The 129,782-nt window shown below is 47.0% G+C and overlaps 7 protein-coding genes and 1 long non-coding RNA gene across 11 annotated transcripts; 2 read left to right on the forward strand and 6 right to left on the reverse strand.

The window, feature by feature from the left end:
* Window positions 1–577: 577 nt before the first annotated feature.
* On the reverse strand, window positions 578–10,191 carry LOC140117297 (uncharacterized). The gene is made up of 10 exons (XM_072133850.1): window positions 10,163–10,191; window positions 7,500–7,638; window positions 7,245–7,418; window positions 7,032–7,158; window positions 4,926–5,018; window positions 4,527–4,603; window positions 4,219–4,288; window positions 2,274–2,359; window positions 2,078–2,147; window positions 578–1,889 (listed from the first exon to the last, which is right to left on the reverse strand). Exons 2-10 carry the CDS (start codon window positions 7,632–7,634, stop codon window positions 1,201–1,203), a joined length of 1,521 nt encoding a protein of 506 aa, XP_071989951.1. The 5' UTR covers window positions 7,635–7,638; window positions 10,163–10,191; the 3' UTR covers window positions 578–1,200.
* Window positions 10,192–22,655: 12,464 nt separating this feature from the next.
* Window positions 22,656–25,275, reverse strand: COA6 (cytochrome c oxidase assembly factor 6). 2 transcript variants are annotated; one of them, XM_072132960.1, is made up of 3 exons: window positions 25,117–25,275; window positions 23,123–23,273; window positions 22,656–22,947 (listed from the first exon to the last, which is right to left on the reverse strand). In XM_072132960.1, exons 2-3 carry the CDS (start codon window positions 23,264–23,266, stop codon window positions 22,852–22,854), a joined length of 240 nt encoding a protein of 79 aa, XP_071989061.1. In that variant the 5' UTR covers window positions 23,267–23,273; window positions 25,117–25,275; the 3' UTR covers window positions 22,656–22,851. The 2 variants fall into 2 exon arrangements, with proteins under 2 accessions (XP_071989061.1, XP_071989060.1); XM_072132959.1 differs by lacking the exon at window positions 25,117–25,275 and adding an exon at window positions 24,811–25,019.
* Window positions 25,276–25,888: 613 nt separating this feature from the next.
* PAAF1 (proteasomal ATPase associated factor 1) lies at window positions 25,889–34,262 on the reverse strand. The gene is made up of 12 exons (XM_072133854.1): window positions 34,115–34,262; window positions 33,414–33,454; window positions 32,111–32,214; window positions 31,941–32,030; window positions 31,584–31,682; window positions 31,330–31,480; window positions 31,054–31,248; window positions 30,178–30,269; window positions 28,513–28,628; window positions 28,358–28,440; window positions 28,199–28,281; window positions 25,889–27,093 (listed from the first exon to the last, which is right to left on the reverse strand). Exons 1-12 carry the CDS (start codon window positions 34,159–34,161, stop codon window positions 27,016–27,018), a joined length of 1,179 nt encoding a protein of 392 aa, XP_071989955.1. The 5' UTR covers window positions 34,162–34,262; the 3' UTR covers window positions 25,889–27,015.
* COA4 (cytochrome c oxidase assembly factor 4 homolog) lies at window positions 34,100–35,474 on the forward strand. Of its 2 annotated transcripts, none has more exons than XM_072133856.1 (2): window positions 34,100–34,444; window positions 35,076–35,474. In XM_072133856.1, exon 2 carries the CDS (start codon window positions 35,081–35,083, stop codon window positions 35,327–35,329), a length of 249 nt encoding a protein of 82 aa, XP_071989957.1. In that variant the 5' UTR covers window positions 34,100–34,444; window positions 35,076–35,080; the 3' UTR covers window positions 35,330–35,474. The 2 variants fall into 2 exon arrangements, with proteins under 2 accessions (XP_071989957.1, XP_071989956.1); XM_072133855.1 differs by having other exon boundaries at window positions 34,106–34,451.
* A 1,218-nt stretch (window positions 35,475–36,692) lies between these two features.
* MRPL48 (mitochondrial ribosomal protein L48) lies at window positions 36,693–41,154 on the reverse strand. The gene is made up of 8 exons (XM_072132961.1): window positions 41,019–41,154; window positions 40,866–40,918; window positions 39,881–39,921; window positions 39,602–39,687; window positions 38,981–39,150; window positions 37,396–37,498; window positions 37,115–37,204; window positions 36,693–36,913 (listed from the first exon to the last, which is right to left on the reverse strand). The coding sequence occupies exons 2-8, from the start codon at window positions 40,916–40,918 to the stop codon at window positions 36,839–36,841; spliced, it is 618 nt and encodes a 205-aa protein (XP_071989062.1). The 5' UTR covers window positions 41,019–41,154; the 3' UTR covers window positions 36,693–36,838.
* Window positions 41,155–46,517: 5,363 nt separating this feature from the next.
* LOC140116431 (uncharacterized) lies at window positions 46,518–47,594 on the reverse strand. The gene is made up of 2 exons (XR_011852747.1): window positions 47,388–47,594; window positions 46,518–46,700 (listed from the first exon to the last, which is right to left on the reverse strand). It is a non-coding gene; the product is annotated as an uncharacterized lncRNA (long non-coding RNA).
* A 2,191-nt stretch (window positions 47,595–49,785) lies between these two features.
* On the forward strand, window positions 49,786–71,254 carry RAB6A (RAB6A, member RAS oncogene family). 2 transcript variants are annotated; one of them, XM_072133858.1, is made up of 8 exons: window positions 49,786–50,035; window positions 63,435–63,493; window positions 63,752–63,805; window positions 65,153–65,258; window positions 67,655–67,766; window positions 67,857–67,950; window positions 68,040–68,106; window positions 70,952–71,254. In XM_072133858.1, exons 1-8 carry the CDS (start codon window positions 49,966–49,968, stop codon window positions 71,014–71,016), a joined length of 627 nt encoding a protein of 208 aa, XP_071989959.1. In that variant the 5' UTR covers window positions 49,786–49,965; the 3' UTR covers window positions 71,017–71,254. The 2 variants fall into 2 exon arrangements, with proteins under 2 accessions (XP_071989959.1, XP_071989958.1); XM_072133857.1 differs by lacking the exon at window positions 65,153–65,258 and adding an exon at window positions 64,950–65,055 and having other exon boundaries at window positions 49,789–50,035.
* A 14,503-nt stretch (window positions 71,255–85,757) lies between these two features.
* PLEKHB1 (pleckstrin homology domain containing B1) lies at window positions 85,758–127,637 on the reverse strand. The gene is made up of 7 exons (XM_072133860.1): window positions 127,494–127,637; window positions 120,681–120,735; window positions 120,443–120,595; window positions 114,242–114,347; window positions 93,300–93,336; window positions 93,085–93,184; window positions 85,758–87,215 (listed from the first exon to the last, which is right to left on the reverse strand). Exons 2-7 carry the CDS (start codon window positions 120,715–120,717, stop codon window positions 87,082–87,084), a joined length of 567 nt encoding a protein of 188 aa, XP_071989961.1. The 5' UTR covers window positions 120,718–120,735; window positions 127,494–127,637; the 3' UTR covers window positions 85,758–87,081.
* Window positions 127,638–129,782: the final 2,145 nt, after the last annotated feature.

Raw genomic sequence — 129,782 nt, forward strand, 5'->3', positions numbered from 1 at the left:
AGTCCCCCCCCCCCCCCCCCTAGTAGGTCATTACATCTAGGACCAATTCAGTAGCGATAGGTCACGGCTGGGAGAGGTCGTCATGTGGATCTGTATCGGTCCTGTAGTCACTGACTAACTCTGTGTGTAGTGTCATCTAAGGGTCTCGGGGGTCGGTTCTGCCCTTCATCATGACATGACATCTGGAGGGGGCCCATATTGAGGCAATAGAGTTGTGGTGGTATAATAAGGTAAGGTAATTAGGGTATAACATGATAAGCTTTGGGGGCTATAGTAAGAGGGCATTTATATGTAGGGGTACTGAGATAGGGACCCCATAAAAGAAGCCTCTATGCCATTGTATCAGGTAGGAAGCAGAGAGAGGGGGACATGCTACAGTGTGGGGGTCTCTAATCCTCTCTGGGTGTTACTTCAGGGTTTCGGCCTGTGAGTGGCAACTGCTGATCCATCTCTTAAAGGGGATTCTTTACCACCAGGAGAGGAAAAGGAAGGTGTGAGGCAGTAAGTAATAATGGTGGAGGCCGGACCCTGCCTCTAGTACTGCAGCAGGAGGACACGATCACAGACAGTGCAAAGGTCACGGGGCAACTTTTATTATCAGAAATTTGAGAAATTTACAATATGTATTATATTTAGTTCAGTCACCGTCCTCTGCCTCCATCGCCCCCCTGAAGAAAAGCTTCGGTTTTTTTATTACTTTTTTCCTTTCAATGTTGTACCACCGACTACAGGGGGTGTAGGGGGCGGCCCGTACCACCGACTACAGGGGGTGTAGGGGGCGGCCCGTACCACCGACTACAGGGGGTGTAGGGGGCGGCCCGTACCACCGACTACAGGGGGTGTAGGGGGCGGCCCGTACCACCGACTACAGGGGGTGTAGGGGGCGGCCCGTACCACCGACTACAGGGGGTGTAGGGGGCGGCCCGTACCACCGACTACAGGGGGTGTAGGGATCTACAATGTAGAGAGTGTCCTGTACCACCGACTACAGGAGGTGTAGGGGTGGCCCGTACCACCAATTACAGGGGGTGTATGGGCAGCCCGTACCACCGACTACAGAGGGGATAAAGAGTCTACAATGTAGAGAGGCCTGTACCACTGACTACAGGGGGTGTAGGGGGTCTACAATGTAGAGAGCGGCCTGTACCACTGACTACAGGGGGTATAACGATTGTACAGTATCAGCCTTTTGGGTAATTTCTACCCTTCTGTGGCTTCTGTACTTGAAGTGTTTGGGTCCATGAGTCTGTGAAATGCCTGATGAGCTTCTAGAAAGGTTTCTGATGAAAAGCAGTGTCCGCAGTAGGCGCAGGCGTACGTGTTCTTGCTCTGGTGGATCCTCCGGTGGCTGTTGAGGTTTAACCTGTGTGAGAAGCGTCTCCCGCAGTCGGGACAGACATAGGACTTTGCTGCTTGGTGACTCTTCAGGTGACTGGTGAGATATCTCTGGCATGAGAAATGATTCCCGCACTCGGGACAGGTGAAGGTGCCCATGTGGACCCTCCGATGCCTGAGCATGTTCGATTTGTAGGTGAACGGCTTCCCACATTCAGTACACGGGAAGGAGCGGGACGCGTCTTGAGATTGGAGAGCGTTTGGGTTGTGGATGTGATAGGTCCACTCGTGGATCACCATGGCGGATTTATCTGGAAAGCTCAGTTTACACATTGGGCAATGCAACAATTTTTGGTGAGCGATAAGGTCCGCCTCATCTGCAAAGCTCCGCCCACACTGCAGGCAATGATGCACTACCGGGGGTAGTAACGTTACCTCCCCTCCTCCATTATCCATTGGGCCTCCTGGGTTACTTGGGTCCACTCCAATTTCATGGGGGTCTGGAGGTATTATGGGGGAAGTGTTACGTTGTTCTTCCCAGCTGGTTGGTAAACCTGTAATAGTCATCAAGTTAGAGGTGATCTCCCTGATCTCCCAAAACAGGAAGTGTAGGACTAGATTCAGCTGCAAACCATCCACATTGAGCTGCTCAACGTTGAAGGACTCAAACAATGGACAATCCATCATAATAACCCTTTAAGCACTATGGGGGTACAGAGAGAACAGGGGGTTTTCTGCTCACCTGTGCTGATTTCAGGAGGATCTGGTTCCTTCCTTCCCCACTTGGGCACCATGACGTCACCAGTGTCATCCTGTGATACAGGTAGAATAGTATCAGTAAGAACGGGATAAATCCCCCTCCCCCCCTCGAGGGCCCAATGGAATGAATCAAGGCCCCTTAGTGCAGCTTTGATTCACCACTTTAGGGGTCCTAGTACCTTATCTTCCTGTAGAATCATCCAGTTACCTTCTTCTACACAGTCCTGGTAACAAACAGGGAGCCCACTTTTATCCTGAAGGTTTCCTGCACAAAATAGTTAGGGAGAGGCTGCATTATTCACATCTGTCTCCGGCCACAGGTAAACACAGGACCCCAGACCTAAGGAGCTTACAGAAAAATGATCAATGAAAATCACAATGAATATCCCCTTGAGGTCTGGATGTGGAAGGATACTCAAAAGCAAAGTAAAAAAAAATTCACAATGAGCCAACTTCAGTGGAAATGCCTCAAAAGTGAGGCTCCGTGTGCCTGTATGACCTCCCTACAGCGGTCAGATTAATAGATCATATCATAGTGCCGATCCACAAGCATAAGGCAACGCTGCACTTTCTGTAAGTATAGTTATCTGAGCATTATACTTTTCATACATGTTAAACACTATATTCTTCACAGGATAATCGGTTGATCATATGAAGTTACAACGTTTACCGTAATGCAATGTGTTCCTCAATAAGGGCTCGCTAAGGCCGTGTTTGCTTCTAGACAATATAACCTCGTCATATGGTCACATGATCAACAAGCCAGGAGAAGCGATATACGCGTGAAACCACGTCACTTGTTCTCAGTGCACCGTAGCATCACTCCCGCACCCAGGTTTTTATTCTTACCGCACTGGAATAAAGTGAAATATGTGAAGCTGCCCTAATGGCGAGTGCCATTCTATCATCTTTTCATAAACAATTTATGTACATGACCTCCCTACAACACCTGGGCATGCTCCTGATGAGGCTCAGTATTGTGAGTAACCTCCACGTGCCTGTATGACCTCCCTACAATGCCTGGGCATGCTCCTGATGAGGCTCAGTATTGTGAGTAACCTCCACGTGCCTGTATGACCTCCCTACAATGCCTGGGCATGCTCCTGATGAGGCTCAGTATTGTGAGTAACCTCCACGTGCCTGTATGACCTCCCTACAATGCCTGGGCATGCTCCTGATGAGGCTCAGTATTGTGAGTAACCTCCACGTGCCTGTATGACCTCCCTACAATGCCTAGGCATTCTCCTGATGAGGCTGACTATTGTGTGTGGCCTCCACGTGCCTGTATGACCTCCCTACAATGCCTGGGCATTCTCCTGATGAGGCTCAGTATTGTCTGTGGCCTCCACGTGCCTGTATGACCTCCCTACAATGCCTGAGCATGCTCCCGCATCAATGCCTCCATCTTGTAGAAACGGCTGACACACTAAACCCACCTGAGGCCTAGCACTATCATGCATCAGAAGTAATCAAGGGTCCACTGCACCTGCGTATGGTCTCACAATGGGTCCAAAGATCTCACCATGTTGCCTAATGGCCATCAGAAAACATATGACGAGCACATGGAGGGCTGTACAGCCCTCCAAAGAAATGCCAGACCGGTCATCCTGCAGAGCTGCAGACTCCATCACGTCCGTCACATGTGCTCAGTGTGAACCTGCTCTCATCTGTGAAGGGCACAGGACACCAATGTCCAATCTTTGTGTTCTCTGATAAAGGCCAATCATCCTGCATAGTATTGGGCTATAAGCACAACATGACTTGAGGTCTGCTCGTCATACCACCCTCATGGAGTCTGACACGTTGAGGAGACACAGGGATACTAGTGGCTGCTGGAGGTCATATAGCAGGGTCAGGCACTGCTCCTCCGGCTGCTGGATTTTTGGCTTCCTTGTCTACTATTCGGTGGGTTTTAGACACCGCCTCCCATTACATCTTGGGGAGAGCAGTGACAAAATGCAAAAGTGACCAAAACAAATGCCAAAAAGAAGAAGAGAAGAATGGTCTGTGGTCACCACCTATAATGGTTGCCGTGTTATTTCTTGCCTTTAGACTGCATAGGGTCCTTTATACATGGTGGTTACAGACAGCCATAATATTTACTCATAACTCTGTTCATCTCACCTGTTCCAATGTCTACTGGGATCTCTTCCTCTTTACACTGGGGTATGGAAATCTGTTCTCCCATATGAACCTGTCATACAAGAACTTGATTATTACATGGAGGGGTACAGAGGCCACAGCAGTACATCCATATTGTGGCCAATAAGGCTGACATGTGAGTACAGCCCCCGCCTCCTAGACTCTACTGGCTTCAAAGGAGTCTGGGGGGGGGGGGGGGGCAGAGAAATTATACACCCTTCATGGCCACTAATGGATATCACAAGGCCCAGCTTCCACTATATGCACAAGGGAGGAGCAGATCCTTATACCTGGGATTCCTGTGTTGTCATCACCCCATAATCTTCCTCCAGAGGAATGAGGGGTCTCTTGCCACTTTCAGGGGGATCTGTAGGAATATAAGGAAGAGATGACATATTTATAGAGAGATCTTTAAGATAGGACATTAGGTAGCACAGGCTGCTCCTACAGGAGATACAGCCTCACAAGGGATAATACAGGAGCCCCTCTACCAAAACAGTTGTAGGGACGGCAGGATCTGGTTTATAGAACTTCAGAAATATTGCAATTCTCATCATGGCCACTAAAGGACATCTCATGTATTGCACATCTCTGTGCAGACTGAATGCTGCATTGTGTCACCAGGATCTTTTACACCCTGCAGCAGCCGCACAAAAGGCAAATTTAAAACTATTTTATGTGTCACTGACATGTGAGGGAGGAGTCCACGATCGCTACAGACAGTTCCATCTTGGTGTTTTGCAGCTCTTCACCATCATCTGGAACACTGACCTGGTCACAACCTGAGAGGAGGGACAAAGATGTAGATTTTAGTTGACTCTGCCAGCAGTGACTGCACCAGCAGGATAGTGAGTGCAGCTCTGGAGTATAGTACAGGATGTAACTTGGGATCAGTACAGGATAAGTAATGTCATGTATGTACACAGTGACTGCACCAGCAGCAGAATAGTGAGTGCAGCGCTGGAGTATAATATAGGATGTAACTCAGGATCAGTACAGGATAAGTAATGTCATGTATGTACACAGTGACTGCACCAGCAGCAGAATAGTGGCTGCAGCTCTGGAGTATAATACAGGATGTAACTCAGGATCAGTACAGGATAAGTAATGTCATGTATGTACACAGTGACTGCACCAGCAGCAGAATAGTGAGTGCAGCTCTGGGGTATAATACAGGATGTAACTCAGGATCAGTACAGGATAAGTAATGTCATGTATGTACACAGTGACTGCACCAGCAGCAGAATAGTGAGTGCAGCTCTGGAGTATAATACAGAATGTAACTCAGGATCAATACAGGATAAGTAATGTCATGTATGTACACAGTGACTGCACCAGCAGCAGAATAGTGAGTGCAGCTCTGGGGTATAATACAGGATGTAACTCGGGATCAGTACAGGATAAGTAATGTCATGTATGTACACAGTGACTGCACCAGCAGCAGAATAGTGAGTGCAGCTCTGGGGTATAATACAGGATGTAACTCAGGATCAGTACAGGATAAGTAATGTCATGTATGTACACAGCAGCAGAATAGTGGCTGCAGCTCTGGAGTATAATACAGGAGGTAACTCAGGATCAGTACAGGATAAGTAATGTCATGTATGTACACAGTGACTGCACCAGCAGCAGAATAGTGAGTGCAGCTCTGGGGTATAATACAGGATGTAACTCGGGATCAGTACAGGATAAGTAATGTCATGTATGTACACAGTGACTGCACCAGCAGCAGAATAGTGAGTGCAGCTCTGGGGTATAATACAGGATGTAACTCGGGATCAGTACAGGATAAGTAATGTCATGTATGTACACAGTGACTGCACCAGCAGCAGAATAGTGGCTGCAGCTCTGGAGTATAATACAGAATGTAACTCAGGATCAGTACAGGATAAGTAATGTCATGTATGTACACAGTGACTGCACCAGCAGCAGAATAGTGAGTGCAGCTCTGGAGTATAATACAGGATGTAACTCGGGATCAGTACAGGATAAGTAATGTCATGTATGTACACAGTGACTGCACCAGCAGCAGAATAGTGAGTGCAGCTCTGGGGTATAATACAGGATGTAACTCGGGATCAGTACAGGATAAGTAATGTCATGTATGTACACAGTGACTGCACCAGCAGCAGAATAGTGGCTGCAGCTCTGGAGTATAATACAGAATGTAACTCAGGATCAGTACAGGATAAGTAATGTCATGTATGTACACAGTGACTGCACCAGCAGCAGAATAGTGAGTGCAGCTCTGGAGTATAATACAGGATGTAACTCAGGATCAGTACGGGATAAGTAATGTCATGTATGTACACAGTGACTGCACCAGCAGCAGAATAGTGAGTGCAGCTCTGGAGTATAATACAGGATGTAACTCAGGATCAGTACAGGATAAGTAATGTCATGTATGTACACAGTGACTGCACCAGCAGCAGAATAGTGAGTGCAGCTCTGGGGTATAATACAGGATGTAACTCAGGATCAGTACGGGATAAGTAATGTCATGTATGTACACAGTGACTGCACCAGCAGCAGAATAGTGAGTGCAGCTCTGGAGTATAATACAGGATGTAACTCAGGATCAGTACAGGATAAGTAATGTCATGTATGTACACAGTGACTGCACCAGCAGCAGAATAGTGAGTGCAGCTCTGGGGTATAATACAGGATGTAACTCAGGATCAGTACAGGATAAGTAATGACATGTATGTACACAGTGACTGCACCAGCAGCAGAATAGTGAGTGCAGCTCTGGAGTATAATACGGTATAATATTAGGGACAGTAATTATTTCATACCAGGAGGTGCAGGAGATGTGTTATTCTCTTGTGATACCACGTCCTGGTACTGCTCCTTATGCTCTTCCAGGTATTCCCACTCCTCCATGGAGAAGAAGACAGCGACGTCCTCACATCGCACGGGAACCTGCGACAATCAGAAGACACGGATCCAGTCCCTGTAATTATCACTGTACAATCACATTGGTGGGTGCAGGGCAGACAATGTGGCACCTCCTGAGCTGCGCTGTGGGTGGTCTCTGGAGGTTCTGGGGTCTCTTCCTCTTTGGGCTCCTCAGGTTCTGGATGATCCTCCCTTGCAGTCTGATCCATGGTGGGTCCCTCTGATAAACATTCCTGGCAGACGTCTGCGGATCCCTCCTCCTGCTTCTTGCTGATGACAAGATCCTGAATGGAGACAGAAATCTGTGAGATCTCCATGACTGTCTGATGTGCTGAGGTCATGTGACCCGCAGACTTCTCCCTCACCTCTCCTGTCAGCAGGAAGATGATCTCCAGGGTGAGGTTCAGGATCTTCTCTGTCACCTCCATCTTGTCCTTGTGCATCATCAGCGACCGATGTAAGAAGTCTGATATCCGGGAGTGATCCGTACAGACGGGCATGATCCTGGGGGGAGGGAAAGGGAAAAGTAAATGCTCAGTACAACTTGCACATGTGTGAGGGAACAGAATCTATTTTGTTCTGTGTTCTCCATCTTCTCTTTGGCTATGCCATATATTGTTAGACATGTGAGCATTGTACCATCCCCCGCTCACAGATCATCTTACATCCTGTCCAAGGGGAAGGAATGTGGCGCATGCCCAGAGAAGCCCAAAAACCTAGAAGAACTCTCTGCTACCTAAATAAAATTGGAATCGTACCAGCACAATTATCATGCGCACAGTACAACTTACACGGGCGCCGCATAACACCTGCGCACAGTACAACTACCACGGGCGCCGCATAACACCTGCGCACAGTACAACTACCACGGGCGCCGTATAACACCTGCGCACAGTACAACTACCACGGGCGCCGTATAACACCTGCCCACAGTACAACTACCACGGGCAGCGTACGACACCTGCGCACAGTACAACTACCACGGGCAGCGTACGACACCTGCGCACAGTACAACTACCACGGGCAGCGTACGACACCTGCGCACAGTACAACTACCACGGGCAGCGTACGACACCTGCGCACAGTACAACTACCACGGGCAGCGTACGACACCTGCGCACAGTACAACTACCACGGGCAGCGTACGACACCTGCGCACAGTACAACTACCACGGGCAGCGTACGACACCTGCGCACAGTACAACTACCACGGGCAGCGTACGACACCTGCGCACAGTACAACTACCACGGGCAGCGTACGACACCTGCGCACAGTACAACTACCACGGGCAGCGTACGACACCTGCGCACAGTACAACTACCACGGGCAGCGTACGACACCTGCGCACAGTACAACTACCACGGGCAGCGTACGACACCTGCGCACAGTACAACTACCACGGGCAGCGTACGACACCTGCGCACAGTACAACTACCACGGGCAGCGTACGACACCTGCGCACAGTACAACTACCACGGGCGCCGTACAACACCTGCGCACAGTACAACTACCACGGGCGCCGTACAACACCTGCGCACAGTACAACTACCACGGGCGCCGTATAACACCTGCGCACAGTACAACTACCACGGGCGCCGTATAACACCTGCGCACAGTACAACTACCACGGGCGCCGTATAACACCTGCGCACAGTACAACTACCACGGGCGCCGTATAACACCTGCGCACAGTACAACTACCACGGGCGCCGTATAACACCTGCGCACAGTACAACTACCACGGGCGCCGTATAACACCTGCGCACAGTACAACTACCACGGGCAGCGTACGACACCTGCGCACAGTACAACTACCACGGGCAGCGTACGACACCTGCGCACAGTACAACTACCATGGGCAGCGTATAACACCTGCGCACAGTACAACTACCACGGGCGCCGTAAAACACCTGCCCACAGTACAACTACCATGGGCAGCGTATAACACCTGCGCACAGTACAACTACCACGGGCGCCGTATAACACCTGCGCACAGTACAACTACCACGGGCAGCGTATAACACCTGCGCACAGTACAACTACCACGGGCGCCGTATAACACCTGCGCACAGTACAACTACCACGGGCGCCGTATAACACCTGCGCACAGTACAACTACCACGGGCGCCGTATAACACCTGCGCACAGTACAACTACCACGGGCGCCGTATAACACCTGCGCACAGTACAACTACCACGGGCGCCGTATAACACCTGCGCACAGTACAACTACCACGGGCGCCGTATAACACCTGCGCACAGTACAACTACCACGGGCGCCGTATAACACCTGCGCACAGTACAACTACCACGGGCGCCGTATAACACCTGCGCACAGTACAACTACCACGGGCAGCGTACGACACCTGCGCACAGTACAACTACCACGGGCAGCGTACGACACCTGCGCACAGTACAACTACCATGGGCAGCGTATAACACCTGCGCACAGTACAACTACCACGGGCGCCGTATAACACCTGCCCACAGTACAACTACCATGGGCAGCGTATAACACCTGCGCACAGTACAACTACCACGGGCGCCGTATAACACCTGCGCACAGTACAACTACCATGGGCAGCGTATAACACCTGCGCACAGTACAACTACCACGGGCGCCGTATAACACCTGCGCACAGTACAACTACCATGGGCAGCGTATAACACCTGCGCACAGTACAACTACCACGGGCGCCGTATAACACCTGCGCACAGTACAACTACCACGGGCAGCGTATAACACCTGCGCACAGTACAACTACCACGGGCGCCGTATAACACCTGCGCACAGTACAACTACCATGGGCAGCGTATGACACCTGCGCACAGTACAACTACCACGGGCAGCGTACGACACCTGCGCACAGTACAACTTCTACATCCCTGTGTGCACTGTGTTGCCTCCACATGCCAGGTACATACATAAAGACACGGGTGACAGGACATTGGGGGTCTCTGAGCTGTGTGGGAACAGATGGAACCGGACTTTATACATGCACATCAAACAACAACAACATAACCAACCAACAAGATGGCGTTAGCGCTTCCAATGGCGACACTTACCGGTGCAGAGACAGTTGGAGCAGCGCGGCGACTACTAGATTCGGTAGCGGCTAAATCCTGTAACTCCGAGGGACCCAGTGACGTAACCGAGCCACGTGACGTGCTGCAGTCACGTGACCACATGGTGGCGCTAAATTCTCCTGAGGAGCTCTCTCTCTCTCAGACTCTTTTTTTTTTTTTCTCGTTTGCTGATGAATGGCTGATCCGAGTCCGAGTCTGAGGCTTACAGCAGGTATTTATCCTGAACGCTGTGCTGGGGTGATGCTGGCTGCACATACAATGGTTGGGACGGGTCAGTTATCTCTGGTGTGAGGATCGTGGTTACAGGTGGATGATGAGAAGAGTGAAGATGGCTGCAGAAACAGCATCATAGAGAGGGGATGCCGGCACTATGGACCATGCAGTTCCAGGGAGCGCAGGTAGGTGAGTATTATTTTATATTTTTTTTGCAGAGGTTGCACGATGCTAGGGATGGGGGGGCGGCACAACGCCTATATGCTAGGGATGGGGGGGCGGCACAACGCCTATATGCTAGGGATGGGGGGGCGGCACAACGCCTATATGCTAGGGATGGGGGGGCGGCACAACGCCTATATGCTAGGGATAGGGGGGCGGCACAACGCCTATATGCTAGGGATAGGGGGGCGGCACAACGCCTATATGCTAGGGATAGGGGGGCGGCACAACGCCTATATGCTAGGGATAGGGGGGGGGCACAACGCCTATATGCTAGGGATAGGGGGGCGGCACAACGCCTATATGCTAGGGATAGGGGGGGCGGCACAACGCCTATATGCTAGGGATAGGGGGGGCGGCACAACGCCTATATGCTAGGGATAGGGGGGCGGCACAACGCCTATATGCTAGGGATAGGGGGGCGGCACAACGCCTATATGCTAGGGATAGGGGGGGCGGCACAACGCCTATATGCTAGGGATAGGGGGGCGGCACAACGCCTATATGCTAGGGATAGGGGGGCGGCACAACGCCTATATGCTAGGGATAGGGGGGCGGCACAACGCCTATATGCTAGGGATAGGGGGGCGGCACAACGCCTATATGCTAGGGATAGGGGGGGCGGCACAACGCCTATATGCTAGGGATAGGGGGGGCGGCACAACGCCTATATGCTAGGGATAGGGGGGGCGGCACAACGCCTATATGCTAGGGATAGGGGGGCGGCACAACGCCTATATGCTAGGGATAGGGGGGGCGGCACAACGCCTATATGCTAGGGATAGGGGGGGCGGCACAACGCCTATATGCTAGGGATAGGGGGGGCGGCACAACGCCTATATGCTAGGGATAGGGGGGGCGGCACAACGCCTATATGCTAGGGATAGGGGGGGCGGCACAACGCCTATATGCTAGGGATAGGGGGGGCGGCACAACGCCTATATGCTAGGGATAGGGGGGGCGGCACAACGCCTATATGCTAGGGATAGGGGGGGCGGCACAACGCCTATATGCTAGGGATAGGGGGGGCGGCACAACGCCTATATGCTAGGGATAGGGGGGGCGGCACAACGCCTATATGCTAGGGATAGGGGGGGCGGCACAACGCCTATATGCTAGGGATAGGGGGGGCGGCACAACGCCTATATGCTAGGGATAGGGGGGGCGGCACAACGCCTATATGCTAGGGATAGGGGGGCGGCACAACGCCTATATGCTAGGGGGGCGGGCGGCACAACGCCTATATGCTAGGGATAGGGGGGCGGCACAACGCCTATATGCTAGGGGGGGGGCGGCACAACGCCTATATGCTAGGGATAGGGGGGCGGCACAACGCCTATATGCTCGGGGGGCGGGCGGCACAACGCCTATATGCTAGGGATAGGGGGGGGCGGCACAACGCCTATATGCTAGGGATAGGGGGGGGCGGCACAACGCCTATATGCTAGGGATAGGGGGGCGGCACAACGCCTATATGCTCGGGATGGGGGGGGGGCTAGGGATAGGGGGGGCGGCACAACACCTATATGCTAGGGATAGGGGGGGCGGCACAACGCCTATATGCTAGGGATAAGGGGGCGGCACAACGCCTATATGCTAGGGATAAGGGGGCGGCACAACGCCTATATGCTAGGGATAGGGGGGGCGACACAACGCCTATATGCTAGGGATAGGGGGGGCGGCACAACGCCTATATGCTAGGGATAGGGGGGGCGGCACAACGCCTATATGCTAGAGGGGGGGGCGGCACAACGCCTATATGCTAGGGATTAGGGGGGCGGCACAACGCCTATATGCTAGGGATTAGGGGGGCGGCACAACGCCTATATGCTAGGGGAGGTGGGCGGCACAACGCCTATATGCTAGGGGGGGGGGGGGTGGCACAACGCCTATATGCTAGGGATTAGGGGGGCGGCACAACGCCTATATGCTAGGGGAGGTGGGCGGCACAACGCCTATATGCTAGGGATAGGGGGGCGGCACAACGCCTATATGCTAGGGATAGGGGGGGCGGCACAACGCCTATATGCTAGGGATAGGGGGGGCGGCACAACGCCTATATGCTAGGGATAGGGGGGGCGGCACAACGCCTATATGCTAGGGATAGGGGGGGCGGCACAACGCCTATATGCTAGGGATAGGGGGGCGGCACAACGCCTATATGCTAGGGATAGGGGGGGCGGCACAACGCCTATATGCTAGGGATAGGGGGGGCGGCACAACGCCTATATGCTAGGGATAGGGGGGGCGGCACAACGCCTATATGCTAGGGATAGGGGGGCGGCACAACGCCTATATGCTAGGGATAGGGGGGGCGGCACAACGCCTATATGCTAGGGATAGGGGGGGCGGCACAACGCCTATATGCTAGGGATAGGGGGGGCGGCACAACGCCTATATGCTAGGGATAGGGGGGGCGGCACAACGCCTATATGCTAGGGATAGGGGGGCGGCACAACGCCTATATGCTAGGGATAGGGGGGGGCGGCACAACGCCTATATGCTAGGGATAGGGGGGCGGCACAACGCCTATATGCTAGGGATAGGGGGGGCGGCACAACGCCTATATGCTAGGGATAGGGGGGGGCGGCACAACGCCTATATGCTAGGGATAAGGGGGCGGCACAACGCCTATATGCTAGGGATAAGGGGGCGGCACAACGCCTATATGCTAGGGATAGGGGGGGCGGCACAACGCCTATATGCTAGGGATAGGGGGGGCGGCACAACGCCTATATGCTAGGGATAGGGGGGGCGGCACAACGCCTATATGCTAGGGATAAGGGGGCGGCACAACGCCTATATGCTAGGGATAGGGGGGCGGCACAACGCCTATATGCTAGGGATAAGGGGGCGGCACAACGCCTATATGCTAGGGATAGGGGGGGCGGCACAACGCCTATATGCTAGGGATAGGGGGGCGGCACAACGCCTATATGCTCGGGATGGGGGGGGGGCTAGGGATAGGGGGGGCGGCACAACGCCTATATGCTAGGGATAGGGGGGCGGCACAACGCCTATATGCTAGGGATAGGGGGGCGGCACAACGCCTATATGCTAGGGATAAGGGGGCGGCACAACGCCTATATGCTAGGGATAAGGGGGCGGCACAACGCCTATATGCTAGGGATAGGGGGGGCGGCACAACTCCTATATGCTAGGGATAGGGGGGGCGGCACAACTCCTATATGCTAGGGATAGGGGGGGCGGCACAACGCCTATATGCTAGGGATAGGGGGGCGGCACAACGCCTATATGCTAGGGGGGGGGGCGGCACAACGCCTATATGCTAGGGATAGGGGGGGCGGCACAACGCCTATATGCTAGGGATAGGGGGGCGGCACAACGCCTATATGCTAGGGATGGGGGGGGGGGGGGCGGCACAACGCCTATATGCTAGGGATAGGGGGGCGGCACAATGCCTATATGCTAGGGATAGGGGGGCGGCACAATGCCTATATGCTAGGGATAGGGGGGGGCGGCACAACGCCTATATGCTAGGGATAGGGGGGGGCGGCACAACGCCTATATGCTAGGGATAGGGGGGCGGCACAACGCCTATATGCTAGGGATAGGGGGGGGCGGCACAACGCCTATATGCTAGGGATAGGGGGGGGCGGCACAACGCCTATATGCTAGGGATGGGGGGGGGGGGGCGGCACAACGCCTATATGCTAGGGATAGGGGGGCGGCACAACGCCTATATGCTAGGGATAGGGGGGGCGGCACAACGCCTATATGCTAGGGATAGGGGGGGGCGGCACAACGCCTATATGCTAGGGATAGGGGGGCGGCACAACGCCTATATGCTAGGGATAGGGGGGCGGCACAACGCCTATATGCTAGGGATAGGGGGGGGCGGCACAACGCCTATATGCTAGGGATAGGGGGGGGCGGCACAACGCCTATATGCTAGGGATAGGGGGGGGGCGGCACAACGCCTATATGCTAGGGATAGGGGGGGGGCGGCACAACGCCTATATGCTAGGGATAGGGGGGCGGCACAACGCCTATATGCTAGGGATAGGGGGGCGGCACAACGCCTATATGCTCGGGATGGGGGGGCGGCACAACGCCTATATGCTAGGGATAGGGGGGGGGGGCGGCACAACGCCTATATGCTAGGGATAGGGGGGGGCGGCACAACGCCTATATGCTAGGGATAGGGGGGGCGGCACAACGCCTATATGCTAGGGATAGGGGGGGGGCGGCACAACGCCTATATGCTAGGGATAGGGGGGGGCGGCACAACGCCTATATGCTAGGGATAGGGGGGGGCGGCACAACGCCTATATGCTAGGGATAGGGGGGGGGCGGCACAACGCCTATATGCTAGGGATAGGGGGGGGGCGGCACAACGCCTATATGCTAGGGATAGGGGGGGGGCGGCACAACGCCTATAATTGTTGGGGGGGTGGCACAATGCCTATATGCTAGGGATAGGGGGGCGGCACAACGCCTATAATTGTTGGGGGTGGGGGGGCGGCACAATGCCTATATGCTAGGGATAGGGGGGCGGCACAATGCCTATATGCTAGGGGGGGGTGGCACAACGCCTATATGCTAGGGGGGGGCGGCACAATGCCTATATGCTAGGGGGGGGCGGCACAATGCCTATATGCTAGGGGGGGGGGGGCGGCACAATGCCTATATGCTAGGGGGGGGTGGCACAACGCCTATATGCTAGGGGGGGGGGCGGCACAATGCCTATATGCTAGGGGGGGGCGGCACAATGCCTATATGCTAGGGGGGGGCGGCACAATGCCTATATGCTAGGGGGGGGCGGCACAATGCCTATATGCTAGGGGGGGGGGGGCGGCACAATGCCTATATGCTAGGGGGGGGGCGGCACAATGCCTATATGCTAGGGGGGGGTGGCACAACGCCTATATGCTAGGGGGGGGTGGCACAACGCCTATATGCTAGGGGGGGGTGGCACAACGCCTATATACTACAGGGGGGTGCATGATGCCTATAAACTACAGGGTGTCGGGGGGGGGGGTGAAGATGGCGGCTGGGGGCATGTGTGTGTGAAGATGGCTGTACAACATTTTGATCACTTTTTATAGAATTAATTTTTTATATTTTTTTTAAATGGCAAAAAAGTGCTATTTTCAACTTTGGGCGCGATTTTCCGTTACGGGGGTTAAATGCAGTGAAAAACCGTTAACATATTTTTATTGATCGGGCATTTTCGGACGTGTCGATACCTAATGTGTTTATGATTTTTACTGTTTATTTATATTTATATCAGTTCTAGGGAAAGCGGGGTGATTTGAGTGTTTAGGTTTTTTTATTTACATTTTTTTTTTTTTAATTTTTACTATTTTTCAGACTCCCTAGATTGTCTGTACGATCCTATCATATACTGCCACACTACTGTATGGCAGTATATAGGGAATTTTACTCCTCATACATTTCAATGTGCTGATAGCACATTGAAATAAATAGGGGAGTGACGATCCTGGGCGCCGCCATCTTTTTGAAGCCGGCGACGATCGACAGGGGAACACCTGTGATCGGTGCAGGAAATATGCAGCAAAGACTTACCGGCTATGGAGAGGGCTCAGCCCGTTAGCCCTCTCCATGCACCAGCACCCGGCATGTGACGTAGTATTACATCACATGTCGGTAAGGGGTTAATGGGGAGATCCATAGTGGTAGGTTTCCTTGAAAAGGGCTTTGTTATACTCTTGGCCTCTGAGGCCAGTAGTAGACTGCAGCAGGCCTGGAGCTTGTCCTGCTATTTAAGGAATGTTCTATTGTGCCACATTAAAAAAAAAGTTTAATAAATGTATATTAAAAATAAAAGATGTCCTTTTATTTTTTTTTCTCACTTCAGTTTTTGAACATTCTATCCCTAGAATAGTATCAGCTCCGCTCTATCCGTCTCTGTACAGCCTAGAATAGTGACAGCTCTGCACTATCCGTCTCTGTACAGCCTAGAATAGTGACAGCTCCGCTCTATCCCTCTCTGTGCAGCCTAGAATAGTGACAGCTCCGCTCTATCCCTCTCTGTACAGCCTAGAATAGTGACAGCTCCGCTCTATCCCTCTCTGTACAGCCTAGAATAGTGACAGCTCCGCTCTATCCCTCTCTGTACAGCCTAGAATAGTGACAGCTCCGCTCTATCCCTCTCTGTACAGCCTAGAATAGTGACAGCTCCGCTCTATCCCTCTCTGTACAGCCTAGAATAGTGACAGCTCCGCTCTATCCATCTCTGTACAGACTAGAATAGTGACAGCTCCGCTCTATCCATCTCTGTACAGCCTAGAATAGTATCAGCTCCGCTCTATCCCTCTCTGTACAGACTAGAATAGTGACAGCTCTGCACTATCCCTCTCTGTACAGCCTAGAATAGTAACAACTCTGCACTATCCGTCTCTGTACAGCCTAGAATAGTATCAGCTCCGCTCTATCCCTCTCTGTACAGACTAGAATAGTGACAGCTCTGCACTATCCGTCTCTGTACAGCCTAGAATAGTAACAGCTCTGCACTATCCGTCTCTGTACAGCCTAGAATAGTATCAGCTCCGCTCTATCCCTCTCTGTACAGCCTAGAATAGTGACAGCTCCGCTCTATCCCTCTCTGTACAGCCTAGAATAGTGACAGCTCTGCACTATCCGTCTCTGTACAGCCTAGAATAGTGACAGCTCCGCTCTATCCATCTCTGTACAGACTAGAATAGTGACAGCTCTGCTCTATCCGTCTCTGTACAGCCTAGAATAGTGACAGCTCTGCACTATCCGTCTCTGTACAGCCTAGAATAGTGACAGCTCTGCACTATCCGTCTCTGTACAGCCTAGAATAGTGACAGCTCCGCTCTATCCATCTCTGTACAGCCTAGAATAGTGACAGCTCCGCTCTATCCCTCTCTGTACAGCCTAGAATAGTGACGGCTCCGCTCTATCCCTCTCTGTACAGACTAGAATAGTGACGGCTCCGCTCTATCCATCTCTGTACAGCCTAGAATAGTATCAGCTCCGCTCTATCCCTCTCTGTACAGACTAGAATAGTGACAGCTCTGCACTATCCCTCTCTGTACAGCCTAGAATAGTAACAACTCTGCACTATCCGTCTCTGTACAGCCTAGAATAGTATCAGCTCCGCTCTATCCGTCTCTGTACAGACTAGAATAGTGACAGCTCTGCACTATCCGTCTCTGTACAGCCTAGAATAGTCACAGCTCTGCACTATCCGTCTCTGTACAGCCTAGAATAGTATCAGCTCCGCTCTATCCCTCTCTGTACAGCCTAGAATAGTGACAGCTCCGCTCTATCCCTCTCTGTACAGCCTAGAATAGTGACAGCTCTGCACTATCCGTCTCTGTACAGCCTAGAATAGTGACAGCTCCGCTCTATCCGTCTCTGTACAGCCTAGAATAGTATCAGCTCCGCTCTATCCCTCTCTGTACAGCCTAGAATAGTGACAGCTCTGCTCTATCCGTCTCTGTACAGCCTAGAATAGTGACAGCTCTGCACTATCCGTCTCTGTACAGCCTAGAATAGTGACAGCTCCGCTCTATCCCTCTCTGTACAGCCTAGAATAGTGACAGCTCCGCTCTATCCCTCTCTGTACAGCCTAGAATAGTGACAGCTCCGCTCTATCCCTCTCTGTACAGCCTAGAATAGTGACAGCTCCGCTCTATCCCTCTCTGTACAGCCTAGAATAGTGACAGCTCTGCTCTATCCGTCTCTGTACAGCCTAGAATAGTGACAGCTCTGCACTATCCGTCTCTGTACAGCCTAGAATAGTGACAGCTCCGCTCTATCCCTCTCTGTACAGCCTAGAATAGTGACAGCTCCGCTCTATCCCTCTCTGTACAGCCTAGAATAGTGACAGCTCCGCTCTATCCCTCTCTGTACAGCCTAGAATAGTGACAGCTCCGCTCTATCCCTCTCTGTACAGCCTAGAATAGTGACAGCTCCGCTCTATCCCTCTCTGTACAGACTAGAATAGTGACAGCTCCGCTCTATCCCTCTCTGTACAGACTAGAATAGTGACAGCTCCGCTCTATCCGTCACTGTACAGACTAGAATAGTGACAGCTCCGCTCTATCCCTCTCTGTACAGACTAGAATAGTGACAGCTCTGCACTATCCCTCTCTGTACAGCCTAGAATAGTGACTGCTCTGCTCTATCCCTCTCTGTACAGACTAGAATAGTGACAGCTCTGCTCTATCCGTCACTGTAAAGTCTAGAACAGTGACGGCTCCGCTCTGTACAGCCTGGAACAGTGACGGCTCCGCTCTGTACAGCCTGGAACAGTGACGGCTCCGCTCTGTACAGCCTGGAACAGTGACGGCTCCGCTCTGTACAGCCTGGAACAGTGACGGCTCCGCTCTGTACAGCCTGGAACAGTGACGGCTCCGCTCTGTACAGCCTGGAACAGTGACGGCTCCGCTCTGTACAGCCTGGAACAGTGACGGCTCCGCTCTGTACAGCCTGGAACAGTGACGGCTCCGCTCTGTACAGCCTGGAACAGTGACGGCTCCGCTCTGTACAGCCTGGAACAGTGACGGCTCCGCTCTGTACAGCCTGGAACAGTGACGGCTCCGCTCTGTACAGCCTGGAACAGTGACGGCTCCGCTCTGTACAGCCTAGAACAGTGACGGCTCCGCTCTGTACAGCCTAGAACAGTGACGGCTCCGCTCTGTACAGCCTAGAACAGTGACGGCTCCGCTCTGTACAGCCTAGAACAGTGACGGCTCCGCTCTGTACAGCCTAGAACAGTGACGGCTCCGCTCTGTACAGCCTAGAACAGCGACGGCTCTGCACTATCCGTCTCTGTACAGCCTAGAACAGCGACGGCTCTGCTCTATCCGTCTCTGTACAGCCTAGAATAGCGACGGCTCTGCTCTATCCGTCTCTGTACAGCCTAGAATAATGACAGTTTTGCTCTATTCGTCTCTGTACAGACTAGAATAGTGACAGCTCCGCTCTATCCCTCTCTGTACAGACTAGAATAGTGACAGCTCCGCTCTATCCCTCTCTGTACAGACTAGAATAGTGACAGCTCCGCTCTATCCCTCTCTGTACAGACTAGAATAGTGACAGCTCTGGTCTAGTCTTTTCTATAGGGAACAGAGGGCAATACTGACTTATTTCCCTTCATATACATCAGACTATAATAGTGAGTTCAGGGAGCTCTCTTCCTGTTCCTATTGTAGCCGGCTCTGTACTGAACAGATTTGGGTATGGATCTTCTTCTCATAACTCCATTTTAGATTTCAACTAACAAAAGCAGAGTAAGTCCTCAAGCAGATGAATATATGCTCTCCGGGCGGTCATACAGCCGCGCACAGCAGAGAGGAAGAGTGAGCGCTGCTCTCTGGGCCCTCATACAGCCGCGCACAGCAGAGAGGAGTGGCTGGTGCTGTACCAGAGCAAAATACAGGACATTTCCTTTGTTTTTCAGCCCACTGTGCGGTGAGACAATGTATGCTCACTGAAATCGTAACCGGGCGCCATTCGTGTGCATGCGGCCAAAGGCCTCATGTACAGAAATGTGTGCGGGCTGGGGCGTGAGGTCCATCCATTCAGTATTGGGAGTGGGGCACAGGAGTCCCATAGTCTCGGGAGCATAGTGCATGACATCTAATCCAAAAATAGGAAATAGTCTTTTCTATAACTCAGAAGGACCTCTCCTACATGGGACCTTCTGCCTGTATAATACATAGAAAAGGTAATTCTGGATCATGGGAAATAGTACTTTTTATATGCAGCGGCTAAACCCCATTACTCAGAAGGACCTTCTCCTACATAACCCAATCTTCTCCTATAGTAGGTAGAAAAGGTCCTTCTGGATAAGGGGAAATGCTACAGTTTTGTACTTTAGTCAAATAGACAGCTCATACAGAGCCAGCTTAATCCCATAACTGGGGAGGACGGGTACCTCGTGACCAAATCCCATGACTCAAACTCTACTAAATCTAACGCAGTGTTGTGTCACGTGATCCCAGTGCAACCATCTATTTCCGTACGATAAAGCGGGCGCTCTGATAGGACAGTGGCCACCGCTGCTGAGGCACGTGGTCCGCGCGTCATCACGCAGAGACTACGCAGATTTCCGTACGGCACTGTACGCGAAGGTTGATAAAAGCGAAGTACAACTCCCGCTCAGTCATCTCTGTGTGTATCCTTATGAGATCGCAGCGCAGGAAGCTACCTTTAATGTGAATAGTAATAAATGCACAACTTCTTCCACCAGTCAGTGTGTCACTAGTGTGAACACCGCACATAGCAGAGATCTCCTGCAGCATGCGTCTTATTGAAGGAAACCTGCTCATTTTAGAATGCAGCTCTGGATGTGATTGGAGTACAAGATCATTGGAGATGGGATCCAGGAACAGAAATAACACCCCATAGACGGGAGGAAGGGACAGAGAAGTGTCTGAGCTCTGGGCCTATGATGAAGCAGGGGCCCACAAGACCCCCATTACTGCTGTGAATGCCCTGCTTAGTGTAATGTGGCTTCCAGAAGAGAATAGAGCAATGTCTGACTATGTGCTCCAGACCCCCATTCACATGGGGTTCTGTTCTCATGATCAGCACCTGAAGGGGATCCATCCTTTTCTATGGCAGAGGTAGGTATCTTACAGGAGCCGCATGGTAAAGAATGTTTGTGTGTCCCTGGATATGACGTCTGTATGACCAGGATGCTGCTACATCCACAGCTTCCTTCTACAGTCCATGGCGCTTCTCTGATCTGTACTTATAGACAGGGAGACTTAAAAGTGAAGGATTCCCCCCTTTTCTCCCAGCCGCTTCTGTCCTCTCTCCACACTTCTCACCAGATGGACAGTGTAATGTGACTTCTGGATTGTCTACCACCCCCTAGAGGAGAATAGAGCAATGGCTGACTATATGCAGTGTTCCATCTCCTGCACCCTAGTAATCAGCACTCCGCTACCGATAGGAAGGAAATGTTATAAGTGAAGACCCCAGCTCTGTAACTATGCAACACACACACGGTCCTCCATGGGATTCTATATGACTGGCCTCACTTTCCACCATGGTTGTCTAAGATAAGATACATCCTCTTCTATGGCAGGGGTACGTGTCATGCTTTCTTTGGTAAAGTAGCGTAGTCCTGGATAAGATCTCTGTATGACCAGGGAGCTGCTGCATCCACAGCTGCCTTCCTAGTACAATTTATTCTACAGTCCATGGCTTTCTCTGTTCTGTACTTATAGACAGGGAGACTAAAAAGTGAAGGAATTCTCCCCAGCAACTTCTTTCCTCTCTCCACACTTCTCCTACAGACTGCAAGTGGCGCTCTCCTCCCTCCGTACACCTGTACAGGCAGTCCCCGGGTTACGTACAAGATAGGGACTGTAGGTTTGTTCTTAAGTTGAATTTAAGTCGGAACCGTATACTTTATCATTGAAACCCCAGACAAATTTTTTTGGTCTCTGTGACAATTGGATTTTAAAAATGTTGGGTTGCTATAAGAATTTACACCGCTTTAATACAGACACCTTTAATAACTGTTACAGCTGTTTATTGTAGTCTATGGCCAAAGTACAGAAAATTACCAACATCCAGAGGTCCGTTTGTAACTAGGGGTCGTCTGTAAGTCGGGTGTTCTTAAGTAGGGGACCACCTGTATACAGCCTGTGCAATCTCTCCAACTCCACCTGTAGACTCCTCCTCACCCTCCTCCTGCTTCTGACCTCTGAGCAGATAGAGATAATGGACAGAGCCAGGGACAGTCAGTCAGATTTGGTAATGAGAAGACGCTGTGGCAGAGATCTTGTGCCAAAAACTAGATCATAATACGAACTCCTCCAGATGACAACCGCTAAACCCTATGGACCTTGGGAACAGTCTCCCCCCAGTTATTAGGCAAGTCATCAATTTTCTTACCAAATTACATAGTTTAGAATGCAAAACAAATTGTATGTTTAGCAAAATGTTACACCTAGTCTGGCAGAGACACAACCTTAATATTAGGAATGTCTCTCTGGATATCATCAAAGGTACAAAGAACTCAACATCAGCCCGTCATATTTATTCATGACCGAGTATATACAAAACCAGCAGGAACCCGGAATATTCACTGAAGAACATTGTCTCTTAATTCAAATTATACTGTAAAATGTTTGATCCATGACCACGGCGAGATGCGATCCACTGTTTTAAGGTTCCTATGGAACAATTAAAATCCCCCTATCCTCCATGTGGGGGCGATGCTACGTCTTCTCCGAGGGTTTCGCTGGTTCAAATCCTTTGTTTTCCATTTCTTCTTTGAACTTGAGATAATCTCTCCTCTTATCAAAGTATTTAGTCTGTTTGGAGAAAGCAATGAGAAAGTCAGTGAGATTCTTATACTGTAGACAGCACATTGTCCTCCAATCACATCCAAAGCTGCACATGTATGTAACACAAGACATTGAAACACAAAGATTCAGCCTACGGATCAGAGCAAAAAAGCTCAGTGTGAATGTCGCTCAGTTTTCGTACCCATTGCCGTGGACAGAGGCTTTCAAAGCTTTGTCGTAACTGCTGACACTTGGCCACGTCCTCCTTATTGTCCTCTAGGCACTGCCAGTACTTGTCCCTAGAGTCCCAGCATGCCTTTCTCTCCTTCGCAGTGGGGGCTGTCATTATACTACTGCAAAAAAGGAGAAAATAAATTGTTATGTGGCCCCATACATCACTATCATGAGAACACTCTAGTCACTGACAGCAAGCAATGATCTTGAAAAGCAAGTGTATTCATCAATGGTCTTTATTGCTACTGACAACCAGAGCTTGGTAAACCGCTTTATGGAAATCTACCATTAAAATCCATCATGATAAACCAGGGACACGAGCTTATAGATCCAGACACCGTGACTGTGGTCATCTTCTTATATGTGTTATCCATGGCCTCCTTCCTTCTAAAATCAACTTTTAAAATTATGCTAATGAGCTTGAAGGCCCCCTGGGAGCGTTGCCAGAGCCCCTATGTGCCATAGCTTTGTAGACTGTTACACAGAGGGGCACTGGAAACACTTCCAGGAGCCTTTCAGGCTTATTAGCATAATTTTAAAAGTTGATGTTAAAAGGAAGGAGGCCATGGATAACAAATATAAGAAGATACCACAGTCACTGTGATTTCCTATAATAAAAAAAAAAAAGCTGTGATGTCATTGGTTAATTTGGGCAACAAAGACCGGTTTTCATATTTGAGGAGGTTAAAGTGGTTTTGTATGAAGGACTACCAGATCATTATGGATCCGTTCTTCTTTATGCTTCTAATAGCTACATTTTTTAGAAAAACTTCTTTAAAATTATGCAAATTTGCCTCAGGGACTCCTGCCTATATTACAGAAGCCCCTTCTGGCTCCATTTAGTCTGTCTGTCTGTCTACCTCCTCTCTCTCCAGCCAGGGAGCCCAATGGAGGTGTGAACAATTAGCAGATGATGGAGCTAGCTGGGGCATCTGTAACATAGAGAGGAGCCCCTGAGGCTCATTTACATATTTGTTAAAGAGGTTTTTCTCTGATCCTGTTTTAGGAATCACAGACCAAGAAAAAAAAATGAGGAAGCGATGCACATATATGTCAAAAAAATATTAAACAATACATCATAATGTCAAGAGACACAAACAAATAAAACCAATTCAAAATGTGCTACACAGAGCACAGACACCCCCCTTATTAAGGGTGAGGGATGAAAGTCCCAAACCCCGGGGTAACCCACAGCACTCCACAACACCTCCCTAGAAATAAACCCCAAATGGAAACATGTATAAATGATGTGTATATGATCAGGAGAACCTGATGGTAACCAATATACAATACCTCCAACCAGCAAGTCAAACTGGGACAGAGAGGGCAGATTAGAAGGGGGGGGGGGGGAGGGGTAGACCAGCTGTGGGGAAGGAGACCCCACGCGTTGTGTCACGTATCCGATGACTTCCTCAGGGGTAATCACAGACCAGCATATAACACTGCACCCATTCATTAGATTTCCTTCCAAAAACAGCGCCACACTTGTCCACAGGTTGGGTACTGTACTACAGCTCAGCTCCTTCCTCTACGTCAGATATGCTGCTTCTGGAAGATAGCACCCATGTTTTCTTATCTTACAACCCTTTGGAGGCTACATAAAGGAGCCAAGACGTATTAAGGTGTGAGGGGGTTTTACAAGAAGACATGATTTACCTATATGTGTAACTAGGGTGTATTGTTACTTGACCGTTCTTTGCACAGAATAAGGAATATTTTCTCATCAGTGAGGGACCTGATGCAGAGATCAATAAGAGGTCCACCCTGTGCACAATTTCCATGGATATAACCTTGGGGCACCAGCAGCTTCATACACAGGTATCACATACCAACTTCCAATGACCCGGAGGTCAAAAATCAAAATATCATTTAAAAACCACCACGTCCCCTTTAAGGCCATTCCCCTCGTCCCCCTCCCAGATGTGCACCCCCAGCACAGGCAGACAGCACATGTACTCTTACCAGATCACTCAGGCACACAGAGGTCTTTCACAAAACATGCAACCGGTCGCAGATTGATGACGTCAGACGCCAATCCAGACACTAGAGGCCAAAGTGTATCCTACAACACTGAAGCCGTTAAACGCGGAAGTGACAGGAAGTAATCATAAGGCTTCAACAAAATGGCGCCGGACGGCGTCATATGACGGACTCTGTGTCTCACGTGATATGACGGTATAAGCTTCCCGTCCATAGGGGGGCGCTACTCCAAAATGTAACAATCTATGTAACTGTATGGATTTTGGTACCAGAACACATCTATGCACATGGACGGTATAAGTGTACAGTGGTCCAGGAGTAATGTTCTGGCTGGGTTGGACCACCCAGCTTTCCCAGGCAAAGATATAACCAAGCGATAACTGTATATAATAGCTGCCCCTCCATTCATTGCTGTGGTCAGCCATTGTTTTATGTTATCAGCCAGGGTATATCATTGCATAAACCACATAGCTGTGCAGCTATATACATTCTATTGCTCCCTGGTATCAGCCATTGAGGGGGGGATTAATGGCTCACATATAACTGTTCATAGACCTTACTACTACAGGGACAACACTGCCATCTCCACACTGGTGGCCACATGTGGTAACGTGTCCAGTAGCCGCAATGCAGATATAAAGGGATTTCCCTCATCATAATAGGTAACCCCTAAGATGCTGCACTCACCAACCCGAGCAAGAGATGTGATAGAAGGTCCTGTACACATCCACAATAGCCAGAAACACAGACACAATTGTAGAAAAAGTATCATTTTAATACAAGCAATAAAATACTTCACTTTTTATTGTAATACAAAAATTAAACAATTTAAGTTGTGGTATTTTTCCAATGGACGAACCCAGTCAGCAGGTCTGATCATTCAAACTGCAGCCCGATTTATGTATTATCCCTGGAGAGATGTGTAAGAGCACAGCAGTGTGAGGACAGGCTCCCAGTGCACTTCAGGAAACTACAATCCTGGAATATAAATCCATAAATCACTGTCCTGCTGCTACTAACAACACACACAAAGGTTTGATTATACATCTCTCCGGGGACAGTACAAGACACTGGCTGCAGAGTGCACAGCAGTGTGAGTATACACTTCAGTACAATCCTAGAACATAAATCCATAGATCACAGTCCTGCTGCTACTAACAACACACAAAAGGTCTGATTGAACATCTCTCCAGGGATAATATATAACACTGGCTGCAGTCTACAATGGCCACACCTGCTGACAGGTGCCTTTTAAAAAACTAGAGCATTTGGCTGAGATGTCCAATCAGTTGACAAAGATGGTGATATTTTAGGAGCTGGCTAGTTTATAAATCAAAACAATATAATAGGCTCACATTTCAGTTTCTCACTATATATAAAGCCTCTGCTTGCAGTCAGTGAATGAGGACATCCGTGTTTACATCCACAGTCTAAAAACCTGTGCAGACAGAATACCTCACAACTGAGGGTTTGTTACAATCGCATCCAGTCTATTTAATCCTCCAGTATCTAAAATTCAAACTGGTACATTGTAACGACTGATCAGGAGAGGTGCTGCGTTTGTCTAGACTGGATGCAATTGCAACAAAGCTTCAGCAGTGTAGACTATATATGTTTCCATTCGCTTACAGCAAGCAGGGTTATAATAAATGTTACATAATTTACACTTAACCCTTAGTTTGCACAGCTGGTAGAGGTCCCACCTCTCAGACCCCACAAGTGAAGTGTTAGCACATCTTTGCATTGCCAAGGCCTAGTAGGAGCCCTTTAAAGCGTCAGCAGCGCGGTGCTAGGGGTGTTCCAGCAGGAACAATCAGATGACAGCAATGTCTCTCAGCAGCGGTGACTCCGTCCCAGTGCTCCCAGTACAGCACTGGTGTCTCACAGATCGGCCAGCTGGTATTTGCGGATGATCCCGTCCCTGCAGCATGTATAGGCCAACTTATCAGAGAGCGCCACCTGCAGGGAGAAACAGAGGGTCCTCATTATCATCATCTCATAAGGAAAGATCACTGTCCCCATAATCTGTGCTCTGCTTAAATACTCTGTGCTGCTGTTCCCATTATGTAACATTTAGTTGTTAACCCTTCTACAACACCTCTCCTTAAATTCTCTGTGCTGGTAGGACGCAATGCTCTGCCTGTGACCTCTTGTCATTGCAATCTTCTCCTTAAACTCTCTGTGCTGCTGGGGGTTCTGCTGCACAAGCCTGAGACTTCTGCACTCATCAGGTATAGCCACCGATCACATAACGCCCTGTCCGCACTCTCCTGAATCACTCTGTGCTGCTGCTTCTACAATGCAATCTTATTCTGGATCCTTCCTGACATGCTCTGTGCTGCTCTGAGCAATGTGTAACCCAGGGGCGTAACTACAGCGGTAGCAGCCATATCAGCAGATGGGGCCCACAGTGTCAGGGGGCCCAGTCATCCGACCTGACACAATAAAGAATGGAGGATGTGCACCATTATATCTATATTTTACTGCACATGTATAGCATAATATGTATATAACATATATTGTGATGTATACGTTGTAGTATCTGTGATGTGTATATGGTGTCTGTATACACTGCATGTGTGAGTATACTAATATGTATATTTTGGGAAGGGGTAAGGGGGGCCCCATGCAGTAGCCTGCTAGGGGGCCCCTGTCTCTCTTAGTTACACCACTGGTGTAACCTCTCACAAGATTAGCGTTCCCCTTTCCTGAAATACTCTGCACTGCTAGGGGAACCCAGAGACTAGCGGTGTGTGACCACCCCCATTAGATCATCATGTAATTCTGCTGAAACACTCTGTGCTGCTGAAAGATTCTAAACCTTCCACTACATAATCCGTCTTTGTCCCCCCCCCCCCCCCCCATACTCATCTCCTGAAATTCTCTGTGCTGCTGTGCTCCCCACAATTCTTATCCCATAACCTATCACCAGGTCAGCACATACCCTCCTGAAACACTCTGTGTTGCTGTGAGGTTCTAGGACTTCCTGCAGTTCCCATCCTGTTACTCTCCTCTCCTAAATACTACTTAAATACTGCGCTGCGACTGGATCCCTGCCTCTTACCTTGTAGACAGGATCGCAGTCGGGATCTGTCAGCTCCACAATGTGATCTAGATCCTGCTGGAGGATGAAGCACGTCCCGTCCCCTGCCATAAATATAATACCGTATTATTCACTATGCCAGACACGGCTTCTGTGATACAGGCCGCGCTCTGCCCGTACCTTGACTGGCGATGAAGCCTTCCCTGAATGGCGCCAGTGATAACACCGGAGCTCCTGACTTGGACACGGTCTGGACCGGGACTCTGCGGAGATAGAAAAATAACGGTAACCATATGGCGGCAAGGATTTCCGCTTGCGACAGAGGGGGCACTTACTTTGTGTTTCTGACGTCCAGTTGGTAGATTTTCCCATCCTGACTCCCACCAAGGACGTTCACGCTGGAGAGGAAAGTGCAGCAGTTAAAGGCGTCAGCACCATCGAAAGTGAAGACCTGGAAAGAGATAAAGACGGACAAGACAAGGTCAAGGTCAGACACTGAAGGTTTAAAGGGAATGATCCCCTCCCTCCCGAAACATATAAAGTTCAATTACTGAACTACTTCAGTCACCACTAGGGGGAGCTCACTGCCATGTTAGCTGCATAAATCTGTATACTAAGGCTTTATCTGCAGAATTTTATCATATAACTCAGTGCTCTCCAACCAGTGGTTCTAATCACTGACAGGACCTTATATATAGTCCCGATCCTGACCCCTGGACAAGCAAATATGATTCCTTTCATCCTATTTTTACATGAGACGAGTCAAATTTTGTGGTTTCAGGTATAGTGTCAATTCTGTTCTACTGTACCGAGAAACAGACTGCTGGTGTCATATTAAAGATAAGAATCTGTTAGATCGCATCAGGCTTTGGGAGCTGAAGGACTAGAGATACAGAGATACAAGCAGCTAAATACATAGTTGGAGATGTAACTGCAGATAAAGCTCTAGTCCCTGCCTATTTTTTAACTGCCTGTATGTCCAGTTCTGTAGCTCACAGAACCGTGAGCTAGATTGGATCTGAAAGAGGAGATCCTTATCTTTAGTATGACACAAGCAGCTTATTTCTAGGTTCTACAGAACCAAAAAGATAGGGGCTTCTGCAGGGCCAGAAACAGCACTGGGCATACCTGGGAAAGTGCCAGGGCCCAAATAAGGCTGTACATAAGGAATCCATGGGGGAGAGGGGACTGTATCTAATGATTCCATAGGGTGTGAGGGGGCCTTATAAACAAAAACCATGAGGGGGCTGTTTGGGATGATAAACTAGGGAATATTTTAGGGAACAGGAGACTGTTTTACCCTCTGAATTTTTAATGCCACCACCTGAGTTCACTGCAAAGGGACCCACTGAGGATCTGTCGCCCAGGGGCCTCCTGATACCTGGAGCCGACGCTGGCAGATGCATTCTAGAAAGTACATTTCATCCCCTAGCTGACTGTAGCTTAGTGGGGTACAACCTGGTGATAGGTTCCCTTAAAGGAAACCTACCACTTGTAGTGGCAGGTTTCCGATAGCAATACCGGGCACCAGCTCAGGGTGAGCTGGTGCCGGAGCTTATTTTAGTTAGTGTTTTAAACCGCGGTATCGCGGTTTAAAACACTTTTTAAACTTTATAGCCGGCGCAGGCAGGTACGCGCTCGGCGCTTACCGTGCACGCGGCTCTCATTCACTTCCTATGTAGCCGCGTGCACGGTAAGCGCCGAGCGCGTACCTGCCTGCGCCGGCTATAACGTTTAAAAAGTGTTTTAAACCGCGATACCGCGGTTTAAAACACTAACTAAAATAAGCTCCGGCACCAGCTCACCCTGAGCTGGTGCCCGGTATTGCTATCGGAAACCTGCCACTACAAGTGGTAGGTTTCCTTTAAAGCAGTTTTGAGTCATACTGTGAACTAATTTTGGGGATCTGAGTTTCTATTAGGGGTTCAGACTCTGATCTGAATTGGGGTCTGGGCTGAAGTCTAAATTCTATTCTAAATAGTTTTGGTTTACAGACTTACAGACTGGCGGCTCTGCAGACTCACTGCCTCCAGCTTCTTGTCCTCTCTCGCTAGCAGCAGTAACTTCCCTTCAGTCCCCACCTCCCGATCACCTGCAGTAAGAACAATAATAATCTGTATTTATATAGCGCCATCATATACCGTAGCCCTTTACAAATCATATACATAATATTACATTACAAAGTAATAACAGTCATATGGAACAATAGGAGTGAGGGCCCTGATCACAAGAGCTTACAGTCTATGAGGATGAGGAGGTGACACAAGAGCTTACAGTCTATGAGGATGAGGGGGTGACACAAGAGCTTACAGTCTATGAGGATGGGGGGGGGGGTGACACAAGAGCTTACAGTCTATGAGGAGGTGACACAAGAGCTTACAGACTATGAGGATGAGGGGGTTACACAAGAGCTTACAGTCTATGAGGATGAGGGGGTGACACAAGAGCTTACAGTCTATGAGGATGAGGGGGTGACACAAGAGCTTACAGTCTATGAGGATGTAGGGGGTAACACAAGAGCTTACAGTCTATGAGGACAAGGGGGTGACACAAGAGCTTACAGTCTATGAGGATGAGGGGGTGACACAAGAGCTTACAGTCTATGAGGATGAGGAGTGACACAAGAGCTTACAGTCTATGAGGATGAGGGGATGACACAAGCTTACAGTCTATGAGGATGAGGGGGTGACACAAGAGCTTACAGTCTATGAAATCAGCAGAGACAGTCAAGATTTACATACAGCTGCAATGAAAAACCTTCTCTTGTTTCCTGTACAAATCTTCTGTGCAGACCTATAGGTTATCATGCTTTCATGGTTACAAACGACAATGAAGCTGTGTGTAGTCTGATCCTCCCACCACGTGTTTGCACTTACTTGGGGTTGTTTCAGGTTTCCCCAGATCAATGGCGTTATCAGCGACACCTATGGAGATCCCGTTAACGGCTACTCCGCAGTCCGCCACCACCGCCAGGCAGGCAGATTTACCACAATCCCATAATCTGGCTGTGCCGTCCCTGGAACAGGACACAACATTCCTCCCCCGGTCGACCACAGCGAGATCCAGAATACCTGTAGAGAATGCATCAGATTCCTATAGAGACCAAACAAGCACAGAACCTCCGCGCCGCGGTCCGTATGGCGGTAACCTACCTGCTTTATGTCCTCTGAAGGTGACGGGACAACTGGCGTCCTCCACAGACCAGATCTTTACTTGTGCGTCCATACCCCCACTAAGGACCACCATACCAGAGGGGAAGAACATGCAGCAGTTTACATCATAGATGTGACCTTCCAGGACCCTCTGGGGGGAGATGAAAACCATAACAACAACTCTTAATCCCCCATAAGACACAAGGTGATTCAATATATAACACACAGACGTCGCATCCCATCAAATATCTTACTCTCGTCTCTCCATTATTCGTCTGCCAGATCTTCATCGATCCATCTGTACTGGTGGAGACCCCGAGACCCCCTCCACAGGAAACATCAAGACATGTGACCTGCAAACATGAGGAGGGTAAGGAAAACCACAAAGAACATTGGGGGAAATTTATCGGAAGTGTCTGAGGTAAAACTGTTCTAGTTGTCCATGGAAACCAATCAGAGCTCAGCTTTCATTTCCCCACAGCTGTTTATGATTTGAAAGCTGAGCTCCGATTGGTTTCCATGGACAACTAGAACAGTTTTACCTCAGACACTTCTAATAAATCTCCCTCCATTTTATCTTCACAGACAAATAAGTAGTAAACATAACGTACACTTTTCTGGTGGACTCTGGAGAAGCCGGTGTAAGGAGACAGGAATCTGCTGGACACATTCTCAGCAGGGCAGGAGATATGGAGACTCTTCTGTAGGAAACATTAAGCGGAGGTCCTGGTAACGCCAACATGGAGGGAGCGGTTTTAGGTTATATAATATGACATGATACCTTAGTGACTTCAAGAACAGAGAACTCCTCCGATGACGTGATATCAGGGATCCCGTCTGGTCCCACTGATTCACACTTCAGGGTCCCATAGATGGTGGGCTTCCCTGTATATAAGGAGGAGGAGAGAAGACGGAAGTCATGGACTATACTAATATATTCATTGCACCCCGGAAAGATGGGTTGTCACAGATCTTCTTAATTGGATACATCTGCTACTGGAAAAGCTGGGTGATAATATTTCTCCAACACAGCTTTCCCATATTCAAGAAGTGTAAATATTCCTCGTCATGTAGGATATGGAAATCATAATAATAATCTGTATTTATATAGCGCCATCATATTCCGTAGCTTTACAAATCACAGGAGACATATACAGATATAATATTACATTACAAAGTAATAACAGTCATATGGAACAGCAGGAGAGAGGGCCCTGATCACAAGAACTTACAGTCTATGAGGATGAGGAGGTGACACAAGAACTTACAGTCTATGAGGATGAGGGGGTGACACAAGAGCTTACAGTCTATGGGGATGAGGGGATGACACAAGACACAAGAGCTTACAGTCTATGAGGATAAGGGGGTGACACAAGAGCTTACAGTCTATGAGGATGAGGAGGTGACACAAGAGCTTACAGTCTATGAGGATGAGGGGGACACAAGAGCTTACAGTCTATGAGGATGAGGGGGTGACACAAGAGCTTACAGTCTATGAGGATGAGGGGGTGACACAAGAGCTTACAGTCTATGAGGATGAGGAGGTGACACAAGAGCTTACAGTCTATGAGGATGAGGGGGTGACACAAGAGCTTACAGTCTATGAGGATGAGGGGGTGACACAAGAGCTTACAGTCTATGAGGATGAGGGGGTGACACAAGAGCTTACAGTCGATGAGGAGGTGACACAAGAGCTTACAGTCGATGAGGAGGTGACACAAGAGCTTACAGTCGATGAGGATGAGGGGGTGACACAAGAGCTTACAGTCTATGAGGATGAGGGGGTGACACAAGAGCTTACAGTCTATGAGGATGAGGAGGTGACACAAGAGCTTACAGTCGATGAGGAGGTGACACAAGAGCTTACAGTCGATGAGGAGGTGACACAAGAATGTACAGATCAGACCACTACACTGTCCCCACCCCAAGCTTTACACTGAATCATTGCCTTTTCAGATTTGCATCTGTGCTGCCTCTACAGATATAATCTGTTTGGTCTTTAATTTGATTGAATCCAATTTACTTCCACATTCCCCTATAGGGAGCACTAAAGAAGAGAGATATACCAGAGTGCATTGTCTTACCTGGGATCTTACATGAGATCCACGCTTCGCCTTCAGCCTTCCTGAAAGACAGAGAAAAATCGTGAAACTGTAGCTATAGAGATGCACAATGTCCTCTAAACCTACGGATACAATGTAACAAACCCTCAGCTGTCAAGTAAGGACAAAGCAAGAATTTCTAATTGTTTTGGACCTTTTCACTGCCACATTCATAGGGACCATCCTCTACCACATTCATCTGTCAAGTGGGCAGGGCTTAACTGAAACTGGCTCTTCAAGGGGTGTGGTTATAACACAATTGTCAAAATTTTATATAGGGGATGGCTTTAAGGTGTCAGTGCTAGAAAATCCTTTGACAATAACCGTAGCTTAGTCTATGAATTTATTTCCACTCAAAATAATGGCGGCGACTCTTCAGGACACTCACTAACTAGTCACAAGGGATGTCCTCAGGTAAAGAGGAAGGCACCACTTCCAAAGGCAACCACCAGTCATAGCACTTGGTATACAGGGCGACAGGCACCACTTAAAGGGATGCAAAGCGGTTAAATGTAATATTCTGCCAACATAGGATACAGATGCACAAAGATGTTGTGAAACTACAACTCCCAGCATGCTTTGCAAGATAAAAAAAATACATAAACACAATAATAATTTATAAACATAACTCATATTTTTTGTTCTATATTTTCTCCCCAACAATTCTTTTCTGCAACCCCCACCTCAAATTGTGAGCCCAGTCACTCTGTAAATAAATCCTGGCGGACATATTGGTGCAGCCAAATGACAACCGGAAGCAGACGTCACGGGCTGGAGGCGGAGAACTGACATTACAGGAAGTAGAATTATCCGGCCACAAGATGCCGCGCGCGTTGCGCACACAGCGTCTCCTTTTCCACAGCCTAACAGGTTGTATGTAGTGTAATGAGAAATAGACTACGGCAAAATGGCGTCCGCCGGTGCTGGAGGCATGCAGATCGAGGACATATGAGAAAAATGGGTTTACAACAGCGGCTGAAAGAATCAGGGATTGGGAAGGACTGGAGGAAGAGGTCAGTGGTAAGTTAGGGCTAGAGTCCTTATTCAATATCCTGCAGATTACGAGAAATTCAGTACGTCAGTGTTATGACGTAATACTGAAACATGTACAGCTCTGATGTCATAGCTATGAAATGAGATATGTCCAGGAAATGATTGTTTGAAAGCCTCAACATTTTCAAGATCTGTCAGTGAACAGAAACCCAAACCCTTCACTTCTCACACATGAAAGTTTCTTACAGTTGTAGACAATTGTGTGGGTCCTAAAGCCTGAAATCCCAACTACTACAAGTTACCTGCAATGATACAGTGTAACAAAACTGTCAGAACTGTAATACGATTTCTGCTGCTGATGTGTTTATCTCACACAAGATTGTCTTGTCTGGATACAACGGTAACAAACCCTCAGATGTGAGAAGTGTTAAGTCTGTTCTCTGACAGCAAGTAGAGATCTTAACAATGGTTAGACATACTTTATTTTAAAGAATGGCTAAACACAACTTCCTGGTTAAGTGGGAGAACTAGATCTGGGGAAGCTGGGTGTAGGTGACCCTGTGTGCAGTCACCCAGCTTTTCTAGACTCCCAGTGGATTTGTCACCCTGGGAATGTTTAGTGATAATGAAATAAATCGCTGTGTTTTGCAGTAAACATGACTGCCCCGACGCCTCAGCCTCACAATCGCAGCCGTAAGCAGGAGGATGAAGAAGAGGATCCAGTGGATCAGATGATCTCACGCACTGGTTGTACGGCGTTTCACTATGCGGTGCAGGAATGTATGGCGGAGCACCAGGACTGGAGGAAATGCCAGGGACAAGTGCAGGACTTCAAGAACTGTATGCAGGACTATCAGAGGAAGAGGATGGACGAGTTGAGGGACAAGAGGGGACACATGTCCTAACCTTCAGGAGATCTACCTCAGTGCACCCCACATCTGACTGTGCCTCCTACAACTGCACTCTGATCACATGAATCAGTGACAATGGGAATCCTGTGTATAAGACATTTCTTTCACATCTTTATGGAATTAAATCTTTTATTCTATATCTCTCTAGGAAGTGGTCATTTTTATCCAGTTTTCCTGCAATAAGAGGGGTTTGATTAATTTTCTTTGCAATTATTGTTTAATTCTCAACCATGATAATCACTATAATACTGGCCTCTATGTACAAGACTATAAATGCTATAATACTGTCCCCTATGTACAAGAATATAACTCCTATAATACTTCCCCCTATGTACAGGAATATAACTACTATAACACTGCCCCCTATGTACAAGAATATAACTACTATAACACTGCCCCCTATGTACAAGAATATAACTACTATAATACTGCTCCCTATGTACAAGAATATAACTACTATAATACTGCCCCCTATGTACAAGAATATAACTACTATAATACTGCCCCCTATGTACAGGAATATAACTACTATAATACTGCCCCCTATGTACAAGAATATAACTGCTATAATACTGCCCCTATGTACAAGAATATAACTACTATAATACTGCCCCCTATGTACAAGAATATAACTACTATAATACTGCCCCCTATGTACAAGAATATAACTACTATAATACTGCCCCCTATGTACAGGAATATAACTACTTTAATACTGTCCCCTATGTACAAGAATATAACTACTATAATACTGCTCCCTATGTACAAGAATATAACTACTATAATACTGCTCCCTATGTACAAGACTATAACTACTATAATACTGCCCCCTATGTACAAGAATATAACTACTATAATACTGCCCCCTATGTACAAGAATATAACTACTATAATACTGCCCCCTATGTACAAGAATATAACTACTATAATACTGCCCCCTATGTACAGGAATATAACTACTATAATACTGCCCCCTATGTACAGGAATATAACTACTATAATACTGCCCCCTATGTACAAGAATATAACTGCTATAATACTGCCCCTATGTACAAGAATATAACTACTATAATACTGCTCCCTATGTACAAGAATATACCTACTATAATACTACCCCTATGTACAAGAATATAACTACTATAATACTGCTCCCTATGTACAGGAATATAACTACTATAATACTGCCCCCTATGTACAAGAATATAACTACTATAATACTGCTCCCTATGTACAGGAATATAACTACTATAATACTGCCTGCTATGTACAAGAATATAACTACTATAATACTGCCCCCTATGTACACATGTATTGTATATGACTGTATTTATTGCCAAGGACACAAGTCATCCAAACATTTAAAAAAAAAAAAACATTTTATTCTAAATAAGCATTTCTCCTTGTTAGCTCCTCAATCCTCCCGGAGGTCACATGACATTTCATCTCATCTAGTACATTTAGCGACAGGTTGATACAGTCTATATATCACAGTCATAAGATCTGTCAGTTCATCGATGCTTTCAGGTTGTCCAGATCCGGCCGAGCCTTGAATCTCTCCAGGTAATCGGCCTCCGTGTGCTGCAGAGAGATGACACAGGGGAATGAGAATATAAAAAATGTGTAAAAAGAAACGAATGACAATGGAAGAATATATTTAAACTCGAGTTATATATTTTTATATTAAAATATATACATTTTATTTTCCTATTCCCAATGTTTACATCAATGCCATGTCTTCACTGTGTGCTGTAGGGATATTTATCGGATTATGTTCCTTACCTCTTTAACCAGTAGTGAGACGCCTTCAGGCTGGTTCATGGTGAACACTTCTATGATAATTGGAGCCAAGGTGGCGCTCACGCCGCTGACCTGAAGGCGAGACGTAAATTTAAAAAATCTTCCACCATTTGGTCACCCTGTCCAACATTTATTTAATAAACAGGTGCCAAATATTTTCCATTCCCCCTCTACTCCCAGAGGATGCATTTAGCCAACATCCCCTGCAGTATCTACTCCTCCTGCTCCTTTGATATTACTCTAAGGAGGAATTTCATACTGACCTGGACAACCCTCTCATGGATGGTCAGCACGGAGTCTACAAACATCTTATTCCCCACATCCGGCAGGAGCAGAACCTCCTTAGTCTTGGTTGGTTTCGCATAGCTAAAAAAAAAAAAAAAAGGCACATTACTAACAGGTATCGAAACCAAAACATATGGGGTCTGCAGTGATACAGCATTGAGGTACAGAATAGTGAGTGCAGCTCTGGGGTATAATACAGGATGTAACTCAGGATAAGTACAGGATAAGTAATGTCATGTATGTACACAGTGACTGCACCAGCAGCAGAATAGTGAGTGCAGCTCTGGTGTATAATACAGGATGTAACTCAGGATCAGTACAGGATAAGTAATGTCATGTATGTACACAGTGACTGCACCAGCAGAATAGTGAGTGCAGCTCTGGAGTATAATAGAGGATGTAACTCAGGATCAGTACAGGATAAGTAATGTCATGTATGTACACAGTGACTGCACCAGCAGCAGAATAGTGAGTGCAGCTCTGGTGTATAATACAGGATGTAACTCAGGATCAGTACAGGATAAGTAATGTCATGTATGTACACAGTGACTGCACCAGCAGAATAGTGAGTGCAGCTCTGGAGTATAATAGCGGATGTAACTCAGGATCAGTACAGGATAAGTAATGTCATGTATGTACACAGTGACTGCACCAGCAGCAGAATAGTGAGTGCAGCTCTGGTGTATAATACAGGATGTAACTCAGGATCAGTACAGGATAAGTAATGTTATGTATGTACACAGTGACTGCACCAGCAGCAGAGTAGTGAGTGCAGCTCTGGAGTATAATACAGGATGTAACTCAGGATCAGTACAGGATAAGTAATGTCATGTATGTACACAGTGACTGCACCAGCAGCAGAATAGTGAGTGCAGCTCTGGGGTATAATACAGGATGTAACTCAGGATCAGTACAGGATAAGTAATGTCATGTATGTACACTGTGACTGCACCAGCAGCAGAATAGTGAGTGCAGCTATGGTGTATAATACAGGATGTAACTCAGGATCAGTACAGGATAAGTAATGTTATGTATGTACACAGTGACTGCACCAGCAGCAGAATAGTGAGTGCAGCTCTGGAGTATAATACAGGATGTAACTCAGGATCAGTACAGGATAAGTAATGTCATGTATGTACACAGTGACTGCACCAGCAGAATAGTGAGTGCAGCTCTGGAGTATAATACAGGATGTAACTCAGGATCAGTACAGGATAAGTAATGTCATGTATGTACACAGTGACTGCACCAGCAGCAGAATAGTGAGTGCAGCTCTGGGTATAATACAGGATGTAACTCAGGATCAGTACAGGATAAGTAATGTCATGTATGTACACAGTGACTGCACCAGCAGCAGAATAGTGAGTGCAGCTCTGGGTATAATACAGGATGTAACTCAGGATCAGTACAGGATAAGTAATGTCATGTATGTACACAGTGACTCCACCAGCAGAAGAACAGTGGGTGCAGCTCTGGTGTATAATACAGGATGCATAACAGGACTAGTTATGTCATGTATGTACACAGTGACTGCATTTTTTGTGTATAGGAGTCATATCTCACCTTTCCTCCACTTTGATGGACATTTGGTTGAAGAAGTTATGCAGGTACTGAGCGAAGTGTTCCACGTAGAGCATGTTATGTCCAGACACTTGAAAGTTTAACATCCCATATTCATACTCTGTGCCTTGTTTGATCTCTTTCTTTAGTAACTTGCCTTTTTTCTTTTGGTCCTAAAGAGTTTCAATCAATATCTTAGTAATATAACACAACACTATTACGTGACAATCTAGTGACAAATCTGAAATCCTGAGATAATTACATCACTGTAAGCTGCTACCTAATCCATTCTCTCCACATATTCTTGTGTACTAGACAATACTGGATTATTGGATGCCAGATAAAAAGAGTCTTCTACCAAATACATTCCCTATTGCCTCTTCCCCCACTACTGACCCGAAGACAAGCCCTGGGTGTCATTAAGTCCCTTTACACACTAGCGAATATGATGCATCCAACTCACAGTGCACATACAGCGTGTTCTGGCCCGAATGCTGCCTAACCAGAACACCATGTCAGTTCAGTTTTGGTTGACAGCATTTGGGCCAGATGTTCCACCTAACACACTTTAAAGACTCATGGTGGTCCCTGCATTATATACCCCCACATATAAGACATCCTCACCACTTCTGGGGGTAACATGAACTTGTAACGGCCGATTCCATGTGTAGGCTGTGACTTGTAGGATCTCTTGTCTTCTACCAGGAAACCTGTATAGGAGAAGAAGAAGAATTACTCTGTACAACCCCACACCCCCAAAACAAAGCTCTCTGCACCCATAGCAATGTGATTTAACCAGGTGAAGACTTATGTAGCTGCAAGATTGCCACCGATTTGCAGTGGTCACGTCTGAAATTGACCCTACTGGTGCAAAGGACCCACATATGGATGTAGTGCACTCACTGTTATTCCCGCTCAGGAGCCCAACGTGTCCTGTAATTCTGCTGCAGACAAAATAATACAATATTACATCAGACAAGGGGTTAATAGATTGCAGTAAATATCATGTAATACTTAATTTCTCCAGGAGGGGCGCTGCAGGGAAAATGTACCACTCTGGGGATTACAGATCATTGCTGGGGGTTTCTCAATAAAATTATCTTCTTATGGAAAGGTATTGTCTATAATGAAGAATGGGTTGTACTTAAGCTCCACTTAAAGGGATACTCCAGAAATTAAATAATCATGGCTTAAAATAATGACAGGTAATCAATATCGAGTCAGTCCAAGTCCCACACCAGTTACCCCAGTAATTAGTCATTTAGGCAGTAGCACCACATCCATCAGACACCTGACTGCAGCACAGTCCCATTCCATTGAATAGTGCTGAGCTGCAATACCAAGCACAGCCACTACAATGTGTACAGAACACTTTGGTCGTATAAACACTGAAGTCTCTTCGCACAGCTTTGAGGGGTGACGCCTCCACAATCTGATAAACAACACCATAGCCATCAACAGTTTGTGTCTTGAACTGCTACTCAACTCCATTAAAGGGGTTGTCCAGGTCTTAAAAACAGATTACCTTTAATTCGTCGTTCAGAGGGAGCGTGACACACATTGCAATCCAGCATCACACATACATCTATCAACTGAATGGGGCTGATCTGCAATACTAAGCATAGCCACTATACATTTAACGGTGCTGTCCAGTGATCGGACGACAGCGACCTTCTCTCTTAAGATCAATTATCCTGGAAAATACCTTGAAGTTACAATTCCAGACACAGATCACCCCTTTAAAACTGCAGGGTAGATGCGTGGAATTATTTATGGGCAGAGAGTCATCTTGCCTGTTCTGCATTTGTAGTACTACAAGTATCAGCAAACCAAGACAAGAGAATACATTGGGGTCTGAGAAGAAGAGACATGAGGGAGGACAACTTACCTGCATAGAGCTGCAGTGGACCTGAGCAGGGCGCCCCCTCTGACAGGCAGCATCTGGCGGGGGAGACAGCACAGAGGTCAGAGCCTGAGACCCCCCTAATACCAGCAGATACCCCAATATCCCCTGTGCCCCTCTCCCCTGCACTATACTCACATTCACCTTCTCACCACATGGGGGACAGTACTGGCAGAGCACAGGAAGCGCCCATGGAAACCCTTCCCCGTGGATGTGACAGGAAGGTTCCGGATGTGACGGAAGCTGCTCCTGCAGAGGCGCAGTTAACTCTTTACTGTCATGTACGACCACCCCCCCCCCCTCCCCAGGATTTATAACAGTGATCTTTCACACTCTTTACTGTCATGTTCGACCACCCAACCCTACTCAGGAGTTATAACAGTGATCTGTAATCTGTCAACCATCTCTACAAGACCTTAGCATGCTGGGAGTTGTTGCAGGAGCTGGAGAACAACAGATGGAGACAACCTCTCTATAATAAGCATAATAACCATAAAAGTTTATTTCCTGCTGCCATTAATCACTTGAAGAAGGGTCTTACATTACCCCATTATCGCATTTTTGCAAACCTGTTTTTCACTACCTTCCTTTGAATAAGCCAGAACTTGATTTACTTTTCTGTTCTGCTTGTTATGTGCGGGACAATATGTACTTCCTAGTGTCTCCATCTGATATTTTATAAAAAGTATCGAAAGCTGGAAACAAATTCCAAATGTAGCGAAATTAACGTAAAACATACAGTTACGTATATTTGAGGTTTGTTCTACTGTGCGCTACAAACAACACCTCCCTTTTATCCTTTTGGTCACGTAGATACCAAATCTATATCATTTTTATTTTGACACCTTTTGAGGGATTTTAATTTATACTATTTGGGAAACTGTACGACATTTTGATCACTTTTCATTAACAACCGTCACACTAGAATTTTACATAATTCAGAGCAAATCCCATGTTTCTGCTCTTAGTTCACCTGCTATTTTTTCTTCTCCGAGGTTGTGCCATCATTGCATAACTTGCATTTTATTGCCCTGGAGCAATATTCAAATTCAGGTTGTGATTACAGGGAACCTGTCATCAGGAGCCTTTTTTCTGGCTCCCCCATACAGAATAGTGTACACATTACCAAAGAGTTTTTAGAGTATGTTAGAGATTTTACCCAGTGATCTCGAAATTAATTGTTACAGGTGAGGATAAGATGGCTGACGGTACTGGGATGACAGCGTATAACAGAAAGACAGCTCCACTCAAGGTCATAACTGTACTCAATCACACTTTATTCAGGGTGCGCAGTCATGTATATAGAAAACAGAAATTATTTGCATGGGGTGTCAAAAGGTGATAGGATATAACACAACACAATACAATAAAGCTTTATTGATCCCTTAGGTCCAGAAATTGTGGTGTACATGGCTCCAGCAGTACACAAAAGAAAAATCATAGACAGTCAGAAACATAGATGTAACACAGGAAATAGTGGTACAATATGGCTTGAAGGGGACTTTTGTTGGAGGGGAGAAGTGGGGGTGATTAAGTTGGTTTGGCTGTCCCTTGAGTCCATTTATTGTAGAATACCGTATTGAAGGATATTGAGATGCTATAGGTTAGCTTGAATATACTTTGAGCAACTCCCAGAAACTCCCCTTAAGCTACGTTTCCCCAAATAACATTGATGAACTCTAAGTTTAATTTCTTCTAAAAAGCATTGTTCTCCTGGGAACAGGATCTTCTCACTATCCCAGCCACAAATGTACTGTGAAGGCCCCCCCAGTAGCCAAAACAAGATAAGCAGATGCTGCACAGAAGAACCGTGAGATGGGTGACAGTGAAGAAGATGGCGTCTGGAGACAAATATGATATCTCATACATAGTAAAACTGTCTTTTTACAAAAAAAGATAAGTTAGGTGAAAGTTTACATTTCTGTATGCAGAGCTGTGTCACTGGTCCCATGGGAGGGGCCACTGAGGAGTGGGGAAGACATGTATGACGTCCTAAGGGGGAAGCAACTGGGGGTGGGGGATATGGGAGACATGGAAGATTTTTTTATTTTTATTTAAAATCGATGCATGATGGGGCACCCAAGGTGAAAGTGACTGCAGAGAAGCCTGGGGCTTGGTATCTGGTGTTTGCTGGATAACTGGAGGCGGAAGACACATGATGGAATAGTAAAGAGAAAGTTGACATTTCATGCAGTTAACATGTGATAGACCTGCCTAAAGAGATGGCGTTCAAGAGCACGTTTGAAACTTTGGAGGTTTGGTATTTGTATGATAGACCGGGCAATGAAGGTCATTCCAGACGATTGGTGCAGCTCGGGAGAAGTCCAGGAGATGGAAGCGGAAAGACAAGAAGTTCAGTTTCAAAAAGATTGTTTCAAGAAGAGAGAGGACATGATGTTGGAGACAGCAGAGAGACAGTCACTAGTGTTCTGCAGTAAGGCAGGGGTGATGTTACATGCAGAAGAAGGAGAAGAGAAGCACGTCAGGGGGTCGACTGCAGGTGCATGGAGAGGGCTCATGGGCTGAGCCCTCTCCATAGCCAGTAAGTCTTTGCTGTATATTGCAGCAAACACTTACCAGTAACACCCACAATGGGTGCTAGCCCGTACTGAAGTATGTCAGTATATGATAGGATCAATCAGAAAACCTAGGTTTGAAGTACTCCAGGGGGTCTGAAAAATAGTTAAAATAAAAATAGAAGAAAAAAAAATTCTATAAAAAAAAAAAATGGAAATCACCCCCCTTTCCCTTGAAGTCAAACATTAAAATGAAATATCGATGCGTCCGAAAATGCCCGATGGCCGCAGAGTGAAATCTGTAAAATACAAGTCCACAAGAAAATGGTGCAAATGTGTTTTTTCTCCAATTCCACTGCATTTTGAATTTTTTTCCAGCTTCCCAGTCCACGACACGGAATATTAAATACCGTCATTATGAAGTGCAATTTGTTACGCAGAAAACAAGCCCTCACACAGCTCTTTACGTGTGAAGTTTGATGGTGGGGAGTGAAAAATGGTAATTAAAAAACAAAAATAGGGCCAGGTCGTTTAGGGGTTAAATAACCCAAAAATTCTAAATCTCCTTTCACTCGAACTAATCTATAAATAAACAAAAACCATGAACATGTTAGGCATCTCCGCGATCTTTCAAAATATTAGGGGCAACAGGGTGGCTCAGTGGTTAGCATTACAGCCTTGCATCGCTGGTGACCTAGGTTTATGTCACAGGTCAACATCTGTAAAGAGTTTGTATGTTCTCTCGTTGTTTATGTGGGTTTCCTCCGGGTCCTCCAGTTTCCTCTCACACTCCAAAACATACTGGTAGGTGATTAGATTGTGAGCCCCATTGGGGACAGGGACTGATTTGGCAAACTCTGTGCAGCGCTGCGGTATCTGTGTGCGCTATATAAATAAAGAAATTAGTATTATTAAAAAAGTTCCTTTTTTAAAAAAAATCTATTAAAACCAGTGAAAGCCATAAAAAGAGTCGACAAAAAAAAAAAAATTACACAAATGCCCTTTTTCATCCATTTCATCACATTTGGAATTTTTCCCAGTGCATGGCATGAAAGAGTTAACATCATTCTTAGGAATTACTATTTATAAGACTGAAAACAAGCCTTCATACAACAAAGTAAACCCAAAAATGAAAAAAAGGGCATTGACAGGAAGAGGTTAAATTTTTACGGGCGGCAAAATGGTGAAAAGGTGACTTGGAGGTACCAGACACAATGACCAGCAGAGAACAAGGCACCGACATTCCACATAAACCCAAATATCACATGACCCGACCCCGCCCTAGTCCGGGCCCCGCCCACTGCTGATGAAGGCAGTTTATGGAGCAAAGATCTCCGATGACATCACCCGGAAGTGACAGCAAGTAACGTGGCGTCCGCACTGCTCGCTGCAACCTAACTAGCTCGCTAACCCCGCCTTCCACAACAAGGGACCACGCCCTACCCTGCTATCCGAGAAGAAGAGCCAAATAACCAATTGCGGGCGTCCTGCGAATCCACCTATTAGCGCCTCGGTCTGACGTCACCAGAGGAGCCCGGACGAGTTCTTTCGCCATGTTGCTTGAGGCATCCTGCGTTTTTGGAGTTCTACGCTTCGTGTTTGCTTGTTTTTTACTGTAGATTTAGCATTTCTGGGCACAGGATTATATGTTTCATATCAGGTCCTGATGTATAAGGAAAGACACTATGCATGTTGTGCAGCGCATGTATTCAGTGCAGACTGAGAAACTGGATTTTTAGGAAGAGGTGAGGAAGGTTTAGCATTTCATCTCATGGCCACGCCCCAAATGTGTATAGGCCACACCCTTTAAATCTACCTAATTAACAAAATAACCCTAACTTTTTTGAACGTACCAACTGGCTGTGATGAAACAAAGAGTGAAGAATTTAAAGGTGTCTGAATGCTTTCTGTACGCACTGTATGTCATCATTTTCCAAAATCTTTTACCCATAGGTTGCACCTCACAAAGGGGAGAAGTTTGGAATTTGGAATGTGGTAAAAGTTTTTGACCTAAAGAGGACCTGTCACTTCTAAAAACTGCACTAGGAGCTGCTTACTAGTAAGCAGCTCCTAGTGCTACAACAGACGCTGCAGTGTGAGGCCGCGGTCACACGTACCGCTAGGCGTCCGTTCATAACGCGACGCTAGCGCACAGGGGGAGGTCCTCGGCCTGAACGCACATGCGTTTCCTGGGAAACGCATGCGATTGTTAAGCCGATCGCATGCGTTTCTCTGGAAACGCATGTGCGTTCGGGTCGAGGACCTCCACCTGTGCGCTAGCGTCGCGTTATCAACGGACGCCTAGCGGTACATGTGACCGCGGCCTTACACTGATAGTGTTATCGGAAACCTCCGATAGCTTACTTACTTTAGTAAGCAGCACCTAAGTGCAGTTTTTAGAGGTGACAGGTCCTCTTTAATTCAACACTTAAAGGGAACCTTTCATCAAAAATTGGCCTAATAAACCACTACTAGTATGTTGTCAAGCTATATGTTGTTGCTATATGTATGTTGTTAAGCTACTACATCATGTTTTTTTAGGGTAGCATTAGCCAGAAAATCATCGACGATGCGATGATGGGCGCGACTTTGTCTGCGTTTGCAAGCGCAGACAAAGCGCTACGTGTGGCACCAGCCTTAGTCTGAATCCTGCCTGATTTGGAACCCTGATTCCAGAACTCCAAACCTATACCTGAGCCTGCCTGTCTGTTTATTTGTCCCCTGTTCTGAGCACATACACCTTCAAGTTGTCCCTTAACAGTAATTAGGAAGGGTATTGGGGTTGTGGGTAATTTTAGAGCCTGCACCCCTTACTCTTCTGTGACATAAGGGACTGGTGGCACTGATGCCAGGTGTCAACCATTCAAGAGCCAGTGTTGTGTGGGCGCTGCCATCTTGGGACAGATTGTCGCCCCCAAGTGACCTCATTTGGGGGACTATATTGCCATTGCAGCCGGGAGTATGGATGTCACAATCCAATGACAGAGGTACCAGCATGTACTAACTGATGAAAATTGAGACTCCCTATGTCATTTCCACCTGTGTAGGTTTGCGGGGTCACCATTACTTTAGTGTCTTCCCTAAGGCTTCCCCATATAATCCAATGACTACACACAGTGAATGCTTTGCTGCTATTTATTACTGCCGCTGCTCATCCACCACCAGAAGTCCCATGTAAAGATCAGGAATCCATCATGTCCGGCTCCTCATTGGCTGGCTCAGGTCCTGACTTGTGGCCAGTGGTTGCAGGTTCAGAAAGTTTATCCCAATACTCGGTAATAATAATAAAAACGCTGGCGTCTCACTGCAAACAATAAGAGAAGGTCATATGATAGATGTAGCAGAGATGGGTTTTTCATTTACCAGTATATTACCCTATAGAAGGTTTAGAGCAGTCCTATGTAAAAGTGACTATGCAATGTGGGGAGTAGTGGGCTTAATATGGGTCAGGGGTCATCTATGTGACACATATGACCCTGGCGTAGGTTACACACCAGCCATGAGACCAACAACCATCTTTGGTCACCTCTAGACACTGACAAATGACAGCACCTATAGGAATAGCCCCAAAAGTGACAACTACTTCTATATGATCCCTATAGAAGGGAACGGTGGGGGTTGTAGTAGATGAATCACACTACAGTATACTCATACAGTTCAGGTTATTGTAGCCTCCATGGATCTTGCAGATGATCTTTGATCTTAGGGTCCATTCACACGCGGTATGCCCGCCGTGTGCTGGAGAGGAGGAGATGACCCCTCCTCCCTCCATAGAGAATAGCGGCGCACGGCCGCACACATGCCAAAAGATGGAGCATGCTCTATCTTTTTGCGGTGTGCGGCCCGGATCGGTGCCACACATGTGTGGCACGGTATCTGCGCCGCGCCGATATTGCCGTCTATGGGGACGTACCTGCGTCCGCATGTACATCCCCGCAGACGGCCATGTGAATGAACCCTAAGGCTATAATATGCAGCTAAATGAAGTTACCTCTAGGGGGCGCTCTGTGTCCCCTTCTCCTCCTTCTGGTTATGGGTCTCCTCCTGGGGGTACGACGTCTATCTCTGCGAGCCATTGTATTGATGAGCCTGAAGAACGCAGGGGGCAGCGGTGACAAGTGATTGGTGGGGTCCCAGTCCAGACTAATAGACTGTCTGTCTGTGATGTCACTGTATGACATCATCCGTGTTCTGCATTCCGTCATCACTCATGTACTGATACAAAACCAATAGAAACCATCAATCACTTGTCACCGCAGCCCCCTACAATGGCTCGCAGAGATACACGTCATACCCCCATAAGGAGACCCCCAACCAGGATGAAAAGAAGGGGACACAGAGCACCCCCTAGAGATATCTCCTGATATTATGGAGAATCTACAAAATCCACAGAGGCTCCAATAATCCGAACTATATGATAAGACTTTAGTGTGATTCATCTACTACAACCCCTACTGTTCCCTTCTATAGGGAGTCTTTAGTAGTGTTTGTCACTTTTGGGGCTATTCCTATAGGTGCAGCCCCATGTCAGTGTCTGGAGGTGACTATAGATGGTTGTTGGTCTCATGGCTGGTGTGTAACCTATGCTGGGGTCATATGTGTCACATACATGACCACTGACCCTGTGTCAGGACATGTGAAGCCCACTACACACGATCCGCTAGGCGTCTGTTCATAACGCGACGCTAGCGCACAGGGGGAGGTCCTCGGCCCCAACGCACATGCGTTTCCAGGGAAATGCATGCGATCGGCTTATCAATCGCATTCGTTTCCCTGTAAACACATGTGCGTTGGGGCCGAGGACCTCCCCCTGTGCTCTATCATCGCGTTATGAACGGACGCCTAGCGGTACGTGTGACCGCGGCCTAATGGCACCCAGTCCACCAGCAGTGGGAGACGCTTTGTCCATCAATAGGGCTGCGGTCCACTGTCATTTCAGGGTCAGTCCATAAAGGTCAAGTGACTTCCCCAGCGTCACAAATACTATTCACATTTATTGTCAGACAAGGGTTGTCCGAGACTTTTCAAAAACTAATGTGTGGCCAGTAGGGGTGGGGGAGGCTGCTTGCAAACGCAGACAAAGCCGCACCCACCGGGGCGGCCCGATCGCATCGGCGTTTCTATGGAAACGCCTGCGATTGGGAACGAGCCACCGGTGTTTTGCATTAAATGAAACCTACCATTTAGGGCGCTGTCCCACGTTGCGTTCGCAGACGCATTCAAAACCGCGCCCACCGGGGCGGTCCGCGGTCCGATCGCATCGGCGTTTCTATGGAAACGCCTGCGATCGGGAACGCAAAACCCGGCGGCTCGTACCCGATCGCAGGCGTTTCCATAGAAACGCCGATGCGATCGGACCGCGGACCGCCCCGGTGGGCGCGGTTTTGAATGCGTCTGCGTTTGCGAACGCAACGTGGGACAGCGCCCTTAGAATGGTCGGTGTAAGCAGAAAATACCGAGCACCAGCTCAGGGTGAGCTGGTGCCGGTACTTACTTTCGTTAGTGTTATAAACTGCGGTATCGCGGTTTTAACACTTTTTAAACTATAGAGCAGAAGAGGCTTCGGCGCTGCGCGCGACTATGCGCACGCAGCGCCGAAGCCTGTTCTGCTCTAGAGTTTACCGCGGTTTATAACACTAACGAAAGTAAGTACCGGCACCAGCTCATCCTGAGCTGGTGCTCAGTATTTACTGCTTACACCGACCATTCTAAGTGGTAGGTTTCCTTTAAATTAATGCACGTTAGCACACCCTAAGGCTGTGTTCACACGTGGCATTTGCCCTGCCTTTAGAAATACAAAGCAAACCCTGTGGGCGGTGCTCAGCGCTGATATCTTGTATTTAAACAATGCAAAACAGCATGTACGTGTTACTCATCGTATGTGATTCTATGGACACACAGATGTGATGGGTCTGAGACCCCCCATCACCCTGAATGTGTTTCCATGACCTCCGGCTATGACCTCAGCTCTTCCTATCTACAGTGCGCAATTGTGATCAACGCAATCACTTCCATTGGCTAAAATTCTCCTCCATTTTATTTGTATTGTAATATCATGTGAAATCTCTGCGGCATTTCTGCTGCAAGTGAACATAACCATAGATTTTGGATATGGGCAATCGCAAAGATAGTGAATATTTCTTTATAAACCAACATGTTGTAAATATCTTAGATTTGATACTTAGTTTTTAACATTTTATTCATATTTCTATCACTACATCTTCACAAGACATGTCAGCGCTGATGTGATGTGTGACCGGGGACATTCAGCTGCCACACCTGCAATGGCGGCTCGAGCCGGACGCTAAGCCGTGCCCACTCCGATGTGATTGGCAGGCCTTCCGTCGCCCTGATTGGATGCTGTGTTCTGTTGCCATGGAGACAGGGCCTGGCAGTGGAGTGCTGCAGGGTTGGGATGTGCGTTGTCTGTAGGGGCGGGGCTCTGCTATCAGGTGTGTGTGAGAGGTCACGGGAAGCGGCTCTTCTCTCGGCAGCGACGTCCCCGCTCCCCAGGCCGCCCCCTCCCCCCGGCAGCACCGGATCCTGCAGCGCCCGCACCCGCCGCCAACATGTCCTCGGGAGGAGACTTCGGGAACCCTCTGAGGAAATTCAAGCTGGTCTTCCTGGGAGAGCAAAGCGGTGAGTCCTCAGCCATACCCTCCATTACTGGACCACAGGCGTCACCAGTCACCCCAAAACAGGACACTGCCTCCTCCTGTCACCCCTAGTGCACCTCCTCCTGTCACCCCTAGTGCACCTCCTCCTGTCACCCCAAAACACAACACAGCCGCCTCTTGTCACCCCTAGCGCACCCCCCTGCTCCTCGTCCTGTCACCCCTAGCGCACCCCCCTGCGCCTCGTCCTGTCACCCCTAGCGCACCCCCCTGCGCCTCGTCCTGTCACCCCTAGCGCACCCCCCTGCGCCTCCTCCTGTCACCCCTAGTGCACCTCCTCCTGTCACCCCAAAACACAACACAGCCGCCTCTTGTCACCCGTAGTGCACCCCCTGCGCCTCGTCCTGTCACCCCTAGCGCCCCCCCCTGCGCCTCGTCCTGTCACCCCTAGCGCCCCCCCCTGCGCCTCGTCCTGTCACCCCTAGCGCACCCCCCTGCGCCTCGTCCTGTCACCCCTAGCGCACCCCCCTGCGCCTCGTCCTGTCACCCCTAGCGCACCCTCCTGCGCCTCGTCCTGTCGCCCCTAGCGCCCCCCCCTGCGCCTCGTCCTGTCGCCCCTAGCGCCCCCCCCTGCGCCTCGTCCTGTCACCCCTAGCGCACCCCCCTGCGCCTCGTCCTGTCACCCCTAGCGCACCCCCCTGCGCCTCGTCCTGTCACCCCTAGCGCACCCCCCTGCGCCTCGTCCTGTCACCCCTAGCGCACCCCCCTGCGCCTCGTCCTGTCACCCCTAGCGCACCCCGCTGCGCCTCGTCCTGTCACCCCTAGCGCACCCTCCTGCGCCTCGTCCTGTCGCCCCTAGCGCCCCCCCTGCGCCTCGTCCTGTCGCCCCTAGCGCCCCCCCCCCCCTGCGCCTCGTCCTGTCGCCCCTAGCGCCCCCCCCCTGCGCCTCGTCCTGTCGCCCTAGCGCCCCCCCCCTGCGCCTCGTCCTGTCGCCCCTAGCGCCCCCCCCTGCGCCTCGTCCTGTCGCCCCTAGCGCCCCCCCCCTGCGCCTCGTCCTGTCGCCCCTAGCGCCCCCCCCCCTGCGCCTCGTCCTGTCGCCCCTAGCGCACCCCCCTGTGCCTCCTCCTGTCACCCCTAGTGCACCTCCTCCTGTCACCCCAAAACACAACACAGCCGCCTCTTGTCACCCGTAGTGCACCCCCTGCGCCTCGTCCTGTCGCCCCTAGCGCCCCCCCCTGCGCCTCGTCCTGTCGCCCCTAGCGCCCCCCCCTGCGCCTCGTCCTGTCGCCCCTAGCGCCCCCCCCCCCCTGCGCGTCGTCCTAGCGCCCCCCCGCGCCTCGTCCTGTCGCCCCTAGCGCACCGCCCTGCGCCTCGTCCTGTCACCCCTAGTGCACCCCCCTAGCGCACCATCTCCTGTTGCCCCTTGTGTGCCCCCTTTGCCTCCTCCTGGTTTCCTGTCCCCTGTACTGCTCCTGCTGATATCTTACTGTCATCAACAAAACACAGGCTCCTCCTCCTCTAATGAAGAATCTAATGAATTTTTTTGACTCCTCTCTAATAATTCTGTCTTTCTGTTTCCCATGAAGCATGTCCTACAACCCAAAATAATCACATTCCTCCTGTTTTCACCCCTCATTTTACCCACCAGTCCCTGCTGCCTCCTGTCTCCTCTTTTTCACTCCTATTCCCCCCCCCCACTCTCCTGTGCCCTCACCTGTTACCCCCCCCCCCAGATGACTCTCCTGTGCCCTCACCTGTTACCCCCCCAGATGACTCTCCTGAGCCCTCACCTGTTACCCCCCCCAGATGACTCTCCTGAGCCCTCACCTGTTACCCCCCCCCCAGATGACTCTCCTGTGCCCTCACCTGTTACCCCCCCAGATGACTCTCCTGAGCCCTCACCTGTTACCCCCCCCCCCAGATGACTCTCCTGTGCCCTCACCTGTTACCCCCCCAGATGACTCTCCTGAGCCCTCACCTGTTACCCCCCCCCAGATGACTCTCCTGAGCCCTCACCTGTTACCCCCCCCCAGATGACTCTCCTGTGCCCTCACCTGTTACCCCCCCAGATGACTTTCCTGTGCCCTCACCTGTTACCCCCCCAGATGACTCTCCTGTGCCCTCACCTGTTACCCCTCCCCCAGATGACTCTCCTGTGCCCTCCCCTGTTACCCCCCCCAGATGACTCTCCTGTGCCCTCCCCTGTTACCCCCCCAGATGACTCTCCTGTGCCCTCACCTGTTACCCCCCCAGATGACTCTCCTGTGCCCTCACCTGTTACCCCCCCAGATGACTCTCCTGTGCCCTCCCCTGTTACCCCCCCCAGATGACTCTCCTGTGCCCTCCCCTGTTACCCCCCCCCAGATGACTCTCCTGTGCCCTCACCTGTTACCCCCCAGATGACTCTCCTGTGCCCTCACCTGTTACCCCCCAGATGACTCTCCTGTGCCCTCACCTGTTACCCCCCCAGATGACTCTCCTGTGCCCTCACCTGTTACCCCCCCCAGATGACTCTCCTGTGCCCTCACCTGTTACCCCCCCCAGATGACTCCTGAGCCTTCACCTGTTACCCCCCAAATGAATCTCCTGATCCCTCACCTGTTACCCCCCCTAGATGACTCTCCTGTGCCCTCACCTGTTACCCCCCCCAGATGACTCTCCTGAGCCCTCACCTGTTACCCCCCCCCCCAGATGACTCTCCTGTGCCCTCACCTGTTACCCCCCCCCCCCCAGATGACTCTCCTGTGCCCTCACCTGTTGCCCCCTCCCGACTCTGCCGCTACCCTCCCCCATCACCTGTCAGGGACCCCTTGTACCCCCGGCCCCCCTCTGCTGTGCACTGTGCTGTACTTGGGTGTGATGATGGACATGACCTGTAGATGAATATAATTGGGTGGCTCTTGGTATTGCAGTACCGGATGCAGCCTCTGTACCAGTGACTGGGTGCGATGTGCTGCAGCCTCTGTACCAGTGACTGGGTGCGATGTGCTGCAGCCCCTGTACCAGTGACTGGGTGCGATGTGCTGCAGCCCCTGTACCGGTGACTGGGTGCAATGCGCTGCAGCCCCCCTGTACCGGTGACTGGGTGCGATGCGCTGCAGCCCCCCTGTACCGGTGACTGGGTGCGATGCGCTGCAGCCCCCCTGTACCGGTGACTGGGTGCGATGCGCTGCAGCCCCCCTGTACCGGTGACTGGGTGCGATGCGCTGCAGCCCCCCTGTACCGGTGACTGGGTGCGATGCGCTGCAGCCCCCCTGTACCGGTGACTGGGTGCGATGCGCTGCAGCCCGGGTCCCTCTGTCTGGTGTTGTGCAATGTGTGACGTCAGCCGGTCATTACCCGGCAGTGAGGACACACATCTGTCACTTGTGTACGAGCCGCTGCCTCATGTCACCTCCTGCAGCCTCACAGACACAACGAGACTGCAGCGCAGCACTCCCCCCACCATCCATCAATATCACTGCAATAATCAGCTGCGTGTGACCTGTCACTGCCCCCCATGTACCAGGAAGACCCCCACATACTGCACCGAGGGGGAAATGTCACCTGTGTACAGCGCATTGTATGCAGATTGTTTCATGTCTGTGATGGAAGACAAATATTGGTCACTGATCAGATTTTCTATTGCCGGACTGTGATGTGTGCGCCTGATCCTGAGTTACATCCTGCATTATACTCCAGAGCTGCACTCACTATTCTGCTGCTGGTGCAGTCACTGTGTACATACATGACATTACTTATCCTGTACTGATCCTGAGTTACATCCTGTATTATACTCCAGAGCTGCACTCACTATTCTGCTGCTGGTGCAGTCACTGTGTACATACATGACATTACTTATCCTGTACTGATCCTGAGTTACATCCTGTATTATACTCCAGAGCTGCACTCACTATTCTGCTGCTGGTGCAGTCACTGTGTACATACATGACATTACTTATCCTGTACTGATCCTGAGTTACATCCTGCATTATACTCCAGAGCTGCACTCACTATTCTGCTGCTGGTGCAGTCACTGTGTACATACATGACATTACTTATCCTGTACTGATCCTGAGTTACATCCTGTATTATACTCCAGAGCTACACTCACTATTCTGCTGCTGGTGCAGTCGCTGTGTACATACATGACATTACTTATCCTGTACTGATCCTGAGTTACATCCTGTATTATACTCCAGAGCTGCACTCACTATTCTGCACTGGTGCAGTCACTGTGTACATACATGACATTACTTATCCTGTACTGATCCTGAGTTACATCCTGTATTATATCCCAGAGCTGCACTCACTATTCTGCTGCTGGTGCAGTCACTGTGTACATACATGACATTACTTATCCTGTACTGATCCTGAGTTACATCCTGTATTATACTCCAGAGCTGCACTAACTATTCTGCTGCTGGTGCAGTCACTGTGTACATACATGACATTACTTATCCTGTACTGACCCTGAGTTACATCCTTTATTATACTCCAGAGCTGCACTCACTATTCTGCTGATGGTGCAGTCACTGTGTACATACATGACATTACTTATCCTGTACTGATCCTGAGTTACATCCTTTATTATACTCCAGAGCTGCACTCACTATTCTGCTGATGGTGCAGTCACTGTGTACATACATGACATTACTTATCCTGTACTGATCCTGAGTTACATCCTGTATTATATCCCAGAGCTGCACTCACTATTCTGCTGCTGGTGCAGTCACTGTGTACATACATGACATTACTTATCCTGTACTGATCCTGAGTTACATCCTGTATTATACCCCAGAGCTGCACTCACTATTCTGCTGCTGGTGCAGTCACTGTGTACATACATGACATTACTTATCCTGTACTGATCCTGAGTTACATCCTGTATTATACCCAGAGCTGCAGTCACTGTGTACATACATGACATTACTTATCCTGTACTGATCCTGAGTTACATCCTGTATTATACCCCAGAGCAGCACTCACTATTCTGCTGCTGGTGCAGTCACTGTGTACATACATGACATTACTTATCCTGTACTGATCCTGAGTTACATCCTGTATTATACCCCAGAGCTGCACTCACTATTCTGCTGCTGGTGCAGTCACTGTGTACATACATGACATTACTTATCCTGTACTGATCCTGAGTTACATCCTGTATTATACCCCAGAGCTGCACTCACTATTCTGCTGCTGGTGCAGTCACTGTGTACATACATGACATTACTTATCCTGTACTGATCCTGAGTTACATCCTGTATTATACCCCAGAGCTGCACTCACTATAGTTATCCAGGTGTCATGTCCAGTTGCTTGGTATTTTGCCCCCCTGTGCTGTGCTGCCCCCGGCTCGCTGGGGTCTCTGTGATCAGACACTCCTCCTTGTTGTCCAGTATTGGATTGTGTGTCTCCCTGTGTGAATACTGTTCAGCTGTTGTTCTCCTGCAGAAATGTGAGCAGCAGGAATCTGATACAAAGCACCAACACGAGCTCCGCTCACCCCACGTTCTGTCACAATGTATTTGCTGCGATAACCTAGCTCTGCCCGGATCCTGCTGCTGTATTGCTGACATTCAGGGCTGCTGGAAAGCTGAGTGCCTCTCTGCATAGTTAGGATTCCCATCCAGCTGGTGTTGCAGGAGCGCCCCCTAGTGGGTGCAATCCTCTATAATACTTTGTATTCCAATTCTTCATCATTTTCAAGGTCTTTGCAATGAGTTTGGACTTAGTCCTTCTTACAGCTGAGGGTTTGTTACAGTTGTATATAGTCAAGCGAGTTGAACGCTGTTGACTCTATCGGTTCTGTATCATTTTGTCAGGAAAACTGTTTTCAGATTGGCCCTTTTACCTGCCGCGCAATACTTCTTACAGCTGCAGGTTTGTTACAATTGTATCCTGTCTGTTAGACTGGAAGAGTTATATCTCTTGTTGTTGTTCTACATAAGAAATTTTGTCTACCGCTTACCATCCTCTTCTCTAGTGAGCACCAAATCCGTCTTACAGCTGAGGGTTTGTTACAATTGCACCATGTCTTATAAAGGATATAGTCCTTTAGGGACAATAGCAGGGACGTCCCATGTGATGTGATCCTCTGGTCCTGCCCTGATACTTCCAGGAACCCCGGAGGAAGAGGCCGGCTCCTCCCAGCGCTGGTGCATTAGTGGCTCCCAGTATAACCATTACACCGACTCCATGACTCACGGGATGACAGGACCGGCAGGAAATTGAACTTCTTGGCAGGAGCCGATGATCCGATCCATAAATCTGATGTTGGCCCCTCTGATATATTTGCGCTCAGTGGTCCGAGCAAGTCCATTAATCAACCCCCTAATGTACTGACAAGGCGGCATGTGAGGGGTTCATAAAGGAAGGATAAGGGGGGGGGGGATACAAGTCTCTGGAAGTGTCCGGGATGGATTGGAGCGTTGTGTAGTCGCTTAATGGGAACCGGTCAGCAGTTTTTACCCCATTATGCCAACAATCAGTAGATTCCCTCAATTCCCTCTATTATGTGAAATCTCAACTGTTTTCCTATAATAGAATGTTGTCAAAAGTCACGTGACAACAGGAAGAGAAGAGTCATGGTTTGCCCGAGAAGAGTCATGGTTTGCCCGAGAAGAGTCATGGTTTGCCCGAGAAGAGTCATGGTTTGCCCGAGAAGAGTCATGGTTTGCCCGAGAAGAGTCATGGTTTGCCCGAGAAGAGTCATGGTTTGCCCGAGAAGAGTCATGGTTTGCGTAGGGGGCTTCTAGTTTACTGGTTTGAAATCTGGTGACCGGTTCCTTTTAGACTCGGCTCCATACCTTTGTATGGGACTGTCTTTAGGTCCATAGTGCTGGTATCCCTTAGTAACTTGCCATGGACTTCCTGTCATGTGACCTGCATTGAGCCGAGCTGTATTTAGGTTGGGAGCAGTAATGGATGTAAAGATGGATTATCCTTGGCCCTATATCGTGAATAGAATCCCAGTGCAGTGAGGACTGACACGCCCAGCAGAGCGGGGGAGGGGCTGGCGGTATATAAAGCCGTCATTGTGGGGTCCCATTATCTCACGGCCGGGATTGTTCCTTGCGGCTTTCTGTACTGGACAGACGTGTTTGTCTGGGGGTGCAGCGAGGCGGGTGATACGTGTTGTGACAGCTGTGGGCAGAGCCGCCCGTCTGCTCTCGCTGCTCTCCTCGTGTCTGTGTATCAGGTCCAAGCAACCTAATACTTATCACAGCTGGGAGCTCGTTGCAATGTAATACTCAAGAAGTTCAAATTTCACTTTTTCAGTTCAATTAATATGTCCTCACACTGCTGTGCCCTGTTCTCTCTGCAGACAGTGTTAGGTATTGTCCCTGGTAAGATGTGTATTCAGTCCTTTGTGTATGTTGTTAGTTAGTAGTTGATGTATCCTCACACTGCTGTGCCCTGTTCTCTCTGCAGACAGTGTTAGGTATTGTCTCTGGTAAGCTGTGTATTCAGACCTTTGTGTATGTTGTTAGTTAGTAGTTGATGTATCCTCACACTGCTGTGCCCTGTTCTCTCTGCAGACAGTGTTAGGTATTGTCTCTGGTAAGCTGTGTATTCAGACCTTTGTGTATGTTGTTAGTTAGTAGTTGATGTATCCTCACACTGCTGTGCCCTGTTCTCTCTGCAGACAGTGTTAGGTATTGTCCCTGGTAAGCTGTGTATTCAGACCTTTGTGTATGTTGTTAGTTAGTAGTTGATGTATCCTCACACTGCTGTGCTTTGTAAACTCTGCATCCAGTGTTCGTTACGGATCCTGGAAAGTTGTGTAATTAATTATACCTTAGTATGTGTGAGTAGCAGCAGGACTGTGAAATATGGATTTATATTCCAGAATTGTGCTGGGGTCGTGTCCTCACACTGCTGTGCTTTGTACTCTCTGCAACCAGTGTTAGTTACAGGTCTTGGAGAGTTGTGTAATGAATTATACCTTAGTGTGTGTGTGTGTTTGGGAGTAGCAGCAGGACTGTGAAATATGCAGTTTTATTCTAGGATTTGTGCTGGGGATGTGTCCTCACACTGCTGTGCTTTGTACTCTCTGCAAGCAGAGTTAGGTATAAGTCCTGGGGAAATGTGTTAGTTACTGGTCCTGGGGTCAAGTCCTCACACTGCTTTCCTCTTTGCTTCCTGCAGCCAGTCTCGGGTGTTGTCGCTGCAGAGAAGAGATGTATGATCAGACCAGGACTGAGTAGCAGCAGGACTGTGAAATTAGGATTAATATGCCAGGATTGTTCTGACGGGAGTTCCCACACTGCTGTGCTCTCTGCACAGTAATAGGTCCTGAAGAGCTGTGTAATCAGACCTTTTTGTATGTGGTTAGTAGCTGCAGGACTGTGATATATGGATTCGTATTCCAGGATTTGCACTTGGGGTGTGTCCTCACACTGCTGTGCTCTGTACTCTCTGCAGGCAGAGTTTGGTATAAATCCTGGAGAGATGTGTAATCAGACCTTTGTGTGTATTGTTAGTAGCAGCAGGACTGTGATATAAGATTTGTATTCCTGGATTGTTGCAGTTCGTTGCACAGAGCACAGCAGTGTGAGGACGTGGTAATGAGGTGGTTTACATTGTCATGAGTATATTTCTATCTCCCGTATTCGATCAGATCTTCATCCTGGGGTTGGGGGTGTTGTTGGCTGATGCTATTTGTATTTCAGGTGTGGGGGGGAGGTGTATATACTGCAGTGCTCCTCAGGGGGCGCTCCGGTGACGTCCTAATTACTTCCTGTGTATAGCGGGGTCCGTGTGGCAGTGATGGATGTGTGGATCAGGCCGCAGTGAGTATGTGGAGCCCCCTGAGGCCGCAGGAACCAATTACTGCTGCAGCATTAGGCGGCCACACGAGCGCAGCCTCTCTTAAAGGGACGGTGCTCTAGTATTGCAGCCCTCAGACTTTATAATCGTCACCCAGCTTTCCTGCATGGCCCATAAGGTGGCAGAGTAGGGTTAGTGCAGGCAGCTGCGGGGGGGGGGGGGGGGGGGGGAGTTTAGGTGGGTGTCTGCGGCTTCCTGACGCTCATTTACATGTAATTAAATAGGACAATGGCGGATGAATAATTAACAGCAGCAACACGAGAAGTTCTGCGCTCCCCGAGACCCGATCCTTCTCTTACCCCGGATCCACAGGGCCCGGACTTAATTACATGTATATGTCCCTAGGACTTATGTGTTGATTGGCTGCCAGGAAGGACTAACAGAGAAGATGGGAGGGGCTTCTGATGACATTATAAATCAGACCCATCTGGCTGCCATTGTCTGGTCACATGAGGATCCTTAAAGGCCCTATTACTCGACCAGCCCCCTCCTCATTGTTTGGATGACCACCCTTTACTCTTAAAGGGGTTTTCCCACTAAACAAGTTAGGTCCTATCCTGTGGGTAGGGCCTAACTTGATGATCGGTGGGGGTCTCAATCATGGGATCCCCACAGATCACGAGAATGGGGGTCCGATTTCCCGAGGGGTCGGACCCCTTGCCACTCACCAATCCCTGTGAGCTCCGTAAAGATGAATGGAGCACTCCGACCATGTGTGTCCGGCTGCTCGGATCCTCCCGGGGATTGACGAGGGGTCAGACTATGGTAAATCGTACCCGCGTTCTCGTGATCTGTGGGGGTCCCATGATTCAGACCCCCACCGATCAGCAAGTTCCCTGTGGATGGGGCCTTACTTTACTCTTGGGAGACCCCATTAAGGACATGTCCCTCTCCGCAGACCTTCTTCTTCACCATGGGGGTCGGAGGATCTCTTTAAGATCCTGCTTAGCTGTGAGTGTTAGAAGTTGCCCCCACCCCCTGTTCTCCGCTCGCGGGGTCCTAGGCGCTAATCTGTGGAGACTCATCACTAGCGGATAATTCTTATTATAGAAGCTTCTACGGGATGAGATCCTGGAAAGCAGAAGACGCGGAGCCCCAGGGACAACGGGATGAAGGATATTAATGTCTCCAAGACTAAGGAGGACATTGCTCTAGATAGAAAGAGGAGAGGAGAGAGGCTGTGGAACAGCACAGCAGTGTGAGGACACAACCCTAGTACAATCCTGGAATAGAAGTCCATATTTCACAGTCCTGCTGCTACTAACAATATGCACAAAGGTCTGATTACACATCTCTCCAGGGACATTACCCAACACTGGCTGCAGAGAGCACAGAGCACAGCAGTGTGAGGACTCAACCCTAGTACAATCCTGGAATATAACTCCATATTTCACAGCCCTGCTGCTACTAACAATATGCAGAAAGGTCTGATTACACATCTCTCCAGGGACAATACATAACACTGGCTGCAGTCTCTTGGTCACACCTGCTGATGGTTTCCTTTTTAATAGTTCTCATTGTTGGTCCGGGTGATGGGACATCTCTCTCTGATCTTCAGAATCCCGCAGCTCCTAGAGCAGAGTAGTTACATCCTAGGTGGAGAACCTGCCGTGTAAAGACGTGTTCAGACCTGTTGCGATGAGGTGGGACGCCAGTAATGTCGGCTGTGAAGGTCCCAGCATCCAGTCCGGGATTGTACTGATCTCCTTCCAGTGTAGAGCAGACGCCCCTCGCCACTTTATGGCTTCAGTCTGTGCTATAGTATGCTGCCACACGCTGGTAGTCTGCGGTACTGCACCCGAACCAGATCTGTCCGTGTGTAGGGGCCAGTTGTGACGGGAGATGTGTAAGAAACGTGACCCCTATCATACTCTGGGGGTCTCCTGTATACGCTGCCCCCTGGTGCACCAGACTGTCTGCTTTACATTGAATGTTATCGGCCTTTTGCTGAGTATGACCCCCATTATCCTGAGCAGCGCCAGCTGTGCCCCCTAAGGCGAGTGACTGGCGCATCACAGAGTGATGTCAGGTCACTTCATCTTTTACAGGATGTGATTCTTTCTTTTTGCAGGTCTGATATCTGCTGTATACAGTGTCAGTATATACGGTATGACCCCTCCAGGGGACCGGGGGCAGACTGGGCTTGTAGGATAGATGGGGGGAACCACTGAGCTCATTGTGTACAGAGAAGATTTCTACTCAAGCCAATAAATGTAAAAGCTGAAGTAAGCGATAACACAAAGTGGGCCGCATCAGCAACCTACCCCGAGACTGCACCAAATTATACCATGTAAGAAACCTGTGAGGTCTATTATCACACCCAGCTCCCACTGCCAACACGAATACTGCCCCCTATGTACAAGAATATAACTACTATAATACTGCCCCCTATGTACAAGAATATAACTACTATAATACTGCCCCCTATGTACAAGAATATAACTACTATAATACTGCCCCCTATGTACAAGAATATAACTACTATAATACTGCCCCCTATGTACAGGAATATAACTACTATAATACTGCTACCTATGTACAAGGATATAACTACTATAATACTGCCCCCTATGTACAAGAATATAACTACTATAATACTGCTCCCTATGTACAAGAATAAAACTACTATAATACTGTCCCCTATGTACAAGAATATAACTACTATAATACTGCCCCCTATGTACAAGAATATAACTACTATAATACTGCCCCCTATGTACAAGAATATAACTACTATAATACTGCCCCTATGTACAAGTATGTAACTACTATAATACTGCCCCCTATGTACAAGAATAAAACTACTATAATACTGCCCCCTATGTACAAGAATATAACTACTATAATACTGCCCCCTATGTACAAGAATATAACTACTATAATACTGCTCCCTATGTACAAGAATATAACTACTATAATACTGCCCCCTATGTACAAGAATATAACTACTATAATACTGTCCCCTATGTACAAGAATATAACTACTATAATACTGCCCCCTATGTACAAGAATATAACTACTATAATACTGCCCCCTATGTACAGGAATATAACTACTATAATACTGCCCCCTATGTACAAGGATATAACTACTATAATACTGCCCCCTATGTACAGGAATATAACTACTATAATACTGCCCCCTATGTACAAGAATATAACTACTATAATACTGCCCCCTATGTACAAGAATATAACTACTATAATACTGCCCCCTATGTACAAGAATATAACTACTATCATACTGCCCCCTATGTACAAGAATATAACTGCTATAATACTGCCCTCTATGTACAAGAATATAACTACTATAATACTGCCCCCTATGTACAGGAATATAACTACTAGAATACTGCCACCTATGTACAAGAATATATCTACTATAATACTGCCCCCTATGTACAGGAATATATCTACTATAATACTGCCCCCTATGTACAAGAATATAACTACTATAATACTGCCACCTATGTACAAGAATATATCTACTATAATACTGCCCCCTATGTACAAGAATATAACTACTATAATACTGCCCCCTATGTACAAGAATATAACTACTATAATACTACCCCCTATGTACAGGAATATAACTACTATAATACTGCCCCCTATGTACAGGAATATAACTACTATAATACTGCCCCCTATGTACAGGAATATAACTACTATAATACTGCCCCCTATGTACAGGAATATAACTACTATAATACTGCCCCCTATGTACAGGAATATAACTACTATAATACTGCCCCCTATGTACAAGAATATAACTACTATAATACTGCCCCCTATGTACAAGAATATAACTACTATAATACTGCCCCTATGTACAAGAATATAACTACTATAATACTGCCCCTATGTACAAGAATATAACTGCTATAATACTGCTCCCTATGTACAGGAATATAACTACTATAATACTGCTCCCTATGTACAGGAATATAACTACTATAATACTGCCCCCTATGTACAGGAATATAACTGCTATAATACTGCTCCCTATGTACAAGAATATAACTGCTATAATACTGCTCCCTATGTACAAGAATATAACTACTATAATACTGCCCCCTATGTACAGGAATATAACTGCTATAATACTGCTCCCTATGTACAGGAATATAACTACTATAATGCTGCCCCCTATGTACAGGAATATAACTACTATAATACTGCCCCCTATGTACAAGAATATAACTACTATGATACTGCCCCCTATGTACAGGAATATAACTGCTATAATACTGCTCCCTATGTACAGGGAATATAACTACTATAATACTGCCCCCTATGTACAGGAATATAACTGCTATAATACTGCCCCCTATGTACAAGAATATAACTACTATAATACTGCCCCCTATGTACAGGAATATAACTACTATAATACTGCCCCCTATGTACAGGAATATAACTACTATAATACTGCTCCCTATGTTCTCCTCTTTCCTCCATATTAATATGGGTTTCATCTCAGCCGTTGCAATTCTGGCAGAGCCTGTGTTCCTGTATCAGCCTGTATCTATGATAGCGGTATAATAAATTGTATCTGTATATGTATCTATATTATTACCGTATAACGTCTCCATATTCTTTCTTCTTTACAGTTGGAAAGACTTCGTTGATCACACGGTTCATGTATGACAGCTTCGATAACACCTACCAGGTAACCTGCTGGGGGTGGGAGGCAGCTTCAATATAAAGAGATCCTTAAAGGGGCTGATCATAACAACCTCCTAATAGTGCAAGTGCAGGGAGTGTAGGCCAAGCAGTGGGTGCTGATGTTTGGGTACAGTATACCGTGTGGAGGTTTTATGATGAGACTATTCCCTGTCACTATATGTATTGTCTATAATGTAGAATTTTTTTTTTTTTTTTTTAATAAAATCTGTCATTTAACCCCTTCTGTGTTTATCCTTGACAGGCAACGATTGGTATCGACTTCTTATCAAAGACCATGTACCTGGAGGACAGGACAGTAAGTGCGCTGCCCACTCATGCTGCTCCTGGGCGTCTTCGTGGATTATCAAAGCTTTGTGTCCCTCCTTTTCTGTTCTTGTACTCACAGTTAAAGGGACGTACAATGTTAAGGGGCTGTGATGACCTCCCTGACCCCTGCCTGCAGATGGCTCTTGTGTGTGTCCAAAGTGACCTGCAGTAATGTTATGTACCTCCTAGTGGTGGATGTGCACATTTTGGGGTCTGTAGGTGTTCCTTTTGCTGCAGCAGGTATTATCAATCTCTAATTAAAGGGATCAACTGCTCTGAACTTTCAGCTCATCACATAGTGTCTTTGAGGTTACATCCAGAGATGAGCAGCAGGACTGTGATAAAAAGATTTCTATTGCAGGATTGTAGCTTCTCCAAGTGCACAGAGGGTGTGTCCTGACACTGCTGTGCTCTCTGCAGCCAGTGTTAGGTATTGCCCCTGGAGACATGTATAAGCGTACTTTTGTGTATGTTGTAAGTAGCAGCAGAACTGTGATATATGGGTTTTTATTCCAGGATTGTACTAGGTGGGCTTTAAGCTACTCAACAGATGTGAGTAAAATCTGTAGCAGGCTTCTGGGTGTATACCCCTGCAGGGGCTATGGAATAATAAAATACAGAGAGCACAGCAGTGTGAGGACAAGCCCCCAGAGAACTTGGAGAAGCTGCAATCCTGGAATATAAATCCATATATCACAGTCCTGCTGCTACTAACAACATAAACAAAGTTATGTTGACAAATCTCCCCAGGGACAGTATCTAACACTTTATGCAGAGAGCACAGCAGTGTGAGGACAAGCCCAGAGAGAAACTATAACAACTTTTTACGTTGTCCCTGGAGTGATGTGTAATCATAAATTTGTGATGATAGTAGCAGCAGGACTGTGAAATAATATTTTGGGATTGTAGCTTCTCCGAGCGCTTGTCCTCACACTGCTGTTCCACAGCCCCTTTGCTGTGTCCGTTGTGATATATATATAAGATTTTACTCGCAGCAGAGAGGGGCTGCGGAGCTGTAGTCTACAGTCCTGCTGCTCCTATTTGGTCTCTGGTGGAGGGTTTGGCAGGGCAGGTGCAGCGCCCCCTCTCCCGGTGACTGTTTCCCTCCTTGCTGACTGTCTTCCATCCCACAGATCAGATTGCAGCTCTGGGATACGGCGGGACAGGAGAGATTCCGCAGCCTGATCCCCAGTTACATCCGTGACTCTGCAGCGGCCGTAGTAGTGTACGATATTACAAGTAGGTATTGGTGCCGGCCGCCTTATGACGTGTGTTTGTTTTCTCTCCCCCCCCCCTCTCTCTGCTGTGCCGGGTCGCCCCCCTCCCCACTTGTCAGGTCCGGCTGCAGCTCTGGGACACAGCAGGTCAGGAGCGGTTCAGGAGTTTGATCCCTAGCTACATCCGAGACTCCACTGTGGCTGTTGTTGTTTATGATATCACAAGTGAGTGTGGACGAGAACGTCTTTGCCTTTAATATAATGTCGTCTGGTGGTCATCACCGCAGCGCCGACCCGGTTATAACGGACCATCCCCCCCACGTGTGGGCAGACCCAGTCATAAATCCCTCTCCCCCAGTACTAGCGCTATATGGCGGCATACCATCACCTGGTTTCCAGATAGGGAGATTGGGATCCCCCCTTAAAGGGGTTGTCCAGAGGTTTGTTTCTTCCTGAAACAGCGCCACACCTGACCATGGTTGGTGTCGGTATTGCAACTCTGCTCCATTCATCTCTGTGCAGCTGAGCTGTAGTACCGGTGTGAACCATGGTCAGGTGTGGCGCTGTTTTTGGAAGAAAGAAGCCATATGTGTCAACCTCCGGACAACCCCTTTAGCTAGCAGCTAACGTTGATATGGACCGTACTGGCCCCAGCCCAAACTGGCCGTGTCTTGTCACTTGTCCCAGTCCCTTGTATACGCAGCAGAGGCAGTGGGTCCGAAACTTAAAGGGATCCATCAGCCCCCTGGTCATGTATAAACTACTCACAGGTCCTTGTAGGGAAAGGGTCCTACATTATACACTTGTAAACACCTCATTATATGCAAATTAGCATTCCAGTGCAGAAGGGGCGTGGCCTCAGGGCACCTGCATGCTCATTTGCATAAAAGTGAGCACTATCTGTTTATTGGACGCTCAGTACCTGGCGTCTGTTCCCCCGCAGCCATGATGCGTACTGGGTTTGGTCACAATAGTGGAACCGGCGCAGGTTCTGATGGACCCCATCTATCCGCCCTTCAAAGGGATTGTCCAGAAAGTGCCAAAGTTTCCCCCTTAAAGCAGCGCCACACCTTTCCACGTGTTGTCTTACTACATGTATATCAGTAGCGATGGACAAGCCCTTTAAGGTGATTAGAATATAAGAAAAGGTCCCTGACTGCCCCTCCCCCCATTCCCTGTCACAGGGACCTAGAAATACCTTGTTTTGCAAGTATTGACCATGTTGTAGTTTAGTAATGGTGGCGCCCCCTAGAGTATTGTTCTGGTGGTGTCTCTTACATGGGGTACCAGTTGTATCTCCCTCCCCCGTGGTCCGTTATAAGCGGAGAGCGCTGCGCGGTGCGTGCATGTCGTGTGCTTGCTTCCTGTGCCGTCTCGTTGTTGTGTCCTGCACGTTTCTCTGTTGTGCATGTTCTGTCTGTAACGCAACGTCCTCAAGTGTCCTGTGCCCCACGTGTCCATGTGCCGTCCTGTCCCATCACTTGTCTATAGTCCCCAGGAGAAGGGCTTGTCTATATATGGATAGTACACACAGTGATGTCACAGTACAGGGATAATACACACAGTGATGTCACAGTACAGAGATAATACACACAGTGATGTCACAGTACAGGGATAATACACACAGTGATGTCACAGTACAGGGATAATACACACAGTGATGTCACAGTACAGAGATAATACACACAGTGATGTCACAGCACAGGGATAATACACACAGTGATGTCACAGTACAGGGATAATACACACAGTGATGTCACAGTACAGGGGTAATACACACAGTGATGCCACAGTACAGGGATAATACACACAGTGATGTCACAGCACAGGGATAATACACACAGTGATGTCACAGTACAGGGATAATACACACAGTGATGTCACAGTACAGAGATAATACACACAGTGATGTCACAGCACAGGGATAATACACACAGTGATGTCACAGCACAGGGATAATACACACAGTGATGTCACAGCACAGGGATAATACACACAGTGATGTCACAGCACAGGGATAATACACACAGTGATGTCACAGTACAGGGATAATACACATAGTGATGTCACAGTACAGGGATAATACACACAGTGATGTCACAGTACAGGGATAATACACACAGTGATGTCACAGTACAGGGATAATACACACAGTGATGTCACAGTACAGGGATAATACACACAGTGATGTCACAGTACAGGGATAATACACATAGTGATGTCACAGTACAGGGATAATACACACAGTGATGTCACAGTACAGGGATAATACACACAGCGATGTCACAGTACAGGGATAATACACGCAGCGATGTCACAGTACAGGGATAATACACGCAGCGATGTCACAGTACAGGGATAATACACGCAGTGATGTCACAGTACATGATGTTACAGGATTTTCAAATATTTGCCAGTGTCCCCACTCATCTCATCTCTGCGGGGGCCGCACCCCTGATCCCGCTATATTATAGGAGCTGCCCCGCTGTCAGGAGATGTGGGGTTACACTCTGGAGTGTGATGCCGCCGCCTCTCAGGGGTCCTTCACTCTCTACCTACCTGATGGAAGTCACAGACCTGGGCTTTGTGTGTAGACTTTTAACCCTTCGTTTTCCCATCAGATGTGAACTCCTTCCAACAAACGACAAAATGGATTGATGATGTCAGGACGGAGCGGGGGAGTGATGTCATCATTATGCTAGTGGGGAATAAAACCGACCTCGCTGACAAAAGGTAAAGGGCTCCGCCTCCATCTTGTGATGATGTCACCATTAATAGGCTCCGCCCCAGATCTGTGGATAATCTCTCTTCATCACTCTTCAGGCAGGTGTCCATCGAGGAAGGAGAGAGGAAAGCCAAGGAGCTGAATGTAATGTTTATCGAGACCAGCGCGAAAGCCGGATACAATGTAAAACAGGTGAGAAGTCATCGTATACATCCATCCAAGCTATAAGTGTTACCTCCCCATGTCTCATCCTGACCTATCAATATCCATGTGTCTTCCAGCTATTCAGACGCGTTGCAGCCGCTCTACCTGGTATGGAAAGCTCACAGGACAAGAGTAGAGAAGACAGTATCCTTTACTTCATCTACTATAATACTGCCCCCTATGTACAAGTATATAACTACTATAATACTGCCCCCTATGTACAAGAATATAACTACTATAATACTGCCCCTTATGTACAAGAATATAACTACTATAATACTGCCCCCTATGTACAAGATTATAACTACTATAATACTGCCCCCTATGTACAAGAATATAACTACTATAATACTGCCCCCTATGTACAAGAATATAACTACTATAATACTGCCCCCTATGTACAAGAATATAACTACTATAATACTGCCACCTATGTACAAGAATATAACTACTATAATACTGCACCCTATGTACAAGAATATAACTACTATAATACTGCCCCCTATGTACAAGAATATAACTACTATAATACTGCCCCCTATGTACAAGAATATAACTACTATAATACTGCCCCCTATGTACAAGAATATATCTACTATAATACTGCCCCCTATGTACAAGAATATAACTACTATAATACTGCCCCCTATGTACAAGAATATAACTACTATAATACTGCCCCCTATGTACAAGAATATAACTACTATAATACTGCCCCCTATGTACAGGAATATAACTACTATAATACTGCCCCCTATGTACAAGAATATAACTACTATAATACTGCCCCCTATGTACAGGAATATAACTACTATAATACTGCCCCCTATGTACAAGAATATAACTACTATAATACTGCCCCCTATGTACAGGAATATAACTACTATAATACTGCCCCCTATGTACAAGAATATAACTACTATAATACTGCCCCCTATGTACAAGAATATAACTACTATAATACTGCCCCCTATGTTCAAGAATATAACTACTATAATACTGCCCCCTATGTACAGGAATATAACTACTATAATACTGCCCCCTATGTACAGGAATATAACTACTATAATACTGCCCCCTATGTACAGGAATATAACTACTATAATACTGCCCCCTATGTACAGGAATATAACTACTATAATACTGCCCCCTATGTACAAGAATATAACTACTATAATACAGCCCCCTATGTACAGGAATATAACTACTATAATACTGCCTCCTATGTACAGGAATATAACTACTATAATACTGCCCTCTATGTACAGGAATATAACTACTATAATACTGCCCCCTATGTACAGGAATATAACTACTATAATACTGCCCCCTATGTACAGGAATATAACTACTATAATACTGCCTCCTATGTACAGGAATATAACTACTATAATACTGCCCTCTATGTACAGGAATATAACTACTATAATACTGCCCCCTATGTACAAGAATATAACTACTATAATACTGCCCTCTATGTACATGAATATAACTACTATAATACTGCCCTCTATGTACATGAATATAACTACTATAATACTGCCCCCTATGTACAAGAATATAACTACTATAATACTGCCCTCTATGTACATGAATATAACTACTATAATACTGCCCCCTATGTACAAGAATATAACTACTATAATACTGCCCTCTATGTACATGAATATAACTACTATAATACTGCCCTCTATGTACATGAATATAACTACTATAATACTGCCCCCTATGTACAAGAATATAACTACTATAATACTGTCCCCTATGTACAAGAATATAACTGCTATAATACTGCCCTCTATGTACAAGAATATAACTACTATAATACTGCCCCCTATGTACAAGAATATAACTACTATAATACTGCCCCCTATGTACAAGAATATAACTACTATAATACTGCCCTCTATGTACCAGAATATAACTACTATAATACTGCCCCCTATGTACAAGAATATAACTACTATAATACTGCCCCCTATGTACAAGAATATAACTACTATAATACCTCCCCCTATGTACAAGAATATAACTACTATAATACTGCCCCTATGTACAAGAATATAACTACTATAATACTGCCCCCTATGTACAGTAATATAACTACTATAATACTGCTCCCTATGTACAGTAATATAACTACTATAATACTGCCCCCTATGTACAAGAATATAACTACTATAATACTGCCCTCTATGTACCAGAATATAACTACTATAATACTGCCCCCTATGTACAAGAATATAACTACTATAATACTGCCCCCTATGTACAAGAATATAACTACTATAATACCTCCCCCTATGTACAAGAATATACCTACTATAATACTGCCCCTATGTACAAGAATATAACTACTATAATACTGCCCCCTATGTACAGTAATATAACTACTATAATACTGCTCCCTATGTACAGTAATATAACTACTATAATACTGCCCCCTATGTACAAGAATATAACTACTATAATACTGCCCCCTATGTACAAGAATATAACTACTATAATACTGCCCTCTATGTACCAGAATATAACTACTATAATACTGCCCCCTATGTACAAGAATATAACTACTATAATACTGCCCCCTATGTACGAGAATATAACTACTATAATACTGCCCCCTATGTACGAGAATATAACTACTATAATACTGCCCCCTATGTACAAGAATATAACTACTATAATACTGCCCCCTATGTACAAGAATATAACTACTATAATACTGCCCCCTATGTACAAGAATATAACTACTATAATACTGCCCCCTATGTACAAGAATATAACTACTATAATGCTGCTCCCTATGTACAAGAATATAACTACTATAATACTGCCTCCTATGTACAAGAATATAACTACTATAATACTGCTCACTACTGTAGTACTTGGGGTGAGCTCCTGGTTGTGTATCTGGAGGTGATTGATGTCCCGCTGGTTTTCACCCTCCATTTACGTTTTGTTTTTTCTTTAACCCTTTCCTCTTCAGTGATCGACATCAAACTGGAAAAGCCTCAGGAAGCTCCTGTCAGTGAAGGCGGCTGCTCCTGTTAGTCTCCCGGTTCCTCCATGTTGTCTCCTCCGTCAGATACTTCACTACTTCCCCCTCCTCCTCCTCCTCGCCCCTCCCCCATTAACTCTTCATTAACCCCGCAGTGTGACTCTGGGGCCCCCTCACCTGTCCATCGCGGGCTCCGCAGGATCATTAATGATATATATAAATCTATACGGTGTCTTCATTATTTAAATGAATCTCATGGTGTCCAGAATACAATTTGCCTGTTGTCGTTCACATCACAGGACTCCATATTTTGTCGCGTCGATGGCGTTACGGCTTGTGCACGCAGCGGGGGCTGACCCATCTATTACACAGCAGTGACCTCACAGGGGCACAAGGTAACTACCACCCCGGGCCTCAGTGAGATGACTGCAGGATACCCCCCTTTAAACCAAGTGGTATAGCCCACAAGATGGCGCCTTCCTCCGTGCGCAGGGTTTATGGGTCTCCGCTGGTTTTATATTGCAGCATGTTCCTGCTTCTGAGGTGTGAATAGCTGTTTATCATTTTATTAACTTTTTTTTTTTTTTTTGTTCTTTTTAAATAAAGTTATAATAATGCACTTTGTTGACGACAAGCGGGATCACTAAAGCGCCGCGTCCGTTGCAGAGGTGCCTGGCCGCCGCAATGAAACGCGTCTACCGGAAGGGCGAAGGTGACCGCCATGAAAGCTGCCCCGGGGGGTGGGGTTTGAAATTAGAAGTGGGTGGTGCCCTCCAGTCTCGGGTAAGGGGGTGGAGTCTAATCATCTCCTAGGAGTAGCTGCTGAGATATAAGAGAAGAATATAACATTGTGTCAGATTTTGCGTTTCTTTTGGGCGTGGCCTGCGGTGTGGGAGGAGTCTTTATTGAGCCTCTATGCTTTACACTGCAGGCTGCACCTAAGAGTAGTCGCTCTGAGTGTATTATACTCTTCTTTTGCGACTTAGGAGCTTTCTTTATATCCTTGAGTCTGGCGGTAGATGAGCGGTCTGTAGTTGGCGCAGTCCAGTGTCATAAGGGCCGTCACTTACTATGTTATATCTCTTGGTATTAATAAAAGTCCATTTTTTTTTCATGGGAATATAATGATGTCTGTGCAGATCTTTCTGGTTTTATACTCTAGTCACATCTAAAGCTGCAGTTCTACTTCTCACCTCCACCTCTCTACTGACAATAGATGATGTCACAGCTTATCTCCTCCCCCCTCCCTGTACTGTGACCTCTATATAGATAACACTGACCCATCATTACATCACTACTGACAATAGATGATGTCACAGCTTATCTCCTCCTCCTCCCTGTACAATGTCCTCTATATAGATAACACCGACCCATCATTACATCACTACTGACAATAGATGATGTCACAGCTTATCTCCTCCTCCTCCCTGTACAATGACCTCTATATAGATAACACTGACCCATCATTACATCACTACTGACAATAGATGATGTCACAGCTTATCTTCTCCCCCTCCCTGTACAATGACCTCTATATAGATAACACTGACCCATCATTACATCACTACTGACAATAGATGATGTCACAGCTTATCTCCCCCCTCCCTGTACAATGACCTCTATATAGATAACACTGACCCATCATTACATCACTACTGACAATAGATGATGTCACAGCTTATCTCCTCCTCCTCCCTGTACAATGTCCTCTATATAGATAACACCGACCCATCATTACATCACTACTGACAATAGATGATGTCACAGCTTATCCCCTCACCCTCCCTGTACAATGACCTCTATATAGATAACACTGACCCATCATTACATCACTGCTGACAATAGATGATGTCACAGCTTATCGCTCCCCCTCGCTGTATAATGACCTCTATATAGATAACACTGACCCATCATTACATCACTACTGACAATAGATGATGTCACAGCTTATCTCCTCCCCCTCCCTGTATAATGACCTCTATATAGATAACACTGACCCAACATTACATCACTACTGACAATAGATGATGTCACAGCTTATCTTCTCCTCCTCCCAGTACAATGACCTCTATATAGATAACACTGACCCATCATTACATCACTACTGACAATAGATGATGTCACAGCTTATCTCCTCCCCCTCCCTGTATAATGACCTCTATATAGATAACACTGACCCAACATTACATCACTACTGACAATAGATGATGTCACAGCTTATCTTCTCCTCCTCCCTGTACAATGACCTCTATATAGATAATACTGACCCATCATTACATCACTACTGACAATAGATGTCACAGCTTATCTCCTCCCCCATGTACAATGACCTCTGACCCATCATTACATCACTACTGACAATAGATGTCACAGCTTATTTCCTCCCCTCCCTGTACAATGACCTCTATATAGATAATACTGACCCATCATTACATCACTACTGACAATAGATGATGTCACAGCTTATCTCCTCCCCCTCCCTGTACAATGACCTCTATATAGATAACACTGACCCATCACTACATCACTACTGACAATAGATGATGTCGCAGCTTATCTGTGATTGGTTGCTATTGGTAACAGCTCCATTGTACTGGAGTAGAATATAGTGTTTACCCATCATCCAGGAAAATCTGATGATGGTGTCCGGGCAGCGCAGGCACGATTCTCATTATTACCCGTCCAATGTTCTCACCATCTGGAGACGCCAGTAATCGTCGCTCACCGCTCGGCGCTCTGAGAAGTGTTAGCTCAAGAGGCGCACACATTAATGGCTTCCCCCTTCATGTCATATAATTCATCTAATCCATTTATCTCCTGCACAGCGCCAGATGAGACAATGCAACATAAGAAAAATAGCAGAATAACAGATAAAGTGCCACAGACAAACTCCTCTCTGTCTGATCATCTGCCTCAGCACAGATTATACACCACCACTAGGGGGAGCTCACTACATACAGATTATACACCACCACTAGGGGGAGCTCACTACATACAGATTATACACCACCACTAGGGGGAGCTCACTACATACAGATTATACACCACCACTAGGGGGAGATCACTACATACAGATTATACACCACCACTAGGGGGAGCTCACTACATACAGATTATACACTACCACTAGGGGGAGATCACTACATACAGATTATACACCACCACTAGGGGGAGATCACTACATACAGATTATACACCACCACTAGGGGGGCTCACTACATACAGATTATACAGCCACCACTAGGAGGAGCGCACTACATACAGATTATACAGGCACCACTAGGGGGAGCTCACTACATACAGATTATACACCACCACTAGGGGGAGATCACTACATACAGATTATACACCACCACTAGGGGGAGCTCACTACATACAGATTATACAGCCACCACTAGGGGGAGCTCACTACATACAGATTATACAGCCACCACTAGGAGGAGCTCACTACATACAGATTATACAGGCACCACTAGGGGGAGCTCACTACATACAGATTATACACCACCACTAGGGGGAGATCACTACATACAGATTATACACCACCACTAGGGGGAGCTCACTACATACAGATTATACACCACCACTAGGGGGAGCTCACTACATACAGATTATACACCACCACTAGGGGGAGCTCGCTACATACAGATTATACAGTCTCCACTAGGGGGAGCTCACTACATACAGATTATACACCACCACTAGGGGGAGATCACTACATACAGATTATACACCACCACTAGGGGGAGCACACTACATACAGATTATACACCACCACTAGGGGGGCTCACTACATACAGATTATACACCACCACTAGGGGGAGATCACTACATACAGATTATACACCACCACTAGGGGGAGATCACTACATACAGATTATACAGCACCACTAGGGGGAGCTCACTACATACACATTATACAGTCACCACTAGGGGGAGATCACTACATACACATTATACAGCCACCACTAGGGGGAGATCACTACATACAGGTTTCACCACTAGGGGGAGCTCACTACGTACAGATTTTACAGTTACCACTAGGGGGAGTGGTGTAGTTTTGTACTTTGTACCATGGACCCCCAATTTGATTCTGAAGAACCTTATCGTCTTCACAAGGTCACTGAGTGATTGCTGTGATGATGTCAGCGTTCATTAACTATAAGTCTCTTTATAGCTTTATCGATTGTAGGATGATGTAATGCACATTATATCCCATCATGCCCTGCAGGTCTCTTTGGTTAGTAAGAGTTAACTATAGAATGATGAAGACTTTAAAATGAACCAGTCCTAATAAATCTCCTGCAAACCCAATACACCACTGCCCCCTGCTGGTGATACAGGTCATGCAGGATTGCAGTCTCCATGATGTGTCCACAGGAAGCAGATTATAGGAGCTGCAGAGCCCCCACCTGTCAGGTATAATACTGGGGTCTTCTATGGGGGGCAGAGGATCCTGTTGCTCCCTTTTAGATAGTATACAAAGCCTTAAAATCATAGCTGAGGGTTTGCTACAATTGTATCAGTCTTGAATCCAGAACAGCTATGTCACAGCAGGGTTTGAGATGCAGGTACTACAATTGTTTCCATTCACTGACAGAAAGCATAGCACTTCCAAATAATAAATGATCCTTAAAGGGAATGGCCATTCGTGTAGTCTTGGCAGTTCATCTGGGGCGATGCTGTTAGTTTCTGGGCAGATTTATGGTTTTTCATCTCATCCCTTCTCTGAGTGGTCGCTGCAGCCTCATAATAATGGAAGGATTATTATTCTCTGCACAGAGAGACGTCCAACCCCAGATGACAAGTCCTCACTGTCTATGAGGATCGGGTCACCGTGTCTGCAGGGACTTGTGACTACAACGCTGTGCATTGTCCCCTTGTGTCCCCATCATATAATGTGAGGAGCGCCCCCAAGTGGTGGCTGTATAATCTGTAAGTAGTGAGCTCCCCCTAGTGGTGGCTGTATAATCTGTATGTAGTGAGCTCCCCTATTGGAGGCTGTATAATCTGTATGTAGTGAGCTCCCCCTAGTGGTGGTGTATAATCTATATGTAGTGAGATCCCCCTAGTGGTGGCTGTATAATCTGTATGTAGTGATCTCCCCCTAGTGGTGGCTGTATAATCTGTATGTAGTGAGCTCCCCCTAGTGGTGGCTGTATAATCTGTATGTAGTGAGCTCCCCCTAGTGGTGGTGTATAATCTGTATGTAGTGGTCTCCACCTAGTGGTGGTGTATAATCTGTATGTAGTGAGCTCCCCCTAGTGGTGGTGTATAATCTGTATGTAGTGATCTCCTCCTAGTGGTGGTGTATAATCTGTATGTAGTGGTCTCCCCCTAGTGGTGGAGTATAATCTGTATGTAGTGGTCTCCCCCTAGTGGTGGTGTATAATCTGTATGTAGTGATCTCCTCCTAGTGGTGGTGTATAATCTGTATGTAGTGATCTCCCCCTAGTGTTGGCTGTATAATCTGTATGTAGTGATCTCCTCCTAGTGGTGGTGTATAATCTGTATGTAGTGATCTCCTCCTAGTGGTGGTGTATAATCTGTATGTAGTGATCTCCCCCTAGTGTTGGCTGTATAATCTGTATGTAGTGATCTCCTCCTAGTGGTGGTGTATAATCTGTATGTAGTGAGCTCCCCCAAGTGGTGGCTGTATAATCTGTATGTAGTGAGCTCCTCCTAGTGGTGGCTGTATAATCTGTATGTAGTGATCTCCTCCTAGTGGTGGTGTATAATCTGTATGTAGTGATCTCCCCCTAGTGTTGGCTGTATAATCTGTATGTAGTGAGCTCTCCCTAGTGGTGGTGTATAATCTGTATGTAGTGATCTCCCCCAAGTGGTGGCTGTATAATCTGTATGTAGTGATTTCGCCCTAGTGGTGGTGTATAATCTGTATGTAGTGAGCTCCCCCTAGTGGTGGTGTATAATCTGTATGTAGTGAGCTCCCCCTAGTGGTGGCTGTATAATCTGTATGTAGTGAGCTCCTTCTAGTGGTGGTGTATAATCTGTATGTAGTGAGCTCCCCCTAGTGATGGTGTATAATCTGTATGTAGTGAGCTCCCCCTAGTGTTGGCTGTATAATCTGTATGTAGTGAGCTCGCCCTAGTGGTGGTGTATAATCTGTATGTAGTGAGCTCCCCTGGTGGTGGTGTATAATATGTATGTAAGTGAGATCCCCCTAGTGGTGGCTGTATAATCTGTATGTAGTGATCTACCCCTAGTGGTGACTGTATAATCTGTATGTAGTGAGCTCCCCCAAGTGGTGGCTGTATAATCTGTATGTAGTGATCTCCTCCTAGTGGTGGTGTATAATCTGTATGTAGTGATCTACCCCTAGTGGTGACTGTATAATCTGTATGTAGTGATCTCCCCCTAGTGTTGGCTGTATAATCTGTATGTAGTGATCTCCTCCTAGTGGTGGTGTATAATCTGTATGTAGTGAGCTCCCCCAAGTGGTGGCTGTATAATCTGTATGTAGTGAGCTCCCCCTAGTGGTGGCTGTATAATCTGTATATAGTGAGCTCCCCCTAGTGGTGTTGTATAATCTGTATGTAGTGAGCTCCTCCTAGTGGTGGTATATAATCTGTATATAGTGAGCTCCCCCTAGTGGTGGTGTATAATCTGTATGTAGTGATCTCCCCCTAGTGGTGACTGCATAATCTGTATGTAGTGATCTCCCCCTAGTGGTGGTGTATAATCTGTATGTAGTGAGCTCCCCCAAGTGGTGGTGTATAATCTGTATGTAGTGATCTCCCCCTAGTGGTGGTGTAAAATCTGTATGTAGTGATCTCCTCCTAGTGGTGGTGTATAATCTGTATGTAGTGATCCCCCCCTTGTAATGGCTGTATAATCTGTATGTAGTGAGCTCCCCCTATTGGTGGCTGTATAATCTGTATGTAGTGAGCTCCCCCTAGTGGTGGCTGTATAATCTGTATGTAGTGAGCTCCCCCTAGTGGTGGTGTATAATCAGTATGTAGTCAGCTCCCCCTAGTGGTGGTGTATAATCAGTATGTAGTCAGCTCCCCCTAGTGGTGGTGTATAATCTGTATGTAATGATCTCCCCCTAGTGGTGGCTTCATAATCTGTATGTAGTGAGCTCCCCCTAGTGGTGGTGTATAATCTGTATGTAGTCAGCTCCCCCTAGTGGTGGCTATATAATCTGTATGTAATGATCTCCCCCTAGTGGTGGCTGTATAATCTGTATGTCGTGAGCTCCCCCCTAGTGGTGGCTGTATAATCTGTATGTAGTGAGCTCCCCCTAGTGGTGGTGTATAATCAGTATGCAGTCAGCTCCCCCCAGTGGTTGTGTATAATCAGTATGTAGTCAGCTCCCCCTAGTGGTGGTGTATAATCTGTATGTAGTGAGCTCCCCCTAGTGGTGGCTGTATAATCTGCATGTAGTGAGCTCCCCATAGTGGTGGATGTATAATCTGTATGTAATGATCTCCCCTTAGTGGTGGCTGCATAATCTGTATGTAGTGAGCTCCCCCTAGTGGTGGTGTATAATCTGTATGTAGTGAGCTCCCCCTAGTGGTGTCTGTATAATCTGTATGTTGTGATCTCCCCCTAGTGGTGGATGTATAATCTGTATCTAGTGAGCTCCCCTATTGGAGGCTGTATAATCTGTATGTAGTGAGCTCCCTCTAGTGGTGGTGTATAATCTGTATGTATTGAGCTCCCCCTAGTGGTGTTGTATAATCTGTATGTAGTGAGCTCCCCCTAGTAGTGGATGTATAATCTGCATGTAATGTGCTCCCCCTAGTGGTGGTGTATAATCTGCTTATAGTGTGCTCCCCCTAGTGGTGGTGTATAATCTGTATGTATTGAGCTCCCCCTAGAGTTGGGTGTATAATCTGTATGTATTGAGCTCTCCCTATTGGTGTCTGTATAATCTGTATCTAGTGAGCACCTTCTAGTGGTGGCTGTATAATTTGTATGTAGTGAGCTCCCCCTGGTGGTGGCTGTATAATCTGTATGTAGTGATCTCCCCTAGTGGTGGTGTATAATCTATATGTAGTGAGCTCCCCCTTGTGGTGGCTGTATAATCTGTATGTAGTGAGCTCCCCCTTGTGGTGGCTGTATAATCTGTATGTAGTGAGCTCCCCTATTGGAGGCTGTATAATCTTTATGTAGTGAGCTCCCTCTAGTGGTGGTGTATAATCTGTATGTAGTGAGCTCCCCCTAGTTATGTTGTATAATCTGTATGTAGTGAGCTCCCCTATTGGAGGCTGTATAATCTGTATGTAGTGAGCTCCCCTATTGGAGGCTGTATAATCTGTATGTATTGAGCTCTTCCTAGTGGTGTTGTATAATCTGTATGTAGTGAGCTCCCCCTAGTAGTGGATGTATAATCTGCATGTAGTGTGCTCCCCCTAGTGGTGGTGTATAATCTGTATGTATTGAGCTCCCCCTAGAGGTGGCTGTATAATCTGTATTTAGTGAGCTCTCCCTACTGGTGTTTGTATAATCTGTATCTAGTGAGCACCTTCTAGTGGTGGTGTATAATCTGTATGTAGTGATCTCTCCTAGTGGTGGTGTATAATCTGTATGTAGTGATCTCCCCCTTGTGGTGGCTTTATAATCTGTATGTAGTGATCTCCCCCTTGTGGTGGCTTTATAATCTGTATGTAGTGAGCTCCCCTATTGGAGGCTGTATAATCTGTATCTAGTGAGCACCTTCTAGTGGTGGCTGTATAATTTGTATGTAGTGAGCTCCCCCTAGTGGTGGCTGTATAATCTGTATGTAGTGATCTCCCCTAGTGGTGGTGTATAATCTGTATGTAGTGAGCTCTCCCTAGTGGTGGCTTTATAATCTGTATGTCGTGAGCCCCCCCTAGTGGTGGCTGTATAATCTGTATGTAGTGAGCTCCCCCTAGTGGTGGTGTATAATCTGTATGTAGTGAGCTCCCCCTAGTGGTGTCTGTATAATCTGTATTTAGTGAGCTCCCCCTAGTGGTGGTGTATAATCAGTATGTAGTGAGCTCCCCCTAGTGGTGGATGTATAATCTGTATGTAATGATCTCCCCTTAGTGGTAGCTGCATAATCTGTATGTAGTGAGCTCCCCCTAGTGGTGGTGTATAATCTGTATGTATTGAGCTCCCCCTAGTGGTGTCGGTATAATCTGTATGTTGTGATCTCCCCCTAGTGGTGGATGTATAATCTGTATGTAGTGATCTCCCCCTTGTGGTGGCGGTATAATCTGTATGTAGTGAGCTCCCCTATTGGAGGCTGTATAATCTGTATGTAGTGAGCTCCCTCTAGTGGTGGTGTATAATCTGTATGTATTGAGCTTCCCCTAATGGTGTTGTATAATCTGTACGTAGTGAGCTCCTCCTACTGGTGGTGTATAATCTGTATGTAGTGATCTCCCCCTAGTGGTGGTGTATAATCTGTATGTAGTGATCTCCTCCTACTGGTGGTGTATAATCTGTATGTAGTGAGCTCTCCCTAGTGGTGGTGTATAATCTGTATGTAGTGAGCTCCCCCTAGTAGTGGATGTATAATCTGCATGTAGTGTGCTCCCCCTAGTGGTGGTGTATAATCTGTATGTATTGAGCTCCCCCTAGAGGTGGGTGTATAATCTGTATGTAGTGAGCTCTCCCTACTGGTGTCTGTATAATCTGTATCTAGTGAGCACCTTCTAGTGGTGGCTGTATAATTTGTATGTAGTAAGCCCCCCCTTGTGGTGGCTGTATAATCTGTATGTATTGAGCTCCCCCTAGAGGTGGGTGTATAATCTGTATGTAGTGAGCTCTCCCTACTGTTGTCTGTATAATCTGTATCTAGTGAGCACCTTCTAGTGGTGGCTGTATAATTTGTATGTAGTGTGCTCCCCCTAGTGGTGGCTGTATAATCTGTATGTAGTGAGCTCCCCCTAGTGGTGGCTGTATAATCTGTATGTAGTGATCTCCCCCTAGTGGTGGTGTATAATCTGTATGTAGTGAGCTCCCCCTAGTGGTGGCTGTATAATCTGTATGTAGTGAGCTCCTCCTAGTGGTGGTGTATAATCTGTGTGTAGTGAGCTCCTCCTAGTGGTGGTGTATAATCTGTGTGTATTGAGCTCCCCCTAGTGGTGTTGTATAATCTGTATGTAGTGAGCTCCCCCTAGTAGTTTATGTATAATTTGCATGTAGTGTGCTCCCCCTAGTGGTGGTGTATAATCTGTATGTATTGAGCTCCCCCTAGAGGTGGGTGTATAATCTGTATGTAGTGAGCTCCCCCTACTGGTGTCTGTATAATCTGTATCTAGTGAGCACCTTCTAGTGGTGGCTGTATAATCTGTATGTAGTGATCTCCCCTAGTGGTGGTGTATAATCTGTATGTAGTGAGCTCCCCCTAATGGTCCCTGTATAATCTGTTTGTAGTGAGCTCCCCCTAGTGGTGACTGTATATGCTGTTACAGCCTGTCATATGTTGTTATTGGTTGTCAATTGTACATTCAGTCTGCAATGATATGTTCATACTCATGTTATGCATGCTGCCACCTAGTGGTCAAAGTTTTTATTGTTTGATAATTTGCTTGCTGTATCTTTAAGCTAGCTATCCCATCATGCACTGTTACCCAGATTCTCCTCCTCTTTCTGTGACATCACTTCCTCCTTCTTCATGCTGTCCTCCATTTGTGACTGTAGCAGACATGTTCATCTTCACTGTGCAGTAGCAATGTGTTTTGACCGCATGGCATGTCATTTCTAAGGTAAAGGCATTAAACTGAACCTAAAGCACATCCATTGCATCCTCCCTTCATGCAAATGGCAACGCTGTGGAATGAATGTCAGTGAGTTCTACTATCTACCATCCAGTTTATACAGAGACTGCACTCACAACCTATCAGGGTCTTCTCCAGCGTATATCTGTGGCAGAATACTGTATAATCTGTATGTAGTGAGCTCCCCCTTGTGGTGGCGGTATAATCTGTATGTAGTGAGCTCCCCCTAGTGGTGGTGTATAATGTGTATGTAGTGATCTCCCCCTAGTGGTGGTGTATAATCTGTATGTAGTGAGCTTCCCCTAGTGGTGGTGTATAATCAGTATTTAGTGATCTCCTCCTAGTGGTGGTGTATAATCAGTATGTAGTGAGCTCCCCCTAGTGGTGGATGTATAATCTGTATGTAATGATCTCCCCTTAGTGGTGTCTGCATAATCTGTATGTAGTGAGCTCCCCCTAGTGGTGTTGTATAATCTGTATGTATTGAGCTCCCCCTAGTGGTGTCGGTATAATCTGTATGTTGTGATCTCCCCCTAGTGGTGGATGTATAATCTGTATGTAGTGATCTCCCCCTTGTGGTGGCGGTATAATCTGTATGTAGTGAGCTCCCCTATTGGAGGCTGTATAATCTGTATGTAGTGAGCTCCCTCTAGTGGTGGTGTATAATCTGTATGTATTGAGCTTCCCCTAATGGTGTTGTATAATCTGTACGTAGTGAGCTCCTCCTACTGGTGGTGTATAATCTGTATGTAGTGATCTCCCCCTAGTGGTGGCTGTATAATCTGTATGTAGTGAGCTCCTTCTAGTGGTGGTGTATAATCTGTATGTAGTGAGCTCCCTCTAGTGGTGGCTGTATAATCTGTATGTAGTGAGCTCTCCCTAGTGGTGGTGTATAATCTGCATGTAGTGAGCTCCCCCTAGTAGTGGATGTATAATCTGCATGTAGTGTGCTCCCCCTAGTGGTGGTGTATAATCTGTATGTAGTGAGCTCTCCCTACTGGTGTCTGTATAATCTGTATCTAGTGAGCACCTTCTAGTGGTGGCTGTATAATTTGTATGTAGTAAGCCCCCCCTTGTGGTGGCTGTATAATCTGTATCTAGTGAGCACCTTCTAGTGGTGGCTGTATAATTTGTATGTAGTGTGCTCCCCCTAGTGGTGGCTGTATAATCTGTATGTAGTGAGCTCCCCCTAGTGGTGGTGTATAATCTGTATGTAGTGATCTCCCCCTAGTGGTGGTGTATAATCTGTATGTAGTGAGCTCCCCCTAGTGGTGGCTGTATAATCTGTATGTAGTGATCTCCTCCTAGTGGTGGTGTATAATCTGTGTGTAGTGAGCTCCTCCTAGTGGTGGTGTATAATCTGTGTGTATTGAGCTCCCCCTAGTGGTGTTGTATAATCTGTATGTAGTGAGCTCCCCCTAGTAGTGGATGTATAATTTGCATGTAGTGTGCTCCCCCTAGTGGTGGTGTATAATCTGTATGTATTGAGCTCCCCCTAGAGGTGGGTGTATAATCTGTATGTAGTGAGCTCTCCCTACTGGTGTCTGTATAATCTGTATCTAGTGAGCACCTTCTAGTGGTGGCTGTATAATCTGTATGTAGTGAGCTCCCCCTAGTGGTGGTGTATAATCTGTATGTAGTGAGCTCCTCCTACTGGTGGTGTATAATCTGTATGTAGTGATCTCCCCCTAGTGGTGGTGTATAATCTGTATGTAGTGATCTCCTCCTACTGGTGGTGTATAATCTGTATGTAGTGAGCTCTCCCTAGTGGTGGTGTATAATCTGTATGTAGTGAGCTCCCCCTAGTAGTGGATGTATAATCTGCATGTAGTGTGCTCCCCCTAGTGGTGGTGTATAATCTGTATGTATTGAGCTCCCCCTAGAGGTGGGTGTATAATCTGTATGTAGTGAGCTCTCCCTACTGGTGTCTGTATAATCTGTATCTAGTGAGCACCTTCTAGTGGTGGCTGTATAATTTGTATGTAGTGAGCTCCCCCTAATGGTCCCTGTATAATCTGTATGTAGTGAGCTCCCCCTTGTGGTGGCGGTATAATCTGTATGTAGTGAGCTCCCCCTAGTGGTGGTGTATAATCTGTATGTAGTGAGCTTCCCCTAGTGGTGGTGTATAATCAGTATTTAGTGATCTCCTCCTAGTGGTGGTGTATAATCAGTATGTAGTGAGCTCCCCCTAGTGGTGGATGTATAATCTGTATGTAATGATCTCCCCTTAGTGGTGGCTGCATAATCTGTATGTAGTGAGCTCCCCCTAGTGGTGTTGTATAATCTGTATGTATTGAGCTCCCCCTAGTGGTGTCGGTATAATCTGTATGTTGTGATCTCCCCCTAGTGGTGGATGTATAATCTGTATGTAGTGATCTCCCCCTAGTGGTGGATGTATAATCTGTATGTAGTGATCTCCCCCTTGTGGTGGCGGTATAATCTGTATGTAGTGAGCTCCCCTATTGGAGGCTGTATAATCTGTATGTAGTGAGCTCCCTCTAGTGGTGGTGTATAATCTGTATGTATTGAGCTTCCCCTAATGGTGTTGTATAATCTGTACGTAGTGAGCTCCTCCTACTGGTGGTGTATAATCTGTATGTAGTGATCTCCTCCTAGTGGTGGTGTATAATCTGTATGTAGTGAGCTCTCCCTAGTGGTGGTGTATAATCTGCATGTAGTGAGCTCCCCCTAGTAGTGGATGTATAATCTGCATGTAGTGTGCTCCCCCTAGTGGTGGTGTATAATCTGTATGTATTGAGCTCCCCCTAGAGGTGGGTGTATAATCTGTATGTAGTGAGCTCTCCCTACTGGTGTCTGTATAATCTGTATCTAGTGAGCACCTTCTAGTGGTGGCTGTATAATTTGTATGTAGTAAGCCCCCCCTTGTGGTGGCTGTATAATCTGTATGTATTGAGCTCCCCCTAGAGGTGGGTGTATAATCTGTATGTAGTGAGCTCTCCCTACTGTTGTCTGTATAATCTGTATCTAGTGAGCACCTTCTAGTGGTGGCTGTATAATTTGTATGTAGTGTGCTCCCCCTAGTGGTGGCTGTATAATCTGTATGTAGTGAGCTCCCCCTAGTGGTGGTGTATAATCTGTATGTAGTGATCTCCCCCTAGTGGTGGTGTATAATCTGTATGTAGTGAGCTCCCCCTAGTGGTGGCTGTATAATCTGTATGTAGTGAGCTCCTCCTAGTGGTGGTGTATAATCTGTGTGTAGTGAGCTCCTCCTAGTGGTGGTGTATAATCTGTGTGTATTGAGCTCCCCCTAGTGGTGTTGTATAATCTGTATGTAGTGAGCTCCCCCTAGTAGTGGATGTATAATCTGTATGTAGTGAGCTCCCCCTAGTGGTGGTGTATAATCTGTATGTAGTGAGCTCCTCCTAGTGGTGACTGTATAATCTGTATGTAGTGAGCTCCCCCTAGTGGTGGTGTATAATCTGTATGTATTGAGCTCCCCCTAGAGGTGGGTGTATAATCTGTATGTAGTGAGCTCTCCCTACTGGTGTCTGTATAATCTGTATCTAGTGAGCACCTTCTAGTGGTGGCTGTATAATCTGTATGTAGTGATCTCCCCTAGTGGTGGTGTATAATCTGTATGTAGTGAGCTCCCCCTAATGGTCCCTGTATAATCTGTTTGTAGTGAGCTCCCCCTAGTGGTGACTGTATAATCTGTATGTAGTGAGCTCCCCCTTGTGGTGGCGGTATAATCTGTATGTAGTGAGCTCCCCCTAGTGGTGGCTGTATAATCTGTATGTAGTGATCTCCTCCTAGTGGTGGCTGTATAATCTGTATGTAGTGAGCTCCCCCTAGTGGTGGTGTATAATCTGTATGTAGTGAGCTCCCCCTAGTGGTGGTTGTGTAATCTGTATGTAGTGATCTCCCCCTAATGGTAGTAAACTGTATTTTTATTTGTCAAAATTATTATATCATTGGAGGACTCACCCGCTTTCCCCCTGGGGTGTTCAGGAATGTCACTGATGAGTGCACGGCTGTATTAGACAATTAGTGACAGTATCTTTGGAGAAGTAGTGGTATAAGTAGTATATAGTATAACATGTATAACACTGCAGAATCTCACATCTTGTCAGTCTGTTTTATTTCACAATCACAGATTTACATTCATCAGTAATTTTAATCCCAGAACATCTTCTTTAAAGCTCCAGGGGATCATTCTATGTAACCCAATATACCTAACTACAGGAAACCTAGTTAAAGCCAGACTGAGCCGAGGCTATGGCTACAATGTATAGGCTAGGTGCACTATATGGGGGCATTATGTAGGGTGATACAATGTATAGGCTAGGTGCACTATATGGGGGCATTATGTAGGGTGATACAATGTATAGGCTAGGTGCACTATATGGGGGCATTATGTAGGGTGATACAATGTATAGGCTAGGTGCACTATATGGGGGCATTGTGTAGGGTGATACAATGTATAGGCTAGGTGCACTATATGGGGGCATTATGTAGTGTGATCCAGTGTATAGGCCAGGTGCACTATATGGGGGCATTATGTAGGGTGATACAATGTATAGGCTAGGTGCACTATATGGGGGCATTATGTAGGGTGATACAATGTATAGGCTAGGTGCACTATATGGGGGCATTATGTAGTGTGATCCAGTGTATAGGCTAGGTGCACTATATGGGGGCATTATGTAGGGTTATACAATGTATAGGCTAGGTGCACTATATGGGGGCATTATGTAGGGTGATACAATGTATAGGCTAGGTGCACTATATGGGGGCATTATGTAGTGTGATCCAGTGTATAGGCTAGGTGCACTATATGGGGGCATTATGTAGTGTGATCCAGTGTATAGGCTAGGTGCACTATATGGGGGCATTATGTAGGGTGATACAATGTATAGGCTAGGTGCACTATATGGGGGCATTATGTAGTGTGATCCAGTGTATAGGCTAGGTGCACTATATGGGGGCATTATGTAGGGTTCTACAATGTATAGGCTAGGTGCACTATATGGGGGCATTATGTAGGGTGATACAATGTATAGGCTAGGTGCACTATATGGGGGCATTATGTAGGGTGATACAATGTATAGGCTAGGTGCACTATATGCGGGCATTATGTAGGGTGATACAAGGTATACGCCAGGTGCACTATATGGCGGCATTATGTAGAGTGATACAATGCATATTCTAGGTGCACTATATGGGGGCATTATGTAGGGTGATATGTTATATAGGTTAGGAGCACTATATCTGGGCATTATGTAGGGTGATACGTTATATAGGCTTGGTGCACTATATGGGGGCATTATGTAGGGTGATACAATATTGGGAGTATCCCTCTGCCACACGGGAGGGTTTATTTAGCGCAAGACTAGTGACTACTGGATCCCCAGCTCTCACGGCCGTCCATGCCTCTATCCAGGACCCCTAAAACCAGCATGGCAGCCATATGAGGGAGCTGAGAGCAGAGGATGTGAGAGCCCCGGCCAGCAGGCCCAGCACCATCTGCTGCCCGTAGGAGTCACGGTTGTCCCTGACGATAACATGCGCCATTCCTGGACCTATAGTGGGAAATAAAAAAGCATCAATGGTGGATTCAGGATCCCAATTTTAGAAATTTTTCTGAACTGAAACACTGTAACAACCCTTCAGCTGTGTGAGGCTCGCAGAAGAACCATTTAAAAAACGTGTGGTATGTTACATTAGTTTTCATGTAGTTTTCTATCACAGCCACAAGATGGCGGTATAATTCTTTTATAAAAAGCCACATGCAGAAATGCTGAACCCTAGTCTTAAAGGGATTGTCCAGAGATTAAAAAAACATGGCTGCCTTCTAATAATTTCTTTATTTATATAGCGGACACAGATTACGCAGAGCTGCACAGAGCTTGCCAAATCAGACCCTGTCCCCAAGGGGATCACCATCTAATCTAAAAATAGCACCTCCCCTGACCTTGGTTTGTGCTAGTTTTGCAACGCTGTATGGAGATAAATGTTGTTGCGTTGCAATACCAGCACAAACCATGATCACTGTTTTTGGAAGAAAGCAACCATGTTTTCCAATCTGTGGACAACCCCTTTAAGGGATAAATCCCCACTCAATCAGAGCCGCACCCCTTTAATAAGAAGGGAGGGATCAACAGGTGACATCATCATTATCAGAGACTTATCTTAAGGTTTATTGGGTTCCAAGGCAAAATCATGGCTCTATTATATGGCCTGGGGGGTGGGTTCTATGGGCCCCTCGGTCATCAAGGGGCACAGTGCACATGAGATTGTGGATACCCAGGGCTGCATTGCTCCAATACATCTACATACAATGGGTACGGAAAATATTTAGACCCCTTTAAATTTTTCACTCTTCTTTTCATTGCAGCCAATAGGTAAGGTAAAAAAAAATTAGAAAAAATGAGGAAAAGTTAAATATCACATACACATTCAGAGTCTTTGGGCCAGATTTATCTTAAGTTGTTCTATTTTGCACGTTTTTTTGTGCCTAAAATGTCTCTATTTTGCACCATATTTGTCTAATGTCAAAATTTGCTTAGATAGATGTGATCCTTCTCTGCGTTTTTTTTTTTAGACTTTTTCATATCTTTGCAACAAAGTCTCAATGAGAAAAAGTTCTATAAATCATCTCCAGCCGACGACATTCTGCTGGAAACATACAACCAGTTACCATTTAGGAACATTCTTCAGACTAAGGCTACATGCACACTGCTGTGTACCCGCTGCACCGTAGCACGGCGAGCACACGGCAGCGCGGGGAGAGGAGGAGGAGGAGGTGAGCGCCGCTCACCCCCGCCCCTCTCCATAGGAAGTTATGGCGCACGGCGCCGTAATACGGGAGAAGATTACATGTCCTATCTTTTCCCGGGCTACGGAGCGGTAGGGTGCCACACGTGTGCTGCACCGTACCTCTCCCGTACAGGTCCGTGAGCCCGTAGAAGTGTATGGGGGACGTATATCGGCCGCATATACGTCGGCCGTATATACGTCCCCCATACTGTAGTGTGAATGTAGCCTAATAGTTATTTTTTGGGAGGATTTTATATAAAAATCAAAAAATGGATATAATTTTATATTTTAATGATAATAATACTGTTACAGCTTTGTATATAGAACTGTCCTGTCCCTGTGTGTCCTGTACATGGTCACTGCTCCTCTATCACATACATTATAAGGAGAACTTGTGGGGCTCAGCCACGTGTCCTTACACTGTATATCACTGACGCGGGCAGGGGGAGGAGTCAACCTCCACAGAAGATATTGATTGGCTGTTGCTATTATATTTTGCTGTTTCCCAATGAGGTCAAAGCCCTTATATGGAGACTGAAATAACTATGAATAACTGTATAATGTGAACAGCCCCATATTATGGTGGTTTATATTGTTAAGCATCATCATTGTTTTCTATTTAAAAGAATCAGTTTAAAAAATATATATTAAAAAAACACCAAGAACAGCTGTATGACAAAATAGCAAAAAAAAATTCCCCATTAAAGCCTATGGGAGAGTGAAAATCTGCATCAATGTGCAGTTTCCATGCAGAATTCTCAGTCAAAACGGATGGGAAAAAAAATCGCATCCAAAAAAATTGGCATTAAAATCACAAAAATGCACCTATAAACCCCCAAAAAAGAAGAAAGTTGGATTACTAAATTAAATGAGGCGTAAGTGGCTAAAATCCATGCGCCGCTAACTTTTGGAAAGTCTCAAAAAAGTTGCAAAAAAAGACTCAAATACATACTTAAGCCAAAAAAGTCTCAAAAAACACACCAAAAAGTCGCAAAAAAAGATGATAAATCTGGCCCTTTGTTGTGACACTCATACTTGCTGCCCATTTCCTTCTGATCCTCCTTGAGATGGTTCTACTCCTTTATTGGAGTCCAGCTGTGTTGAATAAATCTTATTGGACTTGATTAGGAAAGGCCCATACCTGTTTATATAAGACCTCACAGTTCACAGTCAGAGCATGTGAGAATCATGAGGTCTAAGGAACTGCCCAAGGAGCTCAGAGACAGAATTATGGCAAGGCACAGATCTAGCCAAGGTTACAAAGAATTTCTGCAGCACTAAAGGCTCCTAAGGGCACAGTGGCCTCTATAATGGAAAGGAATAAGATTGAGGGATAAGATTCTCTGCTCTGATGAGAGGAAGAACTTTTTGGTGTTAATTCTAATTGGTGGAGAAAACCAGGTGCCGCTCAACACCTACCAAATACAATCACAGCAGTGACACATGGGGGCAGCATCATGCAATGGGGGCAGGGACAGGACTACTAGGTGTTATAGATAAATGCGCCCAAGTACAGAGATATCTTGGATGAAACCTCTTCCAGATGCTCTGGACCTCAGACTGAACAGAAATTATCACCGGGGGCTGAATACTTATCACCGGGGGCTGAATACTTATCACCCGAGGCTGAATACTTATCACCCGGGGCTGAATACTTATCACCCGGGGCTGAATACTTATCACCGGGGGCTGAATACTTATCACCGGGGGCTGAATACTTATCACCGGGGGCCGAATACTTATCACCGGGGGCTGAATACTTATCACTGGGGGCCGAATACTTATCACCGGGGGCCGAATACTTATCACCAGGGGCTGAATACTCATCACCGGGGGCTGAATACTTATCACCAGGGGCTGAATACTTATCAACGGGGGGTAAATACTTATCACCGGGGGCTGAATACTTATCACCAGGGGCTGAATACTTATCACCAGGGGCTGAATACTTATCATAAGGGGCTGAATACTCATCACCGGGGGCTGCATACTCATTACCGGGGGCTGAATACTTATCACCGGGGGCTGAATACTTATCACCAGGGGCTGAATACTTATCACCGGGGGCTGAATACTCATCACCAGGGGCTGAATACTTATCACCGGGGGCTGAATACTTATCACCGGGGGCTGAATACTCATCACCGGGGGCTGAATACTTATCACCGGGGGCTGAATACTCATCACCGGGGGCTGAATACTTATCACCGGGGGCTGAATACTTATCACCGGGGGCTGAATACTTATCACCGGGGGCTGAATACTCATCACCAGGGGCTGAATACTCATCACCGGGGGCTGAATACTCATCACCAGGGGCTGAATACTCATCACCGGGGGCTGAATACTTATCACCGGGGGCTGAATACTTATCACCGGGGGCTGAATACTTATCACCGGGGGCTGAACACTTATCACCCGGGGCTGAACACTTATCATAAGGGGCTGAATACTTATCACCGGGGGCTGAATACTCATCACCGGGGGCTGAATACTTATCACCGGGGGCTGAATACTTATCACCGGGGGCTGAATACTTATCACCGGGGGCTGAATACTCATCACCAGGGGCTGAATACTCATCACCGGGGGCTGAATACTTATCACCGGGGGCTGAATACTTATCACCGGGGGCTGAATACTTATCACCCGGGGCTGAACACTTATCATAAGGGGCTGAATACTTATCACCGGGGGCTGAACACTTATCACCCGGGGCTGAACACTTATCATAAGGGGCTGAATACTTATCACCGGGGGCTGAATACTCATCACCGGGGGCTGAATACTTATCACCGGGGGCTGAATACTCATCACCAGGGGCTGAATACTCATCACCGGGGGCTGAATACTTATCACCGGGGGCTGAATACTTATCACCGGGGGCTGAATACTTATCACCCGGGGCTGAACACTTATCATAAGGGGCTGAATACTTATCACCGGGGGCTGAACACTTATCACCCGGGGCTGAACACTTATCATAAGGGGCTGAATACTTATCACCAGGGGCAGAATACTTATCACCGGGGGCTGAATACTTATCACCGGGGGCCGAATACTTATCACCAGGGGCTGAATACTCATCACCGGGGGCTGAATACTTATCACCAGGGGCTGAATACTTATCAACGGGGGGTAAATACTTATCACCGGGGGCTGAATACTTATCACCAGGGGCTGAATACTTATCACCAGGGGCTGAATACTTATCATAAGGGGCTGAATACTCATCACCGGGGGCTGAATACTTATCACCGGGGGCTGAATACTCATCACCGGGGGCTGAATACTTATCACCGGGGGCTGAATACTCATCACCGGGGGCTGAATACTTATCACCAGGGGCTGAATACTTATCACCGGGGGCTGAATACTCATCACCAGGAGCTGAATACTTATCACCGGGGGCTGAATACTTATCACCGGGGGCTGAATACTTATCACCGGGGGCTGAATACTCATCACCGGGGGCTGAATACTCATCACCAGGGGCTGAATACTTATCACCAGGGGCTGAATACTTATCACCGGGGGCTGAATACTCATCACCAGGGGCTGAATACTCATCACCGGGGGCTGAATACTTATCACCGGGGGCTGAATACTTATCACCGGGGGCTGAATACTTATCACCGGGGGCTGAATACTCATCACCAGGGGCTGAATACTCATCACCGGGGGCTGAATACTTATCACCGGGGGCTGAATACTTATCACCCGGGGCTGAATACTTATCACCCGGGGCTGAACACTTATCATAAGGGGCTGAATACTTATCACCCGGGGCTGAACACTTATCACCCGGGGCTGAACACTTATCATAAGGGGCTGAATACTCATCACCGGGGGCTGAATACTTATCACCGGGGGCTGAATACTTATCACCGGGGGCTGAATCGTTATCACCAGGGGCTGAATACTCATCACCAGGGGCTGAGTACTTATCATAAGGGGCTGAATACTTATCATAAGGGGCTGAATACTTATCATAAGGGGCTGAATACTCATCACCAGGGGCTGAATACTTATCACCAGGGGGCGAATACTCATCACCAGGGGGCGAATACTCATCACCAGGGGGCGAATACTCATCACCAGGGGCTGAATACTTATCAGCAGGGGCCGAATACTCATCACCAGGGGCTGAATACTTATCACGGGGGGCTGATACTTATCACCAAGGGAGATTTCAGTTTTTCTTGTTTAATAAATAAGCAAAAATATCAGAATGGGGAGCACAGTGTATATTAATGAGCAAAACATGGCCCGCCCCCTTGTCATCTTGGAGCATTATGGAGAGGAGGAAGCAGGACTGCTTGGGAACGATGCAAAGGTGAGTGAAGATTTTCTTTTAAAAAAGAAAACGTAGAGTAGGCAACGGGAGCTGGTCCTGCCTCGTCATCTCGGCTCTGCACGTGGTGAGGCGGGACATTGCGGGACAGCACAGAACACTCTCCCTACCACCCAGGACAGTGGGACTGCGCCCAAAAAAACGTGACTGTCCCGCCGAATATGGGAGCTATGCTTATGCAGTGAGGAATTCATAGACAGAAGTGACCCTGCTATTTAATGGACTATCTTCTCCCATCAACCCAGGCCCATATAATACTCCCACATCTTAGGACCTACCGTAGCCGTGACCGCAGTAGCCATGATCGACGTATACAGCCTGATGGGCGTTTACTGGCACTGTATGGTAGTTGTCATCATATGGATTATAGATGCACATCTGGAGGAGAGAGCACAGAGCACAATCATATAGGAGCTCTGATTTACTGATACACTGCTCCAAACCTCCTGCACAGGATTGTGATGGGTGCAGTGAATCCATACAAAACACTCACCGGGGATCTCGCATCCAGTAATGCAAACTTCCAGGCGCTGAAAAAAAACGAAAAAAAAAAAAAAGTCACAAAAATATCACATCCAGGATCATAACCGTCCTATAGTGGAAATACTAAATAAGATATTATAATAAATAGCTCCATTATAGTGGTACTTTTTATACAGTGCAGTGATAGTATTAATGTGTACAGTATGGTTGTATTATTGATTTGTACAGTATAATAGTGCTATTTATGCACAAGTATTTATGTGTACAATATTGTGGTATTATATATATGCATGGTATGGATGTGCTATTTTTGTGTATGGTATAGTGTTACTGTATATGTGCTTGAAACGTTGTGCATGAACGATGTTTTATTTATGTGCACATTATGTCCATAGCCTTAGCTGGTATGGATGTATTATTCCATCATACAGTATGTGCAGTGTAATGATACTATTAAAGGGCCTGGTGTATGTGTACAGTAATTTATGTGTAAGTATTATATGACTATCTATGTGCGGTGTAGGGTTATATTATGTATGTGTATAGTATTGTGGTACTATTTATACGTCTGGTTTATTAGTGCTAATTACAGTGGGGGAAAAAGTATTTAGTCAGCCCCCAATTTTGTAAAAGATGAGAGGGGCCTGTAAGTGACATGAACCTCAACCAGGCCCAGCGCCAGCACCTGGCATACCCGGGCAAGTGCTGGGGCCCTACGATCCCCGAGGAGCCCACAGCACTAGCACTTACTTGGCTCAGTGGGATGGGACGGGTGCTCCCACAGTGGAACAGATACAAAAAAATCACCAAATCCGTAATGACCCGTCCAAAAACAAAATCATTATTAAACCCACATAATCAACGCCATAAAGAAAATTTTTTAAAAAAAATATACCACGAAAGTGACAAAAAAAACATACAAAAATGGTACTGTCGTAAAATGCAACATGTCCCGCAAAAAAAAAGCTCTCAACCAGCTCCATAGACATAAAAATGTAATGTGTTGTGTCACCCAAAAATGGTGATGCAAAAATGGCTGTATATACTGAAACTATGAGGGACTGTACATAATTAATCCACGGGGACGGTATGAAATATACCCAAAAGGGATATATTCGGTGTGTTCAGTTTCGGGGTTTTTCATACTGCCACATGAGTTCACTTGAAAAGGGCCCCCAAAGTCTGTGTCACCCAGGGGCCTCCTGAAATCTGGAGCCGACCCTGACCTCAACTATGAGAAACAACAACTATGTGAAAACCAAATCCATAAAATCTCACCGTCTAAAGAATTTATTAGCAAATTATTGTGGAAAAAAAAGTATTTGGACAATAACAAAAGTTCATCTCACTACTTTGTTATTTTGACAATGACAGGAGTCACACATTTTCTGTGAGTCTTCACAAGGTAGGTACAAACTGCTGGTCCATTCCTCCATGAAGATCTCCTCTAGAGCAGTGATGTTCTAGGGCTGGTGCTGTTCAACATGGACTTTCAACTCCCTCCAAAGGTTTTCCATGGGGGTGAGATCTAGAGACTGGCGAGGGCACTCCAGGACCTTGATATGCTTCTTATGACGCCGCTCCTTCGTTGCCCTGATGGTGCTGGGGATCATTGTCCTGCTGAAAGACCCAGCCATGTCTTATCTTCATTGCTCTTGCTGACAGGAGGAGATTTGGGCTTGTCATGATGCCCCCCCCCCCCCCCCCCCCCGATGCTGCACAGTAGGTCTGGTGTTCTTTGAATATAACGCAGCGTTCACTCTCCTCTCCAAGTTTCTACTTTGGTTTCATCTGACCATATGACCATCTCCCAATACTCTTCTGGAACATCCAAATGCTCTCCAACAAATTTCAGACGAGCCGGATATGTACTGGCCCCATCAGGGGGACAAGGCAGACACTGCCGGAGCTGAGTCCCTTGTGGCCTAGTGTGTTACTGACGGTAGGCTTTGTTGCGTTGGTCCCAGCTTTCTGCAGCTCAGTCACTAGGTCCCCTGTGTGGTTCTGGGATTTTTTCTCACCGTTCTTGTGATTATTTTGACCCCATGGGTTGAGATCCGGGCGTGGAGCCCCTGAAGGAGAGAGATGAACCCACAGTTGATTTCTTCACATCGAGCTGCTGCCCATTGTTGTTTCTGTTTTCCCAGCCTGGTGCAGAATTGTGCAACATCTCCCACCGGGGGCCTAGAATACCGGAGTGGCTGGCGGTTGCGGCCGAGGTGCCCTGATGTCACGGTGCTTGGTATGGGGACCGGAAGGCTGTCCTACAGCCTGGCAGCTCTCCAGCAGGTAGTGTGTGCAAGAAATATGGAGGGAGAGGCTGATGCACTGGGGCATCTCCTGAGGTTTCTGTAGGATGAATCCCTGGGTGATGGATGGGGAAGCCCGTGGTGGTAACAGCCGTATCCAGGGATCAGAAGGATGCAACGTTGTGCAAATCAACTTACAGTTCTTTATTCAATAGTAGGCAACGGCCAAACGATAACAGTAGATTCAGCAAGCTGGAAGAGTCATAGAGAGCCGGTCCACGGGAAGATAAACACAGTCTGGTAGTAGCTTCTGGCTGGGCTGGTAGAGATGGAGCTGAGTCCAGATGGAGAACTCTGCTCTGGGGCTTAAGTCCCCTGACTTGCCCTGGTAGTGGGTCTGGAGAGCAGGGAGCGGCACACTGGACCTGCTTCTCTATCTACTGACTGGAATTCAAGACCATGTGCTCCTGCCCACCTGGGTTTTGTATACTTCCTTGGTCAGGTGGTAGCACTCCTCCAATCAGCTTCCAGCTTGCTTTAGAAGAACATCATTGGACAATAACATTTGCATTGTTAACTCTTACCTTAACATGCAGTGGCTACAGCTGCAACCGCTAAGTTCTCCACTAGTTATAGACCTCCTAGAGAGGTGATCAGTCTCCCTAACAGCTCCTGACAAGGAGAGGGCGCTATTCTCAACAACCACCAAGCCTATGCATTGGCACGGGTGTTGCAATTGTGTTTCTGGTGTCCTTTACCAGCTCTTTGGTCCTCATAGTGGAGTTTGGAGTGTAGCTGTGAGATGTTGTGGACAGGTCTTATACTGAGGAGCCATTACTACAGGTAATGAGAAGAGGACAGAGGAGCCATAGCAATGCCATAGTATAGCGCTACTACTTATGTGTGTGATATAATAAACAAGGCGGTTGTATTTCTGTATAAGACATAGGAGGATTACTCTTGTGTTTTATCTCTGCGCCATGTGTATGGTATAGAAGTACTTTATAGCTATTATTAACGTGTATAATTTATGTGTATGTTATGGCACATTATTCATATGTACATGTCATATCTGGGTTATGTGTATATTTTGGGGGCATTTTATGTTCTTTATTAATTACATCATTTATTTTGTAGGTTTCACATATAGTCAGCACTTCAGTAACATGGCCAGGTGGCTGGAGAGCAGGATTATGGGTAAATTCTTCAGGCCGGATTATAGCGAATCCTAGCACTTGGCAGAAACCACACATTACCAAACAACCTTAGGTGACCTCAGTGACCTTAGATGAACCCTCCATAGGTTATACATAGAGAAAGTCTGTGCAGAATTATTTTATACATTCTGCACCAAACATCCTGCAGTGTTTGAACTAAAGTCCAGAGCTGAAATCTTCTAATATTCCCTGCTCTGGGGTATAATACAGGATGTAACTCAGGGTCAGTACAGGATAAGTAATGTCATGTATGTACACAGTGACTGCACCAGCAGCAGAATAGTGAGTGCAGCTCTGGGGTATAATACAGGATGTAACTCAGGATCAGTACAGGATAAGTAATGTCATGTATGTACACTGTGACTGCACCAGCAGCAGAATAGTGAGTGCAGCTCTGGGGTATAATACAGGATGTAACTCAGGATCAGTACAGGATAAGTAATGTCATGTATGTACACTGTGACTGCACCACCAGCAGAATAGTGCGTGCAATCTCATTCTGCTGTGTGCTACTGAAGGGTGTGGCTGTGTGCTGCTGAGCTCCTGCACCACCTGGTGGAAGACCGATCCACCCAGGCCTGCTCTCTCCTCCCCAGGGAGGGAGTGGGTTCACTGGGATGAATCCTGCAGGAAAGTCCCAGGCTCCTGTCTCCCGGACCAGGCCGGCGGGGGGCAGGAGAAGCCAGTTACCGGCCAAAACTGATGGCGTGAGAAGATCTGCCCGGAGCCAAGGACGCAGCGATGTGACCTCGGCTGCCACCCCCAAGACCCAGGGAAGCCGCAAGGTCTCCGGAACACAAAAGATCAAGGCAAGTGACATCAGCCTAAGTGCTCCTCCTGGAAAGCTGGGTGTATGTGCGGGAAAGCTGGGTGGTTCAGCTGGAAAGCTGGGTGCTCACGGAGGTGTGGAAAAGGCATGGGGAGATCTAAAAACCCGGGAGTCTGCTACCATCTATGGCTCCCGGATTGCTGAGCACCTCCGTGAGTACGAGGAAGCCGGAAAAGCGCTGAGGAGGCTCCAGGAGGAGATAAGGGAGACCTTGGCCCTAGCGGGGGTGGCCACTAAGAAGAAGAAACCTGATCTTCTTATCACCATCAACAGGCTTAAAGCCGAGGTCACCGCTCTGGAGGAGAAGCGTCGGCTTATCCGTGACAACAGCGGTCCGTTCCGGGAAAAGCTGGAGAACGACATGAGGTTTGAAGAAATGCGCCAGGATAAGCTGAGAAAGCTGAAGGGGCTTGAGATCCAGGCGGATGATGGCGATGATGAGGAGGATGAGGAAGACCTGCCGTGTCCGTCTGGTGGCCTGCGCCAACACCAGCAGGCCTCGCACGACAGGCTGCCTGCAGAGCAAGCGCCATTACCATCAGGCTGCGGCTCTGCCAACCTGGAGGAGGAAAGTGATGACAGCGGCCAGGGGGGGGCGCTAATGGCTCAAATACGTCAGCTTGAGTCCCCAGTTCACCTCCAGAACTTTTCCTTCGGCGATGATATGCCAGATGACGACCTAAAGAGAAAGAAGAGAGCCAAGAAGATCAAGGCGTCTCAGGAGGTGAATCTGGTGTTTCGTCCCCTCCCTGTTCCCTCCGGGCGGGCAGCAGTGCCAGCCTGTCGTGTAGGCCCCGTTACCCAGCCCAGCACGAATCCTGCAGTGGACTCGGTGCCAGGGTGCGGGGAGAGTGCAAAGCCACGTTCCATCATGGCGCAGAGCACCAGCCTTGTTTGCAGTAGCAAGGATGGTGCAGGGAAGGCATCGGCCGAAAGGCCGGACAGTGAGGGCGATCCAGCAGGTCCTGGTACTGTGCGCTGCCCCCCAGTGGGAGGGGGGGGTGGCCCGGTGCCAGGGACGGTGGCTCCTGTGGCCCCTAGCGCTGTGGCTGCATCTAGCTCCGGTGAGCAGCGGCAGTGTGATGGGGCTGCTGGGGCTTGTGGTGCAGCGCCTCCCAATCGTCCTGTGCAGCCTGTGGGAAAGGGCGCAGGAAAAGTGTTATTTTGTATTGGTGCATCTGACCCTGGAGATGACCATAAGAGACTGTCCGGAGTTAATAAAGACAAGAGGCCTCTTGCATCCAGCGAGCAGCGAAAAACTACTGGACAACAAGGGGTTAATGCCAATGAGGCAGAGGGCACAAGTAAGATCGGGGTTGGAGCTGCCTCTTCTCAGGCTGTATCAGCTATGGAGGTGGCTCTACCCCCAGTGTCCAGTGACGCCAAGGCAACCCCAGGTCCTCCTGGCCCAGCTGGTGTGAGTGATGCAAGGAAGCGAGGCAGTGATGCAAGGAAGCGAGGCAGTAATGTACATAGTGTGGTGAATGTGGGGGTGGTGAATGGTGATGGGGGGGATCCTGGTAGGAGTGCTGATCCATCTGCACCCCCAGTGGTGGCCGCTCCCATAAGGAGCTATGCGAGTGTCACCGCTGGGGCAAGTGGGGTTAACTCCTTGTCTCCTGGCTCTGGGAACAGCGTTTTGCAAAGGCGTCTTCTGGAGGCTCTCAGGAGAGGGGAAAAGTCAATCAATGTAGAGGGGAGAGAGGTTGATCTGTCCTTCTGGACAGACAGACATGGCCTGGCAGCCTTCCAAGAGAAAAGGGGGGGAGAGACTGTATGGTCTTTACCCACAACCGGGCCCGGAGCTTCCCGTAGGAATGTGGTTCGTCTTCGCTGGAGGGGCAGTGACGCATGCCCACCCAGGTCAAGGGTGGTGGAGCTCCTCCTGAAGATGAACTTCAGGGCTAGTGACATCTTTGCCCTGATACATCCTTATGGTACTCCGGAGTTCGATGTCAGCTTTGTTCGGCCGGAGGGCTTAGAGCTCTTCTGGTCGAATTATGAGCTGGCAAAGAACGAGCCCGCATGGCGAGACTTTGCTGTGCAAGCAGTGTCTCGCCAAAACACAGTCAAGAAAGTGACCGTTTTGACCCGTAACGAGTCACTTTCTTGCATGGACATCATGACTTGGCTGAGTCGTTATGGCGAAGTAGTTCAGGTACCTCAGAAAAACCGCGATGAATTTGGCATTTGGTCTGGAGCCTGGACTCTCATGATGAAGTTGAAGTGTTCAGGCGGCACAGTCGCCCACATTCCTTCTTCAGCCTTTCTTGGACGGGACAGAATCCTGATTTTCTACCAGGGGCAGCCGAAGGTCTGTCACAGGTGCGGTGACCCCACACACTTTAGCGCCAGCTGCCAAGTGCAGAAGTGCGCTTTGTGTGGTGGGCTAGGTCATCTCGCTGCATCCTGTAAGGACATTAGGTGTAACCTGTGTGGTGAGCTCGGTCACCCTTTCAGCCGTTGTCCTCGCTCCTTTGCCAATGCGGTTGTGACCCCAGTGGAGGAGAGCCATGAGGTTGCTTCTGCTGGGGAAGGTACCAGCAGAGGTGGAGGAGCTGAGGGGCCTGTGAAGAAAAGTAAGAATAAGTCACCTTCTCAGTTGAGGCGGCTTGAAGCCAGACAAAAAGGGAGAGAACTGGGGAAGCCTCAGGTTGCTGGGGTGACCCTTGGTCCTTCCTCAGAGGCTGATCATGCTACTGAGGCCCTGAGGGATGATGAGTTGGATGAGGAGGTCAGGAGGATGGAGCGCGAGAAAGGTGCCATGTCCTCCACGTCCTCCCATTATGAGAGTATGGATGAGGATAACAGGATTTGGCTAGAAAATAAGCGCAAGCAGAAAAAGAAAAAGCGCGGCGTATCTAAGGTACCTAAGGAAGGGAAAACTTCCTCCCCTCTGGTTGAGCTTTCCAACCGGTTCCTCACCCTCGATGAGATCGCCTCCTCGGAAGGAGGGGCTGAGGGTGGGGTTCTGGAGGTGGCGGCGGAGCAGCCTGCAGGGGGCGCCGAGTCTCTATCCTCTGGAGATGCTGGGTCCTCAGAGTGGGAGACTGACTCAGAGTCAGGAGACAAGGACGAAGGAGAGGGCGGTCCGGGTGGGTCCTTGGGGGCCAATAATAATATGGACACCACAATCTCATTAAAGAGAAGTTGCCCCAATTCTGAAGGTAAAAGGGAAAAGGGATCATCTTCAGAGGACAGTAGAGGGAAGGGAGGCAGTAAGAAAAAAGCCGTCTAACTCAATCACTCATGATGGCGGCACCCACTCCGTTGACGCTGGCGTCCATTAATGTCGCCAGCATTAAGTCTGATGCGGCTAGATTTGCGGCCTTTGATTTTCTCGGCCGCGTTGAAGCCGACATTTTATTTTTGCAGGAGACCAGGCTGCCAGATTTGGCGGCCGTGTTTAAAGCTAAGAGGGAATGGAGACACGGGCCTTCCTATTGGTCTCTTGCGGCCGAGCCGTATAGCGGAGTGGCGGTCCTCTTTACCGCACCGGTAGAATGCCGACGAGTTATTGAGTTAGAAATGGGGAGGTGCCTGATCCTGGATGTCCTCATGAAGGGACAAGAACTTCGCCTTATTAACATCTATGGTCCCCAGTCCAAGTGGGACAGGAAGTGTCTCTTTATGAGGATCAAGCCCTACCTTTTTACTAGTCGGCAGGTGGTCTTTGGAGGGGACTTCAATGCTGTCACGAGGTCCCAGGATAGGGGAGGTTCCAGAGACAAGCTGACTTATGATAGCGTCGCTCTTAATAGCATAGCCAGTGAGGCTCGCCTGGTGGATGTCCACATCCGGCACACCCCAGGCCACGCGGGGTTCACCTATTATAGGGGTAGCTGTAGGTCTAGAATAGACAGGTTTTATTTAAAGGAGGAAGCCATTTCTTCAGCAGTGTCCGTTGTTGAGGTGGAGTTCTCCGACCACTGTCTAATTTTGTTTTCTCTGAATGTTACAGAGACCCCCCGGATGGGAAGAGGCTACTGGAAGCTCAATTCGTCTCTCCTGGAAGAAGCGGAGATCAGACAATCCTTTGAGGACTTTCTTCAGAGCCAGGTACCATTGCTGGGCCTTTGTAGCAGTAAGTCAGAGTGGTGGGAGATGCTCAAGAAAAGGGTGGCGAGATTCTTCCGCCAGCTCTCGAGCCTCAGGAGTCTGGACAGGTACCGCCTGTATCAGGGCCTGAGGAGGAAACTCGAGCATCTCGTCTCGACTGGAGGTAGTCGTGAGGACATCTCCAGAGTGAAATCCTTGCTGAAGAGGTGTCAGTACGATAGACACGCATCTTTGGTTTTTGAGAGGGATTACGGGAAATACCGCTCGCCCGACCCTTACAGAAACTGCAAGATGTCAGTGAATGGTAAAGTTGTCACAGGACTGGTTGACAGTACGGGATCCCTGAAAAGGTCCAGATCAGGGATTCTGGAGGTCGTCAGATCCTTCTACTCACACCTCTTGGGCAGGAAGGATCTAGATCGGGATGTGATGTCGGCTTTCCTGGCTGAAACTGTCCCTGAGCCAGGAGTAGACCCCTCTCTTGATGTTTTGACAGAGATGATCAGGGAAGAGGAAGTCAGCCGGGCGATTGAAGGGCTCGCCCTCAAGAAATCGCCAGGTCCGGATGGCTTAACATCTGAGTTTTATAAGACCTTTAAGGACGCCTTGGTTCCCCTCTTGACTGAGGTATATAATGAGTGTCTTTCCTCGGGCGCTCTGCCGAAGTCAATGAGGAGGTCAGCCCTGATCATTCTGTCAAAGGGTAAGGACCGATCTCGTGTTGAGAACTGGCGTCCCATAGCGCTTCTCAATACGGACAGAAAGGTTTTGGCAAAGGTGCTGTTTAATCGGCTGGTGCAGTTTGCGCCCCGGCTCCTTTCGGGGACCCAGCACTGCTCTGTTCCAGGCCGCAGTACATTTAGTGCTGTGCTTTGTGTCCGGGAGGCAGTGGAGCAGGGCAGGGCTGGTAACTGGAAGGGGTACTTGCTGTCCTTGGATCAGGCAAAAGCGTTTGATCGGGTTAACCACGAGTACCTCTGGTCTGTCCTTCTGAGGTATGGCCTGCCGGGTGGGTTTGTCAATTGGCTGAAAGTTTTGTATGCAGGGGCAGAGAGTTTCCCACTTGTGAACGGTTGGATTGGCCGCTCTTTTGAGGTCGGGTCTGGTGTTCGCCAGGGTTGTCCTCTGAGCCCACTTTTATACGTGTTCGCGATTGACCCATTCCTTAGGAGGGTTGATCGTGGGCCGTTGGTGGGAGTCGGGATGGACCAGGCGGCACCGGAAGCCACTCTAAGGGTGGTAGCGTATGCCGATGATGTCACCGTTTTTGTGTCCTCGAGAGGGGAGGCGCAATGGGTGATGTCAGAGGTTGACCGCTACTCAGAGGCTTCTGGGTCCAAGATCAACCGGGATAAGTGTGAGAGTCTCTGGCTGGGAGAGGGGGATCCAGGCTTTGATCTCCCGGACACTCTTCCAGGGCCCCAAGACTCTGCCAAAGTTCTAGGCATCGAATTTGGCCAGGGGGATTACCCCATGCAAAACTGGGACGGCAGGCTTAAGATCGCCGCTCAGAGGGTGGACCAGTGGAAGGGTTGGTCTTTGACCCTCAGAGAAAGGGTTAACCTGATCAAAACTTACCTGCTCCCATTGCTGATTTATCTGGGCAGTGTGTGCATGTTGCCAGAACCCCTCTGGACTCGGGTCTACAGTCTGTTCTTCCAGCTGTTATGGGGGAATAGGCTGAACCTTATCAAGAGGGAGGTTACTTACCGCACGAGGAGACAAGGAGGGTTGTGTATGGTCAACCCTGTGGTGTTCCTAGTGAATACCTTTCTTAAGATCAATGTTGCAAACCTCTGGAAAGAGAGGGCTCCTCCGTGGGTATACTCCTGCAGGGGATGGTTTAGGCCTTTCTTCCAGGAATGGGAGACAGGAGGGCAAGTGAAGGATCTTCGTACACCGCATGGGCATCTTCCGGCTTACGCTACCCCGGTTCTGAAGGTGATTCGCCGGTGGGGTCTGGGAATGTGGGAGATCAGGACCATGTCGAGGAAACTCCTTGACAAGAGGGTTCTGTTTGCCCGTTTCCAGAAGCCTCTGGCCCTTAGGGATTGCCCAAGTCGGGATCTGGGGGTGGGTTTGCGTTTATTGAATTCTATCCGGATCCCCTTGAAGTTTTGGGACTTGGCTTGGCGCTGCTTCCATGGAAAGCTGTGTGTGAGGGACAATCTGAAGTGTAGGAGCTCTGAGGAAAGGGGTTGTCCCCGGGAGGAGTGCGGTGGTCTGCTGGAGAGCATGGACCACTTCCTGCTTCAGTGCCCCTTTAACACAGAGGTGTACAACCGGGTGGGCGCTTCCATCCATTGGCCCGGGTTGGCCGGTCTCTCCTATGCGGAGTGGGCCTATGGAGCATTCAGAGGCCTGGGTGGCCGGGACCGCTGCACGTTATTTCTAGTCAGTCTAGTGGTCAGGTACCACACGTGGAACGCACGGTGTTTAGTATCGACGCAGCGTAAAATCCTCCCGGTGGATGAGGTGGTTAGGAACATTCTGGGTGACCTGGTGAAGGTGCGCTCTCTGGAGTATGAGAGGCTGGGCACGGGGAGGGCCTCTCTCCTTTGGAGGGGGTTCTCCTTTAGTGTCCCTTAGTCTGTCATCTCCTCTCCTGGTGTTGGGCTGAAGCTGACACTGTAGATTTTTGTTTTGTATCTGAGGTTATAGTGATGTTGGGCTTGCAGGCACCGAACCTGGGCTTTATGTTGTTTTGATATATGTTGATTTGTTTAATGTGTTTATCTTGTGTATAGTGTGTATATAGTTATATGTAGTTATAGTTCTTGTGTATATAGGTTGGTTGGTTTTGGGGTGTTGGTGTTAGGGTGTTAGGTTGGGAGGGGGGTGGACGGGATTTGGACTGTACGATCCTGGGCACTGGTCTGGACTATATAGCGCAAACTTTGGACGTTAGACCAGTGTCTGGGTGGGAGGGTGATGGGCGTGGGATTTAGTTAGTTATATTCTATGTTATTTAATGTTATTAATGTTATTTCCGTTATATTCATTGTTATTTCTGTGTTTATTTATTGTTTATTTATTTATGTGTAGTTTGCTGTGTATTTCGATATAAAAAAAAAAAAAAAAAAAAAAAAATTTAGGTGGTGGGACTGGGTGAAGGTTTTGTTTGTTTTCATGCTGAGTGTGTGGTGTGTGTGGCTGGGCCAGGAGGTTTTGTAAGTTTATTTTCGTTTATATTTGTTCTTTTGTAATTCTTTTGCCAGAAGTTATGGCTTTATTTATGTTTATTATTGTTATGTTTTTCACTTTTATATAAAATAAAAGATTTACAGGATGTAACTCAGGATCAGTACAGGATAAGTAATGTCATGTATATACACAGTGACTGCACCAGCAGAATAGTGAGTGCAGCTCTGGGGTATAATACAGGATGTAACTCAGGGTCAGTACAGGATAAGTAATGTCATGTATGTACACAGTGACTGCACCAGCAGCAGAATAGTGAGTGCAGCTCTGGGGTATAATACAGGATGTAACTCAGGATCAGTACAGGATAAGTAATGTCATGTATGTACACTGTGACTGCACCAGCAGCAGAATAGTTAGTGCAGCTCTGGGGTATAATACAGGATGTAACTCAGGATCAGTACAGGATAAGTAATGTCATGTATGTACACAGTGACTGCACCAGCAGCAGAAGCGTGAGTGCAGCTCTGGGGTATAATACAGGATGTAACTCAGGATCAGTACAGGATAAGTAATGTCATGTATGTACACAGTGACTGCACCAGCAGCAGAATAGTGAGTGCAGCTCTGGGGTATAATACAGGATGTAACTCAGGATCAGTACAGGATAAGTAATGTCATGTATGTACACTGTGACTGCACCAGCAGCAGAATAGTGAGTGCAGCTCTGGGGTATAATACAGGATGTAACTCAGGATCAGTACACGATAAGTAATGTCATGTATGTACACAGTGACTGCACCAGCAGCAGAATAGAGAGTGCATCTCATTTTGTGCTGAGCTGTTGGAGGGTGTGGTTGTCTGTGACTGAGCTCCTGCACCACCTGGAGGAAGATCAATTCACCCAGGCCTGCTCTCTCCTCCCCAGTGAGGGAGTGGGTTCTGTGGGATGAGTGAGCCAGGAAAATCCCAGGCTTCTGCCTCCCGGACCAGGCCGGCGGGGGGCAGGAAAAAACAGTTTCCGGCCAAAGCAGAAGGGGTAAGAAGATCTGCCCGGAGCCAAGGACGCAGCGATGTGACCTCGGCTGCCACCCCCAAGACCCAGGGAAGCCGCAAGGTCTCCGGAACAGAGAAGATAAAGGCAAGTAACATCAGCCTGAGTGCTCCTCCTGGAAAGCTGAGTGACTGTGCGGGAAAGCTGGGTGGTTCAGCTGGAAAGCTGGGTGCTCACGGAGGTGTGCAAAAGGCATGGGGAGACCTTAAGACCCGGGAGTCTGCTACCATCTATGGCTCCCGGATTGCTGAGCACCTCCGTGAGTACGAGGAAGCTGGCAAGGCGCTGAGGAGGCTCCAGGAGGAGATAAGGGAGACCTTGGCCCTAGCGGGGGTGGCCACTAAGAAGAAGAAGCCTGATCTTCTGACCACCATCAACAGGCTTAAAGCCGAGGTCACCGCTCTGGAGGAGAAGCGTCGGCTTATCCGTGAAAACAGCGGTCCGTTCCGGGAAAAGCTGGAGAATGACGCCAGATTTGAGGAGATGCGCCAGGAGCAGCTGAGAAAGCTGAAGGGGCTTCAGATCCAGGTGGATGAAGGCGACGGCGATGATGAGGAGGATGAGGAAGATCAGCCGTGTCCATCTGGTGGCCTGCACCAACACCAGCAGGCCTCGCACGACAGGCTGCCTGCAGAGCAAGCGCCATTACCATCAGGCTGCGGCTCTGCCAACCTGGAGGAGGAAAGTGATGACAGCGGTCAGGGGGGGGCGCTAATGGCTCAGATCCGTCAGCTTGAGTCCCCAGTTCACCTCCAGAACTTCTCCTTTGGCGAAGATTTGCCGGATGACGACCAAAAGAGGAAGAAGACGAGACCCAAGAAGACCAAGGCGTCTCAGGAGGTGAATCTGGTGTTTCGTCCCCTCCCTGTTCCCTCCGGGCGGGCAGCAGTGTCAGCCTGTCGTGTAGGCCCCGTTACCCAGCCCAGCCCGAATCCTGCAGTGGACTCGGTGCCAGGGTGCGGGGAGATTGCAAAGCCACGTTCCATCATGGCGCAGAGCACCAGCCTTGTTTGTAGTAGCAAGGATGGTGCAGGGAAGGCATCGGCCGAAAGGCCGGACAGTGAGGGCGATCCAGCAAGTCCTGGTACTGTGCGCTGCCCCCTAGTGGGAGGGGGGGTGGCCCAGTGCCAGGGGCAGTGGCGGTGGCTCCTGTGGCCCCTAGCGCTGTGGCTGCATCTAGCTCCGGTGGGCAGCGGCAGTGTGATGGGGCTGCTGGGGCTTGTGGTGCAGCGCCTCACAAGCGTCCTGTGCAGCCTGCAGGAAAGGGCGCAGGAAAAATCTTATTTTGCATTGGATCATCTGACCCAGGAGATGGTAATAAGAGACTGTCCGGACTTCATAAAGATAAGAGACCTCATGCATCCAGCGAGCAGCGGTGCACAAACATTAAAACAGCTGGTCAACAAGGGGTTAATGCCAATGAGGCAGAGGGCACAAGTAAGATCGGGGTTGGAGCTGCCTCTTCTCAGGCTGTATCAGCTATGGAGGTGGCTCTACCCCCAGTGCCCAGTGACGCCGAGGCAACCCCAGGTCCTCCTGGCCCAGCTGGTGTGATTGATGCAAGGAAGCGAGGCAGTAATGCACATAGTGTGGTGAATGTGGGAGTGGTGAATGGTGCTGAGGGGGGTGATCCTTGTGTGCGTGCTGGGCCATCTGCACCCCCAGTGGTGGCCACTCCCATCAGGAGCTATGCGAGTGTCACCGCTGGGGCGAGTGGGGTTAACTCCTTGTCTCCTGGCTCTGGGAACAGCGTTTTGCAAAGGCGTCTTCTGGAGGCTCTCAGGAGAGGGGAAAAGTCAATCAATGTAGAGGGGAGAGATGTTGATCTGTCCTTCTGGACAGACAGGCATGGCCTGGCAGCCTTCCAAGAGCAAAGGGGGGGAGAGACTGTATGGTCTTTACCCACAACCGGGCCCGGAGCTTCCCGTAGGAATGTGGTTCGTCTTCGCTGGAGGGGCAGTGACGCATGCCCACCCAGGTCAAGGGTGGTGGAGCTCCTCCTGAAGATGAACTTCAGGGCTAGTGACATCTTTGCCCTGATACATCCTTATGGTACTCCGGAGTTCGATGTCAGCTTTGTTCGGCCGGAGGGCTTAGAGCTCTTCTGGTCGAATTATGAGCTGGCAAAGAACGAGCCTGGCTGGCGAGACTTTGCTGTGCAAGCAGTGTCTCGCCAAAACGCAGTCAGGAAGGTGACCGTTTTGACCCGTAACGAGTCACTTTCTTGCATGGACATCATGACGTGGCTAAGTCGTTATGGCGAAGTAGTTCAGGTACCTCAGAAAAACCGTGATGAATTTGGCATTTGGTCTGGGGCCTGGACCTTCATGATGAAGTTGAAGTGTTCAGGCGGCACAGTCGCCCACATTCCCTCTTCAGCCTTTCTTGGACGGGACAGAATCCTGATTTTCTACCAGGGGCAGCCGAAGGTCTGTCACAGGTGCGGTGACCCCACACACTTTAGCGCCAGCTGCCAAGTGCAGAAGTGCGCTTTGTGTGGTGGGCTAGGTCATCTCGCTGCATCCTGTAAGGACATTAGGTGTAACCTGTGTGGTGAGCTCGGACACCCTTTCAGCCATTGTCCTCGCTCCTTTGCCAATGCGGTTGTGACCCCAGTGGAGGAGAGCCATGAGGTCGCTTCTGCTGGGGAGGGTACCAGCAGAGGTGGAGGAGCTGAGGGGCCTGTGAAGAAAAGTAAGAATAAGTCACCTTCTCAGTTGAGGCGGCTTGAAGCCAGACAAAAAGGGAGAGAGCTGGGGAAGCCTCAGGTTGCTGGGGTGACCCTTGGTCCTTCCTCAGAGGCTGGTCATGCTACTGAGGCCCTGAGGGATGATGAGTTGAATGAGGAGGTCAGGAGGATGGAGCGCGAGAAAGGTGCCATGTCCTCCACGTCCTCCCATTATGAGAGTATGGATGAGGATAACAGGATTTGGCTAGAAAATAAGCGCAAGCAGAAAAAGAAAAAGCGCGGCGTATCTAAGGTAACTAAGGAAGGGAAAACTTCCTCCCCTCTGGTTGAGCTTTCCAACCAGTTCCTCACCCTTGATGAGATCGCCTCCTCGGAAGGAGGGGCTGTGGGTGGGGTTCTGGAGGTGGCGGCGGAGCAGCCTGCAGGGGGCGCCGAGTCTCTATCCTCTGGGGATGCTGGGTCCTCAGAGTGGGAGACTGACTCAGAGTCAGGAGACAAGGACGAAGGAGAGGGTGGTCCGGGTGGGTCCTTGGGGGCCAGTAATAATATGGACACCACAATTTCATTAAAGAGAAGTTGCCCCAATTCTGAAGGTAAAAGGGATCATCCTCAGAGGAGAGTCGGGGGAAGGGAAATAGTAAGAAAAAAGCCGTCTAACTCAATCACTCATGATGGCGGCACCCACTCCGTTGACGCTGGCGTCCATTAATGTCGCCAGCATTAAGTCTGATGCGGCTAGATTTGCGGCCTTTGATTTTCTCGGCCGAGTTGAAGCCGACATTTTATTTTTGCAGGAGACCAGGCTGCCAGATTTGGCGGCCGTGTTTAAAGCTAAGAGGGAATGGAGACACGGGCCTTCCTATTGGTCTCTTGCGGCCGAGCCGTATAGCGGGGTGGCGGTCCTCTTTACCGCACCGGTAGAATGCCGACGAGTTATTGAGTTAGAAATGGGGAGGTGCCTGATCCTGGATGTCCTCATGAAGGGACAAGAACTTCGCCTAATTAATATCTATGGTCCCCAGTCCAAGTGGGACAGGAAGTGTCTCTTTATGAGGATCAAGCCCTACCTTTTTACAAGTCGGCAGGTGGTCTTTGGAGGGGACTTCAATGCTGTCACGAGGTCCCAGGATAGGGGAGGTTCCGGAGACAAGCTGACTTATGATAGCGTCGCTCTTAATAGCATAGCCAGTGAGGCTCGCCTGGTGGATGTCCACATCCGGCACACCCCAGGCCACGCGGGGTTCACCTTTTATAGGGGTAGCTGTAGGTCTAGAATAGACAGGTTTTATTTAAAGGAGGAAGCCATTTCTTCAGCAGTGTCCGTTGTTGAGGTGGAGTTCTCCGACCACTGTCTAATTTTGTTTTCTCTGAATGTTACAGAGACCCCCCGGATGGGAAGAGGCTACTGGAAGCTCAATTCGTCTCTCCTGAAAGAAGCAGAGATAAGACAATCCTTTGAGGACTTTCTTCAGAGCCAGGTACCATTGCTGGGCCTTTGTAGCAGTAAGTCAGAGTGGTGGGAGATGCTCAAGAAAAGGGTGGCGAGATTCTTCCGCCAGCTCTCGAGCCTCAGGAGCCTGGACAGGTACCGCCTGTATCAGGGCCTGAGGAGGAAACTCGAACATCTCGTCTCGACTGGAGGTAGTCGTGAGGACATCTCCAGAGTGAAATCCTTGCTGAAGAGGTGTCAGTACGATAGACACGCATCTTTGGTTTTTGAGAGGGATTACGGGAAATACCGCTCGCCCGACCCTTACAGAAACTGCAAGATGTCAGTGAGTGGTAAAGTTGTCACAGGACTGGTTGACAGTACGGGATCCCTGAAAAGGTCCAGATCAGGGATTCTGGAGGTCGTCAGATCCTTCTACTCGCACCTCTTGGGCCGGAAGGATCTAGATCGGGATGTGATGTCGGCTTTCCTGGCTGAAACTGTCCCTGAGCCAGGAGTAGACCCCTCTCTTGATGTTTTGACAGAGATGATCAGGGAAGAGGAAGTCAGCCGGGCGATTGAAGGGCTCGCCCTCAAGAAATCGCCAGGTCCGGATGGCTTAACATCTGAGTTTTATAAGACCTTTAAGGACGCCTTGGTTCCCCTCTTGACTGAGGTATTCAATGAGTGTCTTTCCTTGGGCGCTCTGCCGAAGTCAATGAGGAGGTCTGCCCTGATCATTCTGTCAAAGGGTAAGGACCGATCTCGTATTGAGAACTGGCGTCCCATAGCGCTTCTCAATACGGACAGAAAGGTTTTGGCAAAGGTGCTGTTTAATCGGCTGGTGCAGTTTGCGCCCCGGCTCCTTTCGGGGACCCAGCACTGCTCTGTTCCAGGCCGCAGTACATTTAGTGCTGTGCTTTGTGTCCGGGAGGCAGTGGAGCAGGGCAGGGCTGGTAACTGGAAGGGGTACTTGCTGTCCTTGGATCAGGCAAAAGCGTTTGATCGGGTTAACCACGAGTACCTCTGGTCTGTCCTTCTGAGGTATGGCCTGCCGGGGGAGTTTGTCAATTGGCTAAAGGTTTTGTACGCAGGGGCAGAGAGTTTCCCGCTTGTGAACGGTTGGATTGGCCGCTCTTTTGAGGTCGGGTCTGGTGTTCGCCAGGGTTGTCCTCTGAGCCCACTTTTATACGTGTTCGCGATTGACCCATTCCTTAGGAGGGTTGATCGTGGGCCGTTGGTGGGAGTCGGGATGGACCAGGCGGCACCAGAAGCCACTCTAAGGGTGGTAGCGTATGCCGATGATGTCACCGTTTTTGTGTCCTCGAGAGGGGAGGCGCAATGGGTGATGTCAGAGGTTGACCGCTACTCAGAGGCTTCTGGGTCCAAGATCAACCGGGATAAGTGTGAGAGTCTCTGGCTGGGAGAGGGGGATCCAGGCTTTGATCTCCCGGACACTCTTCCAGGGCCCCAAGACTCTGCCAAAGTTCTCGGCATCGAATTTGGCCAGGGGGATTACCCCATGCAAAACTGGGACGGCAGGCTTAAGATCGCCGCCCAGAAGGTGGACCAGTGGAAGGGTTGGTCTTTGACCCTCAGGGAAAGGGTGAACTTGATTAAAACTTACCTGCTCCCATTGCTGATATATCTGGGCAGTGTGTGCATGTTGCCAGAACCCCTCTGGACTCGGGTGTACAGTCTGTTTTTCCAGCTGTTATGGGGGAATAGGCTGAACCTAATCAAGAGGGAGGTTACTTACCGCACGAGGAGACAAGGAGGGTTGTGTATGGTCAACCCTGTGGGGTTCCTAGTGAATACCTTTCTTAAGATCAATATCGCAAACCTCTGGAAAGAGAGGGCTCCTCCGTGGGTATACTCCTGCAGGGGATGGTTTCGGCCTTTCTTCCAGGAATGGGAGACAGGAGGGCGAGTGAAGGATCTTCGCACATCGCATGGGCATCTTCCGGCTTACGCTACCCCGGTTCTGAAGGTGATTCGCCGGTGGGGTCTGGGAATGTGGGAGATCAGGACCATGTCGAGGAAACTCCTTGACAAAAGGGTTCTGTTGACCCATTTCCAGAAGCCTCTGGCCCTCAGGGATTGCCCAAGTCGGGATCTGGGGGTGGGTTTGAGTTTATTGAATTCCATCAGGATCCCCTTGAAGTTTTGGGACTTGACTTGGCGCTGCTTCCATGGAAAGCTGTGTGTGAGGGACAATCTGAAGTGTAGGAGCTCTGAGGAAAGGGGTTGTCCCCGGGAGGAGTGCGGTGGCCTGCTGGAGAGCATGGACCACTTCCTGCTTCAGTGCCCCTTTAACACAGAGGTGTACAACCGGGTGGGCGCTTCCATCCATTGGCCCGGGTTGGCCGGTCTCTCCTATGCGGAGTGGGCCTATGGAGCATTCAGAGGCCTGGTTGGCCGGGACCGCTGCACGTTATTCCTAGTCAGTCTAGTGGTCAGGTACCACACGTGGAACGCACGGTGCTTAGTATCGACGCAGCGTAAAATCCTCCCGGTGGATGAGGTGGTTAGGAACATTCTGGGTGACCTGGTGAAGGTGCGCTCTCTGGAGTATGAGAGGCTGGGCACGGGGAGGGCCTCTCTCCTTTGGAGGGGGTTCTCCTTTAGTGTCCCTTAGTCTGTCATCTCCTCTCCTGGTGTTGGGCTGAAGCTGACACTGTAGATTTTTGTTTTGTATCTGAGGTTATAGAGATGTAGGGCTTGCAGGCGCCGAACCTGGGCTTTATGTGGTTGGTTTGTTATATGTTGATATGTTTAATGTGTTTGTATTTTGTGTACAGTGTGTATATAGTTATATGTAGTTATAGTTAATGTGTATATAGGTTGGTTGGTTTTGGGGTGTTGGTGTTAGGGTGTTAGGTTGGGAGGGGGGTGGACGGGACTTGGACTATACGATCCTGGGCACTGGTCTGGACTATATAGCGCGAACTTTGGACGTTAGACCAGTGTCTGGGTGGGAGGGTGATGGGCGTGGGATTTAGTTAGTTATATTTAATGTTTTTATTTCCTGTTTGTCTTTTTTTTGCTGTGTATTCTTTAGTTATTTATGGAAAAAAAAAGGAAAAAAATTATTATTATAAAAAATTATATAAAAAAAAAATAAAAAAATTAGGTGGTGGGATTGGGTGAAGGTTTTGTTTTATAATGCTGATTGTGTGGTGTGTGTGTGGCTGGGCCAGGAGATTTTTGTAAGTCTCTTTTAGTTTGTATTATTGTTTTGTTATTATTATTATTGTTTTGTTTTGCCAGAAGTTATGGCTTGATTTATGTTTATTGTTGTAATGTTTTTCATTTTTATATATAAAATAAAAGATTTACAGGATGTAACTCAGGATCAGTACAGGATAAGTAATGTCATGTATGTACACAGTGACTGCACCAGCAGCAGACTAGTGAATGCAGCTCTGGAGTATAATACAGGATGTAACTCAGGATCAGTACAGGATAAGTAATGTCATGTATGTACACAGTGACTGCACCAGCAGCAGAATAGTGAGTGCAGCTCTGGAGTATAATACAGGATGTAACTCAGGATCAGTACAGGATAAGTAATGTCATGTATGTACACAGTGACCGCACCAGCAGCAGAATAGTGAGTACATCTCTGGAGTATAATACAGGATGTAACTCAGGATCAGTACAGGATTAGTAATGTCATGTATGTACACAGTGACTGCACCAGCAGAATAGTGAGTGCAGCTTTGGGGTATAATACAGGATGTAACTCAGGATCAGTACAGGATAAGTAATGTCATGTATGTACACAGTGACTGCACCAGCAGCAGAATAGTGAGTGCAGCTCTGGGGTATAATACAGGATGTAACTCAGGATCAGTACAGGATAAGTAATGCCATGTATGTACACAGTGACTGCACCAGCAGCAGACTAGTGAATGCAGCTCTGGAGTATAATACAGGATGTAACTCAGGATCAGTACAGGATAAGTAATGTCATGTATGTACACAGTGACCGCACCAGCAGCAGAATAGTGAGTACAGCTCTGGAGTATAATACAGGATGTAACTCAGGATCAGTACAGGATTAGTAATGTCATGTATGTACACAGTGACTGCACCAGCAGAATAGTGAGTGCAGCTCTGGGGTATAATACAGGATGTAACTGAATACAAGAGAAGAAGTACAAGGAAAATCCACAATTGCTTGAAAAATGCCATGAAAACTACATTGGCAAAACTATATTTGGGATGAGTCGGGTTATGTGAGTGCAATGATTCTCCCCTCTCTATGGCCCCTTGTACTCACACAGCATCGTCCTCACTCTCTGCGCACAGCCACAGCCTGGAGACATCTCTCAGATCTATCACTAGTAACGAGTCCTGGAGACTTCCCTCTGGAGGCTGAACATCCCCTGAAAGGAAAAAATTTTTCTGTGTTCTATAAATGATGCATTTAATAAATTGTACATAATGATATATGTACAGCCAGTATAACCTGGGGATCTCCTGTATATAGTGATATATGTACAGCCGGTATAACCTGGGGATCTCCTGTATATAATGATATATGTACAGCTGGTATAACCTGGGGATCTCCTGTATATAGTGATATATGTACAGCTGGTATAACCTGGGGATCTCCTGTATATAATGATATATGTACAGCTGGTATAACCTGGGGATCTCCTATATATAATGATATATGTACAGCTGGTATAACCTGGGGATCTCCTGTATATAATGATATATGTACAGCTGGTATAACCTGGGGATCTCCTGTATATAGTGATATATGTACAGCCGGTATAACCTGGGGATCTCCTGTATATAATGATATATGTACAGCTGGTATAACCTGGGGATCTCCTGTATATAATGATATATGTACAGCCAGTATAACCTGGGGATCTCCTGTATATAGTGATATATGTACAGCCGGTATAACCTGGGGATCTCCTGTATATAATGATATATGTACAGCCGGTATAACCTGGGGATCTCCTGTATATAATGATATATGTACAGCTGGTATAACCTGGGGATCTCCTGTATATAATGATATATGTACAGCCGGTATAACCTGGGGATCTCCTATATATAATGATATATGTACAGCCAGTATAACCTGGGGATCTCCTGTATATAATGATATATGTACAGCCAGTATAACCTGGGGATCTCCTGTATATAATGATATATGTACAGCTGGTATAACCTGGGGATCTCCTGTATATAATGATATATGTACAGCTGGTATAACCTGGGGATCTCCTGTATATAATGATATATGTACAGCTGGTATAACGTGGGGATCTCCTGTATATAATGATATATGTACAGCTGGTATAACCTGGGGATCTCCTGTATATAATGATATATGTACAGCCGGTATAACCTGGGGATCTCCTGTATATAATGATACATGTACAGCCGGTATAACCTGGGGATCTCCTGTATATAATGATATATGTACAGCCGGTATAACCTGGGGATCTCCTGTATATAATGATATATGTACAGCTGGTATAACCTGGGGATCTCCTGTATATAATGATATATGTACAGCTGGTATAACCTGGGGATCTCCTGTATATAATGATATATGTACAGCCGGTATAACCTGGGGATCTCCTGTATATAATGATATATGTACAGCTGGTATAACCTGGGGATCTCCTGTATATAATGATATATGTACAGCTGGTATAACCTGGGGATCTCCTGTATATAATGATATATGTACAGCTGGTATAACCTGGGGATCTCCTGTATATAATGATATATGTACAGCCGGTATAATCTGGAGATCTCCTGTATATAATGATATATGTACAGCCGGTATAACCTGGGGATCTCCTGTATATAATGATATATGTACAGCCGGTATAACCTGGGGATCTCCTGTATATAATGATATATGTACAGCTGGTATAACCTGGGGATCTCCTGTATATAATGATATATGTACAGCCGGTATAACCTGGGGATCTCCTGTATATAATGATATATGTACAGCCGGTATAACCTGGGGATCTCCTGTATATAATGATATCTGTACAGCCGGTATAACCTGGGGATCTCCTGTATATAATGATATATGTACAGCCGGTATAACCTGGGGATCTCCTGTATATAATGATATATGTACAGCCGGTATAACCTGGGGATCTCCTGTATATAATGATATATGTACAGCCGGTATAACCTGGGGATCTCCTGTATATAGTAAAATATATGCACAGCTGGTATAACCTGGGGATCTCCTGTATATAATGATATATGTACAGCCGGTATAACCTGGGGATCTCCTGTATATAATGATATATGTACAGCCGGTATAACCTGGGGATCTCCTGTATATAATGATATATGTACAGCCGGTATAACCTGGGGATCTCCTGTATATAATGATATATGTACAGCTGGTATAACCTGGGGATCTCCTGTATATAATGATATATGTACAGCTGGTATAACCTGGGGATTTCCTGTATATAATGATATATGTACAGCTGGTATAACCTGGGGATTTCCTGTTTATAATGATATATGTACAGCTGGTATAACCTGGGGGTCTCCTGTATATAATGATATATGTACAGCCGGTATAACCTGGGGATCTCCTGTATATAATGATATATGTACAGCTGGTATAACCTGGGGATCTCCTGTATATAATGATATATGTACAGCCGGTATAACCTGTGGATCTCCTGTATATAATGATATATGTACAGCCGGTATAACCTGGGGATCTCCTGTATATAATGATATATGTACAGCTGGTATAACCTGGGGATCTCCTGTATATAATGATATATGTACAGCTGGTATAACCTGGGGATCTCCTGTATATAATGATATATGTACAGCTGGTATAACTTGGGGATCTCCTGTATATAATGATATATGTACAGCCGGTATAACCTGGGGATCTCCTGTATATAATGATATATGTACAGCTGGTATAACCTGGGGATCTCCTGTATATAATGATATATGTACAGCCGGTATAACCTGGGGATCTCCTGTATATAATGATATATGTACAGCTGGTATAATCTGGGGATCTCCTGTATATAATGATATATGTACAGCTGGTATAACCTGGGGATCTCCTGTATATAATGATATATGTACAGCCGCTATAACCTGGGGATCTCCTGTATATAGTGATATATGTACAGCTGGTATAACTTGGGGATCTCCTGTATATAATGATATATGTACAGCCGGTATAACCTGGGGATCTCCTGTATATAATGATATATGTACATCTGGTATAACCTGGGGATCTCCTGTATATAATGATATATGTACAGCTGGTATAACCTGGGGATCTCCTGTATATAATGATATATGTACAGCCGGTATAACCTGGGGATCTCCTGTATATAAGTATATATGTACAGCCGGTATAACCTGGGGATCTCCTGTATATAATGATATATGTACAGTCGGTATAACCTGGGGATCTCCTGTATATAATGATATATGTACAGCCGGTATAACCTGGGGATCTCCTGTATATAATGATATATGTACAGCTAGTATAACCTGGGGATCTCCTGTATATAATGATATATGTACAGCTGGTATAACCTGGGGATCTCCTGTATATAATGATATATGTACAGCCGCTATAACCTGGGGATCTCCTGTATATAATGATATATGTACAGCTGGTATAACCTGGGGATCTCCTGTATATAATGATATATGTACAGCTGGTATAACCTGGGGATCTCCTGTATATAATGATATATGTACAGCCGGTATAACCTGGGGATCTCCTGTATATAATGATATATGTACAGTCGGTATAACCTGGGGATCTCCTGTATATAATGATATATGTACATCTGGTATAACCTGGGGATCTCCTGTATATAATGATATATGTACAGCTGGTATAACCTGGGGATCTCCTGTATATAATGATATATGTACAGCTGGTATAACCTGGGGATCTCCTGTATATAATGATATATGTACAGCTGGTATAACCTGGGGATCTCCTGTATATAATGATATATGTACAGCTGGTATAACCTGGGGATCTCCTGTATATAATGATATATGTACAGCTGGTATAACCTGGGGATCTCCTGTATATAATGATATATGTACAGCCGGTATAACCTGGGGATCTCCTGTATATAATGATATATGTACAGCCGGTATAACCTGGGGATCTCCTGTATATAATGATATATGTACAACCGCTATAACCTGGGGATCTCCTGTATATAGTGATATATGTACAGCCGCTATAACCTGGGGATCTCCCGTATATAATGATATATGTACAGCTGGTATAACCTGGGGATCTCCTGTATATAATGATATATGTACAGCTGGTATAACCTGGGGATCTCCCGTATATAATGATATATGTACAGCTGGTATAACCTGGGGATCTCCTGTATATAATGATATATGTACAACTGGAATAACCTGGGGATCTCCTGTATATAATGATATATGTACAGCCGTTATAACCTGGGGATATCCTGTATATAATGATATATGTACTGCTGGTATAACCTGGGGATCTCCTGTATATATAATTATATATGTACAGCTGGTATAACTTGGGGATATCCTGTATATAATGATATATGTACAGCTGGTATAACCTGGGGATCTCCTGTATATAATGATATATGTACAACTGGTATAACCTGGGGATCTCCTGTATATAATGATATATGTACAGCTGGTATAACCTGGGGATCTCCTGTATATAATTATATATGTACAGCTGGTATAACCTGGGGATCTCCTGTATATAATTATATATGTACAGATGGTATAACCTGGGGATATCCTGTATATAATGATATATGTACAGCTGGTATAACCTGGGGATCTCCTGTATATAATGATATATGTACAGCTGGTATAACCTGGGGATCTCCTGTATATTATGATATATGTACAGCCGGTATAACCTGGGGATCTCCTGTATATAATGATACACGTACAGCCGGTATAACCTGGGGATCTCATGTATATAATGATACATGTACAGCCGGTATAACCTGGGGATCTCCGGTATATAATGATATATGTACAGCCGGTATAACCTGGGGATCTCCTGTATATAATGATATATGTACTGCTGGTATAACCTGGGGATCTCCTGTATATAATTATATATGTACAGCCGGTATAACCTGGGGATCTCCTGTATATAATGATATATGTACAGCCGGTATAACCTGGGGATCTCCTGTATATAATGATATATGTACAGCTGGTATAACCTGGGGATCTCCTGTATATAATGATATATGTACAGCCGGTATAACCTGGGGATCTCCTGTATATAATGATATATGTACAGCCGGTATAACCTGGGGATCTCCTGTATATAATGATATATGTACAGCCGGTATAACCTGGGGATCTCCTGTATATAATGATATATGTACAGCTGGTATATCCTGGGGATCTCCTGTATATTATGATATATGTACAGCTGGTATAACCTGGGGATCTCCTGTATATAATGATATATGTACAGCCGGTATAACCTGGGGATCTCCTGTATATAATGATATATGTACAGCTGGTATAACCTGGGGATCCCCTGTATATAATGATATATGTGCAGCCGGTATAACCTGGGGATCTCCTGTATATAATGATATGTGTACAGCCGGTATAACCTGGGGATCTCCTGTATATAATGATATGTGTACAGCCGGTATAACCTGGGGATCTCCTGTATATAATGATATATGTACAGCCGGTACAACCTGGGGATCTCCTGTATATAATGATATATGTACAGCTGGTATAACCTGGGGATCTCCTGTATATAATGATATATGTACAGCTGGTATAACCTGGGGATCTCCTGTATATAATGATATATGTACAGCCGGTATAACCTGGGGATCTCCTGTATATAATGATATATGTACAGCTGGTATAACCTGGGGATCTCCTGTATATAATGATATATGTACAGCTGGTATAACCTGGGGATCTCCTGTATATAATGATATGTGTACAGCCGGTATAACCTGGGGATCTCCTGTATATAATGATATATGTACAGCCGGTATAACCTGGGGATCTCCTGTATATAATGATATATGTACAGCCGGTATAACCTGGGGATCTCCTGTATATAATGATATATGTACAGCTGGTATAACCTGGGGATCTCCTTTATATAATGATATATGTACAGCCGGTATAACCTGGGGATCTCCTGTATATAATGATATATGTACAGCCGGTATAACCTGGGGATCTCCTGTATATAATGATATATGTACAGCTGGTATAACCTGGGGATCTCCTTTATATAATGATATATGTACAGCTGGTATAACCTGGGGATCTCCTGTATATAATGATATATGTACAGCTGGTATAACCTGGGGATCTCCTGTATATAATGATATATGTACAGCTGGTATAACCTGGGGATCTCCTGTATATAATGATATATGTACAGCTGGTATAACCTGGGGATCTCCTGGCTGCTCACCTCCACACTCTTGCCCGGATCTGACATTCACACAGTTATTTTTCAGTACGATGCGCTCCTCTACGTTTTGGCGAGTATCATCAGGGTAATAGACTAGACCGCCGTCCAGCCATAGGTCAAACCAATGCTTCTTCCATCGGCGTAATACCGAACCTATAGACAAGTGTAATGCAGATCAGATATAAGTGGTCTTATTACAATCTATAGGGGAACATGTCTACAACAAGTCTCCACTTACTTTGTCTCCAGAGCCACCCGCTCTTCACCAAAGCCATCTCTGCTTGTGCCGCACCCTGCAAAACACCTCAGTGTGAACTACTACATAACGCTAAATTGATGCTCCATGTACAACTTTTATTCTCAGCTGGAAAATCAGCCCGGGATATGATAGACATACACATCAGGATGTATTATAGAAGAACACTGCATACAGATTTATTATTGAGGTCAATGGGAAGTGTGTAGATTATGTATACAATGAGCTCCCCCTGGTGGTGGATTCAAAAAGCGAGAAAGTTCTAATACAATACTTTATTTGTATGTAGGGCCACAGACAACGTGAAGGTTTTTATTTTTTAATGTTGCTGACATTTGTGCCAGTAGTAATGACTTATCACAGGGGTATTCCTATTAACAGCTGTGGATTTGTCACAGTGTGCGGTGGTGTTATACCTGAGGTCAGGCAGGAGAGTGTAATCTCGACCGGAATCTCATTCTTGACTATAGTACAAAGTAAAAGAACATTGTATCTGCATGTTCAACTGGAGATGTCACTAATTCAGTCTCATTTCGGCCAGTCCAGGAATAGTAACGGGTGTAATTTGGGGGAGGGGTGTGTCATGTCTTAGCGTGAGGATGCATAATGAGTCATGTAATTATATTAGCTGTGATAAAGGGGCCACATTAATTAATATTTATGGCTGGTGATTGACACATGTGACTGCAGAGCCCACATCCCCTTCACCATTGCAGGTTGGGGGACTGCACCCAACTAATATGGGATCTGATCTGTAGTCCTAGTTTATTTAGGGATGTGCTCTGGGGCCCGAATTTATTGATGGGTTTGAATTTATTTAGATCTGGTCTGAATTTATGAAGGGGTGTGCACTGGTTTTAGAATTATTGAGGTGCTGGTCTGGGGTACGAATTTGTCTGTGGGTCTGGTTTTGGGTCTGAATTTATTTAAAGGGGTATTCCTCCCACGAAGACAAGTTTCTTATATGTACTCAGGATAACAAAATAACACATTCTCTAATTAATTGTTATTAAGAAATATACAGCATTTCACAGATATAATATAAGTCCAACCTGTCTCTATAAGTCCTGGTGTACACAATTTCAGTTGCCCCTAGACACGACCCTGTAACTTCTGACTTAGGTTCGGGGATTCCATCTGTTTGATGTCTGTGGATCTGAGTTTCTGTCTCTCTGCTCCCTGCATGCTGGCCCCGCCCCCTGCACTATAGCCCCACCCCTGCATTCTAGCCCCATCCCCTGCAGTCAAGGATGGAGATTACACTTATACACAGACACTGAGTTCCTGCAGCAGCATGAGGAGCACTACAAGCTACAGACAGATAAGTTGTTTATCTGGGGAGGCACAGCAGGAAGACACAGCAGGTCTAGTGTGTTGTGGAATAGCAAAGATGTAGCAGAGCTGACTGTCATTGTGTGCAATAGGCATCTCATGGATCTCATCATCTCAGCTATGATCTGTCTCATCCCTGCTTCCATGTGTCAGTGTGTTAGTACAATGTTCACAAGCCAGATGAAAGTGTATACAAACCTGTACCCTGATAATCTAACCACATTGTCAGCTCCAGTGGCGTAACTAGAAGAGGCTGGGCCCCATGACGAACTTCTTTATGGGGCCCCCCTTCCCCTTAGGGCGAATTCACGCGGCGTACGGGACAGGAGGAGGGGGTGAGCGCTGCATGGCGCACAGTGCCGTATTAAGTGAAAAGATAGGATATGTCCTATCTTTTCCCCGTGCGCCCTTTGCCGGCTAATGGGGAAAGTATATACGGCAGCCGTATATACGTCCCATAATGGCCATGTGAATGTAAAAAAAATATACATACATATTTCTACACGTTTATATATTTACACACATTTCTATACTTTTAAACGTATACATGTATACACTTATACCCACACATTTATGTAGACACGTACATACAGCATATACACACATACAATATATACAGACATGCTGCATACACATCAAACAAATACACATACGTACAGTATATACAGCATAAACACACACAGCACATACACTCACACAGCACATTCATACACTCACAGAGCACCCACCACATTCACACACTCACAGGGCGCACACACTATACACAAACAGCATATACACTCACCCAGCACATACATTCACACAGCATATACACAGCTCATATACCATATACACTCACACAGCATATACACAGCTCATACACCATATACATTCACACAGCACATACTCTCACACAGCACATACACTCACACAGCACATACACTCACACAGCTCATACACAAACAGCACATACATACAAACAGCATATTCATACACAACACAGCACATACACTCACAGGACATACACACCATATACACAACACAGCACATGCACACACACACACAGCACATACACAACACATACACACACACAGCACTTCCATACACAGACACAGTACTTACATAGAGGGACTTACATCGGAGGAGCAGAGGATCGGAGAGGAGTGGAGGATCGGAGAGGAGCGGATTATCGGAGAGGAGCAGAGGATCGGAGAGAAGCGGAGGATCGGAGGAGCAGGGAGGAGCGGAGAGGAGCGGAGGACCGGAGGAGCTGTGGGTCGGAGGGGCGGGCTGGCAGGTGCTCTGGAGTCCAGGAGGCTGTCGGCCTGAGCAGTGGGGGCGGAAGTGTCAGCTGCCGATGCATGACGGGGGGGCCCGGGCCGCGACAGCCAGGGCATTAGTGACAGCCCCAGCCCGGGCCCCCCCTTCTGATGGGCCCGGTCTCAACTGCACCCCCTGCGACCGCGGTAGGTACGCCACTGGTCAGCTCACAGAACAAGATGGATCATGAAGAGTCTGCTTAGAGAGTCCCCACCCTGGGATTTTGCACTGACAATAGCTGAGTGATAATAGTTAAAACAGCAATAAAACTGAGTAAAATTGTGAAGTAAAGGGTTAAAAATGATCTTTATTGTGTTAACATCAACAGGGGATTGAAATTTGAGAAATTTATTTCATGGGAAAACCCTTTTAAAGGAAATCTACCATGAAAAGTCCATCATGATAAACCAGGGACATTGTGACTGTGGTATTCTTCTTATATTTGTTATCCATGACCTTCTTCTTTTAAAATCAACTTTTACAATTATGCTAATGAGCCAGAAGGGCTACCATAGCCTCTTTCTGTTTTGGCTTTACAAATTGCTGTTACACTGCACAGCAGCACGTCTCTGTCTCACCCTTCCCCCTGTAAACTACCTATAATCATAGCCGCACTGAGTACACAGTAGGTGGGAGGAAGTTCACACTAACAGGAAGTGCACCTACAACAGGTAGGAGCTCAGGTAGAGCCCTTCTGACTTATTAGCATAGTTTTAAAAGTTGATTTTAGAAGAAAGGAAGCCATAGATAACAAATATTAGAAGATGACGACAGTCACGGTGCCTGGATCTATGAGTAAGTGTCCCTGGTTTATCATAGGTCTAAATCTATTTTGAGGTAAATTCTGAAATTAGAATTTTTTTTATATTGTGTGAATTTACTTTGGTTTAAGGGACATCTACCACCAGGATTAAGGTTTTTAAACCAAGCCGCCTGACATGCTGGTGTGTGCCTCCTCTGTCGGGATCTGTTCTTCTTTTCGATTCTAATTCCATTGTTTTTACAAAAAAAAAATGGTTTTTTAAAGATTATGCAAATGAGCCTGGGGGGCTCCAGGTTCAAGAGATGTCAATGGAGTCTGGAGGCCCTCATGCTTATTTGCATAATTTTTAATAACTTTTTTCGTAAAACAATGGCCTAAGATTATAAAAGAACAGATTCTGACAGGGGGCACATGTTTGTGCGCTTGGTTTACAAACCCTTATCCTGGTGGTAGATTTCCCTTAAAGGAAATCTACCACCAGGATCAAGATTGTAAACCAAGCGCACTTACAAGTTGGTGAGTACCCTCTCTGGCAGGATCCACTCTCGTTTTAGATTCTTATGCCCTGGCTTTTCTGAAAAAAGGCTTTCAAAATTATGCAAATCTGCTCTATTGCAGTTAATAGAACCTGGAGCCCCTCAGGGTCATTTTCAGAATTTTTAAAGCATTTTTTTTTTGTACCAACAAAGGCATAAGAAGCTAAAATAAGTGCAGATCCTACCAGAGGGGACCAACACCAATATGTCAGTGTACTTGGTTTACAATCCTTCATCCTGGTGGTAAGTTTCCTTTAAGGTTCCTCCCACTGCCAGGCTTCACCCGGAGTAATTTTTATCTCAAGAGACTCTGTTTAGCTGCTTTGCTAATATAGTGGGGGTCCTGATTGTGATAATTTCTTATGTCACAGCTGATTCGTTGAATTTGAGTAATTTAGTATTTTATTGCATCAAATAGGTATTTTCTACAATAGAACTTAAAGGAACACTCCATTCAAATGTAGTTTATTGAATAGCACATGGCGCAGGGCCTGAAGGGAGGAGCAGGACCCAAAGTTCTAGCAAAATTCTAGGAATACAGTGAAAATAAGTCCTGCTCCTCCCTTCGGGCTCTGCACCATGTGTTATTCAATAAACTACATTTGAATGGAGTGTTCCTTTAAGTTCTATTGTAGCAAATACCTATTTAATGCAATAAAATACTAACTAGTACAATGTGATTAAGACTCAAAAATAAGAGTGTCATAAAAGTTTCAGACAAGCAGCGACACTTCCGCTTCAGTTGTTTCTTTACTTTTCTCTCACATGTCGCAGACGACAGACAGGAATAACAGGCGACACATGTGAATAGTAAGATACATACAGTTCTATAATATACTTCTATAACAACTGTGACAAACCCGCATCTGCGAGAGGTCACAGACCTCTACTAGTTTGTAGCCTAAGAATCTAAACAAGTATATAAAAAAACATTCACTGACAGCAAGCAGAGATCTCCAAAATGGTACAGACCTGGCGCTGAAAAACTGTAAGTGGTAAAAATGTAATTAAAGGGCCAACGACCCCAAATTCAACAGCTAATTACCCTGTTTCCCCTAAAATAAGACATCCCCCGAAAATAAGACCTAGTACAATTTTGCTAAGTCTTAGAAATATAAGGCCTCCCCTGAAAATAAGACCTAGCGGTAGTCATTGCAGCAGCTCCCCCCGGGACATACATTAGTATTAGGAAATCTTTTAGATGCTGCAGAAGGTTGTGACATAGGGAAGAATTAATGGAATAAAATCACTGACTGTTGTGCTGCAAATGTGATACCAGCAGCCTCCAAGATAAGAAGGGCCATGTATGGAAAGTGCTTTTACTAAACATGAGACTGGGGCCAATGATTCTAATAGAAATGGAGTCACAAGAAATACAGCAGGAAATTCAGAGTTTGGAGAGTTATAAGAGAAGTAGATTTTTTTTGTTCATCGATAAATGTAAATTCTTGTTCTTGGAAAAATAAGACATCCCCTGAAAATAAGACCTAGTGCCTCTTAAGGAGCAAAAATTAATATAAGACACTGTCTTATTTTCGGGGAAACAGGGTATAATGAGAGCGATAAGCGGCTGATACAATGATATATAGGGGATATAACGTATGATCGAGGCGGCCGGGAAGGGGATCTATACATCCAGTCGCATATTAAATTGAAGAACACTGCCGTCACTCTCTCCAATGTAAAGTGGCTGATAACAGAGAACAAAAGATAAACCAACATAGTGATAAGTAAGTAGATGGACTGCAAGTAAAGCATAAACGTATAGAGAGGGCAGTGTATATAGGTTTTGTATATATACGGTAAGTTGTGTATATAGGTATTGTACGTAGGTTGTGTAAACAGGTTTTATATAGATGGTAAGTTGTGTATATAAGGTGTTTTATATAGGTTTTGTATATACGGTAAGTTGTGTATATAGGTATTGTCCGTAGGTTGTGTAAACAGGTTTTATATAGATGGTAAGTTGTGTATATAAGGTGTTTTATATAGGTTTTGTATATACGGTAAGTTGTGTTTATAGGTTTTGTATATACAGTAAATTGTGTATATACAATAGGTGTTGTGTATATACTGTATATACTCGAGTATAAGCCGACCCAAGTATAAGCCGAGGCCCCTAATTTTACCACAAAAACTTGGTAAAACCTATATTTTTTACTCAGGTATAAGCCAAGTTTGGGTTTTCAGCACATCATTTTTGTGCTGAAAAACTAGGCTTATACTCGAGTATATATGGTATATATTTTTTGTATATATGGTAGGTTGTTTATATACAGCAAGTTGTGTATGTACATGTTGTGTCAACAGGTTTTGTATATATGGTAAGTTGTGTATATAAGGTGTTGTGTATATAGGTATTATAAATATAAGTTTTGTATATATGGTAGGTTGTGCATTTACAGCAAGTTGTGTATATAGGTGTTGTATATAGGTTGTCAATAGGTTTTGTATATATGGTAAGTTGTGTATATAGGTTGTGTATATAGGTTTTTTAATATATACAGTAAATTGTGTATATAGATTTTGTATATACAGTAGGTCATGTATATACAGTAAGTTGATTAAATAGGTTTTGTATATAAGTTGTATATATAGGTTTTGTATATACGGTAAGTTGTGTATACACAGTAAGTTGAGTAAATAGGTTTTGTATATAGGTTGTGTATACAGGTTGTGTATATTCAGTAGGTTGTGTATATATGGTAAGTTGTATATAAATTTTGTATATATGGTAGGTTGTGTATATACGGTAAGTTGAGTAAATAGATTTTGTATATACGGTAGGTTGTATATATATGTTTTGTATATATACGGTAGGTTGTGTATATAGACCCCTCCCTTGCCTCTCAGCGGCCCCTATACCTGCGTTCTGCAGCCTCTCGTCTTCTCCGTATCTTCAGTCTCTATGATGTGTCTGGGACATTTAAATACAAGAAGCTTCAGGTAGGATTAAGCGTTGCATGATGGGAGATGTAGTCCACACCTTGCGCCAGGTAATTGGGATGTACACCGAGTGTTCCGTCCCATGGACTACTCCTCCCATCATGCTGCAGGGCACAGTTCTGCTCTGTTCCAGAAGAGGCAGCATCCAGTGACATTTGTTGTGTAAACTGGGAGCGCGGGTCTGATCCTCTTATGTGTAATGAGTCAGGGATTAGGGCAGGATACATAAGTGCTACTTGGCTCGGAGGCTGCTGAGACACTACACGTAGCAGGATGTCTTACTAGAGGCAGGGTGTGCTGGGATCTGTAGTGCAGCTATGATGATGGATGCTTGTATGAGACCTTGTTACTGTTTTGATAATTCCACAGGTTGTAAAGGGACGAGCACCATGATGTACCTGACCGCTCACAGGTCTGGGGCCACTCATTTGATGGTTATTAATAGGCGACTGCAGGTCAGGAGCTTTATCCGTGGTATCATCCACAGCTTAGCATTGTGCAAGGTCTGTTTACATGGCCACGATCCAGGTGAGACTGACGCTATGCGTGTTACTATCTTTATCTTCTGTTAGCTTTGTCTTAGAGGAAACCTAAAAAAGACACAATCATATAATCAGCTGGTCAATAACTGGTCAGGGAATGATGATAATTGGCCTCATCAGCAAGGGTGAGCTATAGCACCCCCTCCACCCAAGTAGTTTTATAACTACACCCATGTCCTACTTTGTAGCTGGTGACTGCGCCCCTAAAGCTGGCCCCCTATCTTGCTGCAGGTAATTACGCTTAATCCCATCTGAAGACTCCTTCCCATTCCTGCAGTTTGGAGAAATATGACAAGGTGAGGATCCTGACAAGATGGCAATGGATGGCGTCCGTGCCCATAGCGGTACCTAAATGCATTAAATAATATTATACAAAACCTGCCCATGGATCCCAATGACAACCCTTCCACCTCTTCAGAGTTGGTGATGCCTGTGGCAAGAGGCTCAAATTGCTTCATGGCTGGTGCACACCTGCTCAGCATTGACAGGAGCTTGAAATGTGACGTCATGCTTACTAAAACAGATATGGGAGCTGACTACAAGGCAATAGCCCCACCTTGGAGACTGATTAAGATGACCTTAATCTCTATTATGACACAGATTACTATGAGAATAAAAAACAATCCCAAAACATTTGATTTATTATATGCAGAATTCGCAGTGAGTCCATATCAGGATGTCCTGAAATGATCATCTGTTCTTGGATCTGCTTAGATGATCCTTTGGGTTCTTTGTGATGTTTGCTTGTGCAATAATCAAATCAAAAACCATTAAAGGCATTGTGCATGTCCCATGTGATAGACACATGGGGGCTCATTTACTAAGGGTCCAAATCGCGCATTTTCGCCGGGTTTCTTAACGATTTCAGATTTGCCCCGGGATTTTGGTGCATCGGCACCAGCTTTCATGCGACAGAAATGGGGGGGGGGAGGGGGCGGGCCGTCGGACAATCCGACAAATTGGGAAAAACTGCGGAATTTAAAAAATAATTTGTGTCGCAAGATAAAGCACTTACATGCACCGGGACGAAGCAGGTGAACTCTGGCGGACCTCAGCGCAGCAGGGACACCTGCTGGATATCGGGCGCACGGACCTTAGTGGATCCCGGCAGACCCAAATCCTCGCCGGAGAACGCGCCGCTGGATCGTGACTGGACCAGGTAAGTAAATCTGCCCCATGGTGTAACCCATACAAGATGTGGTGAATTGAGAACAGAATTATGACATGGGAGGCCAATTTCTCAATAATCAATAATTAGAAGAGGCTAAAAGTGAAGGAACCCAAGCTAATCCTCATCTGAAGAGGTGGAAGGGTTGTCATTGGGATCCATGGGCAGGTATTGCATGATATAAGTTAATGGGGCACATTTACTAAGGGTCCGAGGACCACGATTCTGTCAGATTTCCTAAATTTTTCTGTATTTCGCTGAATTGCCCCGGGTTTTTGGCACACGCGATCGGATTGTGCTGCATCGGCGCCGGCTTTCATGCGACACAAATCGGGGGGCGTGGCCGTCGGACAACCTGACTGATTTGGACAAACCGCAGAATTTAAAAATTAAATTCAGCACTCACATACACCGGGAAGAAGATGGTGAACTCCGACGGACCTCAGCGGGGAAGCAACACATGCAGGAAATTGGACGCATGATCCTAGTGAATCGCGG

Source organism: Engystomops pustulosus, chromosome 2 (assembly GCF_040894005.1).
Source record: "Engystomops pustulosus chromosome 2, aEngPut4.maternal, whole genome shotgun sequence".
Taxonomy (NCBI): Eukaryota; Metazoa; Chordata; class Amphibia; order Anura; family Leptodactylidae; genus Engystomops; species Engystomops pustulosus.

Excerpts from the sequence above, each read along its gene's own strand:
- MRPL48 (XM_072132961.1), bottom strand. The coding sequence starts at position 40,918 with ATGCTGCCTGTCAGAGGGGGCGCCCTGCTCAGGTCCACTGCAGCTCTA. Across the intron at positions 39,922-40,865 it reads TCCACTGCAGCTCTATGCAG|CAGAATTACAGGACACGTTG; the intron begins GTAAGTTGTCCT and ends TTTTGTCTGCAG. Across the intron at positions 36,914-37,114 it reads TCTCACTACTGGTTAAAGAG|CACACGGAGGCCGATTACCT; the intron begins GTAAGGAACATA and ends ATCTCTCTGCAG.
- RAB6A (XM_072133858.1), top strand. The coding sequence starts at position 49,966 with ATGTCCTCGGGAGGAGACTTCGGGAACCCTCTGAGGAAATTCAAGCTG. Across the intron at positions 63,494-63,751 it reads GCTTCGATAACACCTACCAG|GCAACGATTGGTATCGACTT; the intron begins GTAACCTGCTGG and ends TATCCTTGACAG. Across the intron at positions 67,951-68,039 it reads CCGGATACAATGTAAAACAG|CTATTCAGACGCGTTGCAGC; the intron begins GTGAGAAGTCAT and ends TGTGTCTTCCAG.
- LOC140117297 (XM_072133850.1), bottom strand. The coding sequence starts at position 7,634 with ATGCCCGTCTGTACGGATCACTCCCGGATATCAGACTTCTTACATCGG. Across the intron at positions 4,289-4,526 it reads TGACAACACAGGAATCCCAG|GTTCATATGGGAGAACAGAT; the intron begins GTATAAGGATCT and ends CTTGTATGACAG. Across the intron at positions 2,360-4,218 it reads CCCAGTAGACATTGGAACAG|GAAACCTTCAGGATAAAAGT; the intron begins GTGAGATGAACA and ends TATTTTGTGCAG.
- COA4 (XM_072133856.1), top strand. The coding sequence starts at position 35,081 with ATGACTGCCCCGACGCCTCAGCCTCACAATCGCAGCCGTAAGCAGGAG.
- PAAF1 (XM_072133854.1), bottom strand. The coding sequence starts at position 34,161 with ATGTCCGCCAGGATTTATTTACAGAGTGACTGGGCTCACAATTTGAG. Across the intron at positions 32,031-32,110 it reads CTGTTCTTGAAGTCACTAAG|AAGAGTCTCCATATCTCCTG; the intron begins GTATCATGTCAT and ends TGTTTCCTACAG. Across the intron at positions 31,249-31,329 it reads CTTCAGAGGACATAAAGCAG|GTATTCTGGATCTCGCTGTG; the intron begins GTAGGTTACCGC and ends CATTCTCTACAG.
- COA6 (XM_072132959.1), bottom strand. The coding sequence starts at position 24,935 with ATGGAAATTGTGCACAGGGTGGACCTCTTATTGATCTCTGCATCAGGT. Across the intron at positions 23,274-24,810 it reads CACCCTAGTTACACATATAG|TAGTATAATGACAGCCCCCA; the intron begins GTAAATCATGTC and ends CCTTTTTTGCAG. Across the intron at positions 22,948-23,122 it reads GCCTCTGTCCACGGCAATGG|ACTAAATACTTTGATAAGAG; the intron begins GTACGAAAACTG and ends TTCTCCAAACAG.
- PLEKHB1 (XM_072133860.1), bottom strand. The coding sequence starts at position 120,717 with ATGGCTTTGGTGAAGAGCGGGTGGCTCTGGAGACAAA. Across the intron at positions 93,337-114,241 it reads GAGAGTGAGGACGATGCTGT|CGCCTGGAAGTTTGCATTAC; the intron begins GTGAGTACAAGG and ends GTTTTTTTTCAG. Across the intron at positions 93,185-93,299 it reads TACTGGATGCGAGATCCCCG|ATGTGCATCTATAATCCATA; the intron begins GTGAGTGTTTTG and ends TCTCTCCTCCAG.